Consider the following 144,179-nt stretch of genomic DNA (forward strand, 5'->3'; position numbering starts at 1 on the left):
CAACGCTATGGTCGATCGAACTATCCAGTTCAAATCTTCCTGGTCGACCGAGCCTCACTAAATTAGAAAAATCGCCTCAGACATACCCTTCCGGTCAACTGACCCTCGAGTTCATTTTTGGCCCGGTCGACCGAACCATATGAACTTCGATCGACCGAAAGTCTTCTGGTCGACTGGTGCTCTCGGGTTGCTCCGAATTTTTACCGCGGTTAACTATTTTTAAATGGGGTTAATTTGGGTTAAAATGATTTAAAACAATATTAATAATACCCTACATGTCCTGACAACTATAATTCTTCCAACTTCTATAAATAGCCCATCATTAGCAAAGATTAAAAGGGGATTGTCAATCTTGATTAAGAGAAATTCTCTGAAAATCCCAAAATCCATAATACTCATTTTTGAGCCTCCAACACTTATTCTTACCAAATCTTACATTTCAAATACTTTTGTAAGTGTGATTTAAGCGTTGTTGTTCCTTAAGGATTGCTCTCTCAAGATTGTGTTTGTGTGAAATTATTTTATTTAAAAGCACATCCTCAAGTGTTCATAGGGGACTTTATCAATAAGTCTTTCCTAAGAAGACATCGTTGGAGCTTCTGAGTATTGCATCGTCATTGCAATATCTTGAGAAGTTTATATTTGATTTTGGTTGCGAAAATTCTTTTCAAATCACTTTCAAATATCTAGTGTGTTTCATCTTGATAAATCTTTGAAGAGATATTTGTTTTTGTGATAAAAATATTTGTTGAAATATTCATTAATTTATATTATTCGTTGAATACAAAGATTAAAACTCTTTTTGAAAACAAAACATATACATTACTTGAGCATCATACGATTGGGAAGATCTGCTAGTTGAAATATATATGAGGATTGATTGATATCTTTGTTTGAGCATTTAGATTGAACATCTTATGATACAAAGATCATATAGGTTTGCACTCTCACGAACTGATTACAATGATTGAAAATATATTTGAGAGTAGACATCTAAGACCACATTGAGCTTACATATTATATCATTTGGTGGTATACGTGATTGAGCGCATCTGGGTACATATCTGCTTTACATGAAAGCATAATCACTGCACCATTTCATTGATTGAGAAAATCTGTTGTATTTCCAGGCATGAGCCTGAAGAGGGAGACTAGCCCTTTGAAATAGTCCCGGATTGGCTTAGACCCGACTAGGAAAGCTAGGTGCACCATCCTGTTAAGGTGTAGGTTGAGGTCAGCCCCACTAATTGACCTAGGTGTAAAGGTTGAGATTAGCCCTATGCTAATTGACCTGGTTGTATTAGGTGCCGCTCCACCCGTTAAGTGAGCTATTAGTGGAATTCTCGGGCTTGCGAGCTAGAGACGGGGACGCAGGCACAGTTGACCAAACCCCGATAACATATCGTGTACTTTGTTTATATTTCTGCACTTTATATTTACCGCACATGTACGTTATGGTGTGAATGATGCGCTTAATTTAAATTTCTGCACATTATATTATTAGCGCATTTGGAATTGCATAGAAAAACCCTAGGTTGTATTGTACCGGTTTTTCATTTAACCTAGGAGATAAATTTTAAAATTCCAATTCACCCCCCCCCCCCCCTCTTGGGAATACACCAATTCTAACACAAATCCCTTTTGTTAACATAGAACCCTTACAAGATGAAGATAATTTACAAAGATGTTGTAGCAAACAATGCTCCTTGAATAAGTTAATATCTAATACAATGAAAATCTCACACTAATCTCTCAAGTAATAAATCACAACAAGATTAGAGAGCAAGAGAGAAAGTGAGCACTTGAATGTTGAACTAAAAATGCAAAGTGTTTGTAAAAGATATTCACTATATGTAAATTACTAAGATCAGCACTTGAACAAGTCTTTCGCCTTGTATTTATAGGACAACTTGAGTTCTAGCTGTTTTATAGTTGTCAGATAAGTTTAACAATTTAATATTCTGAAAACTAGTCATTTATAGCCGTTGGGTTTGGAATCCCGACACAAACCGTCAACGGATTCACAAAACCATGGATGGTTTCCCCTTAAACCTTGGACGATTTCCCCTTAAATTGTCAATGGTTTCCCCTAAACCCTAGACAGTTTCCCATCAAACTGTCAATGGTTTCCCCTAAACCATGGACAGTTTCCTCTAGGACAAATTTTAACTTACTCTTTGCCTAAAACTGTCGATGCACCTAGGCCAAATCGTCGATCGTTTACCCTGTTACTTCACAAACTTGATTTTCTTGTGTATTTAGGTGCATAAAAAAGTTTTTAACCCGACCAATACCAAGTACATTAAAGTTTACAACACTAAGATCATTTAAAACTTGTCCCATATTAAAACACAATTGAGTATATGATATTTTCATAAAACTCATTGTTTTGTCTTTGAAAACTCATAAGTATGAAACTTATGATTTAGTGATATCCTATATACTCTATGTACTAGTATGCATATGAAATTTGCTCAACCTTTTCTAAATAAACATGCGTGAATCACAACTACAAGAGTTACAACACATACTACCTCAAACACTCCCCATTACATGTGATTTTACATATGCTTCATCGGACGTGCTTGAGACCTTTTAAGTGAGTGTCTTCTTGATCTTTACCTATTGAGTGTCCACTCGATCTTTGTATTTAAACCTATATCTGTATGTTTTCGCCACTTGTACCTGTCACAACTTGGTATGCAAAGATTAGTTAACTTAGAACCACTAATGGGTTGTTATCATATGTGAGTTGAGGTGTAATCCCAATAAAGGTGATGAATTGGATATTTAAAAAATTTATGCAAGTACTTAAACTATTTTTGCTGCGATTTCAAGCAAGTAATCTACTATGCAAATGATATCAATATTCACAATAAATATATATATATATATATGAATGTAAATATGCTCAAATTTAAAGAGTTAAAGGACGAGAGAATGAAACCATATTTTTACAAGGTTCAGCTATTCTTGTCTACGTCCTTGCCTCAAGCAACCCACTAGAGGATTCCACTAAACGCTCCTTCAGTAGGTGGAGAAACCTCTCTCCTTCAGTAGATGGAGAGGTCTCTCTCCTTTAATAGGCGGAGATGCCTTTACAAATCCTCAAGCGAAAAGTCCATTCTGCTTGACAACGATTCACTCTAGAATCATCTAAATACAATGTAGAATCGAAGTAGAAGTTGTATAATGAACACTCTTTGAATAGAGTAGATAAGTACGCTTACAAATCACGCACTAATACAATCCTAAATGAATATGAATGAAGCTCAATGGAATAAAAAAAAGGTTTTCTAGGTTTTTGAATGAAATAAGCTTTGAATGATAATCTCAATAATAATCTCAGTGATAATTTGCATTAATCTTTGTGTTAAACACGTTTAGAGGCTAGGTATTTATATGAAAATTTGAATTCTAGCCGTTGGGTATAATTAATAGCTTAATTAATAAAAATCTTAGTGGTTTTATGGTCGTTGCGATATCTATTATGCAGGATTTGATCACTTGACCTATGTGTTTGGTCACCCAAATCAACTAGATCTGGAATTTCCAAAAGTTAGTAGCAACTTGGTCGATTGAACTCAGAAGTTTGGTCACCTGAACTAACTGGATCTGGAAATTGAAAAAGTTAGTAGCTACTCGGTTGACTGAACTCTGAGGTTCGGTTGCCCAAACTACCTTGAGCTAGACCAGTGTTCAAACAACATCAATTCGGTCGACTAAGCTCTTTTCTTTAAATGCCCGATAATCCTAGAGCTAGAAACTCTTTTGTTTTTCATTCCAAAAGTGATTTTAGCATTTTGAAATAAGTTTTGCACTTGTATAAAAGATTTTCCATGAATTTTAGAGTGCCTAGAGTCCAACGAAGTCACTTATGAGCTTCATAACAATATTCAAAGGTAGTGTACTTACATAGGTCCTAATTGCAAATATACATTAAAAAAGTTCTTCTTGTCATCAAGCTTGGTCTTTTATAAGCTTCATGATCTTAGCCAACTAACATCTTGTATGCTTCATGGTTTCCATTTTGCATATGTTATTGTGCTTTAATACCTTAATACTTGTGTACACACTTAATAGCATAATTAGATGTCTTGGTTTGTCATTATCAAAACGGGATGAAACCTAGATAGGCTAGCAATCAAAATACAACAATTAGGATTATGTAGCCACTAAGGTTAACAGAATAATACTTCAATCTACTAAGGGGAGCACATTCCTAATGTCATCCCGAATGTTGATGTTTGTTCAACTTGAACACGCGCAACGGAAGCACACAATCAATCACGAAACAATCAACAACCACAAATGCAATCACTTGATGATGAAATATACTCAAGAAGCAAGCAAACAAAAATAAAAAGAATAAAAAATATAACTAGAGTGCACGAGATTTACGTGGTTCGGCAACAGCCTATGTCCACAGGAGCAACACTTAGGTTTTCACTATGATCAATGTCAAAGTTACAATCTTTGGGTTACAATATTGTTTTAAGTATGAACCTAATGCGTACAGAAGTGTTATAGTATATCTAAACTACATCTGTATCGATCCCCCTAGAGGAAAATCCTCTAAATAAGCCCAATCTACAGGCCCTCGATTTGAAAATACGTAATCTACGCCGACGGTTTGACCAAACCATCGATAGTTTGGAGCAGAAGAAAACTCTTTGCAGCTACTGCTTAAAATTATTGACGGTTAGGCCTTAGCTGCACCTTGCTTTTGTCTATTTGACCCTCGCGTCACATAGCTTTCTCTAGTACATGTGATCTGCTCACAATGTGAGCCACATCCCCGACAATCTCCGCCTTGGTGAATATTCACCACCTTGGAAATCTGAAAGCATAACCACTGCTCCACTTGGGCCTATAGATCAGGACCTGCCTCCCCTCAAAAAAATTGGAATGTAAACTAAGTCCAAGCCACACTTTAACTTGAATGTAGTAACAGGAACTTCACCTAGCTAAACACCCAGCTCCTTGAACGATCCTTCGAACCACAATGCTACCTTGACAGCCTCTGCCTTTGCCAAGAACTCTAATCCAGTTGTAACCAGCACACCTTGAGACTGTACCCCAGACTTCCAACAATTAGGTCTTCCCACAAAGTACCTCATTGCAAGCCTCCTGTCTTCCAAACACCCTGTGTAGTTTCCATCTGCGAACCTCACAACTAACGGAACTATTTGTTGCCCGCCAAAGTACCCAACTACACTGGCATAAGAACCCTTTGACATGACCTAAACATCATCGTTCATCCTCGAGTAATGAACAATGATTACGCATCTAAATTGCATAATTAGGTGTTTAAAATCATGCATTAAAGATTATATTTTTATTTAAATGCTTAACTATGTTCAATAATTTAACATTGAGCTCGAATTACAATATTTGGATCATTACTTGATAATTTACGTAACTTATTATTGCAGGATAATTTTTGGACATTAAAGCCGAAATTAAAAATGTATGTGCATGTACATGAGTTAGAGTTCAAATCAAGGTCATGTGCATGAAGCCAAATATCGAAGACCGGACCATGAGCCACATGCTTGCAAATGACGAGTCATGCACGCAATTGTTTGAAGTCGTGGGCGTGTGTAAAAATTGAAGAATTTGTGCTATGCAATGTGATAATTATTAAAGTTAAAGGAGACATAAAAGAGAATCGGGTGCCATGTGATAAGACTATGTGTGCTTTATGCACATGAATCCGTGTCATGCAATGAAAAGTAGGCAACAATCCAAGTCTGAAATTCCCTAGGAGATAGCTTGAATGTATTTCGGTATTTTAATCATAACTCTTTCATATGACATCGTATTTGTGTGATTCGAGTTGCATTAGAAATTTTGCTAAGATATATACAATTCATTGTGAAATATCCTTTTGCTAATTCGAACGTTACTGGGTCAAAATTGGACTTCAAAGTGAAGTTACTACGCTAGGCCGTGTGCAGTGCTTAAGGAAAAAAAGAGTTTTAGGCCACCAAAAAAATGGCCCATGCGCCCATCTTAAAAGGAGACACGGCTAGGAAAAAATATTAGAGGGGGAATAAGATATTTTATGGAGGAGGAGGGTTTATTTTGGGGAGGAGAGCAGTAGGAGGCAGTGGTGCACAAGATAGTAGAAGACTCTCGCCCTCTCTCAGATTTTCGGCTATCTCTCTCTCTCTCTCTCTCTTTCTTTCTTATATCTCTCTTCTTCTCTCTTTTCTTAGTTTAATGTTAGATTTATTTTCATTGTCATGATTTTATTTTTCTTCAATTTAAAGTTGGGATTATTAATACTTTTAGTTTTGTTTAAAGTTATTGTTAGAATTTTTTTTATTCTCTTTTTCATTATTGAAGCTTAAATTCTGTTTGGGTTATTTTTGAAATTAGTTCTCAATATCATTGTTGGAATTAATTTTGGTTTCTTGATTGTGTTAAGTTTAAATTTAAGTTAGTAGTTAATTAATAAATTTATGGTTGAATGTTTCACTTGCGTAATAAAGTTTTCGTTTTTAGGCTTTTGTTCGAAATTTCAAACATAGGTTTTATTCCTAGTCTAAATGGTTAGATGTGGGATTATTTTTCCGTAATTAATTTTGTTACCACCTATTTTAACGTGCTTGTTTCTTGTTTCTTTAGTGTGTGTTAGGTTCATAAATTAAATTTCACGTTTTTTTAATTTCGTCACAAAATTTCAAAAATTCTAGGAAACTGAATTTGAACTATATTCAGTAAATTTTTCTCTTCTTAATTTCTTTTGGAATTATTCGAGTTTGGAATTAAAATACTTTCCCTAAGGAGACGATCTGGCCTTTGGGCTAATTATTACACGACTGAACTCCTATACTTGGGATAGCTTCCGAGCTGCTCATTTTTCGAGTGAGTCAAGTTTTTGGCATCGTTACCAGAGAATGTCAGTTTTAATTTCAAACTAGTGTTTTTCCTATTATTTTAATTTTTCTCATGAAAAAGAAAAACAAAAAAAAATAAAGAAAAAAATTTGAGTTTTGAAGAAAATATGGCTGCACCTGCACCACACAAGCTTATGGATTTTGTAACGACCTGCTCCTTTTTCACACATATATATATATATATATTTTATATAAATAAATTATCATCACATCATACATTCCAACTTAGCAAGTCACAATCCACCTGGGCCAGTGGGCACCAGGGATATAACAAAACATACAGCAGAAGCTTACGCAGCAGAAAGTATAAAATCATATACATCTCATCATAATGTGCATAACACATACCAGAGTCACTACAATTACTATCTCACAATATATACATCTCAAAAATGAAATCTAGGGACAATCCCCACAAAACCTAACTGTCCCTACCAAAAACTTACCCTTCCAAAGAGGGCAAACAACTAATCTAGATTAGCGGGGTTTTTCCCGCTCTCCTATCAGGGGCTCCTGAAAAATGTATAAGATTTAGGGGTGAGACACCTCTCAGTAAGGGAAATAAACTAATACCAGTGTGTGGCAACATGAATATTCTGTGTTCTACATATACCATACATAATATATTCAATACTGTTTATCAAATATGGGAAAACATATGCATATCAACACATAGCAGAATATACTGCATTTTCATAAACATATCTCATCTCATACACTAATAATAACATAAAACAATCCTGGTAGGTTAGCTGGCTGTTGTCATGTATTACCCCCACATGACTGGGTTGTGTAGCCCAAAGGCGGGACCTGACAATGGTTGGCCGACCACTACCAAGTCAAACAGTAGTCTGTAGGTCCGATGGTCTACCCAGACTGGTCCGTACACCAAGGGCGATAACAGCACACTTCTTGAAAATAACCACATCGACCATCCAATCTCACACCACTCCGTACAACGGCGTTAACACAGATATCATGATCACGAGGGCCATGGACACATAGCAACGGTACCGTGCAAGTGCTAGCCTAGACCAAGCCAACCAAGTTCTGATATCATATACATATACTAAAACCGTGATACATAAATATCTCATATTATTTATTTTCACATCAATCATATCATTTCACATATATACGTGTATCATGAAAATCATCGGCCCGTACGCCGGTATTACACATTTTAACATAGCACGGCCCGTACGCCGGCAAATCACATAGCACAGCCCGTACGCTGGCAAACCACATAGCACAGCCCGTACGCCGGCAAATCACATAGCAAGGCCCGTATGCCGGTAAATCTTAACCACATAGCACGACCCGTACGCCGGTAAATCACATATACATATAAAAATATCTCGGCCCGTACGCCGGTTTTCCATCATAGAAATCCATATCGTCCCCATTCAAAAAAAAAACAGTATTTCACAACATTTTTATACTCATGTCACACTAAACAAATTTTCTACGTATTCAACATATCATCATTTAAACAGTATTTTCCACATATAAATCATATATATAAATATATTTATTTTTCCTGAAACCAGATGCTACATATATATACATGCATTTTCTCAAAACAAAACTAGTTTAGTTTATCCCCTTACCTGATTTCTGAAAAGCCCCTAAAAAAAATTTTTCCGTACCCACAAGGTTCTCAACTCAACACCCTGAAAATGAAAACTCGCAGAATTAAAGTTTAGTATTTTCGTATGTACAACATTTTCTATAACTACCACTAAGTCAAATTCGACTTAAAAAAGTCTTACCTCAACTTAGGGATGATTCCCAACGTTCCCAATCAATACCCTGGAACTGAAAATTTTCAGTATTAAAGTTCAGTATTTTTATGCGTATATCACTTTCTTCATCTGTCAAAAATCCAAATATTGAATATAAAGCCTTACCTTGGATTTGGGATGAAATCCAACTTCGTTTCCCTAACGATCCGCTCTGGCAGACTTGTAGAGAACTTCGCCAGGAGCGTCGTGGTGGCTTCGGTTTGTTGATCCGGCGTAAAACTAGCCCGGAATCGAAGAGAGAGAGAGTCGTAGGAGAGAGAGAGAGAGAGAGAGAGAGAGAGAGAGAGAGAGAGAGAGAGAGAGCACTTCCAAAAAAAAAATCTAAGCAAGCTTCTTGAAGAAGCTTGCACACCATTTTGTATATATATATTAATATCATAATAATCATTAATTAAAGTAAAGCTTCTTGAAAAAGCTTTCACACTTATATATATATACCTTTAACCTATATATTAAATGTATATCATAATAACTTACTTATATATTAATATCATAATAATCATTAATTAATTTTATTTTATTATTTATTATTATTATTATTATTATTATTATTTTTTAAAGTTTTATTATTATTTTTTTTTTCCGGTTACTTCAGATTTTTTGTAGCCCATACGAACCACACAATCATCTTACATCATATTGCCTGAGAATGCACAGAACTTTAACATAAAGTCTGGAATGATATCTCTGATACCTCAATTTTATGGGATAGAGTGTGAAAATCCATATCAGCATTTGACTGATTTTGAGTTTGCATGTGTTACATTCATAGATGAGGCTGCTACTAATCAGGCAATTACATTATGTCTATTTTCTTTTTCGTCGAAAGACAAGGTTAAGACGTGATTTAATTCTCTTAGACCTAATTCTATCTCTAGTTGAGCTAATATGCAAAATGAATTTTTGTATAAATTTTTTTCTTACAGAGAGCTCAATTTTTGCAGGAACAGATCAGTCGATTCATGCAAGGAGTTGGTGAGACATTTCATTAAAGTTGGGAGAGATTTAGAGGCCTGGTTAACACGTGTCCTCATCATGGATTTGAATCATGGATTCTGGTCAATTATTTCTACACTGCGTTGACTCCTGAATCGAAGTAGTTCGTTCATACTATATGTTCAGGATATTTCTTCGACAATGAGCCTAATGAGGCATTGGATTTTCTGGATCATTTAGCTGACTATGCTCAGTAGTGGAACATTAGGATTGAAAGAAGACCGATTGCAGCTCAACCATTGAGAGCAATACATAGTGGAAAGTGGAATGAACTAAAATATAATTTTTGTGTTGAAGCACATCTGGCTGAACTCACCAGAAGAGTGAAGGCTATGGAGATGGAAAAGAAAAATAGTACAAAGCAACTTTGGAATCAACCTTCCTAGTCTTATGCACCCCTTTATCAACTGTCATGTCGTCAGGCTGCACTTCAGCATCACTATCAGCCACAACAGATCTCTCAAAGCTATGCACCTTTAGGATTTCAATCAAATGTGGCACCTGCTCCACCAGAGAAGTCTCCTGAGGATGCCTTTCAGCAGTTCGTGCAAATTCAAGTCACAACTAATAATCAGTACGCTCAGGCCATAAATGAATTGCAGGACACCATTAATGAGATGAGCACGTAGTTGAATATCTTAAAAAAAAAGGAATTTTCGGTAGAACCTCAGCCTAATCCTCAAGAATTCCAGCACCAATAGCAACAAATACATAATGTTTCTCTTGAGTTCATTTGCAATATTGGCAAAAGATTAGCAAATAAATTAGCCAAAATATACTCTCTCTTGAAAATACATCTTTTGCCCAAATACTCTCAAATCTTCGTTCATTTGATATCTTATGAGATTGTGTGAACATTAATAGAGTGCTTAAGATTGCTATAGTTTGCTAGAAACTCCCATTTGGGTGATTGATTGTTATATTTCTTTTGGGGAGTTTTAGCTTAGGTTAATCTCACAAATTTGCATATTATAAATCTTGTGTGGGGATAAACTAAGTAAGCTTGGGATATTTGCATCTTTGTTGCAAGTGTCCAATAGCTTGATTTTTGTTGTGCAAAAATTTCTCAAACAAGCAAGTATTTTCAAACTAGTGTTGTGTATCTTTCATTGAGGAAAACTCTTTTGAACTAGTTGATTATCTGATTCGCATCTTTGGAATATTGATTTTCTATTGAACTACTTTGTTTAGATTCCAAGATATTGCTTGTGTTGAACACTCTTGAGCATCATATTGATTATATTGTGTTGAGTGTTGATTGCACAAAACTTGCATCATTGAGCTTACGCTATATCCATGTTATTGATGTGTATGTAAATGTGCGTATTTGGGTACATATTTGCTTTACGTGAAAGCACTACTTCTGTACCATTTGTTTGAGAGAATACTGTTGTATTTCCAGACGTGGCCTGAGGGGGCAGTAATCCAACCCAGTAAGGATTGGTTGTAAAGGTTGAGGTCAGCTCTGTACTAATTGACCTGGTTTGTATAGGTGCCGCTCCATCCATTTAAGTGAGCAATTATAGTGGTAATCCTTGTGCTTGTTAGTCAAGGCAGGGATGTAGGCAATTGGCCGAATCTTGATAACATTTCTGCGTGTCATTCTTACTTTACTGCTTTCTAGTACTTGTGGTGTTAATTAGATTGCTTTACTTAATTGCTGGTACATATTACAACTGATTTACATTACTTGCACTAGACTGACCATATGGTTGTGAATATACTGCTATTAGGAGATTTACCTAGGGTTTGAATTTTAAAAGTACCAATTCTCCCCCCTCTTGGGATCACGGTAAAGCTATCAACATGAGTGGTATGAAGACAACAAAAGAAGTGTAATGATTGTCCTAATTAACCAAGAAAAGACAAAAATTGAAGAATGAGCAGAAGAGAGATAAGAAAAATAAAATTGCACATAAATGAAGTGGAAGGTTAATACTTGCTCCACATAAATACCACAAAGAGTCAGGCACACAACACATGTTCTCTACATACGAAGACTCTTCAACCGCTTAATACCTCAAATGTATTCATGTTTGATTGTGAATAAGTTGATCTAGGGTGGTATTGGTTGGATATGGTGAGCAGGTGAGAAAATGTTAGGGTGAAGGATCCGACACCTCACAAATAGGTTGGATCTTTTTCAGACTAGTCCACTCCATACATTTAGCCTTTGTTCCTTGCAATATGTGAGATGTTTGATCACGACACTCCTCCTCACATATGACGAGTGAACCCATTTTGTATAGTATTTTTGAGGGTATACCAGTTAGGTCGAGTCAAAACGACCGTTCTATAAGTATCCACTGGTATCCTGGGTGTAACGAGTCATGCACATTACACATACCTCGAGATTTCACCTGTTTATACTCGGATTTATATGACTACATTAACTCTAAATTGTATTGTTGGTTAACTTCATGTGAGTACACTATTCTTAACGACCATATAACGATGAGACTTGTATGAATGACTTACTTCGAAGTTACGTGCATTATATATGATGAGCTTGTGTGAAATTTGGTTATACGCCTGTATGTGAAATGATATGGTTGTGTCGTATGTGCAGTCATTTCATGTTTGTTGGAATTAGTATTTGTGGATACCGCCCTAGATTTCATTCACGTTATTTGCTAGAGACTAGCAAAACGTTAGTTGGGGGGTGTGATTACGCATCTAAATTGCGTAATTAGGTGTTTAAAATCATGTATTAAAAATTATATTCTTATTTAAATGCTTAATTGTGTTCAATAATTTAACATTGAACTCGAATTACAATATTTGGATCAATAATCGATAATTTACGAATTTTTGGTAACTTATTATTGCAAGATAATTTTTGGACATTAAAACCGAGATTAAAAATGCACGTGCATGTACGTGAGCTAGATTTCAAATAAAGGTCATGTGCATGAAGCCAAATATAGAAGACCGGATCGTGAGCCATGTGCCTGCAAATGACAAGCCATGCATGCAATTGTTTGAAGCCGTGTACGTGTGTAAAAATTGAAGAAGCTGTGTGCGTGTGTAAAAGTTGAAGAATCTGTGCTATGCAATGTGATAATTATTAAAATTAAAGAATAAATGAAAGAGAATCGAGTGTCATGTGAGAAGACTACGTGGACTTCTTGCACATGAATCCGTGTCATGCAATGAAAAGTGGGCAACAATCCAAGTCTAAAATTCCCTAGGAGACAGCCTGAATGTATTTTGGTAGTTTAATCATAACTCTTTCATCTGACATAGGATTGATGTGATTCAAGTGGCATTGGAAATTTTGCTAAGATATCTACAATTCATTGTGAAATATCCTTTTCCTAATTCAAACGTTTACTGGGTCAAAATTGGACTTCAAAGTGAAGTTGCTGCATTGGGCCGTGTGCAGTGCTTATGGAAAAAAGGAGTCTTGGGCCACCAAAAAAATGGCCAATGCGCCTATCTCAAGAGGAGACACGACTAGGGCAAAATATTAGAAGGGAAATAGGATATTTTATGGAGGAGGAGGGTTTATTGGGGGAGGAGAGCAGCGGGAGGCGGCAGTGCGCAAGACAGTAGAGGGCTCTCGCCCTCTCTCAAATTTTCGGCAATCTCTCTCTCTCTTTCTTTCTTATATCTCTCTTCTTCTCTTTTTTCTTAGTTTAATGTTAGGTTTATTTTCATTGTCAAGATTTATTTTTCTTTAATTTAAAGTTGGGATTATTAATACTTTTAGTTTTGTTTAAAGTTTCTGTTAGAATTTTTATTATTCTCTTTTTCATTGTTGAAGCTTAAATTCAGTGTGGGTTATTTTTGAAGTTAGTTCTCAATATCATTGTTGGAATTAATTTTGGTTTCTTGATTGTGTTAAGTTTAAATTTAAGCTAGTAGTTAATTAATAAATATATGGTTGAATGTTTCACTTGCGTAATAAAGTTTTCGTTTTTAGGCTTTTGTTCGAAATTTCAAACGTAGGTTTTATACCTTGTCTAAATGGTTAGATGTAGGATTATTTTTCTGCAGTTAATTTTGTTACCGCCTATTTTAGTGTGCTTGTTTACTATTTTTTTAGTGCGTGTTAGGTTCATAAATTAAATTTCACGTTGTTTTAATTTCGTCACAAAATTTCAAAAATCTTAGGAAACTGAATCTGAACTATGTTTAGTAAATTTTTATTTTCTTAATTTCTTTTGGAATTATAGGAGTTTGGAATTAAAATGCATTCCTTAAGGAGACGATATGACCTTTGGGCTAATTATTACACGACTGAACTCCTATACTTGGGATAGCTTCCGAGCTGCTCGTTTTTCGAGTGAGTTAAGCAGTTGACTGTTTACTTGGGGTGCCTTCGTGTCAAAGTCAAATTTGAAGCCAATATCAGTAACAAACTATGGTAAATGGGGCAGATTTTGGGTTGAGTTTTGACTAATTCCGATGCCGTCATATCAGAGTGCATGATGAAAACATAGCCAATATCAGTGGATGAGGATCGAAACTAGGCAATTTTTGAGTTCATTGGAGCAAATTCAAGAGCTTTCAGGACAGAATCAAAGTCAAAGACAGGGTCATGACCAGTGGCATGTAAACACTAGGGCAGATTTTGAGTGCCTTTTGGAATTTGAAACATGGCCAGAATCAGCAGGCACACCCAAGATCAAAGATTGGGTTGTTGATTACAAGCATGTTGGGAGGAGAAAAGATTCATGCATTACCATGCATTTCATTCATTACCATTCATTTTATGCATTGCATAAGAAAGAAAATATAAAGGGCATCTCATTCAATATGCATACATCTTTGCATTCACGCATCACTATGCACACAGAACAACATTTCACTGCACTCTAGCATCTTAGGTAGCAACATGCATACATATAGCAATAGAGCACTATTCAATCACACTTGCCTGGTTGAATAAACTTTTGAATAATTCTTTTGCCTTATTGACTGAGCCATTCTGGTCTAGACGTATTTTGAAATTGGGGCAGTTGGGCCCAATGCACAGATTAACATACTTTGAAACTGTGGCAGTTGACCCCTTGGTTGTTGAGTCTCAAAGAGGGTAATCTAAAGACAGCCAAAGAAACTCACGTTTTCATTCCCGATTGATAATCCCCAATGGAATAATTCTGAGCCCTATGCTTGAGGACACTTTCAAAAAAATCTCAAGACTTCGTACTCGATTCATCATCCCCCATACAAAGTAGTCATTTCCCTGGTCCAAATTGAGTCATCTACCTTAAAATTAGGGCATCGACCCTCACATCCAAAATTGGTGTTGTTCACGACGAAATCGAGGTGTTGGATCACCTCAAAGCTTTCTTGATTACCTCATTCATGAGAGCAGTTTCATCCAAATTATTTTGATTATCTTATTCACTTTTATTTGACCCATCGCGGTCCACTCTTATTGACCCATCACGGTCCACTTTTATTGACCCAACGTGGTCCTATTCTTATTGACCCATCGCGGTCCCATCTTATTGACCCTTCGCGGTCCCACCTTATTGACCTATCACGGTCCTATTCTTATTGACCCATTACGGTCCCACCTTATTGACCTATCACGGTCCCATTCTTATTGACCCATTGCGGTCCCACCTTATTGACCTATCACGGTCTCATTTTATTGACCCATTGCGGTCCCACCTTATTGACCTATCACGGTCCCATTCTTATTGACCCATCGCGGTCCCATCTTATTGACCCATTGCGGTCCCACCTTATTGACCTATCACAGTCCCATTCTTATTGACCCATTGCGGTCCCACCTTATTGACCTATCACGGTCCCATCTTATTGACCCATTGCGGTCCCACCTTATTGATCTATCACGGTCCCATTCTCATTGACCCATCGCGGTCCCATCTTATTGACCCATTGCGGTCCCATCTTATTGACCTATCACGGTCCCACTTTATTGACCCTTTGCGGTCCCACCTTATTGACCCATCGAGGTCCCATCTTATTAACCATTCACGGTCCCACCTTATTGACCCTTCATGAACTATAGTTCGGGTTCCTACACCCGGTGCGAGTCACCCTTCATGAACTATAGCTCGGGTTCCTACACCCGGTGCAAGTCACCTTTCCGTGAACTATAGCTCGGGTTCCTACACCCGGTGCAAGTCACCTTCCGTGCACTATAGCTCGGGTTCCTACACCCGGTGCGAGTCACCCTTCGTGAACTATAGCTCGGGTTCCTACACCCGGTGCGAGTCACCTTTCCGTGAACTATAGCTCGAGTTCCTACACCCAGTGCAAGTCACCTTCCGTGCACTATAGCTCGGGTTCCTACACCCGGTGCAAGTCACCCTTCCGTGAACTATAGCTCGGGTTCCTACACCCGGTGCAAGTCACCCATCGTGAACTATAGCTCGGGTTCCTACACCCGGCGCAAGTCACCCTTCGTGAACTATAGCTTGGGTTCCTACACCCGGTGCAAGTCACCTTTCCATGAACTATAGCTCGGGTTCCTACACCCGGTACAAGTCACCCATCGTGAACTATAGCTCGGGTTCCTACACCTGGTGCAAGTCACCCTTCGTGAACTATAGCTCGGGTTCCTACACCCGGTGCAAGTCATCCTCCGTGAACTATAGCTCGGGTTCCTACACCCGGTGCAAGTCACCTCTCATGAACTATAACTCGGGTTCCTACACCCGGTGCAAGTCACCCTTCCATGAACTATAGCTCAGGTTCCTACACCCGGTGCAAGTCATCCTCCGTGAACTATAGCTCGGGTTCCTACACCCGGTGCAAGTCACTTTCCGTGCACTATAGCTCGGGTTCCTACGCCCGGTGCAAGTCACCTTTCCGTGAACTATAGCTCGGGTTCCTACACCCGGTGCAAGTCACCTCTCATGAACTATAGCTCGGGTTCCTACACTCGACCCAAGTCATTCTCATGTGCTCTCAAGCATACATGCAAATCGGTTTTCACAAATCATTTTGGTCTCTTCCGTTACAATGGGCCTGGTCCAAAATCAGCGTCTTTTATCTTTGCAGGCTTGTTGCCACAAATAACTTAGGAGAGATCTTACTTTTACTTTGAAGCAACGAATCCTACAAAGAGGGGCAGCTGTAGACACCCCATTTTTACCCAGACCCAATATATGTATTACTATTATTATTATTATTGTTATTTTATTATTATTATTATTATTATTATTATTATTATTTTATCTATTCTTATTATTATTATTATTATTAATTTTCACTAATCTTATTATTATTATTATTATTATTATTATTATTATTTTCTTTATTATTATTATTATTTTTCATTAGTATTATTAATATTACTTTTATTTTTATTTTTTTACATCTATTTTATTATTATTATTATTTATTATTTTCATTATTATTTTTATTATTTTTATTATCATTATTATTAGTATTTTTATTATTATTATTACTATTATCTTATTTATTATTATTATTATTATTATTATTATTTTTCATTAGTATTATTATTATTACTTTTATTTTTATTTCTATTTATATTGTTTATTATTATTATTATTATTATTTATTATTTTCATTATTATTGACATTATTTTTAATTATTATTATTATTAGTATTTTTACCTTTATTATTACTATTATTATTATTATTATTTTATTTATTTATCTTTGTTATTACTATTATTATTATTATTATTATTATTATTATTATTATTATTATTATTATTATTATTATTATTTCCTTATAACCATAATAGTAGTATATATTATTTCCAAAAAAAAAAAAAATACCAAAAACCGAAAAAGGAAATGTTTTTAGGGTTTTTTTTCAAAAATTATTTTTATAAGGGGGGCCGGAGGCGCTGCACACACAGCCAGGAGCGCTGCGCACAGCCAAGCCAGAGCACGGCCAGTCCTTCCTGTGCTTCTTCTTCTCCTTCTTCTTCTTCTTCTTCTTCTTCTTCTTGAACCCCTCTACTTCCTGCCAGTCCAATCCTCGCCGTTACACAGTCACGCAACCCCACAGCTCCAGCCATTCCAGGACCAGCTGCGATCCTCCGACCACCCTTCTGTAGATGCCTTCCACCCTCATTTGCGGCGGCAACCACAGACCAGCTCTGGCGTTCCATCTCACGGCCACGACACCCACACGCAGCAATCACCCAATCTCCCACGACCCAGTCACCATCTCAGGCGACTCCACGACAAGGGACCTCGCCATCTGCCTCATTCACAGCAGCCCCACGATCCAGCTACCACTCCACTGAGCCCGTCACACCAACCTCCGGCCGCGCACGGCAACCCAGCAGCCGCCGTCGTCATCGTCAGTCCCACCACTCGCTGTTCCCGCCGGCACCGCCTCGTCGCCCATCCTCCGGCCACTAGCCTCCTCTCCGTCAGCCCACAGTAAGTCAGTGGTGAAGCTCCCTGCACCATTCTGTTGCACCCATAACTCAGCCTGTGCATTCAATTACCCCCATGTGTATATACATGTTATATATATACATAATTTTTGAGTATGTCATAAGTTAATATTTAAAAGCTTCAGTTCTTTTTTTTTTTTAAATATCATGTGAATAATAATTGATGTTGGGGCAGGATTGTTTAATTTTTTATGGGCAGGTTTTCAGGCTACTTATTATAAGGTGGTTCCTAACTAGAGTTTCCTATTATTGTATTTGGTATGTATAAAGTTCTCAATATTGTCTATTGAACCTAACCAATATTGTGATATCATTCATTATTATTGTTTATTATTGAGGATTATGATTAGTTTATGTCTATATTTAGGTGTTAGGGTTTTTCTTATTTCATATTAACATTGGTCACATATTTTTAGGATTTTGTTTATTTCATGTTGTTATAATCTTGAATACTTCATATTACTTATTAATTTTAGGATTGTTGATTGAGTTCTATGTTATTGTTTTACATTATTTTAGGGTTTATTTATTTTCATGCCAGTATAGTATATATTGCTTATATGGGGTTCTTGATTGTATATTGCTTATAGGAAAGTTCCTGATCATTGTTTGTTTTAATTGGAGGTTTTATCTTTGCATGACATGTTAGAACTTGCGTACTTAGGGTTTTGATTGTTATATGCTGTATTTAAGGTTTGACTTAACGCATGTCAATAGTAGGATTAATCGGTTCCCATATTTGTGGTTTTATGCATAAAGTTTGATTTATTTCCATCTTATCATTATTGGTTTCCATATTTTAATCCTAAGACTGATTTGTTTCCTTAAGTAATTGTTTATATATATGTGCATGTTCTTAACTGCGTGTTAATATTAAGGTAAGTATCATATTATCAAAATACGTATATTATCTTTGTTACTTCTTTTATTTATTACCATTATTATTATCATCTTTAATGTATTATCTATTCTTACTATTAATATTATTATTGTATTAATTATCTCTATTATTATTACTATCATTATTCTCACTTGAAGCATACGTATATTCAACTGATTTAGTTTTAGTACTTGTATCAACTTGTAACTATTTTAGTATTATTACATTTTTGTTAGTAAATATTTTTGGTTTTTTACATCCCTATGATTTTATTGCGGGGGTATGAGCCTTCGGGCTTCACGTACCTTAAGCTCTGAGGGAATATATGTATATATTTATTTATTTATTCATTTTTCATGTGTGCTTATTAATTCATAAAAGGAGTAGTTTAAAGACTTATTAGATTAACTTAGGGATAATTTAAAATTAATTAGGTACCGTTTGTAAGAACGGGCGCGTAGGGGGTGCTCGTACCTTCCCCTCGCGTGACCGAACTCCCGGCCCCAAATCTGGTAATGTAGACCGATTCTACCCCTAACGGGGTAGTAATCATGTGTTCTAACCGCACTAAAGGTTAGTGGCGACTCCGACTTCCAATATTTTTTTAATTGAAAATTAAATTGATTTTTGATTTCGCCGCTCGGGGCACACGCGCTCCCGGGACGCCGTGACAATTTGTAATATTATAACATGCACATGTTGGTCATATGCTACATAGAATTACAAGGAATAAGAGATTTCGTGACAAAGCCTTACAGTTCTATCCTCAAAAGTGTTAGCATTTTTTTCCATTTATATTATTTTAAAATTTTATTTTTTACATTACTTTTGAGGAAACTTGAAATGGTCTATTCAAATTTAAGTTTAATTTTAACTATTATTTATTTTTAATTATTTATTATAAGACTTAGATTGCTACAAATGGTGTTATAAGTGGTGGTCTCCCGCAATGCTTCTTGTAGGAAAAGAAATTTTGATGCAACTTATCTTTAGTGGCTCTACAAGGTCCCTTCATAACAATTTGTTTTATGAATGTTATATTTATTTTTTGACAAATTACAACGTCATGAAAAATAATAAATAAAAACATATGCTATTTGAAATTTTTAGATATAATTAAGTTATAGTATCACTAGTAAAAATAATTAAAAATTATTATTTTTTTTTAAAATGTGCAATTTTGAATTGATGGTTCTATTCAATTCATCCATATTATAAAAAAAATAAAAAATAAAATCATGTGAAGTGCCAAAAAATACATGATGATATATATATATATATATTAATTATATTAAATTAGCTACTAAATTTAAAAATAAAAAAGAATTAAATATGAGTATACACGCGAATAATTTAAAGGAGAGTGATCAATCCAACCAACCGGTCCCATTAAAAAAAAACACGATGGGAGAAAATGTTGGGGATTAGTCGGCCCAGTTGATTTTGGGTCTCCGCTTCCTAATCTGTTAATCAAATGAAAAACTTCTTGTTTGGTTTAAAGAAAAAGAGCCGAATTCCCAATTTACCCAAATTAAAATTCATGACTCATCATACAACATAAGGTTAAAATCGTCACTTCGAATACTTATTTTTCTTTCCCGGCTTTCGTCCGTGTCCGGCTGCGTTTCGTCTTTCTGCCGATCGCATTGCTCGATCAGTCGATCTATACAAAGAAGGAAAGAAGAATCAAGCTGCCAATTCTCTCTCTCACTCTCTGCGTCTCATTCATTCCATCCGCAAAGAGGTACGAATGTCCGTATCTGTTGTTGGAGATCATTTAGGGAATCAATTGCTTCGTCTTTGTGTCTTTGTTTTTGTAATGTTCCAGATTTGCATTGATATCGTTTGATTTGTGCAAAAGGGAGAGCGATTCCTGATGTTTTATTTGTACCTTCTGGTTGGTTGCTTGGAAAACGGCGGAAACTGAAAGAAAAAGGGAAGAAAAAGAACATAATTTTGCGCATAATGCTCTCTGTTCCTGTTTCTTAGCAAATGAAAGCTGAGCTCGACTAAGCCAAGTAGTTGCATAAGGCTGAATTCGTTGTTTCTTTAGAGATTTCTGGTTTTTGAGTTCATAGATGGAAAACTTGCAATTTATTTGCTTTTCTTTTTTCGTTTTGATTTAATTTAGTTTGATCTTATCTCATTTGTCCGTTCATAAAATAAATTATGTAGTTTAGTTAAGTAGGGCGATTGCAATTCAACACAGGGACATTGAAGCTGTTTCATCTGTAGAATTCTGCCTTGAAGTAGGCTAGGAAATGCTATCCTATTGAAGTAGGCATAGTCTTGGTTTGGATGGACAAGGATAAATATATTTTTGCTTATGCTTTCTAATGGCTTTCAGCAATCTGTAGGGTGATAGGGAATTAAGCTAGAATTTTATTTCAGCATTCATTAAATCCAGACAGTGACTCTGCTTCGTTTTCATTTTTAACATTTACGAGGAATAGATGAAAGAGAGTAGAGTTGGAACCAAGAGCGATAATGCTTCAAAACCGTCATCTGCTAACTCCCTTCCACTTATCCTCGACATAGATGATTTTAAGGTAAAGACTCAAACCCATGCCATTGGTGGAGTTAAGAACTTATGGAAAAATTTGCCAATGAAATGATCTTCATATGATTCTTCTAGGGGGATTTCTCATTTGATGCATTGTTTGGAAATTTGGTGAATGATCTCCTACCATCATTTCAAGAAGAAGAATCTGATTCATCTGAAGGGCACAGCAACATTGTTGGAAATGATGTTTTGCCAAATGGGAATTTGCGAAACATTCCATCCGATGCAGCAAAACTAGCTCAAGGGCTGTCTAGCCCGTTATTTCCGGAAGTTGATGCCCTATTATCTCTTTTCAAAGATTCTTGCCGGGAGTTGGTTGACCTTCGACAACAGGTATGTCCTTGGGATCACAGGATGGAATACAGAACCCTTTTTGTTAGCTTGCTGAAGAATATATTTGGCTTATTTTGGCTTGAAGATTGATGGAAGACTCAACAATCTCAAAAAGGAGGTTTCCATTCAGGATTCTAAGCACCGCAAGACGCTTGCCGAGGTTAGTTGGTGAAGGGCACATGTTTCTTGTTTGTATCTTTTTAGGAAATATTGCAAGCGAATGATCACCTAACAAAAAAACATGATCAATTTCAGACCTTCAAGACAAGATTCTTTTGAAGCTTTAACTAGTCCATTATTATGATTAAAAGAAGTCTTCAATTTTTGATAGCAAAATCTTCCTATAATTTCCATCAACCCTCTCTCTTTTTCCATTTTTTTCCCGACGGATAACACTTCTCCAAATTGACTTAGGATCATGGACTATTTGATGAACCTGACACTAATTTTCAGCTGTATTCAAGACCCTTTGTTAATCAATTTTGTGTATGTTATCTTCACCAGCTGGAAAAAGGCGTGGATGGCTTGTTTGATAGCTTTGCAAGGTTGGATTCACGCATTTCTAGTGTTGGACAGACTGCTGCCAAAATTGGAGATCATTTGCAGGTATAGTTTGCCTAATGCTTGATTGTAGAATGCTTTGGATCTCAGTTGCATTGAGTGTGTTTTGTACTTCCTATTTCTACACTTTTTGGAATATATGACATCCTTGTTTTAGTTTATATGATTATTTTTTGTCAGAGTGCAGATGCTCAGCGGGAAACTGCCAGCCAAACAATAGAACTCATTAAGGTACTATCCAATCCGCACATGTAAAGCCCTAAAGCTATCTGAATTTCTTTCAACTGCCTTATCATAATTTTGTTTAATTTAATGCATGCAGTACATGATGGAATTTAATAGCAGCCCGGGGGACCTAATGGAACTTTCACCTTTATTCTCTGATGACAGTCGTGTTGCCGAGGCTGCATCAATTGCTCAGAAATTGCGTAAGATGACACTATCTTAAAACTGTAACAGTTGAACAGTTCATATGCTTAACTTGTTCTGGATAACTAGATGGCATTCAGTTGTGGCTTTTGAACCTTCTTCCACTGTCCTATGTGTGAGAGAGAGTCTTGGATCGCATCAGTGAATAGGGAATAATGAGTGGCATTGTGTCGAGAGTGAATTTTTTTCAGATAGATGAAATTAATATGGGCAGAAGTTGCTTTTGTAGTGGCTATGGAAGCAAAAAAGAGTGCATGTGTGTTTTCTTGATTGGGAGAGTTTGTTTAATATGGGTGGAACAGTGGAAGATGTTTGACAGTGGAAGAAAAATGAGAGTGTGTGTGTTGAGAAAAAGAAGGTGAGGGCTAGTGGCGGGAGCTTGGTTGCAGCAGTTATTAGAGAATATTGGGTGGAAGTGATAAGAATGAATGTATTCAAACTAGGGTCAAAGTCAATTTCTTCAAAACCAGGATATATTATGGAAAAGTAATTCATATGTTGTGCTTCAAACATAAGCATATCGCTTTTCCAGCAGAAAAAGGGCTTTCCCATTCTCCTTCCTGCCATGGATGGTAGAAACAACACAAATCCTACTGAAATTGTCTATCTGTTGTTCTAGGTTTGAAGCACAAGTCCAAGCTTGTGGTCCATCTTTTTTTGATATTTAAAAAATGGATTCTTCATTGTTTTGTGGGAAAATGGTAACTTTTATCTATTTTCAAAATCACCCTAGTTCATATATATTTAACACATGAATTTGTTTGTGGGCATAATGTCAAATTCCATGACAAGCAAGAGGAAGTTTTGGTACCTTAATGGTGATAAATTGTTTAAGCGGAAGAATTTTTGCTGTGGCATTTTAATGTTCTTGTGCAGCCATATGAGTTACTCTGATCTTTTTGGTTTGTGCTAATTTTAGGTTCCTTTGCCGAGGAAGACATTGGAAGACAAGGCCTTGCTGTACCATCAGTTATGGGAAATGCAACTGCAAGCAGAGGATTAGAAGTTGCAGTTGCTAACCTTCAGGATTACTGCAATGGTTTGTTTACCTTTTTATTTAATGCTTTTCTTTATTATATTGAAACTCTCGATTATGTGTAGAATAGGCCATCAAATTAGAGTTATAATGAACAACTTAGGGGCTGTTTGGTTTCACTATTAAAAATTATAGAAATAAAAACCAGAAACGAGAAGTAAAAACCAGAAACCAATGACCTCTTGCGTTAATATTTATAAAACTAAAAAAAATTAAAACTTAATTAAAAAATGCTTATTTTGGTCTTTAAATCAGATAATATTATAAAAATATGATTAAAATAATAAAATTGCAAAATAATACATAAAAAAAATACTATAATAAAAATAATAATTATAATAATTATTTTACTTAATTGTTATACGTTCAAAATTACTTCACAATAAAATTTTATTGGACATAAAAATTGAAAAATGCTAAAAAATATTTTTTAATTGGATTTATTGATTATTTTGTGAAATTTATGTGTATTTTTATTTTAATTATATTTAAATTCATTTGATCATTTTATTTTAATTTTAATTTAGAAGTGTATAAAATGGATGATTTAGTCCAAAAGAACTATTTCTGAATAATAAAATTTATGGCAACAGGTTGCCTAAACAACTGGAAATCATAAAATTTGGTTTTTAGTTTTTTCGCAAACGACAGGAAACTGACAACAAAAATAGAAAAATGACAACATAAATAGATGCACTTTTCTAATATGTTTCTCATTGTGCAGAAGCAGAAACAGAAAATAGTGAAACAAACCCTTAATTGAAGAAGCCTAATATTTTCTTCCGAAAATAGATTATTTTATTTGTTAGAACAATCAGCTAACAAGACTAAGAGGCTGATAATACAATGAAATGCACATGCTTAGAAGAGATATCTAAATTTTGTAGAAAGAAATTGAAATACAGTAATAGATTTTGCTGGCAAAGAATTTTGGGTGTTTGTATGTCCTTAAAAGTTAGATTATGTCAATTTTGGTTTTCATGGAATTTTAATGATTTTTTTTTTTTAGTTTTTTAACAACATTTAAATAATTCAGCTGGTTTTTTTAATCTTATTTAGATAATGTCCACTCACATTTGGTTGGAAGCTAATAGGACACCTGTTAGGTTACCACTTCACCTAAAAGCTTAAGCTGTTAGGTTGTGGGCCAACAATTTATCAAGACTTAAAACTCTATTGCATGTGACAATGAAAAAGATTCATTAGTGGTGACAAAATGATAATTGTTTAACAAACTGAAAATAACTGTGGGCAATAAGACTAGAACCCAGGACCTTCTAGCACCAATGGCTCTCACAACATTTTTGATTACCAAATTTAGAATTTAGAATTTATTTTGGAGATTATTGTGATCTCTTGAAATTATGATATTGATTTTCCTGTGGCGATGCAACAGGTATTTATCATTGATGCCCAAGTGCTTCTCCACTCCTCAATTTTTTTTTTCTTTTGATATGATACATATTAAAAGAGCACCCAGGTGGTGCGAACCAATTACTAAAGCTTCACTGACAAATATTACTAGTCAAAAAGGTCAAACCAATAGGAGAGATACAGTGCAAAAATTCAAGAGGTCAAAAAATAGGCGCACTATATTTTTTTATTTCTGTATAAAGATTCTTTCCCTTCAAAAGCTCTCCCACTCCTTTCTCTCTGAATGCTCCAAATCACACACCAAAGTGCCCTAGTTCAATTTTTCATGGAAATGTGGTTCGATCCCAACCTTTCCAGCTGTTAAATGAGGAATAACCTGCTTGGTATGACCTAAGCTATGTTGAACCATTGCCAAATCGGGCTCCCAAACTCTGTAGCAACATAGTTAAGAAGAAGATAGTTTGAGCTTTCCCTAGACTCCAGCTCATGTGGCATTGGTGGTGCAATATGAGCTTCAGGGCCTGTGATGGAAATGTTGGACGTTTTTAGGTTTTTCGAGCAATATTATGGTTTATTATTTTTAGAAATTTTCCTATTTTCGCAGCATTCTTGTAGTAGTATTTTATAAGCTAATAATCTGGAGGATTAATTGGGGTCTTTGTGATTTAAAAATTTTACATTTACGTGTTGTTTTAATTTTTTAGGAATTTGATATTATGTTTCATTAATTAGTATTTTATATTAATTCCTAGAGATTGTTTACGTATTTAGCATATAGGAGAAAGCCTATTAAAGGGTTGGCGTGTAACCATAATATTGGGCATTCCCTAATTGAGGTTCTCACTGGACATAACTGAAACCTAAGCCCAACATAAGCACACCCAAGGCAATCACTCAGAGTGCCCAACTAGCAGATCTTCTTCACAAACAACTCTTGAATCAATCACCCTGAGTCTCATTTCCCTTTAGTAAGCCACAACCAGAGCACCATCATCATCAAGGCCTTGCCAGCAATAGTTGCAGCCCCGCAAGCTGCATGATGTGCATCTGTAACATTGCTGATTCGTGGCTCTTCCATCTCCTATCTTTGTGTACTATTGAATGTGAAAACTTAACAAATCCTTAACCCACAGTGTCAATTTGATCCTCAATGTTGCCACCCCACAAGTAGTCTTGCATCCCTATACCCAATCCTTGTCAATAACCATGATGACCAAAGACCAGTTTGGGCCAATTCAGTCAGATTTGCCTGAATTGAAGATCTGGAGAGATAACCCTTTCCCTGTTGGATGAAGAAATATCGGTCAATATTGGAAGAAGGTAATTGCAATGTTAACAGAAGCAATGGCTTGTTTAGATATGTGGATAAAAGAGACCGTGGTTATGCCAGAGTGATCTACTCCGACACTTACTGAGCTAGCAATCAACTTGATATTATTAAAGTTTACATTGTGGTTGTCTGAAAATATTTTATTGTTAGGGAAAAAAAGGAGGTCTGGAGATGCTTAGTGAGCCCGTGTCAAAAGAAGAGCTACAACTACCTGCATCAACAATAGGATTTGAGGGCATAAAAGATGATCCAAAATTGGCATTTAAGCTAAAACAATCCTCGAAGGAACTTGAGGAGGTGGAAATTGCATAGACTAAGCCATCCATATAGAGTAAGTCCATTGAGTTCAAGGTTGAAGACGTGAGTGAGATTGCATCCATGGAACTTATCATTCCTGATAAGTTTGCTTTCGATGCCTCTGCCCACTTGTATTCATATTTATTTTTGAAGCATGCGGATTATATAATGTCAATGCAAATTTGTTTGGTTGTTTAGTTCTTCATCCTTCAAGTATGTCGCATTTTAGGTTAAACTTTTACCAACCTAGGGAGACTGATGCAATATGAGCTTCAAGGTCTGCTATAGAAATGTTTGGCATTTTTAGGATTTTTGGGCAATCTTGTAGTTTATTATTTTTAGGATTTTCCTATTTTGGGCATTTTTTGGCATTTATGAGCTTCAAGAGCTGAGATGGAAATGTTTGGCATTTTTAGGATTTTTGGGCAATCTTGTAGTTTATTATTTTTAGGATTTTTCCTATTTTTTGGGCAGCATTTTATAGTAGGATTTTATTATCTAATAATCTAGTAGATTATCTAGGGTCTCTATCATATATTTTTTTTGATCACTAGAGAGAGATATCATAAAGAAGGCACCAAGGAGGTGCTACCCATGTACATACAAAGAAAATGGAGAGACAAAAAATATGGAACAATGTGATAGTGTATCCAAGAGATACACAGCATGTACTGCCACCAAACCAGCTTGAAAGAGTATTGTAAGCCATCTATCCTTGAGGGTGGTGGGAGCGGTAGTTGTTCCTTAAAAAGCTCTAGTATTTCTCTCTCTCTCTCTCTCTCTCTCTCTCTACACAGTCCAGAAGATAGCAATTGGGATCAAGGACAATGCTCTTTTCCTCTTTATTCTATAAATACCCTTCCATGCTCAGATTTCCTTTCCCCCAGATCAGCAGTGACCCATAGGCCAGAGCTGCCTATAAGAGCAGTGGCCAGATTCGAAAAAATTCTGGTCCAGGGGCAGTGGAGCTGTAAGTGGTCCACAGTTTCAGCATTTTTTTTTTTTTGCATAGAAAGAATCCATCAACCTAGTTGGTACCCTTCCTCTGTAGGTTATCAGGAGTGAGGATCTTCCCCAAAGCTGCCTCCCAAGCAAAAACAAAGCAACTTTGGTTCGCACTGGGCACAGGAGTTTTCCAAATGGCTTTCTGAGGGAAATCAAGCATGGCATCAGAGGGCTGTTTAGCTGCTTGTAGATGGAGCTGACTCTGAAGTAGCGATTTTTGTTGTTTGTTGAGCTTCCGTAAAGGCGCATTTGGATTGGTCCAATTGGGGGCATTTCTGTAAAGACAATGTCAAAAGAATTGAGCTCCTAATCACGGACATTTCTAACGAGAAGGATGTTTGAAGCTGTACCATTGATGGAGTGATCCACGTATACACCAATGTATCTTTGATGCAGGCAAGATTGAAAATTGCAGGAAAGTGAGAACTGAGAGGAGATGAGCAGCACTAGCTGTCATGCCAAAAGAAAGTATTGTTTCCCTTTCCAACATGGAAGGGGATGTGTGTGAAGAAATCCTCCCATAGTTTTCTGATCGACTTTGAAACACTTAACCATAGGGTTGCCTGGGCTCTTTGGATGCCCATCCTTTGTGATCGAGGTCGTACTTTTAAGGCAATAATCTTTCTCCAAAGCAACTCCCTCTTGTTCATGAATCTACACATTCATTTACCAATGAGGGCCTTGTTGAAAAGTGTGTGAAATTTGAGCCCCAGGCCATCTCATGAATCTAGGGTGTTTATGACCCTGTGGCATAACCCAAACCAGCCACTGTAGTAATGTGGACAGAGACTGGCACCAACCATGTTCCTCTGTGACCATGCTGAGTGTACCCAGGGCCCCAACAACCACTGAATGGGATACTATGTGCTCCCTTCTGCAGCATAGATATTGTCTGCTATGAGATAGCCCATGACAGACCATCTCTTGATGCTGCATTGGTCACATTCCTTGGCCATGTTAAGTGATCAAGTGGCTGACAGTATGTGGAATAAATTAACATAAATTATGGAATAATGTAAAATTGCACCCATGTAAACTGCAAAAGTTAAATATATTAATATAATAAATGATTTTTTAGAAACCATAAAAGTAAGTTTAAAACATGGAGTCATTATAATTGAAAAATGCTTTAAAGCAAGAGATTTAAAAAATTCAAATAAAAATTTAAAGGATTCTCTTAAATTAGTTTCAAGTCTAATATTCAATTTGAGCCCCTGCTATATTAAAATGATATATTACCCTTCTAAAATCTAAATTACATTATTGAAGCCGTTTTGCTTTCTTATTTCTTGAGTAGAATTGGAGAACAGATTGTTGGCGCGGTTTGATGCAGCATCACAGAGAAGAGAATTGTCTACCATGGCTGAATGTGCCAAAATTTTATCCCAGGTAACCATTATTTTATTATTTTTTATCTGACGCAGAAAAATTTACTGTTGTACATTTGTCAAAAAGAAGGTCCGTCAGTGGTCCAAAAGTATATGTTGAAAAGAGAATACAGATAAGCAAAGAAGGGAAACCAAGCCTTGTTTTCCTTTTCCTCCTCCTCCTCCTCCTCTTCTTCATCTCCTCCAAAAGCATATGTGCAAAAAAGAATAAGGGCAACCAAGCTTTGTTTCCCTTTTCTTCCTTCTTCTCTTCTTCCTCATCTTCTCCTCTTTTTTGGGCGGGGTGGGGCCATTTGGTCAATAATACCTTACGCATTTAAGCCTAACTTGGTAGTATTGCTCATCCTTCCTTCCTATTCTATATGCTGTCTCTCTCTATGGTTGGTCTCTGTGTGTGTGTGTGAGAGATAGAGAGAGATCTTATGTTATATGAAAGTTGTCACTTCTCATAATGTGATATAGAGATCTTCTATTTGTAACTTTTGTCTTTGTTGGCATGACTGGACACTTGATTTGAAGATTGCCCCAGTTTTTGCATCACAGAATTATTTGGTATTCATCCACCCAAGAGAAAAAGGAAAACAAATTGGCAATCTTTTACCTAGGGATATTCCAGGCCTGTTTTTGAGTGACAGTTGTTTATAAATCATTTATTTGTATTATTAATTTGAGTATACCATTGAATGCCCTGTTTTGAATCTGACACCCATTTCCTGTTCTGAATTTAAAATCTTTTGTTGCTTATGTTGGTGTTATTTAACTACCATAATTATCATCTTACAAAATAGAACTTGATCCTGATCTTATGGCTATGATGCTGTTGCTCACTTTTACCTGTACTGTTGTTAAGATAGGCTTGATCACCATTCAGTCCTCCTCGTAAAGTTTTCAATGTTGCAGGATATTTTTTTTTTTTGATTTAAGAAAAAGAAGAAGATGTCGTTGAAAGTTCAGGAATGTACAAAGAGGAGATAAGGCATCATCCTAAAAAACCAGAAAGGAAAAACCAAAAAAAAAAAAGAAGGGAAAAAGTTAACAGAGAGCACAAATTAAGGCAGCAAATAGAACCAGTTCCGTTGAATATCTGAGAAGCTCACTCCTTTAAAGCATGCATATCCAACACACCCAAGTGAAACCAGGTACTGAATCTTCTCACAAACCAGCAAAGAATTCAGCTTCTTCCCTGAAAAAACACACCTATTACATTCCAACCATAATCCCAAATCACTGCAAAATAGGTGCTTCTCCAAAGTGCTGTCGGATCCTTTCTTCTTCCAAAACCAAAAAGTCGAACTGCCAAAAATTCTTCCTCCATTTCCAGACAAACACAGCTCTCTTCCAATAAACCAAATAGCTTACTCCACAGTTTCCAGGCAAAATCACAGTTCAGAAATAAATGTGACACTGTTTCTGAACTGCAATTGCAAAGAATGCAAACATCTGGAGAAAGTTTCTTCAGTGATCTCCTACTCTGCAGCAAGTTATTGGTGTTGACTCTATTATGTGCAACCAATTGGATAAAAGCCTTAACTTTTGGTGAAACTTTGGCCTTTCATTTATTTTTTGAGCAGAAAAGAAATATGAGAACAGCTAAAAAAATTGCAAAAGGAAAACAGCAAAGGATCAAAGACTAAGAATGATTATCCGCTCCCAAGTGTATATGGCAATTATTCAACATTGTCAACAGAGAAGAAAGCCCAACCATCTTCTTATCATTGAGAGACCTCTGAAAATGAAAATCCCAAGAAAACAAAGGACTATCCAAACAACAACAGAATAGGAATAATTCTATTTTGCCCTAAGATCAAGCAACAGAGGCAAGGAAAAGAGGTGGAAAAAACAACATTCCCCAACCTAAGGTTTTTCCAAAAACATATGCAGGGAGAACCCTCACTCAGCACATACTTAGTATGGGGAATGAAGAGGGAATAAATCTGAGAGATAGATATCCGCAGACTTTCTGAAGAACATCTAGATACAAAATTAGTGTCTCACCTCTTCAAATTCAATTCAAACTTGCTTCTATTGACTCTACGCTGAAGGGGTGAATCCTCTAAAGGGAATCGTCAATGTCATTTAGCTAAGAGGGCTGTGTTTTTTGGCACCAAATTTCCAAGACCCAAACCACCCTCCACTTTTGACTGACACACTGCACCTCAACTCACCTAATTGTCCCCTTTACCTCCAACCCATACCAAAGGAAATCTCTCATAATTTTCTCAAGCTTACTAGTAATTGCCATTGGAATCCTAAAAATAGACAGATAATACAACGGGCTACTAGCAAGGCAGGCCTGAATAAGAGTAATTCTACCCGCAAAAGAAAATAATGCCCCCTTTGAACCATCCAAACGCTTGGAAACTCTCCCCACGACTGGACCCCAAAAGTTTACCGACCTAGGATTACCACCTTAAGGGACTCCTAACTAAGATAGGGGCCAACTCCCTGCGAATGAAATCATCTCCCTAACTTGATCTGCTGTCAAATTAATAGCAGCTAGACCACTCTTCCCTATGTTAATTTAAAGCTTAAACACCCTCTCAGCAATATGAAGAAGGCTTAAAATATCCATGAAAGATGGACTATGGTTACCTAAAAAGAACATGGTGACATTAGCAAATTGAAGGTGAGAAACCACGGCCCTCTCTCCCCAATTTCAAATCTTTCACCAAACCCTTATTCACCGCCCTATCAACCAACATGCTTAAAACATCAGCCAATAAAACAAACAAAAAAAGGGAGAGTGGGTCACCTTGTCTAATGCTCCTCGAGGCACTAAACCAAGATTTAGGTTCACCATTCACTATAACACAAAGAACATACTAGACAAGCAACCCCTAATCCACATGTGCCATCTCTCCCCAAATTCTTCTCTCACAAAAATCTTGTTGAAGAAATTCCAACCAACTCTATCATAAGGCTTTTAAGAATCCAATTCAAAAATGATCCCCTTTCCTTCTTCAGATGTCCTCCGCCACCTTGTTGGCTATCAAATGGCATCCACCATCTGCCAACCCCCTATCAAACACACTTTGAGCTTTAGAAATAGTCTTATCAAGCACTGCACTTAGCCTATTTGCTAGTACTTTAATGATTATCTTGGATACTAGAGTAATATTTTTGTAATTTGTAATTTTGATAGACCCACTCTTCTTTGGCACCAAAGTAATAAAGGTGGAATTAATACTTTTTCTAGAATACCATTCTAGTAAAATTCATTAAACACCTTGGTCAAATCCCACTTTTTCACTTCCTAACAATCTTGAGAGAAAGCCATATTAATTTGCCTAGCCTTGAAGCCTTATCCTTCCACATACCAAACATAGTACCCCTCATTACCCCTCATCTCCGCCTCAAACTGTCTTTCCAACCGAAGACATCTAATCTACAAAAATGCGATTCCACTCAAACCTCTTGATCATTGGTCTACAGGCATCCTCCTCAGTATAAAAATTAGAATAAAAATCAATGATCTAGGAGGCAATATGACAGGGATATGAGATAACGTCATCACTACCCAAATCCAATTCCTTGATCAAATTCTTCCTAGTTTTTCCCATTAGCTGTCTTATGAAAAAAATTTTGGGCTGCGGTCGCTATCTTTAACCTATCTCAGAAGGGGGAATGTAATGATTAGTAGATATATTGATGTTATTAAGGATATGTATGATGGAGTAATGACCAGTGTTAGGACTATAGGTGGAGAGACTAGAGAATTTCCAATCACAATAGGTGTACATCAAAGATCTACTTTGAGCCCTTATATTTTTGCTTTAATAATGGTTGAACTGACTAGGAGTATCCAAATGACGTTCCATGGTGTATGTTATTTGTAGATGATATTGTCTTGATTGATGAAACGAGGTGTGGAATAGAGTCTAAGTTAGTATTGAGGAGAGAAACTTTAGAATCTAGAAACTTTAGGATAAGTAGAAATAAGATAGAATATGTAAAATATAATTTCAGTAATAGTAGGAAGAATATTGGAGACAAAGTTAAACTTGATAATGAAGAAATCACTAGCACTAATAGATTTCGATACCTTGGATTTGTTATGCAAGCAGAGGGAGAAATTGAAGAGGATGTAATGCATGGAGTTACGGTAGGTTGGGTAAAATGGTGAAGCGCTTCAAGTGTGTTTTGTGATTGTAGAATACCCTTAAAATTAAAAGGGAAATTTTATAAGACAGCAGCTATAAGACCAGCTATGCTATATGGATTAGAATGTTGGGTGACTAAGAAACAACATATCCAAAAAGTTAAAGTTGCCGAGATGAGAATGCTTAGATGGATGAGTGGTGTAATATTGAAGGATAAATTAAGACATGAACATATATGCGTAAGTTAGGCGTAGCTCTTTAGATATTCCATCTCACCTAAAAGTCTGGCCTTCCTAATCCTAATATCTCCAAACACCTCTCTATTTTACTCTTTCAACGTCTCTTTCAAACGCTTAAGTTTCCTCATAAATTTGAACCCTTCCCACTCCTCTCCACATCCTCACTCCAAGAATTCCTAACCAAAGAATGAAAAGAATCATGATACAACCACATATTTTCAAATTGAAGCAGAGGTAGACCTAGCTCTAGGTAGAAACTTATTTGTTTCCAACAAAAAGGGAAGTGATCAGATGCAAGTCTAGGTGGAACAGCTTGGAAGAGATTGGAAAACTCATCCTCCCACCTCACTGTGAAACAAAAACCTATCAAGCTGACTAGAAACAAACCTAGCACCACCAACAAATCAAGAATAACAAGCACTGCCCAAAAGGAGATTTCTTAAACCACACTCCCTAATATGCATATCAAAATGCTGCATGTTTGAGGTGACCCTCCCTCCTCCCTCCTTTTCTTTGGGAACGGTTAAAATCACAACTAATGATCTACTTAAGGGAACAAAAACCAAAACAAAGTATAACTCATCCCAAAAGGAACTTTTTAGAGTTCGTCTAGAAGGCCCATACACGGAAGAAATCTACAGCTGACCCCCACCTCTCACCTTTACAAAATCAGAAAGGGAGACGAGCCCGACAAGGTTATTCAATCTGGAAATGGAGTGCATGTCCCACATAGCAAGGATGCCCCTAGCTGTGCCCTGAGAAGGTAGAAATTCCTAGTCCTTAGACTAAAAGTAGAAGCATCTCCCTCAAAAAGACCGTCCCATTGGCATAAAACACTAGAAGTAGGAATAGATTGAATGGAAGCGGAAGAATACCTTTTTCGCCCTTGGAAATTCTTTGAATATGCCTTAATCTTCTTCATATGTGACCTCTTTGATGTTACCTGAAAAATTGACCTTGAATTCGAAAAATTTGAAGGGTGACGAATTGGCAAGTCAAGAATAATTGGAAATGAATGATATAATCCGCAAGTTTCAAAATTAAGTATGAATGCAAGTGAATATAGTCATTGAAAACAAACATATCTGGAATGATAAATTCCATATGGGTGATAACTCACGCCTTCGAAGTTGCTCTCCATGGATGGCTTAATCTCTGCAATTTCCACCTCGTCAAGTTCTTTCATGGATTCTTTGGGCTTATATGTCAATTTTGGAATGTCCTTTATGCCCTCACATCCTGTTGCTGACAGAACTGGTTGCAATTTTGGATTTGACATGGGCTCACTAAGCAGCTCCACATGCCTCTCCTTTTCTCCTTCAACAAAAAGCTTTTTTCAGTCAACCACGTTGTGAGCTCTAACAATATCGGGTTGATTGCTTAGCTTGGTGCTTGTTGGAGTAGTAGTACAACCTCTTTTATCCACGTACATAAATGTGCCATTATCTCTCTCAGTTCACTGTTCATGTCTGTGATTTCCTCCTTGTAAATAGTTGTAATATTGTATATCCAGATTTCTCCGTCCTACAATGACATGGATATCTCTCTACACCTTCAATTCAAGCATGCTTTGTCAAATTGCTCAAATTGGCCCCTGGTCACATTTGTCATTGGCAAGGATTGGGTACTGGTGATGGCAGTAGGGATACAATGTTATTGTGGGGTGACAACGAGAGCATGGACAATTGGGCTGAGGCTGTGGGTTAGGTATTTGGGAAATTCTCATGTTCAATGGCAAACACAGATGGAAGATGGAAGAGCCATGAATCTGCAATGCTGGAGATGGGCAGAAGGCTGTTTGCAGTGTTGCGACTACTGCTGGTGAGGCTTTGACAATGATGGCTTTCTGATTGTCACCATGGTTGAATGGAGAGGAGATTCCTCTGAATGATTTGGGAGTTGTTCAGCGAGGAAGATCTGCTGGTTGGGTGCTGGGGATGCCTGGGTGGTGGCTGCAGGTGTGATTATGATGGCTGGGTGATGAATGCAAGTGGATAAAGTCATTGAAAACAAACTTATCAGGAATGATAAATTCCATATGAGCGATCCCACTCACATCTTCAGCCTTGAACTCAATGGACTTACCCTCCATGGATGGCTTTATCTCTGCAATTTCCTTCTCCTCAAGTTCTTTCATGGATTCTTTGGGCTTATATGTCAATTATGAAATGTCCTTTATGCCTCCACATCCTGTTGCTAATAAAACTGGTTGCAACTCTGGATTTGACATGGATTTGACATGAACTTTTTTTCAGTCAACCACGTTATAACTCAAACAGTATTGGGTTGATTGCTTAGCTTGGTGACTGTCGGAGTAGTAGTACAACCTTTTTTGATCCACATATGTAAATGTGCCATTATTTCTCTCGGCTCACTGTTCATGTCTGTGATTTCCTTCTTGTAAATAGTCGTAATATTGTAGTCCAGATTTCTCCATTCTACAAGGACATGGATATCCCATTTTTCAATTCATGCACATTTAGCCAAACTGCTCAAATTGGTCCTCGGTGTTGGCAAATATTGGGTATGGGTGATGGCAGTAGGGATGCAAGAGTGATGGTGGGGTGACCGTGACATCAACAACATGGATGATTGGATTGAGTCTGTGGGTTAGGGTTTGGGAAATTCGCATGTTCAATGGCAAACACAGATGGGAGATGGAATAGCCACGAATCTTCAATGTTGGAGATGGGCGGCTGGCTGCTTGTAGTGTTGCGACCAGTGACCACTGCTGGCGAGGCTTTGATGATGATGGTGAACTAATTGTGGCCGCGGTTAAAGGGAAAGGAGATTCCTCTGGATGATTTGGGAGCTGTTCGGTGAGGAAGATCTGCTGGTTGGGTGCTATGGATGTCTGGGTGGTGGCTGCAGGTGTGATTATGATGGCTAGGTGATGTAGAACAAGCGACTAAATATCAGAAATCAGAGAGAGAATTGAGAGAACAATGGGAGAGAATAGGAAGAAGAAGAGAAGAAGATGAAGAGAAGAAGAACAGAACAGAAGAGAAGAGGGAAGGCGCTGCTGGACAGCAGAGAATTAGACAGAATAGGGAGAGAACAGAAGATAGAGAAGAACAGAACAGAGAATTAGACAGAACAGAGGAGGAGGAGGAAAAGAAAAGGAGGAGGAGGAGGAGGAGGAGGAAGAAGCAGAAGGAAGAACCTGCCAGAGAGAGAGAGGGAGGGAAACTGCACTTGTAATTCTGATTCAAGTAATTACTGTCAAATAATTTATAAACCAGGTATTACTAACTGCCCCTGTTGGCACATTTTAAATAATAAGTACTTATTATGAAAAGTGCTTAAATTAAGTACTTGTGCCAATAACACATAATTGCATAAAAAACCCAATAAAACAAGAAATTATGAAATAATCACAAAGCACTTAAATACACAAAATAAACCCAAACTAACTAAACTTCTATAAGAATCATAAATTTCCCAAACTAGAATAAAAAAAGGCTACAATATAAACATCTAAATTTCTCCATTGGTAGTTCTCTGTCACTAGAGTTTCAGTTGACTGGTAAGACAGGACTGATGGTTGTCTGATTTCTTGGATGTGGCGGTTGCCTGGTTGGTGGTTTGATGATTGTAGCAATGGAGGATAGAGATGAGGCTCTGATGCCAAAATGATGCAGGACCAATTGGCAGCTGAGAATCAGCTAGAAAATTAAGAGAAAACAAAAATAAAAAAGGGAAAGGGAAAATTGAACAAAGACTCAATTTAGGGCTGAGTTCTCAATATTAAAATATGCCTCTTATGGTTACGCATCAAGCCTTTATATAAGCTTTTCCCTAATTTTGAATAAAGGAACAATCTGTAGGAAATAATAGCAAATGTTTAAATTAGAAAATTTGAATTTGGGAAACAATGAAAAATCCCTAATTAATGAAAGATAATAGCAAACCCCTAAATGCTGAGAATTGCAAAGCGAAATCCAAATATCCTAAATTATGTCTGCACATATGGTAAACATAAACATCTCCAAATGCCGTAATCTTGCTTATACATGACCTCTTAATGGTCCTCATCATTTACTTGTGTCATTTGCAATGCAGTTCAACAGGGGTACCAGTGCCATGCAACATTATGTGGCAACACGTCCAATGTTTATTGACGTAGAGGTTATGAATGCTGACACCAGATCGGTGCTCGGTGACCAGGTTTCGCTAGCTAGTCCTAGCAATGTTGCACGTGGACTTTCTTCCTTGTACAAAGAAATCACAGGTTTGGTGAATTGTCATCTGTTTTGATGCAAAGAATTGGTTTTTTCAAGATTTGTTATATTTTGTTTTTGTTTCTTTTTTAGATACTGTTCGGAAAGAAGCAGCTACAATAATGGCTGTATTCCCGTCCCCTAACGACGTTATGTCAATCTTGGTTCAGGTATCTTCCCGCTATGAAATTTGTTTAGGGTATGCAAGTGAGATATTCATGTAGCGAAATTGTATTGATTTGTAATTTCTATGACCAATTTTTTTTTCCCTTGGTCATATACAGCGAGTTTTAGAGCAGCGAGTTACAGCTCTTTTGGACAAACTATTACAGAAACCATCTCTTGTGAATCTACCTCCTATGGAAGAAGGCGGGCTTTTATTGGTGAATACTGCTATGGATATGCTTTCTCTTTGCAACATACTGCCTATTGAAATTATAATAAAATGTTGACTTAATTTTTATTTGACTTGGTTGAGGTTTCAGTATCTTAGAATGCTGGCAGTGGCATATGAGAAGACAAAGGAACTTGCTGGAGACCTAAGGGCTGTAGGGTGTGGTGACTTGGATGTCGAGGGTAATGATTCAACTTTAAACATTGGTGGCTTCCTTGTGGATATGATGCCTGGGATTCTCATGTTGGTCAAGAATGTTACTACAAATTTGTAACAACCACTTCTTTTTTGGGAAAAAAAAATTTGGATGCCTGTAGTGAAATATGGATATGCTTTGCTTGTCATTGTGAGATGTGTATACTCCATGAAGAGTGAAACTTCCTTTGTGGAATTTTTTGCCAATGCTTATATACCATATGAATAGGTGACTTTCTTGTGCATGTTGGTCAAGAATGTTACTACAAATTTGTAACAACCACTTCTTTTCGGGGAAAAAAAGTTTAGATGCCTTAGTGAAATATGGATATGCTTGGTTTGTCATTATGAGATATGTATACTCCATGAAGAGTGAAACTTTCTTCTTGGAATTCTTTGCAAATGCTTATATACCGTATGGATAGGCATGCTTTGTCCTCTTAAATTTGCACCTGATACTTGGATGTGGTAAATGTGCAATTTGATTTTATGAGTTGGCTCGCTAAATAAATGGAGTTGTTCCTGAATGTGCTTTTGTGTATCTGCTTAGGTTCTGAATGCATTTGTATATTTATGACTATGAATGAATGAATAAAACGGCAAGAAAGTGATGTCAATCAGATCCATAAACAAAAATTTCATTGACCCTGTTTTGCTAAATTTTAGTAGCAAAGACTGGTGTATAGTTGAAATGTTGCATTAACAAACTTATGTTATATTAATCACTGATAGTTGAGATTTATTGCAGCTGTTCTATACAAGACTTAAACTTTCCTTGAGTCTTCATTTTGAAAATATGTCTTTGGACTGAAACCTGTTTTTTGTATGTATTTTTTTCTTCCAAAAATATATGATGTTAAAGCTAGCTACTCTGTTGCTCCAGGCCTCACTGAGTCTCTTTTCCTTGCTCATAAAGACGAGTATCCTGAGCATGAGCAGGCCTCCCTGAGACAACTCTATCAAGCAAAGGTTCGCACTATTTTATGCTTTTTGAGTGTTGTTTAGTTACAACTGTAGTAGGCGATTTTATGTTTTTCAGTTAGATTCTTCAGCAGTTATCATGTTATGTAGATGGAAGAATTGCGTGCTGAAAGCCAGCAACCATCAGATTCATCTGGGACAATTGGGCGCTCAAAAGGAGCTTCTGTAGCATCTGCTCACCAGCAGATATCTGTTACAGTGGTCACGGAGTTTGTGCGTTGGAATGAAGAGGCAATTTCCAGATGCACTTTGTTTTCATCTCAGGTAGAACTTTGTTTGACCTTTGCCATTACATTTTGAATTTATTTTATTTATTTTGATAGCATGAGAAATTTATTAACAAAGTGAGGAAGGAACTACAGGCAAAGGAGGAAAAGTCCTTGAACCTGAAAATTGAAAATATAATAAATTAAAAAAATTAAAAAAATCTGAAAAAACTAATTCAGAGTTATTTTTTGAACATGTTAGAGGTTATGTATGTCTTTTAGTATTATTATTATTGTGTTAGTATGTTAATTAGTGAGAGTTAGCAAGGGTATTATTGTCATTATTTAATTTTTATTATAAATAGAGGGAAAGACAGGCCATTCATTTTAATCAAATCTTAACATGGTGTCAAAGCATGATCCAACCTAAACCCTTTTCCCCTCGGCTATCGTAAAAAAAAACCCTTCTCGTGGCTGTCCTTCCTAGGTCCACCTCCATCCCATATTATTTCACAGAACCAACCATACACCCATAAACAGACCCCCCCGACGACCCACCCCACAAAACCTCATCGCTGGAGGACACCCCACGCGGCCCCACACGCTGGCCAAATGCCAGCAGGGCTGACCGCACGCACCGGCGTGTGAGTAAAGTTCCGACTACTTTTTTTCTTTTTTCTTCTTCCTCTGCCATGCTCTGATTTTTTCTTGAGATTATATTATCAAGCTGTTAGGCCAGTTTTTTGTTAAAAAATTCAACCTTTTTCAACCATGCACTTGTGGTATTCCGTTAATTTCTGTTCAGAGTTTGTGAAGGCTTCTTTGTGATTTTTTTGGAGCCGTGGCAGCATTCGTATGTTCAGTTATGAGGCTGTGGCAGTGCTATATCTGTCGGCGAGTTGTTCACCTTGTCCTTGGTTGTGTCGGTGCTTCACATAGTTTGTGATTGTCCCGATTAGTTTTTGTTAATCGTCCCAGCTGGGAGTATATAGAGTCAGAGAGGGGGGGGGGGTGAATGGACTCTTTTCACGGAATATGTATTTTTGTTTTTTTCTGCAAAATAAAAACTCTTGCCAAGATACAAGAAGTTATATCACAATATAAATATAAATCATGCACAAGATATAAAATAAAGAGTGTAAGGGAGAGAAAGAACAACACTATAGATGCTTCTTCACTGGCGGAGTAAGCCTTACAACACGGGAATAAATCCCTACCGCGCTCACCAAGAGCCTTCACCGAACGGTTCACCAAGAACCTTACAACTTGGTTCACAAAGAACCTTTACAAGAAGATGATTAAATACAAATGATACTCCTTAAATACAAAGCAAACCTCGCACTTCATCTCTCAAAGATTGAATCAAACACAATTTAGAGAGTAAGAGAGATTGAGCACTTTGAAATAAATAACTAGAATGCAAGAGTGCCTAGGTTTTGGATTCAAAGAAATCTTTCACTAAATGCTTGTATAAATCATCAAAACCATGTATAAACAAGCCTAGTAGCTTGTATTTATAGCCAAAATACCCAACTAACCATTATTGGACCGTTGGGGGTAAACCCCAAACAAAACTAGCCGTTTTTGCCCATTGGGCTTGTCGACGAGTTCCCTGCACTCGTCGCCTAGTGTCAACTAGTCACTCGTCGACGAGTGCCCTGAATCAGAAAAAGTCATCAACATGAAAGTTGTGGGAATTTTTCTTAGCTTTCCAGGGATGCTAAGATCGTCCTTTTTGAACTTTTCTAGAAAAAGTTATACCCCAAATACCGAAGGGTGTTCATGATATATGATAAGTGCATATCTGAGATTTTAAACCCAACCAAGAAGTCTTTTAATGACTTAAAACATTCTTGGACAAAAGTATGAGAAAGATATTAAGTCTAATGAAGTTCAAAACTTGTCCAAGTGAGTTTCCTCTTGATTATAAGATATCTTGTTAATAAAAACCCATTTGAAAGCTCGTTTGATATCTTATATGCCATTATGTCCTCTTATGAAAAATGCTTGATTTCTTTGAAGCTTTTGGGCGTAAGACTCGTTTTGACACATTTGGGACCAAGTATGAAAATGTTTGCAAAACCAAAATGTTAAAGACTTGTCCCTTTGAAAACCTTGTTTTGAGTTTAGGATTCATTTAACAAACTCTTTAAGTTTAACTTTGAAAACCATGAAAGGTGAGTTTGTGTTTATGTCTTTAGTGCAATCCTATAGACTCATGTGTCCTAGCATGCATGTGCTTTGCTCAACTCTTGCTCAGAAATCATGTAGAAACAAAATGCAAGAGTTACCAACTGAACCTACCACTCACACAACCCTTATTACAAATAATTCAACAATTATAAAACATCCGGTTGTGCTTGGGTCCTTCCGAGTATGTGTCCATTTGATCTTTCCTTCTTGACGCCTACTTGGTCCGATCTTTGCCTCTCACTCAGTACTTTAAGCATTTTCCACTTGTACCTATACTAACCATAACTGCAAAGATAGGAAAACACTATGAACACACACATAGGTTAATATCATCAAAACACATTAAATATGATATTGTAGCCAACAAGGCTAACAATTTTGATTGTTCTTGTTTTTGGTGCGGTTTTTGATATGTGAGTGTTGGGATGGAATCTATGAATCCCAAAAATTTGTTTCCTACATCGTTTCCACAAATAATGAATCAAATGTTGGATGGAAAGAACTATGTTCAATGGTCTAAAATTGTTTGGATTTATTTAGAAGGATTAGGGAAATTTGACCACTTGCTCCAAATTTGATTCTTCTGATGAGAAGAGAAAAGACATGAGGGTTGAGGAAGATGGCTTGATTGTTCCCCTTTTATGGAGTTTGATGGAGCCACAGATTGTACGAATGTGTATGCATCTAGATACGTGTAAGGGGATTTGGGATTATGTCAACCTTCTATACTCTAGTAACATTACATGTATGTATAATTTATCGTAGGAGTACTTTTAGTTACAACGAGGAGGTAGGAGTATTGCAAATTGTTTTGGAGAGATGAAGCGTATTCGTGAGGAGCTTAACGTCGTGCAATCTATAACTTCCGACGTTCGTGAGATGTAGAAGGAGAGGGAGCAGATCGCAGTAATTCATGTTCTAGCGTGCTTGAGACTTGAGTTTAAGGCAATTCGGTCCCAGATACTTAGTAGTGCCGAGCTGCCATCGTTTGTCGATGTTTATTCTTGTGTCCTTCGTGTTTCCTTTAGCTTGCATTCTCCTGCTCTTACATCTGGCTCTGAGAGGACAACCTTCACTTCATAGGGTGATTCTAGTTCTCTACCAAATGACTGCAAAAGTTATCTTGGTTGTTTGAGTGGCCGTAGTGGTAGAGACGGACGAGGCTGAGGTACTCCTTGCAAGTGCACTCATTGTGGGGGGGAATAATCATACTATTGAGCAGTGTTGAGATCTTCACAGCAGACCTTTATGTGTTGCCAATTTAGCCACCACTGGCTTCACAACTTTTAGGGCAGCCAATGCAGCCACCACCGACTCCTCACCTTTGGCATCGAGTGGGGGGCAACATGTTGTGTCTATGTCAGAGGGAGAGTATTCTAAGTTCTAGCTGTATCAAGCGTCACAACAAGCTTCTCTTCCCATTACATCTCTTGCCCAAACAAGTAATCACACAATATGACTATCATCTAATACTTCTCATCCTAGTTTTTGGGTCATAGACTCCGCTACCACTAATCGTATCACAGGTGTACCTAGCTTTTTCTCCACTCTTCAATATCCTGCAAACTTACCTTGTGTTACTCTTGCTAATTGATCCAACTATAGCCAAGGGAATTAGGACTGTAAATCCCACTTCTTCTATTTCTCTTCCTTAGGTTTTATATATTCCCAAATTTCCTTTCAATCTTATGTCTGTTAGCAAAATTACTATATTCATGAATTGTTTAGTGACATTCTTCCCTGATTCTGTAGTTATTTAGGATTTGAAGACGAGGAAGACAATTGACGAAGGGCGCGAAGCTAGTGGACTCTTATCACTTTGAGCCGCTATCTCCTTCTACCACCTGCACTGCTGCCACACCTTTCCAAATTCATTGTCGCCTGGGTTATCCTGCATTGGAAAAGTTAAAATTTCTTGTTCCTAGTTTGAGTTATGTGTTTAGTCTTGATTGTGAGTCTTGTTAGTTAAAAAAGCACCCTGGTGTTTCTTTTGCTTCTCGAGTTAATAAACAGGCTGCAAGCCCTTTTATGTTAGTTCATTTAGATTGTTTGGGGTCCTAGTAGCGTCGTGTCCAAGTTGGGTTTCCGGTACTTTGTAACGTTTGTGGATGATTATTCAGGAATGACTTGGTTATATTTAATAAAAAAATCATTCTGTGTTATTTCATTATTTTGTGCCTTTTATTCTGAAATAAAGACTCAATTTGGTTTGCCAGTTCAAATACTTTGAAGTGATAATGCAAAAGTGTTTTTTAGTACACAATTCACTACTTATATGACTCAGTTTGGTATTGTTCATCAGTCATATATTGCCCACACTCAACAAAATGGGGTTGCAGAGCGGAAAAATAGATATCTTCTAGAAATCACTCGCGACTTACTTTATCAAATGCATGTACCTAAAGTGTTTTGGAGTGATGCTATACTTATTGCTTGTTATCTGATCAACCAAATGACATCCTCTTTTCTTAGTGGTAAAATTCCCTACTCCATTCTCTTTCCTAATTCATCTTTATTTTCTCTTCCTCGTATATTTTGTTGTGTGTCCTTTGTTCATCTACTAAATCTTGGGATGGATAAGTTGGATCCTCATGCTATAAAATGCTTCTTTCTGGGTTACTCATATACTCAAAAGGGATATCGTTGTTATAGTACAGTGTTGCATTGCTTCTTTGTTTCTGCTGATGTTACCTTCTTTGAGTCAACACCTTACTACACCCAGTCATTGAGCACTTCTGTGCTCAATGAGTCTCGTCCTTTGCCTAATCTTCCAGATTCTACGTTGCTGTCCTTGCCCAACCAACCATCTGAGTCTCCATTTAATTCAAGTCTTTCTTATCGTCTTGATTATCCTAATTTGCAGGTGTATTCATGATGGCGGCTCCAAAGAAGAGAGTCCCCTCTAGCTTCTACTACCATGCCTTTGGTTTCCTTGTCTGATGATCATACTTCCCATGATGTTGATCCTCCTATTGCTATTCGGAAAGGTAAACGACATGTACTGAACACCCCTTTTCCAACCATGTTTCTTATGACTCCTTATCACCCTCCTATTATTGTTTTGTTACTGCTCTATCATCTACTACCCTTCCTAAATTTGTTTCGGAAGGCTTAGCCCATTTTGGGTGGAGGGATGCTATGGTTGAAGAGATGAACACTTTACATGACAATGGTACTTGGAACTTGGTATTTCTTCCTCCTGAAAAGTTTGTGGTTGGTTGTTGCTGCATTTACATTGTGAAAGTCAATCCTGATGGTTTTGTGGCTCGTCTAAAGGACCGTCTTGTTGCTAAGGGATACACTCAAGTGTATGGTCTGGATTATTCTGATACTTTTTCTCCAGTTGCCAAACTTACATCATTACATCTGTTCATCTCCTTGGCTACTACTTGTCATTGCCTTTGCATTAGCTAGACGTGGAAAAATGCCTTCTTGCATGGTGACCTTGAGGAGGAGGTTTATATGGAGCAACCACTTGGGTTTGTTGCTTAGAGTGAGTTAGGCTTAGTGTGTCAGCTCAAGAAGACTTTATATGGTTTAAAATAGTCTTCCAGAACATGGTTTGGTTATTTCAGTGTTGTAGTACTTGAGTTTGGTCTTCAATGGTGTGCTGTGGATCATTCCGTGTTTTATTGTCATACTTCATTGGGTAGGATCCTTCTTGTTGTTTTTGTGGATGATATTGTTATTGCATGTGGTGATGATAAAGGTATTCAGAGTCTCAAACTTTTTCTATAGACTAAGTTTCAGACCAAAGTTTTTGGATCGTTGAAATACTTATTGGGTATAGAAGTATCTAGATCTCGTATCAGAATTATTGTCATAGAGGAAGAGTATTCTTGATTTGTTGGATGAAACTAGCTTGTTGGGATCTAAATCGGTTGATACACCCATGGATACTAATAGCAAGTTAATGTTAGATATAGGTGATTTGCTACCTAATCCTTGACAATATTGGAGACTTGCTGGAAAGTTGAATTCTCTCACAGTTATTTAGCCGGATATATCTTTTGTAACAAATGTTGTGAGTCAATTTCTAGATTCTTCGAAGACAAGTCATTGGGAAGTAGAAATTCGCTTCTTAAGATATTTCAAAGGTGCACTTGGGTGAGGGCTTTTATATCGTGATCAGGATCACACTAATATCCATGGATATACAAATGTAGATTAGGCTGGATCGCCTTTCGATTGGAGATCCACAGTATTGTATCTTGGTTGGTGGTAATTTGGTTTCTTGGAAAAGTAAGGAACAAACTGTGGTGGCAAGGTCAAGTGCTGAATCAAAATGTAGAGCTATGGGTGACACTACTCGTGTGCTTTTCTGGTTGAAGAACATGTTGGAAGAATTGGGTTTTTCGCATTCTTAGCCTATGAAGTTGACGTGTGATAATCAAGATGCTCTTCATATTGCCTCCAACTCGGTCTTTCATGGGCGGACAAAGCACATTGAAGTTGATTGCCACTTTGTTCGGGAGAAACTTGTGCAAAAGCTCATTACAACTGCTTCTATGAAGTCAGACATGCAGCTTGCTTATTTGTTTACCAAAGCGTTAAGAGGTGCTGTGTTAAATTCATTTGTAACAAGCTAGGAGCATATGACATTTATGTTCCAACTTGAGTGGGAGTGTTAGAGGTTGTATGTGTCTTTTAGTATTATTATTATTGAGTGTGTTAGTATGTTAATTAGTGAGAGTTAGTAAGGGTATTATTGTCATTATAATGTATTTAATTTGTATTATGAATAGAGGAAGAGGCCTATCTTCAAGTTAAGGTCATTCATTTTAATCAAATCTTAACGGAACAATTACAATTGTTTTAACTCTAGCGGACCGTGTTTCATATTGCTCTTGCCACAATCTAACCTAACTTGTCTGTTGGTGCAAACAAGCTTGTTCTCAACTTATGCATGAGATCTTGAGTTTCAACTTCATTTTCCTACTTTTGAGGAAAGGCAATAGTTGGAAAGATAGCATCCCATTGAGATTATTTGCGAGATTATTTGCTTGTTCCTTAGCTAGACTCTTATTACTACTTTTTTAGTTCCTTTGTCATTAAAATGGGGGTACCCTCTCTAAGACTCCAGAACATGTGAACCATTATATGACAAAGAACAACTGTGCCATGCATGGAGCTCATCCATGATCCATCTATAGACCATTGTCACAATCAAGCTCGCTCTCAAAATACTATTTTTCATTTGAGTCAATTCCGCATTTTCTAAAAGCAACCCCTTCTGCATCTTTATCAGTTTTACTTTGCGACTCACTCATTGAATTCTTAATTAGCTAAAAAATCTAATCGTCATTCTTTTGAACTTTGAAGAAACTTTTTTGTACACTATCCCCAATGTGGGCTTGGTTATTTTATCTGTTTTGAATCCCTGATTGTATAGCCTTCAGATGAGTAGCATCCTTCTTGAAAGGAAGAATTGAAATTCGTAACTTGCCATTTTTTGTCCAGTACTACCATTAAGGCACATTTGCTTGACCACCTCTTTGTGACCTTTTGAATCCTTAACATTTGATTGCACGTAGGAGGTTGGGAAGATGCCTTAGGGGGCGTTTTGATTCCCAACATCTTTCATTCTTTCTAGGAATGTTGCATGGTATCTCATTCCCACCTTTGTTTGGGCATGGACGTGGCAAGCATCTTACCTTTTGTGGGAATGAAAGATTCTCACAAAACAAGGGCATCTCATTCCCATTTCCTCCCAGGGGTAAGTTTCATAGGAATCCCACTCTCATGTGGAGCCTACTTTTTTGGACCAAATTTCTCGTGTTATTTTGGTGAATTGGACAACAATGCCCCTATAATCTAGAATTATTACGCTCTATGATTGTATTCAAAATAATAAATATTAATAAAATGAAAGTAGTATTATCATTGTGTTATATAATATAATTTAATTATTAATATTTAAAGACACCATATTATCTCAATTATTTCAGTTAATTGGATTATTTAAGTGTTGATTTTTTAAATTTATGATTCTTGAGAATTTTATGGCATGGATTTAATTAAGTGTATATTCTTAGTGCTTTTTTATGTTGAAAATATAATTATTTGTCACATATTGGGTATACTCATGTCAAGAGTATAATGATCATCTTCTTGAAATGCTTGGTAGGATTCCCATGTTCAACCAAACATTGACATGGAAATCTTGTGTACATTCTTGGGAAACTTCCTATGCAAGCCAAACAAAAATATTCCCATGAGGCTGGCATCCCATTCCTGGGAATGGGATTCCTGGAAATGTCATTCCATGGGATGATGGGAGTATTTTCGATGCTGCAAACCAAATGCCCCCTTAGAAATCTGTACTCTCTGGTTTCTGCTTCGATGGGGGTGTAAAAGTAGCTCCCCTTGTGCTTCAATGAAGGAGAATGTCCTTGACAGTCATTCTGCTTGGATGAAGATTCTGTTGGATCTTTGGGAACAATTTCCTTAACTTTGTGCTGCATTCCTTCATGCTGCATTTATTCTCTGCTACATTTTTTCTCACTGCTGAATGGACGGTTTCCTCACTGCTGAAGGACAATTGATTTGCTGTTTGGATCCTAGAATTGGGTTCACCAAAAGCATGCATACTCAAAGCTTGTGTATTCAGATGGGTTGAATAATCTTTGATTGAATTTATGTACTCCAGTTCAGCTCCTAGACATCTTGGGCTCTTATTAAAAGAATCTAAAATGAGGCCCAGATTCATCCCTACTTTTAGATCGGACTCATTCCTTTCAATTCTAGCTGCAAGAGCTCCATTTCTATCACAACTGATTACATGCCCATGAAGATCCAAGCCCACTTGTGCAATCACTCTCTCCTTCCTTTCTTGATAACCCTGATCCTGAAACTGTAAATTTCCTTGATCAGACATATGAACAGCTCGACTCTTGCATCCCTTTTCTACCATTGCTTGGCACAGTAACTGAACCATCTACATACTGGAGCACCTCACATTCATGATTCACCACATTTTACTTATCATTAGACAACCCCTGTGAAGGGCTGAACACTTGATATTGTGTGAAGATCTGTGCGGCGCACTAGTTGAGCTCACAAGCTTAATCAGTGAGCTGAAAGTAAACTGTGAGTTTGGAGCATCAAATACAAAGTATGCAGAAGCAAGAAGCTGATGTGAATGTAAACACGAGTCAAGTGGTAAACTTGTAAAGCAGCGCAATTCTTATTGTCACACCTTCGTAGGCAATGTGAATTTAGAAAGAGAAGCTAGTAGGATAAACACATTTACAAAAGCTATTGAATTATACAATGATTTACACTGTTCTCACTTAGCACTAGAAAACATCAATGTGACTAAGTAGTCATAGTCCCTCTTTTGACTAAGGGATTATCTTTACTCAAAGAATGTAAACTTACACTAATATTTACATGATGGTAACCGACCGAATGACAAGGCAAGCGTCATAGGCAAGCATAATGCGCTAAACAAAGCTTGGATCGTGACACTGTCTCCCACTGATGCAGTCAACACCCTCATAGACTTTGATGCCAGGTACTCTTTAACTTTGCCCAATGGTTGCTTGTCTTCTGTTGACATCTAACTTCTTTATCGGCCCTTCACTTCACTAAGAACTCTTTCCCTTTTCTCCTTGAAGTGCAACAACCTTCTCCCTCAATCTAATCACTTCTTCATGCTTGGGCACCATATTTTGTCTCCATTCTCTTTGGTGAAGATGTATGTTCTTGGACTCTTCCTTTGTATGACTCATCCACTATGTGAGGTAAGAGGCTGGCATATAACAAGGTCAATTTCTTGGTGAGTTAAATAGAATTGAGCCACATCGAGTTGTTGCGCCAATTTTTTGGGTTGGCAGTGATGAAATGGTGCCAGTACTCCTCTAGTAGCCTGTTGAATCTCTCTGTCTGCCCATTTGTTTGTGGCACGCATGATTGGTCGAAGACATGCTTAAGTTGTGAATCAAGGATTCTGAAAAAGTCGATGCCTTGGTGAACATCCCAATACTTCATAATATGGTTGAAAAATAATTGTGTCTTCTCCTGAGTCTAGTAGTACTTTGGTGTTGGTATGTTGTGCTTTGAAAACTTGTCTATAACTCAAGTATAGACCCCATGTGTCTTGACTTTGGTTAGGTTGATAATGAAGTCTGGTGAGACACTCTCCCATTGTCTTGTTGGTACTTGAAGAGGTTCTAATAGCTTGTCTTATTCCACTAAACCTTGTCTTGCTAGCAAGTGAGACAAGTTCGAGTATACTCAACCACCTTATCTCGCATGTGTGGCCGATAGTACCCTTGCTCAACAATGCTGAAGTATGGTGCCATCATGGGTGGTCTATCCACATGGAATCATGATACTCCTGCAATGTCTTCCTCAGGTCATCTGCTTGAGGCATAAAGAATTGGCTACCATGTGTGAATAGGAAACCATCTTCTGACTAGAAGTGGCATACTTTTCTACCAACTTCATGAGGTTTTGGTTTGTTGGATTTGATGAGGTTCTCCTTAATGAGCTCATGCATTGTTGTGGTAACCTTACTTATCATCAAGTGTGTTATGAGTTGCAAGGCTACAAGCTTGGCCTTGCTGTTAAATGCATCTGTGGCTTGGTTAATTCACTTTACCTTGTGCTTGAAGGAGAAATCAAACTCTACCTCGAGGCCTTGGCTGGGAGATAATTTAGATTGTGTAAAGAAATGGCTAAAAATTGAGTTACATGTCTTCATCCATGAACTTAAACCAAAGTGCTGCCACACATGAAGGCAATGAATCACTACTAACATCTCCTTCTATTAAATTGTGTTCTTCCATTTAGCTTCACTAGACTCCCATGTGCAAGAGGATGTCCATTTGATAAAAGGCGCCACCAAAGGCATAGTTTGATGTTGAAGGGCTTCGTGATGTTCGAAAAAGCAAGTGTTGGATCCCTCATCATGGCTTCCTTCAAGTTGTCAAAGGCTCCTGACACACTTGCACCCGCTACGCTCCTAATACACTTGCACCCACTACCACCCTTAGTCCTCCTTGAGTACTTGTCAACGAACTCATAATAATAATGGCGAGTTCAAGAAAAGAACACAACTACTTAATTGTCATTGGGATCGTCAAATCTTGAATAGCTCTCACTTTCTCCATATCCATCGGGGTTTGACCTTGTTCAACGCATGACCAAGGAATTTGATACTCCTTTTAGCAAAAGAGCACTTCTCCTTTAGCCTAACAAATGCCTTTCATGTTCTTTCAGAGCAGTACACGACTAAGTCTTTGAGGCATACCATGACAAACTTGTTGCTGTAGTCATGAAATACCCGATTCATTAGTATGTAGAAAGTTCCTGGAGCATTCGACAACCTAGAGGGCATCGCCAAGAATTCATAAGCCTTGTACTATGTCATGCGAGTAGTTTTTGGCCACCATCTTTTGCTTTCCTCACAGTAGTAGCTTAATTGGAAGTCAAGTTTGGTGAATATTCTTGGTATGACTTAGCTAATTGGTGGAATGGGTTACTTGTTGTGCACACATACGTCCATATGCTCGCATCATGTTTCCTCCTAAATAATTGCTTCAAAAGGGTGTATACCACTTCCAATAACTCCTCATGTTGCTTATGTAATTTTGCTAACTAGGCGGCATCCGTTATAGGTTGTTAGCAAGAGGCTTCACTGTGGTAGCAACTCGATCTCATGTTCTACATCTCATCATGGAGGCAAATAGTAGAAGCTTATCTAACATCACAAGTTGATACTTCTCCAACAAATCTTGGGTGACAATTGGCACCAACTCTTGTATTATGTCTTCATCCACGACCAATAAGGCAAGGTAAGTTGGTTCACCCCCCCCTTTAATCCCTTCTTGAGTTGCATAGAATAGGAACTTCTCATCGTATTCTTTCTTTGCCATTACTTGATTAATGCAAGGCAGGCAAAGGGAACAATGAATGACATTGGGGCCGCCCTAGTCTCTCTCGTAATAATTCCTTTCAAAGTTTCACTTGGAAATCACCCATTGGAACAACTGTAAAATTTGCATGTCTAGCTCATTGATCATGCTTTATAGTCACTTGCTTAGCTACTCCTAGTATATGTTGGGTTGTAGAGTTTATCTTTTTCAAACGTCTTGAGTCATTTTCTAGCTTCAAGTTGTTCCAAAATATTAGTCAGAAACATTGGGTTTTCTCGTTTGCCTCTTCAACGCGTTGAGTAACCACATTGCACCCATCCTTGGTGTTTCATCCTCATCCTTATCCGGACCTTGTGCCTCCTTTGCAATGGAAGATTGCAAGCCATCAAGCGATGACTTATAAGGACAATTAGTAACTCTATGAGGGCCTCGACATAAGAAGCATGCAATATTACCCTTACCATTGGATGTTTTGAAAGCCCGAGATGAAGAAGCTTCCATTAAAGTTGATGGCTTGGTGTTAGCTTTCCCGCATTTGGATTTGTCTTTCTTGAAAGACTTTTGCTGTTTCCATGTGACAAGCCACTCTCCTTAGGCACAGGGGAACTCTCTTGAGCATAGTTAGTCAAGTATTTTGCGGTAGTTTGTGTGTGAGTCTTGAACTCTTTGTTGATGAAGGTTAATCCTTGTCCACCTATTCAAACCTTTAAGGAAATAGAACATTGTGACTTTCTCTCACATGCCTTGGATATCCTACATTAAAGAGGAGAATTGTTCCACATACCCCCCTTACTATCTTGATGTGCTTAAGATCTTGCACTTTGTGTTGAACATACTCAACATTCTCAGGAAAGAATTGGGCCTTAGCTCTCTCTTCAAGTTTGCCTTAGTATCAACCATACACCAACTACCTGAATCTCATCATACTTGGATGCTACCATAGCTTAGTGTCCTTTTACAAGTATGTTGTCACAATGATTCTTTTGCCTCCTTTGACTTGATCCTAACTGTACAAAAGTTTGGCTCCATGTCAAATAAGTTCTCCAACTCCTTAGTATCTCAATCTCATAGGTACCATCGAATTCTTCCTTGTGGCATAAAAGTAAGAATGGATTAGACAAGAATGGGAGGGATACTAATTTGAGATTTAGATATTCTTTAGAGAGTCCGTGGAAAGCTATCTCTCAAAGTTATTTCCCCTTCATTCCCCATATGAAATTCTTGGCAGGAAGGGGTAGTAATATCCACTTTTGGAAAGATCCTTGGTTGGGGAGTCCACCTATTTTCCTCACCTCTTTCGCTTGAGCTCAGGGTAGGATGGTTCCATTTCATCTTTTGTTGTTGATCCAGGTGGTCTTCTAACTTCTTGATTTTCATTTTCGTAGGTTGTTGAATGATAGGGAATTAGTAGAGCTATCCTCTTTGCTATTCTTGTTGAATAACTCTTGTTTTTATTGGGAGGAGGATAGTCGGTCTTGGTCTTTGGATCCTTCAAGAGTTCAGGGGTTTATTCTTGCAAATCCTTTTGTGATTTTCTAACTAGATATAATTCACTTTTTCCTCTTTATAGATCCATTTGGAAGGCCAAAGCCCCCTTCGAGCTTTTATTAAGTTGGTTGCGCTTGATTAGAATTAATACCAGTAACTTGCTGCAGGTCAGGAGACATTTGAAGGCTCTCTCTCCAAACACCTGTGTTCTTTGTTTTAACTGTTCAGAGTCCCATCTCATCTTTTTATACATTGTGATTATGCTTGGAGGGTATGGAATAAGTTATATGGTTTTTTAGGCGAATGTTAGGTGAGTTCAGAGGCAGTGGAGGACTTTTTGGCAGTTTCTTCTGTTGGTTTTTGCAGGAAAAAGGAAAGGGTCGTGCTCTGGAAATGTGCTTTCCTTGCAGTATTTTGGGGGTTGTGTGGATGGAGGATAATCCATGTATTTTTTCGGGGAAGAAGTTGTCGCATTTGCTGGTTTGAGAAAAGTTACATTATTTGGCTTCTCTTTCGTGGGTGGGGTAGGGGGGTGAGCTTTTTTGATATTCAATGCGATTGGCATCATGTGTTGGATATTTAGTTTTCGCTGGTTTTATTTGCTTTTTTTGGTTTTCCAATTTTTTTTCTATGTTTTTTTATCTGTATTTTTCCAGACTTTGCTAAGGAGATGTCTTATTCTCTTGGTTCTACATTCTTAATCTATTAATCATATTCTTCTTTTGCTATCCAAAAAAAAAAAAAAAAAAAAAAAAAATCATGGGTAGCATTGAATGCTCTTGGTTTCAGCACCCTTGCTCTCCCATATTCTACCCATGTAGAATTGGAGTTCCTAAGAGCATGAACCATTAGGTTCATCTTGGCAGCAAGCTCAACCATCTGGTGTTGTAGCACTTCTAGTGCACCATTTAGACAATTCCTGAATGGAGCGACATTGTTTTTAGGATCCCTCTGTAAATCAACACATTTTGTAAGTTGAGCCATCACTATGGCCACACACCTCTAGTGCTTCAATTCTCTAAGTTACTAGTACGTGGCATGGTTCTCCCACCGATGCTTTGCAAAATCTCACAATCCGAAGGTAAACAAATTGTGAAGCAATTAACTATACCTGCTGTCATGGGCCAAACACTCTATACCATGTGAAGCATTGTGCAGTACTAGTTGAGTCACTAGCTTAACTAGTCAGCCGAAAAGTAAACTGCAATTTTGCCCCAAGTACAAATTGACTAGCATTGTATATAAAGTAAGCAAAAGCAGTAAGCCAACAAGGATGTAAAAGCAATAAACTTGTAAAGCATTGCAATTCTTATTATCGCACCTTCGTGTGTTTAGTGGAATAGGAGGCTAAACATGTCTACAAAAGTTGGCAAGTTATACGATGATTGATGAGTACTCATGCTCCCCTTAAAGAGCTTTCTATGCTATTCTCATTTTAGCACTAGGAAACATCAATTTGATTGAGGAGTCATCTCCCTTTTTGACCAAGGCATTATACTACTCAAAAGAATAAAACCTACACCACTATTTACATTATGGTTACCCACCCAATGTGCACAAGACAAGCGGTCACAGGCATATTCCATCCCCGTTCCCCCTTTCACTACATTATTCCACCCTCAAGTTGCCAAAACCTTCTTTGAACTTGCATTCCTTTTGAGCTTAGAGACCTTCTATTCCTTCAACCCTATGGAACTCTATAGTCTTTCCATTAAGATACGTTGAATAATCTTTACCCAACCCCATTGTAGGAAATTTGGTCCCATTGTGTTGGTTTGATTGCAATAAAGTATTCAAAGTGCTTGCATCTTCTACGATGAACAAATCTCTCCAATTGAATCCTGAAGGCATGGATCAAGAGTCCACCTTATAGCTGAGAGGGACATCCTCCTCTAACGACTTCAACACCAGTTCTTTCTTTATCAAAACCAAAAATCCTTCCACCCTACCTTTTGTAGCTTCATATCAAAGGTTTCCCTTTCAATCTAGATAGGTCTCTGGTGATTATTGTCCTTCAAGGCACTTGAATCTCATAGCAAAGGTGAGATCATCTTCCTATTTATGCCAAAACGGTGGGTTAAGTTCTTTAATTTGCAAGGATTACCAAATATGAAATTGGCTTTGAACAAGGTGCTCGTGTCTGCTTTTGGAAGGGCGTTCAATGTGTACGACTAATTTGGATAGTTTAGGTTTAACTTGCATTCCATTGTCATAAAGGAGAAGAAAAGTGAAAACCATGAGACATGTGCAAATATGAAATTTATTTAATTATTTATCTATGTGTTTATTGACTTATTAGGAGGGGAAGGTTATAGGGGACATGGTAGTTACAATTTTAGTTACTGTTAGAAGTTCACAAAATTGTTTTAAAGTTTTTTTCACCATGCCACTTTACAATGAGAGATCTTGGTCCAGGGGTGACTTCTAACTTTACTACTTTAAGCGGGTTGCGAGATTTACAATGGGCTCTGACTTATGTGGGAGTTCTTTTATGTGGTAATCCTTACTCCCGAAGATTTGGGACCTAGCGGTTGCTAAGGTTTCGAAATGCCTAGATGGGTGGAAAGGTGCTCTTTTTTCTTTGGGGGTTGTATTACTTTAATCCAGGCTTGGCTTTCCTTAATTTCCTTCAATTTGTTTTTAAAAAATCTTTGTTTTAGGTTTTGATAGGGGTTGCAACTAAGTTGGAAGGGATTATGATATATTTTCTTTGGTTGAATGTGGATGAAAGGGGGGATAATCTTGTCAGTTAGAAGGCTATTAGTAGCTTTGAGGATGAGAGGGGCTTGGACATCGGTGGTTTGGTGTCTAAAAACATTTCTTTGGTGTGCAAGTGGTTGTGGCATTTTCGTTTGGAAACTAAATAAAGAGTTAACTTTCACTTAAGTGAATTTTTGGTATGTGAATACTGGAGTTAGAGTTTATTATGAAAGCTTGTGGAAAGTCATTTTGCAAGTATCTCCCCTTATTTTTGCTTGTACAAAATATAAATTGGAAGAGGATCGTTGGGTTCATTTTTAGTGGATCTTTGGCTTGGGGCGCACTGCTTTTCTGTTACTCTTTTCTCACCCTGTTGAAGAATTGGGTAAATTGGAAGACCTCATCACAATGATAGGTCTCTCCCTCTATTTATACTAAATGCAAGTAGATAATGATGACCGTATTACCCTTACTGTTAATGCACTCATGCTTAACACAGCAATAACACATAGCATCAACACTGAATAACTATAGTAACTAGTGACACTTCCCTACAAGCTGGAGCAAAGATATCATGTGCTCCTAGCTTGTTACAATGGATATTACCCAAGAATCTGCCAAGGCTTCAGTGAATAAATCAGCAAGTTGGAATTCAGACTTTGCATGAATCGTTGTAATGAGCTTCTACACAAATTTATCTTGAACTAAGTGATAATCAACTTCGATGGGTTTCATCTACTTGTGGAAGACTGGGTTGGAGGCAATATGAATAGCAACTTGATTATCACACCTCAGTTCCATAGGCTGAAAATGTGGAAAACCAAGTTCATGTATCATGTTCTTTAGCCAAATAAGCTCACATGCAGTGGGCCCTGGCCTTAGATTAGCACTCCACTAAGCCACAACAATTTGTTTCTTTCATTTCCTGGATACCAAGTTACCACCAAAAAAGGTGCAGTTCCTGGTTGTGGATCTTTTGTTGGATGGTGATCCGTTCCAATTTGCATATGTATATCCTTGAACATAAGTTACACACTGATCTTGATATGAGATACCTCTCCCACATGCACCTTTTATGTATTTCAAGATATGAATGATTACATCCCAGTTACTTGTTCTTGGAGAATCAAGAAATTGACTCAGAACTTGTGAAAGATATATATTGCATCGAGTGACTGTGAACAAGTCTTCAGCAAACAAATCACCAACATTTGGTACTAACTTGCTGTTAGGATCCATGGGTGTATTGACAGGTTTGTACATCTCATCTAAAAAGTCTAGAATGTATTCCCTTCCTGACAAGGCGATCCCATGTGAGATCTTGATTCCATACCACACCAATATTTCAATGGCCCTAAATTTTTTGTCTGAAATTTAGTTTGCAGAAAATGCTTTAGGCGCTGGATACTTTGATCATCATTGCCAGCAATCACAATATCATCCATATACACAATAAGTAGAATCCTCCCAAAAGCAATATGATGATAAAATCCAAAATGATCTATTGTGTGCTGCTGAAGATCAAACTCAAGTATTCTAGTACTAAATCAACCAAACCATGCTCTAGGAGACTGCCTCAGACCATTTAAGGATTTCTTGTGGTTGCTTCGTGTAGACCTTCTCATCACCATCTAGGAAGGCATTATTCACATCTAACTGATGCAGAGGCCAATGACAAGTCGTGGCTAAAGAGACGAACAAATGAATTCAAACAAGTTTAGTGACTGGGGAGATTGTGTTGGAATAATCCAATCCTCACACCTCAGTATATGGAAGGCTAGGTAGAGGAAGGGACTCATCAAGGGCAATAGGACTCAAGGCATCAGAATAGTATGGTGTATTAGACTTGGAGAAGATGAGATCAGCACAAACAAATAATTGATGTAAAGTAGGGCTATAGCAGCGACATCCCTTTTGAATATAAGAGTAGCCCAGAGAAATCCATTCGAGGGAACATGAATCCAACTTTATCATTCCTGGACTTAATTGATGGATAAAGGACATAGCTAAATATAAGAGGAAGAAGTGAGAATAGAGGAGCCTTTGGAAAGATAATTGAATATGAGATTTTACCACCAAGGATAGAGGATGACATTCTATTGATGAGGGAGCAAATAGTGATCAGGATATCACTCCAAAAAACTTTGGGAGATCAATTTTGTTGTGGAGTGCAGGCACAAGATGACCGATGGATCATACATGTATGTAGTGAATTGGCTACTGAAGTACTCCTTAGCATTATTACTATGAAGTATACATCAAACTGAGTCCTTATTTAAGAGCATAAGGCACAAAAGATATTAAACAACTTAGAACGATCTGTTGATCTTTCACAAATACAACCAAGTCATCCTATATTTGTCATTTACAAATGTAACAAAGTATTGGAATCCCAACTTTGACGTGACACAACTAGAATCCCAAACGTTGGACAACATGATAGGGCTGTCTGCTTGTTTATTAATCCAATAAGCAAAGGGAACACGATGATGCTTTTGCAATTGAACAGATTCGCACTCTAGATTAGAAGCAGAACTAGTTTTGTTTGCCCCCTATTTAGTGGAAGACTTGTTAATCCTCTCATTCACTGGCTTTGGAATAAGGAAGGATTGGTCAACTCTATGGAGGAGTGGCATATTTGCAGTCTTATGGGGTATATGGCTGGAGCGCAATGCACAAATATTTTCTGGGAAGAAGCTAAATTGGTCACTAGGGTGAGAAAAGATTCAGTATATGGCTTCTTTATGGTGTGTCAAGTTTGGAATTTTTAGGGAAGCTAGTTTTCAGGATTTACATAAGGATTGAAGGGACTGGCTGATTTGATTTTTGTTTTTGTTGTTTTAGTTCTTTTTTTGGTTTGAACCAAGTTTTCTTCTAGAGATATTTTTTCTCCCTCCCTGTGAATTCTTTCCTTATTAATGAAATTTCTTTTGCTATGAGGATGTTCCCGAGCCATAAGGCTCCCCACTTTGCGAGGGTAGGGGGAGGGTCATCACAGTGTATGCAGTCGTACCCCTCCTTTCATGCAGTGGCTGTTTCCTTAGACTCAAACCATGAAATCTGGTCACAGAGGAGCGACACCTTACTGTTAAAGGAACTATCTGTTTTAAGATGACAAAGGTGACAATTGAATTGAAGTAGTGTAGCAGCAGCACGGCAATAGTAGGAGAGAGTGACTCATCATCAAGGGTAACTCGAGGTAGATTTTTAGAAAACTGGAGGGAAAAACAGAAGTTGTTTACACCTGTTATATGGTCAATGGCGGTAGAATCAATAACCCTAGGACTAGGGGAGAGAAACTAGATGACGCGCAGGCTGTAGGATTGCCTTTCTGTGCAAAAGATGCAATGTGATGAGATGCTTGGTAGCATAGGAACCTCAAATACTCCTTTGAAACAGATATTGTATGCTGTTAACCAAAGACGGAACAAGTGGCACTCGAGGGAAACATACTTTTGGGATTTGGGAGTCCATCCCAGCGCGCACACAACCTTGATATGGTGGCAAATCATAAAAACACAGTGAACAACATACTTTTTGGGATTCATGGACTCCATCTCAACACATACAACCTTTGACAACTGGAGCAAATGACAAACACATGACAAACAAGGTGACCAACTGAACAAATCACAAACACAGAAAATACTATTGTTTTAGGCCCCAGTGAGCTCAATAAACATTGACAAATTGTCTTGGGCATTACCAAACTCATTATTGGAGTTCTGAACATGAACATCTAAAATGGTGAGATCTTTGAACAAAAAACCGTAGAACTCAATAATATGTTTATAGGGGGATTAAAACAGGGTAGGATCAACCCAAGCCACAAACATGCCTGTAAGAAGCTTCACAGGCTGGCATGTGGTGTCGGCCCTGCCTACCTTTGACCAGTGCATGCAGCTCTGCAGATGGGATTTCAGTGGTGGGCAGGTTAGCAATGTCTGTGGGTGGCTATGGTGTTGGTTTTGACAAATCTAAAGGGGTTTTGTGTTACTGAACCTGCAGTGCAGCCAGGGAATTTTCAGCGACTGCTGGCTGGTCTCTGGCCTATGGTGGAGCTGGCAATTCTCCTATGATGGTAGATGTGCTGCAGTTGCAATTTCATATATGCACTGCAGGGCTGGTTTCTGTCCTACAGTGGTGCTGCCAATTCTCCTATGATGGTAGATGTGGAGCAGATTTAGGGTTTTCAGGCTTTGGTTGGACGGTGGCTGTGTCAACTAGGGTTTAGGTCATGTTTTGATACTATTTTAGGTTACTACTTTACCTAAAAACTTTAGCTTTTAGGTTGTAGGCCAACGAGATATATCAAGCTTTGACACACCCCTGCACGTGCAGCTCGATTGCATGTGGATAGTTAAACAAATGATAATTAACACTCATTCGAGGGAATAAGATAATTTTTAACCTCCACCCAGTAATTATGGGCAACAAGACTAGAATCTAAGACCCCCCGGCAACCGTAGCTCTGATACCACGTTGAAGAATTGCGTAAATTGGAAGATCTAAATTATAACCACAGGTCTCTCTCTCTTTCTCTCTCTCTCTCTCCCTATTTATAATATGTGCCAAGTACATAACAATGACCATATTACCCTTGTGTACTAACACAGCAAAAAAAACTAAATAACAAGTAACTAGTAACACTTTTTTGTCTTTGTATACTGAGTCTTCTGTTCATATTTGATTTTATTGATGGTGATGATATTTCTTGAGATTTTCTTTTTTGTAGGAATTATAATGACAGGGAGGCTAAGGAGTTTTATTTGATTTTTAGTCTGTTGAGTTTTATTGTTGTTCCTGTTGTAGAGGTGTATTGGTCTCGTGTTTGGGTTCTCCTGGTGTATTCTTTTATAAATCTTTGTATTCTCACCTAATTTGTTCTTCTCATTTGTTTCCTTATGTTAATCACTTGTGGAAAACTAAGATTCCTTCAAACTTCAATACGTCATGGCCTTTGTGTGGATGACCATCTTTAATAGGTTAAACACCAACTCTCTGTTGCAGCGTGAAGGCTTTTGTGTGGATGGCCATCCTTAATAGAATTAGACAACATCTGTTGCAGATTAGGAGACCTTGTATAGCTTACTCTCCTCATTTGTGTACACGATATATTAAACCACTAGTGAGAATCATGCTCATATTTTATTTATTTATTTAAAATTTTTTAGATTTAATATCTAATATTTTTTATTTTCATTAATTTAAATGTGGCCCTAGAGTCTATAAGACAGTCTTTTTGTCTTGTTCAGAGTGCCGGCTGTCCCCTAACTCTTTTCAGGCTTTTTTACTGATCACTTTCAGATGTTTTCAGAGGCATAAGAAGGCAAGGAATTTATAGTTTTGGCTTTTCTGTGGGTGCTTTGGCTGGAGAGAAATAACTTTTTGAAATTGCACTTCATCTGTTGATTTGATTTGGGACAGTTTTTTTCTTGATTGTTTTGGGAGTGTGGGTTCTCTCTCTAATCTTCAACGTGATTGGATGACTCTTTAGCCTGATTTTTCTTTCTTCTTATTGTCTGTACTGGTTTTCTTCTTCCTTTTTGTTTTTTCTTGTTTGTTTTAGAGGAATCCTCCAAGTATATTCTTTTATTCTCTTAATAAATTTTATTTTTCTATCAAGAATAATTAAAATACTTAAAAATTGCAAAAATTCTTTGTGGAATCAAATAGTGTTCCGAGATGACTGGATTATCCAACAAGCTGTTCTTGTTCCAAATAAATTCAAACTCAGGAAAGAATCATAGTACATCCAGATGGGGAAGTCAACACAGAAGTTTGTTGAGTGGCATACTGGGACTATCCTTCTAAGTTCTTATTGGTTTTTTTTTAGCATGTTGCCATGATAAGCATTTGCTTCTCAATTGTTCTCATTGAGTAGGCATCACAAACACTTTTCTATACCCCCATATTGAGTCTGCATTGCTTGTCTTAACTAGCCTGCAATTTTTATCCTTTATTCATTAATAAGACAGCATTTCAAACACTGAAGAATCTTTCTTGGAATAATCAAGCAGAATAGTCCTGTTATTCAAAATAAAAATTAATATTTTTTGGCATTTATGGCACTCTATTCATCATGTAGTATATGCCCCATGATGGACCTATCCTTACCCATGGGCAAGAAAAGGTAAGGAACATTTCTATATTCTCAATTATGCAGACAGGAATTCTGAGATAATATTTTCATGTGACAATTGTCTTCATTTTAATGACAAAATATTTGCTTTTTAGTATTTAAATTCTTTGCACAATTGAAGTTTTAAGTCTCCCTCTCTCTCCCCTTAACGTAAGTTATTCTTAACATGTTTTTTACAGCCTGCTACCCTTGCAGCCAATGTAAAATCTGTTTTCACTTGCCTGATGGACCAAGTAAGTTGGTGGTTTCTGATTGAAGTTTTTTATTTAGATTAATTTGGGTCATTGATGTAGTTTGTGTAATAGGTACTCAGATTTTTTCTGTTTACAGGTCAGTCAATATATAACAGAAGGGCTTGAACGGGCTAGAGACAGCCTGACTGAAGCTGCAGCTTTGAGGGAAAAATTTGTGCTGGGGACAATTGTTAGTAGGAGGGTGGCTGCTGCGGCTGCTTCTGCTGTAATTACTTGACCACATGCTCTTTGGGTGCATTCTGCGGGCTGTTTAGGATCTGAAAAGCTAGGTTGGCCTGATTCAAAATGTGTAGTTGGCCAGCCTAGCTAAATTAACATTTTGTTACTTCGTGAATTGGATGGAAGACATATTAGATTGAATTAGCATGATCCCAATTTCTAGCTTTCACTAAATGAAGGTCAAATCTTGTTGGCATGATATTTTAGCTTCCAAAACTGCCTCTACATTTCAAGCTTGTCCAAGGGATGTTTGTGTAGAAGGTTGATTAGTTTATCCAGATACTAGCATAGTTAATAGAGATTGGTTGCTAATATGTAGGCAGAAGCTGCTGCTGTTGCTGGTGAAGGCAGTTTCAGATCTTTTATGGTGGCTGTACAACGGTGCGCTAGCAGTGTGGCTCTAATTCAACAAGTACGCTTGGTTCCTATTGTCTTATTTTTTAGTTATCTTAATTGAACATTTGAGGGGCTGTTTGGTATCATTTATGTTTTCTGTTTTTGTTGCAGTATAGTGAAGAAACAGATTATGAGTGTATTTGTTTATGTTGCTAGTTCTTTTTTTTTTGACATCTGTTTTTTGCAAAATTTATGGTTTTCAGCTATTTTCGCAACCTGCCACAGTACTTTAATATTCAGAATTCACTTTTGTGGATTTATTTTACTTAGAATTTTTTAAAATAAAAATAAATTGACTATGAATTTAAAATAAATAAAAATATCCATAAAATTTTTAAAAATTTGAAAAAAAAAATAATGATTTACTCATATTTCTTTTACTATTTTTCAATTGTCATACAATTGGATTGTTCTTACTTTCTTGGAGCATTAAAAGGTGAGGTTTAAAATATAATAATTAAGTAAAATAATTTTAATTAATTTCTATTTTTATTATAATATTTATTAAATTTATTATTTTGTATTTTTTCATGATTATAATCATATTTTTAAAATTTATTTAATTCAAGGAAATATTTTATAATTATTTTGATCCAAGGAAAAAAATGAGCATTTGTTCAACTAGGTCTTGTTTTAGTTTTGAAAATATTAACAAAACATGTTGCTAGGTTTTTTTAGTTTTGTTTCTGATTTTAGTTTTTATTTCTGGTCTTCATTTCCACAAATTTTGATAGTGATACCAAACAGCCCTTGAGAGATTGTATTTTTTGAAGACTCAAATTGAATTTGACCTCTGCTGCAGTATTTTGCAAACTCTATATCACGGCTATTACTACCGGTGGATGGTGCACATGCCTCCTCATGTGAAGAAATGGCAACAGCTATGTCCAGTGCAGAGGCTGCTGCTTATAAGGGGCTTCAACAATGCATTGAAACTGTGATGGCTGAGGTGTGCAATTTACTAATTTCCTTATTGGGATTTAAATGCACCTAAGCTGGATTTGTCAGATATCTGTTATGGTGATTTGTCTCAATTTTGTACCTCTAATGGGCTGCATTGCTACTGTTTCTTGGTGTGATGTGCTTGTTGTCATGATTGAATCTGCTTATGGTGCTTTTTTCAAATATGGAAGTTCTAGTTTTGCTGAATTACAGCTGTTTCTTGATGATATGCTCTTGTTATGTTGATTGAGTCTGCTCATGGAGATCTTTATTTTTTTTCTTTTCTTTGTGAAACTCTTATGCAGGTAGAGCGATTGTTATCTGCTGAACAAAAGGCAACGGATTATCGGTCACCTGATGATGGTATTGCTCCAGACCATAGGCCAACAAATGCCTGCACAAGGTACTTCAGAACCTGACAAAGTTGGAACTTGTCTTTTTTTGTATTATAGATACTTTATTAGTGAATTTATGGAAAAAAAAAAAACTCCATTTGACATTATGAATCTTCAACTTGGAATGTTATGGTACTCAAAACTTATGTATTTGTTTTTCATGTTGACACAATATTTTAACTTGTTTCTTCTGCTGGGCAGAGTTGTAGCGTATCTTTCCCGTGTGCTGGAGACTGCATTCACTGCACTAGAAGGCCTTAACAGACAAGCTTTCCTTACTGAGCTAGTAAAGCACTCTATATTTCACAATCTCTCATGATTCCATATTTATCTGATTCCATGGGTGCTATTGATCCCAATTCCTTGTCCGTTTTTATTTTTAGTAGTTATTGCATGTGCATGAGTTCTTGTATGGCCTAGTGAATAAACTCATGCAAGTTCTATGTTAGGATGCACTTTTGTATTAGTTTTTCAAAAATATGATCAATATCTCCTTATGTTTCAAACAGGCAAAGCCACTCTCGCTATAGATTTGAGTTGAGCATGTGCTTTTTGGGTGCATTTGTTTCACAGGTTAAGGTGTTGTAGGGCTAGACTGACTGAATAGTATTGTATTCGGTTAGCTATGATTAATATCCTATCCTGTGTTTGATCTGCCATCTACATAAGGACATGAGTGAAGTTTTTCTTTCTTTCTTTAATTTTTCTGATGCTTTTAGCTTACCTTAGCCTGAGCTGGCCGGTTGGGATGGGTGTTGGGTTTTGGTTGGGGGGAGGTGAGCCTCCTCTTAGCCTATCCTATTCTTTACTTTTATTATACCAAACATTGGCTAAGAGTGGCTCGGCTTGCCCATGAGACAATGCAACCCCTATACCTAAGACAACAATGATTGCCTTGAAGGCTCAAGGGTTGAGGCACTGCTTTGTCCCATATTCTTCTTGTTATTATGTCATGATTGCATCAATATATCCACATTCTATTATATTTTCGCATTCTTCATCTTTAGCGTGTATGACCTGTCTCTCGTTTACAATTTTTAAATTGGTAACAGTGTGAGGACTGTTATTTTTAGGGAAATCGCTTGCATAACGGGCTACTTAATCATTGGCAGAAGTTCACTTTTAATCCCAGGTAACTGGTCTTGAGATACTCTTTGATGTGTGCCAAAATATTATCTGAAATTTATGCTGGTATTTTGATAAAATTGAAGAAGTTATTCTCTCAAATTTTAAAATATGGGACTTCAGAAATCTTCTTTACAAACTAAAATCCAACAAACAACGGGTAATAATATTCGTTCTAGATGGTGTGATAAATGAAAACCTCGTCATGATTTCCATTGGTGGTCTTTGTCATATATTTGGGAAATTTTAGTCTTAATGATTTATGTTTAAATTTGAGGCATATATTTGTATAGCCCAATTTGTGATATATTTCATTTTTGTAGCATCTCTTTGTCAATATCTCAGCATGTTTTGTTATGGTATCTTATCAGCAATGGCTATTGGGTTACATTTTAAAACATCTTCTTACCAGAGGTGCTCTGTCTCTTTCTCTCTCTCTTGTTTGCCTGCATGCATACGTATGGGCGCATGTGAAAGCAATAGTTGGGGAGACTTCTTCAATTATGTATTCTTTCATGATTTTGAGTTGCATCTTTGAGCAGCAGCAGATAATGCAAATTATAAGTTTTTTCTTTTTCAGTATATAGCCAAGTGAGTTTAAGCTGCAGATATGTTGCGAGGTTGCTCTGCTTTAATTTGATTGTTTTTTTCTCTCTCTTCTGTCTGTGCTTAGGCTGTGATTTTCCTCCTTGTTTCCCTTTTTTTTTTTTTTTTTTGTGTTTTATAACAGATTCATTTTTTTTAAATAAAATTTTTCATAGAAGGAGAAATTGCTAAGTGAAATAGTGCAAACAAGAAAGACCATATCCTTAGGATTGTGCATCATGAACTTTGTCATTTGGTAGCATGAACATGAAAGGCATATACATCATGAACCTTTAGCCTTCAGAGCAGTGGCATGGCGCCAAAGAATGATTGAGAGGTAGAAAGTTGTATTCTTTCTTGGCCTTGCTGAAGTTTTGCTGAAAGCATCTCCTTGTTAAAAGCTTGAATTACTAGTGGGTTCAGTTATGCCAAATGATGATATCAATTGTCAGGCTGGAGTTGCTTTTGCCAACATGATCAACAATGCCTTGGTTTTCACAGGCCAGTGGCCATCCTGCAATGCTTTCATTCTTTGATTGTTCTCGACATGTTTTTAATGCTGTTTAAGGCTCTAACAGTTGACATCCTCAATTCTCTCCTCAGGTACACCCTGTTAGGCACCATATTGTTTTGTGAACCATTCCAGTTGAATTGTCATTTAGGATAACATGAAGGTTCACAAACTGTAAAAAAATTCACTTATTTATCTTCATGTTGTTAATTCGTTCTGGTTCTAAATAATCAATGTTAGGAGATTTATGAGGATTTTTGTAACTTCTATAGCAGTTTTTGTAGTAATGAAGGATTGGAATTCTCACTGGCTAAACAATTTCCTTACGTCCAGATATAATATAAGGGAAATTAATTTCTAATTTTTTTTTTTCTGGATCAAATGGAATGATCTTTTGTTGCAATGTTGGAAAGCAGTCAAACTTTGGTTATATTTATAGAAATAAGTTCAGCCTCTACCTTGTTAATGCCACAGTATTTATTAGGGTATTATCATTAAAGTGGTCATGCTTATGGTCCAGTTAAGGTTTTTCGTTTCCTAAGTTATAGTTTATTATTTTTAAGGTTTATTTATGAATTTAATTTGAGCAGTCCAGGGAAGTCTGGGACTGCTGTATTCAATAATAGGCATTTCTGCTGTACATTTATATTGTAGTCCAATAATGGAAAGAGGAGGTCTAAGAATTTCTTTCATTTGCTGATCATTTCTGATATGCTCAGAATTTTTCAGAGATTGGAAGTGCAGATTGTGGATCCATGCGGTTGAACAAAACCATGCGAGAATATCTTGCTGTGCCTTTAATCTCTCTATGCTCACCTGACTCGCTCTGATGGCATGTCAGAAAATTAATCTGACACTACCTATTTCTACAATGCATGCCACATCTTCTTTCTATTACATTGGATATCTTCCATTCCAGCCGATCTAACAAGTTTGTCTACCAGTGAAGAGGAGTTGAGCAACCATGTTTTTTTTTGGCTCCATATTCTCCTGACAAATATATCCTTCTCATATATATAGTTAAAATTTAATTCTCATCTTAATATAGCAACTGTAGCTCATCCTGGTGGCTTTTAAAGTACATTAATGCCGTCTTTCCTTCTTTGGCAATCCCCAACAAGCAGTCAGAGAAAGATTGTAGGATTTGGAAGGATTTTGAGCTTCAGGAAATTGTTTTAGCATGATTTCTAGAATAGTATTAGTCAGTCTGTAGCCCATTTAAACAGTCAGAGAAAGATAGTCCATTGCTAGCTGGATCTCAAATGGGAAGTAAAATTTGATGAAATTGGATATTCAATAATTTTAACATTCCTCGTAGATATTTGGTAAAAAAGGAGTTCACAGCTAAAGTCAAAACTGTTGATAAAGTATGAAGGTCAACTTGACCTTTTTCACTGTTACTTTGACAAAGTCTTATTATACAATTTTGAATTTAATTTTCTTTAATATTTTATCCTTACAAATTATAAGTTGATTCTCTGATTTACACGCGCGCACACATTAAATTCCTTTATCAGGGGCAATTAGAACTTCCGAAATTGTCATGCCAAATTTCATTCTTAGGCATTATTATTTAGTATTATTAAAGAACTTTTGAAAATATTTCTTCTATCTTTTGTACCTTAGCTAATCTCTGTGACAGCTTTTGGCACAGGAAATTTCTCTCGTTCATGTTGATATTTCCATATTCTCCTTGAGCACTGCTCCCCTTTCCTCCCCTCATTTTTGGCCTTCTTGTTCTTCAAGGGATTTGTTCTCTGAAAATTGTTCAAGTTCCTTCCCAAATATATGTTTGGAGTTTTGGTAATCTTGTTATCTTCTCAACTTAATGGATGTCCAGCAACATCTTTACTCCATTTTGACCGAATTTTAAGAAAATCGCATTTTCTGAAAAAATGAAAATATTTTGAGTATTGACACAAGTACTTAATTTGAGTACTTCTTATCGTAAGTACTTATTTTTAAGTTGGTCCAAATGGGGGCTAAATTATTTCTTTATTCTTCTTTAACCACATTAATGCAGGACAGCAGGGAGAAAGCAGTTGAGAAAGAATAAAATGCTGATTTGTTTTGGATTGGCAACTGATTTCACAACGCATAACTACCAAATATTTAATCTTGTAACTGAAACATAATTTAGCAATTACCAAAAGAACTAAAAATAAAAGGCATAGTTTTTGAATTTAACTCATAAATCTTAGTTTCCTGATCCTATGCTTATAATGCATGCTGAATGGGCGGCCCTAAATAGCATGGCAGTCCTCCATCATACTCCCCAACTAGCTGAAAGGAATTCAACTATTGAGAGTTTAATTACAACTGTAGCAACAATTTAGGAGCAATCTCACTTATTCTCACAGACACTATCGTAAGTAAGTGTCATCGGCTGAATATTTCACGCCTTTGTGAATGGACCATGTGGCGCTAGCTAAATCCCTCTTGTTTAACTAGCCAGCGTAGCGTTTACCGCAATTCAACAACAAAACACTTTCATTGTCATTCAAGCAGATATAAGCGGAAGCAATTAGCAACTCATGAAAGCAATGACACTTAAGCAGTGAACATTGAAGCAATGTAATTCATTATCAACACCTCTGTTAACAATGTGCATCTAGCGAGGGAGGCAAGTAGGCTAAACACGTTGACAATAGTTAGTGGGTTTTACAAGTTGATGAACACTCATCCTCCCCTAAAGAGCTTTCTATGCTATTCTCACTCTAGCACTAGGAAACATCAATATGACCGAGGGGTCATACTCCCTTTTTTAGCCTAGGGAAAAACTATCTCTGAAGAGTAATGATGGAAACCCATTCCAAACGCACGAGACAAGCGGTCATAGGCAAGCATAATGCCCTGAACAAGCTTGGCTCATGACGCTTCCCCACTTATGCGGTCGACGTCCTCGTAGACTTTGATGTTAGGTACACTTCAACTTGTCCACAAATGGTTGCATATTTTTTGCAGAAACCTAGTTGATTTCTTCGTCACCAAGGCCTTTCCACTTCACTAAGAACTCCCGCCGCTTCTTCCTTGGGAATGTGAACTCTCTGTCTGCAAGGATCTCTTTAACTTCTCGTTTGTCAGGTTGCACTGTCTTCAAATCTGCTTTGGTTGACTGGCTTATGCTTGGATCTTCAGTGTTGGCATTGAATGGCTTAAAGCAGTTGATGTGAAACACATGATGCACTTTCATCCAAGCCGGAGGGTCAATTTTGTAAGCGGCCTTCCCGACTTTGGCCAAGAGGGGGACTGGTCCTTCATATTTACGAAGCAGTTTCCTATCTTGTCCTCGTAGAGTTTAGGATTGAGCTTAACAAGCATCAATTCTCCTATGTTGAAGTGCTGTGGTCTTCCCCCCTGATCTGCCCACTTCTTCATCCACTTAGAAGTTTTCTCCAGGTAGGCTTAGGCAATCTTTGCATTTTGTCTCCATTCTTTGGTGAAGATGTACGTTCTAGGACTGTCTCCTTTGTATTATCCATTGTGTGAGATAATAGCAGGTGCTGGACTGTAACAAGCCCAAAAGGGCTTTTGTTGGTTGTTGAGGTCTTTTGGGCATTGAAACATAACTGAGCCACATCAAGTAGTTGCACCCAATTCTTCTGGTTGGCGTTGACGAAATGGCGCAAGTACTTTTCTAGTAGCCCGTTGAATCTCTCAATATGTCCGTTTGTTTGTGGATGGTAGCTTAAAGAGATGTCAAGTTGTGAATCGAGGATTCTGTAAAGTTATGTCCAAAAGTTGCCGGTGAATCTTGAGGCTCGATCACTGACAAGATCTTACAGAACACCCCTAGTACTTCACAATATTCTTAAAGAATAGTTGTGCCGTCTCCTCTGCCAAATAATACTTTGGTGTGGGTATAAACGTACCGTACTTCGAAAACTTGTCTATAACCACAAGTATAGACCTTGCATCTCCCACTCTGGGCAGGTTGGTAATGAAGTCCAGTGATACACTTCTCCACAGTCTGAATGGTACTGGTAGGGGCTCCAGCAGCCCTGCAATCTTCTTTCGCTCCACCTTGTCTTGTTGGCAGGAGGACAAGTCCGGGTATAATCAATCACATCATTGCGCATGTGCAACCAATAATACCTTTGCTTCAATAATGCCAAACTACGTTGCCATCCTGGATGTCCGAGCCACATGGTATCATAACACTCTCTCAACGGTGTCTTCCTCGAATCTCTAGCTCGTGGCAGAAAGAGCCAGCTACCATGGGTCATCAGCAATTTGTCTTCCATCCAGAACTGATATGCTTTCCCCTCTTCATTCAGCTTCATAAGGTTCGTTGCAATTGGATCTTTGGCTAAATTCTCTTTGATGTGCTCCCACATCGTCTTGGTAATGGTACTCACAGTCAAGTGTTACCATCTATAGGACCGCCAGCTTGGCCTTCCTACTCAGTGCATTAGCGACTTGGTTTAGGTGCCCCACCTTGTGCTCAAATGAGAAATCAACTTTTGCCAAGAATTTTTGCCACCGGCCTTGCTTGGGTGTCAACTTTGCTTGTGTGAAGAAGTGGCTAACACCTGAGTTATCCTCAGCCCAAACCTTTACCCAAGTAAGTAATGTCACCACATGCGGAGACAATGTTTCACCACTAGCATCTCCTTCTCCTGAGCTATGTACTTCCGTTTCACTTCACTAAGCTTACAACTCTCATATCCAACAAGATGTTCCTCCTGTAACAAAACTCCTCCAAGGGCGTAGTTCGATGCATCTGTTTGCACCTCGAAAGGTTTCATGATGTCCGGAAGAGCAAGTATCGAATCTCTTATCATGACATCCTTCAAATCATCAAAGGCTCCTTGACATTTCTCTGTTTAGTTCCACCCTTGACCCTTCTTCAGTAGTTCTGTCAAAGGAGTAGTTCTCCTCGAGTACCTCTCTACGAACTTCCTATAATAGTTGGCAAGACCAAGAAAGGAATGCTTCCTTCATTGTTGTTTGGATCTTCCATTCTTGAATCGCTCTCACCTTCTCCATACGCATCCTGATATGACCTTGCTCAGTCACATGGTCAAGGATTTTGATGCTCTGCTGAGCAAAAGAGCACTTCTCTTCCTTCACATATAGACTGTTCTCCTTCAGCCTGTAGAACACCTTCCGTAGATGCTCTTTATGTTCCTCTATAGTGGACTTGTAGACAATATCAGTTAGGTACATCACGACAAGTTGTCTTCGGCTCATCCCCATTAGAAATTCTCACTTGATAGTAACCCAACCTCAAGTCGAGTTTAGTGAAGTACTTGGCATGACTCAGCTGATCAAACAGATCGACAATCAATGGAATATGATGTTTGTTGCGCATTGTCACCTTGTTGACCACATGGTAGTCTACATACATCCGCATGCTCTCATCATGTTTCCTTTGAAATAACACCGGTGCTCCGAATGATGCTTTGGAAAGGTGAATATATACTTCTTCCAACAAATCATCAAGTTGTTTTCTCAACTCTGCTAGCTCTGGAGGCGCTATCCGATAGGGCCCTTTCACAGGTGGTTTCACTCCTAACAAAATTTGATCTCATGCTCCACACCCTGTCATGGACGAAAGTTGTGAGGTGGCTTATTCGGCATCACCTCCTTGTACTCATCCAACACAGCATGGATAGTCATAGGCACCAACTCTTGGCCTACTTCTTCCTCAACCACCACCATGGCTAGATATGTTTGCTTACCCCTTTTAAATCCCTTCTTGAGTTGCATGGCTGAAAGGAACGTCTCATCATCTCCTTTCTTTGCAACAGCTTGCACCATGCAAGGGTGATCTCCCATTTGACACAAGGAACCAGCAAAAGACATCGGCACTGCCTTAGCCTCCCTTAGGAATTCCATGCCTAAAATGGCTTGGAAGTTATCCAACAGCACTGCTGTGAAATTCGCATGACTTGCCCACTACCCAAGCTTCATAGTCACTTGCTTGGCTACTCCTAGAGTAGGATGGGCTACAAAATTCACTGCTTTCATGTGTCTTGAATCCTTCTCCAAGGATAAGTTAAGTTTCTCTGCTTCTGCCTATGAAGCAAAATTATGGGTAGCCCCGGTATACACCATAGCATGGGTACTCTTCCTATTGATCCTCAATTCCACAAACATCAATCCTTTCACTTGTGTTACTTTCGGTGCTTTCGCCTACTTTTCCAATGTGTTCACCAGCTGCATTGCACCCATCCTCAGGGTATCCTTCTCTTCCTCATCACTTTCTAATGCGTGCTCCGTGGTGGAAGCTTGTAAGGCATTGAGTGATGCCTTATGGGGGCACTCAGCAACTCTGTGAGGGTCTCGACTTAAGTAGCACGAAATTTTACCCTTTCCAGTGGGCGTGTTGAACCCTAGAGACAATGAAGCTTCTTTTGAAGTTGATGCCTTATAATCGACTCCCCTAGTTTTGGGTTTGACCTTCTTGAAGGAATTTCTGTTGTTTCCACATACGCCACTCTCTTTGGACGAAGCGGTATTATCACCAACGTAGTTAGTCTAGCGTTTTGTGGCAGCTTGTGTGGTAGATAAGTCTTGAAATTTTTGTCTATGCAGTTCTGTTCTTGCCCACGGTTTCAACCCTTTAAGAAAATTAAACAACTTGTCCTTTCTGATATGTCTCTGACATCCAACATCAAAACAGAAAATTGTTTCATGCATTCCTTGATTGACCTAGTATGCTTGAGGTCTCTCAGCTTCTTCCTAGCATTGTACTCAACATTCTTAGGAAAGAATTGGGCCTTGAGCTCTTTCTTAAAGTCTGCCCAACAATACACTACACAATGCCCATTTTTAATTCACTGTACTTAGTACGCCGCCACAATTTGGTGTCACCAACTAAGTACATAGTTGTAGTATCCACTTTCACCTGTTTTGAGTCCATCCTCAGAGCATAAAAGTACTACTCCATATCAAACAAGAAGTTCTCCAACTCCTTGGCATCACGGGCACCCCTATACGTCCTGGGTTCTGGAACCTTGGTCTTGCTAAACCCTGGAGTGTTAGAATTTCCCATAGCAAGAGCCATCACATACATCTTTGCAGTCATATCAGCTATCTGAGCTTCCAAGGTCTCCACAGTGTCGTGAAAGTCCTTTGACATTTCCACCATTGAACTTTGTTGATGCTTTTGTGATCCCTCCAATTCATCAACACGTTTCGTCAGTCGGGCCGTCTCTATGGCCACATTGTTAGCTGCCGTCTTAGCCTATGCTTCCAGCACATTAATTCTCTAGGCATAAGTTGGCATGCTCATTTACAAAAGCTTTACCAATCCCACAACGAGGACAAATGAATTCACATGCAACTAACCAAGCTCTGATACTAGATGTCACGGGCCGAATATTTCACACCTTTGTGAATGGGCCGTGTGGTGCTAGCTAAAACCCTCTCGTTTAACTAGTCAACCTATTGTTCACCACAATTCACCAACAAAACACTTTCATTGTCATTCAAGTAGATATAAGTGGAAGCTATAAGCAACTTATGAAAGCAATGACACTTAAGCATTAAACATTGAAGTAACGTAATTCATTATCAACACCTCTATTAACAATGTGTGTCTAGCGAGGGAGGCAAGTAGGCTAAACATGTTGAAAATAGCTAGTGAGTTTTACAACTTGATGAACACTCACCCTTCGCTAAAGAGCTTTCTATGCTATTCTCACTTTGGCACTAGGAAACATCAATATGATGGAGGAGTCATACTCCCCTTTTAGCCTAGGGAAAAGCTATCTCTGAAGAATAACCATACACTAGTATCTACATGATGGAAACCCATCCCAAACGCACGAGACAAGTGGTCATAGGCAAGTATAATGTCTTGAACAAGCTCGGCTCGTGACGAGCCATGTAGTATCTGCAGCATGTCAGCTCTCCATAGAACCAAATGTTGTTGAAAACCACTTTGAGGAGAGCCAACAAACTCATAATCTAGAATATCCTTGGTTTTGTCTTGTGACTAGTTGAGAAGTGGGTGGTGTCTCTGGAACTACACTACTTGCATGAGACCTAGAAGACAAGGTGGGAGGCTCCAAGGTGCCTTGATAAAATATCAAGTCCTCCATGTTGTTGAAAAGAGGACTAATATTCGTATGAGCAAGCAAATCAAGCTAACATGCATCAGACCCAAATTTTCTGATGATGAGGAATGGACCAATGGCATGAGCTTGAAGTTTCTTGAAGAAATTCTTGAATTTGAATTCAAGTCTGATGCAAGCCATATGACACTATAATACACATTGAAGTCCTAGCTCTATGACACTATAATCCATATTACTCATGAGTCATGACAAGTTTACGTCTAACCTAAGTATGCAACTCATAGATGTGATAAAACAGAAGACTGAGCTTAGAAATATGAATATTTGGTGTAAAGGGACAAGGTCAATGGGTGCATAAGGTTTGTAGCTGAATGCACTCTTAAAAAGATTCTTGCCTGTGGACGTATTCAAGGAGTTCTTGAAAACACAAGAGATGGGAGGTTCAAAGGTACATTGGCAAGCTATCAAGTCCTCCACATTGAAAAGAAAACTAATATAAATATGAGCAAGAAAATCAGGCTATATGCATTAGGTCCAAATTTTCTAATGATGGGGAATGGCCCAATGGCATGGGCATTAAGTTTCTTGATAGGGATTCTTGGGATGACATTCGTATGACCCTATCACCCACATTAAATTCCTATCTCTATGATGCACATCAACAAGAAGTTTATGATCCATGTTACTCATGACAAGTTCATGCCTAACCTAAGTATGCAACTCATAAATGTGACAAACAAAAGACTGCATAGGCTAAGAAATGTGAAAGTCTAGTGCAAGGGGGCAAGCTCAATGGGTGCCTGAGGTTTGTAGCCAAATGCACACATAAAATATGATTCTTTCCCGTGGACATATTCAAAGATTTTTTATACAAACTCAAGTAGGCAGCACTAAGTTCTAACTACCTTGTTTTCCCCTATGACACAGCTATGAAGATCACCTGGACTACAATTAACAATACTTGTCTGTTCAAAGGAGAAAACTGAGTGGGATGGTTTTTTGTCGGATTCTTAAAAGGCTTATTACTGGGTTAGTTGTCAGTTTTTAGACAGAGTTCTCATGAGGAGGAGGTTTGAGATGGAGTTATTGGATGAGAGATTGTTTGTCTAGTGCATCTTTTTGGATATAATTATTAATGGGGAAGCAAAATCCTGGTTTAGGTCTTCAAAGGGGGTGGGACAAGGTGGTCCGTTATCTCCTTTCTTGTTTGTCTTGATGGTGGAAGCATTGAGTGGATTAATAGATATAGGATGGTGGATAGGAAATTTGTGAGAGGTATCCTTGTGGGGATGGAGGGGGTGGTAGTGTCGCATTTACATTTTGCAGATGACACCTATTTTTTTAGGTGATGACAAAGAGTCTTTCTTGAACATTCTTACCATTTTGGAGATCTTCAAGGGGATATATATTCTTAGGATAAATTTAAGGAATAGTATTGGTGCTATTAACCCGAGTCATAATAGGCTAAGCGAGTTTACTTCTTTAGCAGGTTGTGGTGTTTTAGATTGGCCTCTTATCTACCTAGGGCTCCCTTTTGTGGGTGGCCTAGACCCGTAGCTTTTTGGGATCCTGTGGTGGCGAACCGTTTAGATAGGTGGAAGGATTCTCTTTTCTCTTTAGGTCTATGCATCACTATTGTTCATGCTAGAATCACCTCTCCGCCAGATAACAAGATTAAGAAATTTATTAGAGATTTCCTTCGGTTAGGTGTTTGATAGAAGAGGGGTCATTTGGTTAGTTGGGAGGTTGTGTGTACGTCTAAGGAGAAAGGGGATTGAGGATTGCTAATTTAGTGTCTAAAAATGCAGCCCTCAGGCAAATGGTTATGGCGGTTTTACTCAGAGAAGAAGTCCCTTGGCGCAAAGTAATTAAAAGTAAATTTGGCTTCTAGGTGAATGGGTGGGATACATATATATTTGGATCTTTGATGTTTCATTGAAAGTCCATGGAGATTTATATCGCAACTTCCCCCTATTTTTATTCCTTTGACTTAGTATAAAGTGGGTAATGGTTCTCATGTACGTTTTGTGAGGATGTATGGATGCCGTTCAGCAATGAAAAGTCTTTTTCCTTTTCTCTATTGTCTTTTGTCATTTCAAAATACCTGTATTCTTCTTTTTTGGCTCATGATGGCTCTAGAATTTCTTGGGATTTTTATTTTAGAAGAGATATAAATGGTAGGGAGTTAGAGGAGCTCACTTTTTTGCTGTGTTTTAGAGGGAGATTGGGTTTCAAATAGGAGGGATGCTAAGGAGTGGGTCCTCGATTCTTCTGGTGAATTCTATTGTAAGTCTTAAGCTTTTTTTTTTGGTTGGTGGCCCTTAATATAATTAACAGCAACAATCTGCAGCAGAGGTGGAGACCTTTTAAGGCATTGTTGCCAGATTTGTGTATTGTGTTTTAAGCGTTAAGTGACCATCCCTCATCTATTTTTGTACTGTCCATTTTCTTGGGGCATGTGGAGGATTGTTTGGTTTATTTGGAGAGGCGTATCCAGAGATGAATGAGTTTTTGGTGGTTTCTTTTATGGTGTTTTGAGTAGAGGAAGACTGCTGCAACTTTGTGGATGTGTGTGCCCTTTTCAGTTAGGTGGGGGAGGTTGGATAGAAATTCATGGATTTATTTAATAGGAAGAAGCTGTCTTTAAATTTTGGGATAGGATTCCTTGGGCATTGTGCAGGCTGTTTTACGGGTATTCGTTCGAGGATGTCCAGCAAGACTGGAAGGCTTTATTGTTTCAATTGTATTCTTCATTTCTTATTTTTTGGATTTCTTATCCTTGTCATTTTATATTAGTCTCTTCTACTTAATGAAGTTCTTTTTCCATTAAAAAAGAAAAACAATTTCAGTCGATCAGTTTGAAGATGATGAGCTGAAGAGTGTAGGACTGAACACTTCCAAAGCATCTTCCAAAAATAACTAATTAGTGTATGCTCCAGCCTCTATTCAAACACCGTGAAGCTTGTCAATCCATGCAATTTAACAATGTTCTTGAAGAATAACTTTGCTGCATGTGATGCATTGGAGATCTTCCAAAACAAAGATAAAATGTGCCATTTTGGAGAATTAGTCAATTCCAATTTTGGAGAATTATGTCCTCAAGTTGTTCTGCATGTGTAGCAAAGGAAGAGTGATATAACGGCTAGTGTTCTGATTCTTAGATTTCACCAGCCAACATTATGTATGGCATAGGGAGACTACTATCCTTGTTACATTCTTCTTCAAAGAATGCCAAGAGAACCTATTCTCAACTAATACAAAGATTTTATTTGTTTGTTTATTTGATTGAAAAAGAAGTGATTTTAGTAAGGAGAACAAGAAATCCTCCTTATAAGATAAAGGAACAAAAAACAAAAAATATAAAAAATATCAAAACTGCACTGACAATCAATTATGCTGCTAGTCTGAAAAAGGGACTCTGAAAACATCCTGCTGCAAAAGGCCACATACTAAATCATATGATATCCTAAAGCTTAATTGAAGACATCCTCTTTCCCTTAAAAATTCGAGCATTCCACTGCAACCTAATATGCCAAAAAGATTATTTCACGCCCTCTAGATAGAACTACAAAGCGGGAAGGACATATTTTATTGGTTAAGTGCTCAAAAGAAAAAGACTTACAAGAGTATTCCTCTGTAAAATCTAAAATCCACGAACAGTAGTCCCTCCAGTTTGAAAGAAGACTAACCTTAACAAACTTAATAAGGAGGTGAGCTCCAACACCTCCCTATCATTAAAAGCCATGTGAAAATGGAAATCCCTAGAGAATCCCTCCCCGGTTGAAATAAAGAATGAAGAAAAATATTCATTGTGCAAAGAGGAAAATCTATACAAATGAGGAAATGATTGAGCAAAGTGAGGAACCCCTCACTTAAATGTATTCCTAGAACTGAACGTGGTACTCTGTTCCCACAATAAAATTGTTATAATGGATAAAAAGAGGATATAAGTGTGAAATACGCTTCCAAGGACTGTCACAAGAATATTTCAGCTGCAAATTGGCATCCTACCCATTACCTTGCACGCCAAATTTACTTTAAATAGTTTTGTGCTCTAAGGAAGAGTCCTAAAGGAAAAGACCACAACCATTTATCGACTAAAGCAATGTTCTTAGACACCAACTTACCAAAATCCAACCCCCTTACCTTTTAGACCTACAAACAACCTCCCAATTAACAAGCTGGTCTTTTTTCTCCCCCACCCCAGACCAAAGAAAATTTCTCGTGTTTTACTTAGTATTATTGACTTACCTGACAAAAATTCTAAAAGTAGACAAGAAATAAAGAGGAATACTAAATATTTTTTTCCTGCATCAAAGGGTGTTTTTCAAGCAGTTGTCTTTACCTTTTCAGTTTCAGCCACCGTTGAGATCTTCTCCTCTCTTGTTATTTCTTTTCTTATTACTGTTATTAAATATATATATATATTTCAATAGTTGGTTAGTTGTGGTGATTTTTTGTCTAGGATTTGTTGGCTTAATATTTGTTTTTTGTGTTTTTGTTTGCAAGTCTTGGAATATAACAAATTTTTTTTTTTTGTTTTTCTAGAAGTACTATTGTGTGGATTTTAGTCTAGCTTGGATGCACACTCAAAATTGTGTGCTTAATTTTTTTTTTTTTAATGCATTGTATTGTGTGAGTAGTTTCTACTAGTTGTAGGGTGTAATTTAGAAAATTGTCTTTGTAAAATAAGTTTGCTAAAAAAAAAATGCAAACGTGTACTTTGCCTGTGTAACACAAAGTCTTTGCACACACAACTGATCCCAAGCTCAGGTAAAGGAGCAGGGTTGTGTTAGGTAGCTAGCAGCCAATGTAAAACTTTGTTAGATTTTTTTATCATAAATTCTTATCAAAATCACCTAGATCAAGGGAATAGACCGGGTTAGCATAAAAGGAAGAGGATTAATAAGTTAGTACAAGAAACGAAGATAAGATTAGCAACTTGGAATATAGGGATTCTTAGGGGAAAAAGTATGGAAATAGTGGGAATAATGTTTAGAAGAAAAATTAATTTAGTTTTCCTTCAAGAGATGAAATGGGTAGGAGAGAAAGCCAGGGAAATTGAAAAATCAGGATTTAAACTTTGGTGCATTGGCAAAGAGAAACATAAAAACGGGGTGGATATTATTGTAGATAGAGACCTAAAAGATAATGTAGTAGATGTTAAAAGAATAGGGTATAGGATCCTTACAATCAAGCTAGTTTTAGGCCTAGAGATAGTGAACGTCATTAGTGCATATGCTCCCCAAATAAGTTTAGAAGAAAATATGAAACGATAATTTTGGGAAGATATGCATAGTGTCACGGACCCCCAAAATGGGACTCAAGTAAGGGCCGTGTGGCACTCGTTGAGAGCTCTCTCTCGACAAGTCAGCTAAGTCTCACACATTCAAGCCTGCAATCACGAGCACCTAGTGGGTCTCAATACTCAAGAAAACCAAGGAACAATAGGATATCAAACGAGCAATGTATTCTTATACACCGAATAAGACTATAACAATCAGAGACATTACAATCCAAGGCAACAAAACACCACAATGAAAAGGACTACTTGTATTATTCAACTACAAGAGAATAATCATATAAATGATAACACAGATAATCATATATTCATTTCAAATCCCTGGAGAATACAATTATAGTAGTATCTCTCTCCCCTTTTTCCCCATTACATTGTCACTCCCTAACATCCTCCCCCACTCATTTTAACGACGTCCTTGTCGATGTGTTGTAGAAGGCCGTCTCACTCTTCTAATGTCGAAGTTGATGTCATTGTCTTCAAATTTCTGAAATCTTCAATCTTCTGTATGGCATGCTGAAGGTTTTCTTCCTTTTCCTAACTATTCTCTTCTTCCCCCAGCCCCAGCCACTGAACCAGAAATTGCTGTTGTTGATGACCTTTTGCATTGACGACTCTATTTGCAATGATCTCCTGGACTTTTTTGTTGACAGGTTGCCTTCTGGAAATTGTTGATCTCCTTAGCTTTTGTCGGTGCGGATCTGCTTTATCTGTGTGGAATGACTTTAAATTGCTTACATGAAACACAGGATGGACTGGACGTCTGTGGCTTTTCATCCACTCGGGTTGCTCAAGCCGATAAGATGCATGTCCCACCTTCTCGATCACTTTAATTGGACCCTTGTAATGGCGTAACAGCCTTTTATCCTTACCGCGAAGAAAGCGAAATGTCTCCGGCGGCACTTTTATAAGAACCAGATCTCCAGTTTCAAATTGTTGTGGTCGTCTCCCTTTGTCAGCCCATTTCTTCATGCACTTCGATGCTTTTTCTAACTGAGCTCGAGTGACTTCGATGTTTTGCAACCAATTTTTCATGAATTGGTATGCTTTTGGGCAATTTCCTTTATATGGACCATCCAGAGTGTGCGGGAGAGTCGGTTGTTGACCTGTCACGATCTCAAAAGGGCTTTTATTAGTCACAGAAGATTTCATGGAGTTAAAACAAAATTGCGCCGCGCCCAGTAAAGTAACCCAATTTTTTTGATTGGAGTTAACGAAATGTCGCAAGTATTCTTCCAGCATCCCATTAAAACGTTCGGTTTGACCATCTTTCTGTGGGTGATAGCTAGTGGACAGATTAAGGTTTGAACCCATCAAGCGAAAGAGTTCACCCCGAAATCCCCCCGTGAATCTAACATCCCTATCACTGATTAGGCTTTCTGGAACACGCCAATATTTCACCACATGCTTGAAGAATAGCTGAGCTGTCTTCTTCGCTGAACATGGGTTCGAGACTGGTACGAAAGTAGCATACTTTGAGAACCGATCAATCACTACCAAAATTGTGTTATACTCCTCTACCTTTGGCAACGAGGAAATGAAGTCCAAAGAGACACTCTCCCATGGCATGGCAGGAACTAGCAATGGCTTCAATAAACCTGAGGTCTTCTTTCTTTCTACCTTGTCTTGTTGACAGATCAAGCAAGTTTTGGTATAACTCATCACATCATTTTGCATATTCGGTCAATAGTACCCCTGTGTAATCAATGCTTGAGTTCTTCGCCATCCCGGATGACCAGCCCACAACGTATCATGACACTCTTTTAGTAAGGTTTTCCTCAAGTTTCCAGCTTTGGGCACATAGACTCTCTTGCCTTTAGTCATAATCAGTCCATCTTCTACCCAGAATTGTCGAGTCTTCCCTTCTTCTATTAGTGTGCTCAGGGACTGCGCCTGCTGGTCTGTACTTAAATGTTCCCTGATAAGATTCTTCAAAGATAACGCCACCCTACTAATTGATAGATGATTGATGAGTTTCAATGCTGCCAATTCGGTTTTTCTACTTAAAGCATCGGCCACTTCATTCGTCTTCCCTACTTTATATTCAAAATCAAAATTAAATTCAGCTAGCTTCTCCTACCAATGGGCTTGTTTTGACGTTAGTCCAGGTTGTGACAAAAAGTGAGTAGCTGCCACATTATCGGTTTTTACCACAAATTTGGACCCCAAGAGATAGTGCCTCCACACCCGAAGACAGTGTACCACTGCGAGAAGCTCCTTTTCCTGTGCTGTATAGTTCCTTTCGGCACCCGATAATTTTCTAATTTCAAAAGCAATTGGATGCCCTTCCTGCAAGAGAACTCCCCCTAATGCAAAGTCTGAGGCATCTACTTGCACTTCAAACGGTTTTATCACATCAGGAAGGATTAGCACAGGATCTCCTACAATCTTTTCCTTTAATTCAACGAATGCTGATTGTCACTCTTCTAACCACCCTCATGGTACCCCCTTCCTTAGTAAATTTGTTAATAATACAACTCTTCTGGAGTACCCCTCTATAAACTTTCGATAGTAGTTGGCTAGACCCAAGAAAGATCGCAGTTCTCTAACGGATGTAGGTGCTCGCTACTCCTTGATAGTTTTTACTTTAGCTGAATCCATTCGTATCTGTCCCTCCTCAATGATATGCCCCAAGAATTTAATACGCTTTTGAGCGAAAACACACTTCTCCCCTTTTACATATAACTGATTTTCTTTGAGTTTTTGAAAAACCTTCCGAAGATGATCTTTATGTTCTTCTAAGGATGCGCTGAAAACCATTATGTCATCAAGGTAAACAACCACAAACTGATCAAGGTAGTCCCGAAAAACCTAATTCATTAGAGAACAAAAGGTAGCGGGTGCATTTGTTAGCCCAAAAGGCATGACAAGGAATTCAAATGCTCCATACCGGATGACACAAGTGGTCTTCGGTTCATCTCCCTCAACAATGCGCACTTGATGATATCCCGACCTCAAGTCCAGTTTCGTGAAATATCAAGCTGTACTTAACTAGTCAAAAATATCAGCAATCAGTGGAATGGGATACTTGTTGCGCACCGTCACCTTATTAAGAGCCTGATAATCTACACACAAGCGCAAACTACCATCTTGTTTCTTCTGAAATAACACTGGGGCCCCAAAAGGTGCTTTTGAAGGACGGATGAACCCTGCTGTAATAAGATCATTCAGTTGCCTTCTAAGTTCAGCTAACTCCTGCGGCGCCATTTGATAAGGGGCACGTGTTGGCGGCTTTACTCTTGGAAAAAGTTCAATTTCGTGGTCAATCTGTCGTCGAGGTGGTAAAACCCTCGATACCTGTTCCTGGATCACCTCCTTGAACTCTTCTAAAACTTCCTTAATAAGTGGATATTTCCCTACCTTTGCATCTTCTGAGATTATCGGTAGAATCACGAAAGAAGATTCTCCCCTTTTTACTCCCTTTTTGAATTGAAGGGCTGAAAGCAACTTCCTCTCATCGAAATTGTTGTAAGCTGCGGGGACCGCACAAGGTGCACTTCCCATTATCACAAGACAATCCGCAGCTGGGATCGGCATTGTGCGTGTCACTTTAAGAAAATCCATCCCCAATACCACATTAAAGTCATCAAGGGGTGCCACAGTGAAATCAATTGTTCCAGACCATGATCCCATTTGGCATGCCACTTTAGGTGCCACCCCCACTGTGGTTAGCGCTTGAGAATTCACCGCTTTTAACTTGCCCACATCCTTATCTACTTGCAATTCTAACCGTTGAGCTTTAGAATCAGTAATGAAATTATGGGTGGCCCCTGTATCAATCATGGTCTTGATTTTCTTTCCATTCAAAAGTAGATCAAAGTACATTAGTCCCTTCTCCTAAGACTTCTTGTTAATTACTTGACGCTCTAATGCCCCCAAAAATCTCAATGCTCCCACCATATTCGGTTCTTCTTCTAGGGTTACTGCCGGGGTTTCGGTTTCCCCTCGAAGGGCCTTTATAGCATTCAAAGCCTTACGTTCGGGGCACCGCCACTCGATGTGGTCCCATGCAAAGAAAACAAGAGATCGGTTGACGCTCTCCACCCCCCGTTCGTCCGCCCCTCTACTCCTTAACCATGGGCGCTCTTTTATCTTTCCAAGAACTATTTGTCTCCTTATCCCTTCCCCCATTTGTGGGCTTATACACTTTACTGGGCCTGGAATCATTATTGGCAGACGTAGGGAAATTTCGCTTCCCAGAATTATCTGAAAAATCATCCAACCGTTCGGCAGTAGCGAGGGCAGAAGAGAGATCACTAGCACCCTGCCGACACAATTTATTCCTTGGCATCTCGCGTGCCCCCAAAACTTTTAGGTTCTGGTACCTTCAATCGAAAACTCTCAATGGGATCTGCAACCGGCCTTCGGGCTATCTGTGCCACTGCATTCACTTTCACAGTGATCTCTTGTAAATCCCTCTGGACTTGGACCACCGCACTTTGGACATTGCCCATCTCCTTCAAATCTTCCTTCAAAGCAATAATGGACTCCTTAACATCTTCTGCAAGGAAATCAAAATTATCCGTTAGCTCCCATAAGGAGGCCTTAAGCTCTATTGGCTCTCCCCGTTGGGATGAAAGAGATGGCAATATGCCCTCAATATGTTCCAGCCTACTCTCAAAGGCTTCTAAGCCCTTGATACTCTTCTGGAAGGCCTCAAGCTCTCTTGGCCGTTTCTCCAGGGATTTCACACGTGGAATGAATTTTTCAAGTTCCTCAAGTCTCTCTACAACTTTTGATTTTCCATAGAGATTTTTTCTAGGGTTTTCTTCAGCGGCCTCAAGCTCTGTTGGCACGCTTTTCTCTTTTATCAATGTTGCCACCAACCCTTGGAGTTCACCACACATTCTCTCTAGGGTTACAAGTTTCGTCTCAAGCGCCTCAATGCGCTCCACTTTTCCTGACTTGTTTCTCATATTACCACTCATGGTGCTCGCACACACTGTGCTTTGATACCAACTGTCACGGACCCCCAAAATGGGACTCAAGTAAGGGCCGTGTGGCACTCGTTGAGAGTTCTCCCTCGACAAGTCAGCCAAGTCTCACACGTTCAAGCCTGCAATCATGAGCACCTGGTGAGTCTCAATACTCAAGAAAACCAAGGAACAATAGGATATCACACGAGCTATATATTCTTATACACCGAATAAGACTATAACAATCAGAGACATCATAATCCAAGGCAACAAAACACCACAATGAAAAGAACTACTTGTATTATTCAACTACAAGAGAATAATCATACAAACGATAACAAAGATAATCATATATTCATTCCAAATCCCTGGAGAATACAATTATAGCAGTATCTCTCTCCCCTTTTTCCCCATTACATTGTCACTCCCTAACACATAGCATTTTACAAGGGATTTCGATGTTTGAAAAGACATTCATAGGAGCTGATTTGAATGGTCACTTAGGGAACGATAATATAGGGTATAAGAGGATACATGGAGGCCATGGATATGGAGATAAAAATGAGTTCAATGATACATTCTTAGATTTTGCCATGTCTTACGATTTGGTTATAGTGAATACTTGGTTTATAAAAAGAGGAGAACACTAAATAACTTTCAAGAGTGGGTACAATAAAAGCCAAATAAATTTCTTTTTAATTAATAACATGGACTGTCTATCTTGTAAGGATTGTAAAGTTATCCTAAGTGAAAGTTTGGCTACGCAACATAGAGTCATAGTATTAGATATACAGATTAAAGAATAGAAGAGAAGGAGTAGCATAAATCAACACAAGAAGACTAGATGGTGGAACTTGAAGGGAGATAATATAGTACAATTCAAAGATAAAATGAACAAAGAGTGTGATTGGACAATAGGGGATAAGGTTGATGCAAATACTGTTTGGAATAAAATGGCGAATTCTATCATAAGGATAGCAAAAGGGGTTTTAGGTGAGTCCAAGGAAGATACTTGGGTAGTAAAGAAAGTTGGTGGTGGGATCAAAGATTCCAAAAAGCTGTTAAGATAAAAAGAAATTGGTACAAGATATGGCAAAATTGTAGAAATATAGAAAATCTTGAAAAAAATAAAGAAGCGAGAAAAAAATACAAAAAAGACTATCAATGAAGTTAAACATAAAGCTTTTGATGCTTTATATACTAAGTTAGATACAAAAGAAGGAGAAAAAGAAATTTATAGACTTGCTAGAGCTAGAGAAAGGAAATGCAAAAATATAGGTTTTGTAATATGTATAAAGGATGAGAATGATAATGTTTAATTAGAGAAGAAGACATAAAAGAAAGGTGGAAGAGATACTTTGATAAGTTGTTTAGTGAAAACCAAATTGAAATGTTGAACTTGGAAGTGACTAATGAAGAGAAGATTAAAAATAGGAAATTTATTCGTAAAATTAGAGTCCTTGAAGTTAAGATGACATTAAAAAAGATGAAAATTGGGAAATTTATAGGACTAGATAAAATACTTATTGAAGTTTGGAAATGTTTAGGGAATAAAGGAATTATTTGGTTAACTAATCTATTCAATAATATTATATAAAATAAGATTAGAAATGAAGATTTCAGAAAACCAATTTGGTTTTATGCCCGAGAGATCAATAATAGAAGTTATTTATCTTTTAACAATTTTAATGGAAAAGTTTAGGGAAAAGAAGAAGGACTTGCATATAGTTTTTATTGATTTAGAGAAAGCTTATGATAGAGTACCTAGGGAAGTGCTTTGGTGGGTATTAGAAAAGAAGGGAATTTGCAATTGATATACGGAGGTCATTAAGGATATGTATAATGGAGTAGTGACTAGCGTCAGGACCATAGGAGGAGGGTCTAGAGAGTTACTAATCTCAATAGGTGTTCATCAAGGTTCTACTTTGAATCCTTATCTTTTTACTTTAGTAATTGATGAAATTACTAGGAATATCCAAGATGAGATCCCTTGGTGTATGTTGTTTGCAGATGATATCATGTTGTTTGATGATAGTAGGAGTAGAGTGGAATCTAAACTAAAACTTTGGAGAGCCACATTAGAGTCTAAAGGGTTTAGGATAAGTAGGAATAAGACTGAATATATGAAATGTAATTTCAATGATGTAAGGAGTAGCAACAGAGAGAAGATTAAACTGGATAATCAAGAGATTAATAGCACTGCTAGATTTAGATATCATGGATCTATTATGTAAGGTGAAGGGAAAATTGAAGAAGATGTAGTATATAGAATTAAGATAGGTTGGGTAAATGGAGGAGTCTGTCAAGGGTGTTGTGTGGAAAGGAAAGTTTTATAAGACGACTATTAGGCTAACTATGCTTTATGGTTCAGAATGCTGGGCAACTAGGAAACAACATATACAAAGAATGAAAGTTGTTGATATGCATATGCTAAGGTGGATGAGTGGTTTAACATTAAAAGATAAAATAAGAAATGAACATATACACAAGAATTTAGGCATAGTACCGGTTGAAGACAAGATAAGGGAGGGGCGACTTAGATGGTTTGGGAATTTAAAACGCAGACCTAGTAGAGCACTTGTAAGGAGGAGTGAGTTAGTTATGGTTTCTGGCATGAAAAGGGATAGAGGTAGGCCTAAAATTACTTGGAATGAGGTAGTCAAGAAGGATTTAGTAGCCCTTTAATCTAATAGAGGAAAATGCTCTGGATCGGGTGAATCAGCAGAAAGGGATTCATGTAGCCGATCTCATCTAGTTGGACTTAAAAAGCTTGCTGCTGTTGTTGTTGTAAATAAAGAGGAATACTAGTGAGGCAAGCTTAAATTAGGGTAAAACACCCATGTAGAGAAAATAAAGCACCCTTTCACCCATCCAACTTATTTGTCACCTTCTCCACCACAAGATCCAACATGCTGTCCTAGCATTATCACCTAGAGGCACACCTAAATAAATTAGAGGCCAATCAAGAATACCATGTCCAATTGAAAAAGAAGACATCTCCAAAGATGTAGAAATACCCGAATTAATACAAGGTATCCCCCTTTTCACCCCCAAATTTATTTTAAACCAAATATCTTCAACCATTGCAAAATAGTAAGCATTAGGGTGCAATTGCTAAACTAAGATATTGCTAAAAGAAGTGCAGGGAGTGCATACTTTGTGTTTTCCTCATTCACTAATTGAATAGTGAGCCTAAAATTAGGACAAGGACAATACTCATCCTTTAAGCTCTCAAATCCTGTGGCTTTGACACTCTTGACCTAAAGAATGATTGCAATTCTAATAAAGCCGTTAGCTACCATATTTTTCAATCTTAGAACTAGATTGAAAAATAGTCTTCAAAATGTGTAACATGTTTGAATTGTGTAGAAGTCCTAGTTTGTTATGACTCACTAGATAGATGCCCTATAAGTAGTCTTCATGTACTTCTCAATGTCATGGCCCTTTTAGTAGGCATCCTCCATAGACTTATGCATAGTATTAAATATTGGTGCATAACATCCATTACAGACATTGCATAATGTTGGAAAGTTTCAAATCTGTTTAGTCAACTTTCCATTTTTTTCTAAGAGAATCTCAGCTTTAAATGTGTGAATATCTTTCCTTAGAAGTTAGCATCTTTGGTTCCTTCCTTCTATTCTTCTGTTGTACATCTATTTATACAGACCTGTACCTATGTTACGATTAATGATAATTATTTCCACAAGAAGCTATCTCATTCTGGATGGTATCAGAGCTAGGTCTAGCTCTTGGCCTTGTGTAAACCATAGTTTCCCTTGGCGGCTCCAATCTGACCCTAATCTCTATTGGGTTTTCTTCCTTGTTCAACTCTACCCTAATCTCTTTTGTTGCCGTAGCCATGGCTGAAACTTCAAACAAAGCTAAACCTGAAACTAAACTTGAAACCAGACCTACCCATTTTGAACCTAATTCTGTCCAAATTACCAATATGTGATTGAATGAGGCCAACTTCCTGCGGTGGTCACAATCTGTCAGGATTTATATTCGTGGAAGAGGGAAGATAGGGTACTTGACTGGTGAAGCTAAGGAGCCCAAGAAGACAGACCCATCTTATGCTATATGCGATGCTGAAAATTCCATGGTGATGGCATGGCTCGTGAATGCTATGGATGAAGAGATTAGTGCTAATTACATGTGCTATTCTACTGCAAAGGAACTCTGGGACAATGTGAGTCAGATGTAATCTGACCTTGGGAATTACTCTCAGATTTATGAACTACGGCAGAATATCAACAATACTTATCAAGGAGACAGCTGTGTAACAAGGTACTTCAATGTTCTTAAGGGCCTATGGCAAGATCTGGATTTATTCAATGATTATGAATGGAAAAATCCTGCTGGTTGCAATCACAATAAGAAGATGGTGGAGAATGCAAGAATTTTTAAATTCTTTCCTGGACTTAATGATGAGTTTGATAAAGTAAGGGGAAGAATCCTAGGGAGATGGTCTCTTCCCCTACTCGGGGTAGTATTTTCTGAAGTATGACGAGAAGATTGTCGAAGGAGTGTGATGATGAAGAAAAAGGAGGATGAGACTCTAGAAAATTCTGCTCTACTTGCTGCCAATAATCCTGCTCCTCATGCTGGTAACAAAGATTTGGCTATTGCCAATATTTCTACATAGTGGCCTTGCTCTAATCAAAGGAGGTTGGAAGATAAGCCTTGAGTATGGTGTGACTATTGCAATAAGCCACGCCACACTCGAGAAAATTGCTGGAAACTCCATGGAAAGCCAGCAAAATGGAAGAGCAACAAATCTAGGCCCTCTAGCAGCAATCATGCAGTCCCTAAAGCCAATGAAGCTAATTTCCTAAGTGCTGAGCAGGTGGATCGTCTTCTTCAACTGTTGAAATCTACTTCTGCCTTTGGTCTTCCTATTGGTTCATTGGCCGAAATAGGTGATAACTCTAGTGCCTACCCTTGTTGCTTAAATCTTGTTCCATGGATTATTGATTCTGGTGCGTCTTGTTCAATCTTATTCTCCTTGTTCTGGTAATAAAAAAGATTAGAATTGCGGATGGAAGTTTTTCATCCATTACTGGAACAGGTTCTGTCCAAATCTCTGAAAAAGTAGAACTCAAATCTGTCCTTTACATCCCTAAACTTGCTTGTAACCTGCTGTCTGTTAGTAAACTCTCACGGGATTCTAATTGTTGTGTCATTTTCTTTGATTCCCATTGTGAATTTCAGGACCAAATTTCGGAGAGGATGATTGGCATTGCTAGAATGATTGATGGACTCTACTACTTCGATGAGACTTTATTCAACAATAAACAAGCTCAGGGTTTGAGTAGTAGTACTAGTTTTGTTTTTGTACGTGAACAAATAATGCTTTGGCATCTTGGACTAGGACATCCTAATTTTCTCTATTTAAGACATTTGTTTCCTTGCTTATTTAAAAAACTGGATTGCAATTCTCTTCATTATGATGTTTGCCACATATCCAAAAGTCACCAAAGCACCTATCAATCAAAAGCTTATCATTCTTCCAATCCTTTTATTTAATTCATAGTGATGTTTGGGGTCCCTCAAAAATCACTACTACTTCTGGTAAGAAATGGTTTGTTACGTTTATTGATGATCATACACGTTTGTGTTGGGTGTACTTATTGAGTGACAAATCTAAGGTTGAAATTTTTTTTCAGGATTTTTATAATATGGTTGAAACCCAGTTCCAAACGAAAATCAGTATCCTTAGAATTGATAATGGTATTGAATATTTTAACAAATGTTTAGGAACGTTTCTTTCAACAAAGGGTATTCAACATCAATCTACTTGTCGTGACACCCCACAACAAAATGGCATTGCTGAGAGAAAAAATCGCCATTTGTTAGGGGTTGCATGGGCCCTAATGTTTTCAATGCAAGTTCCTAAATATCTATGGGGTGATGCTATTTTAACTACATGTTATCTCATTAATAGGATGCTTACTCGAGTGCTAAAATACATCACTCCCTTAGATTGCCTAAAAAAAATGTTTCCTACATGTTGGATAATATCAGATGTGCCACTAAAAGTGTTTGGATGCACTGTTTTTGTTCATATATCTATCAATCTTCAATCCGAGCATGATCCTAGGGTAGAAAAATGTGTTTTCCTTGGATGTGCTTTTAATAAAAAAGGGTACAAATGTTTTAACCCTCTTATAAGAAAGCTTCATATCAGTAGGGATGTTTTTTTTTATTGAAAACCATCTCTTTTTTGGCCATAACTATCTTCAGGGGGAGAAAAAGGAAATTGAAGATGAATTTTGGCAAACCTCTAAGCTTCTTCCAAATGTTTTCCTTTACATTGACATCCACTCTTTAAAGGGTTAGGAAATTGATACTTTAACTGGTGAAAATAATGGAAATCCTAGTCTACCTATACAAGGCATACCTGATTCACAAACAGGGGGAGAAGTACTATCAAATATTCCCTCATTTGAGCTTCGTGTTTATACTAGAAGAAGAAATCATCAGAATAATGGAGCTTTTTCTTCAAATCCAGAACAAGGCCAATCATCATCACCTACACAAGTTGGTCCTCCTTCACATACTCCAGGTACTTTTTCTTCTCCAGATCCATGTTTTGATAATTCTTCTAATCTTGACTTGCTCATTGCCCTTAGGAAAGGAGTTAGAACCTGTACCACACATTATATTTCCAACCATCTATCCTATCATAGACTTTCCAATTCTTATAAGGCCTTTACTTCAAATGTTTCTCATCTGTTTATTCCAAGAACCATTCAGGAAGCACTAGATCACCTGGAATGGAGATTGGCTGCTCAAGAAGAGATGGATGCACTAATTGCTAACGGAACTTGGGAAATTGGTGATCTACCGAAAGGGAAGAAGACTGTTGGATGTAAATGGGTATTTATAGTAAAATTCAAGGCTGATGGGAGTATAGAAAGGTACAAAGCAAGACTTGTGGCGAAGGGGTTCACTCAAACATATGGAATTGACTACCGGGAAACATTTGCTTTTGTAGCCAAGATGAACTCAATCCGTGTGTTGCTCTCTTTAGCAACTCACTCTAAGTAGCCCGTATGTCAACTAGATGTGAAGAATGCCTTCTTAAATGGAGACTTAGTGGAGGAAGTCTTTATGGATCTACCGCTAGGATTTGAAGGGAAAGGTGGCAAAGGCAAGGTGTGCAAATTGAGAAAATCATTGTATGAACTCAAACAATCTCCTAGAGCTTGGTTTGAACACTTTGGGAAGTCATGGCTACAGCCAAGGTCAAGCCGATCGTACTATGTTCTATAGGCACACGAGTGAAGGTAAAATGGCAGTCCTTATTGTCTATGTAGATGATATAAATTTGACAGGTGATGATAGCAATGAGCTAGAGAGGTTAAAGAAGATCCCTGCTCAGGAATTTGAGATCAAAGACTTAGACAACTTGAAGTATTTTCTTGGTATAGAATTTGCAAGGTCAAAGAAATGAATTTTTGTTTCCCAACGCAGGTATGTGCTTGATTTACTTGGAGAAATAGGTCTGTTAGGGGGCAAAGCAGCATAAATACCTATAGAGCCGAACATAAAACTCCAACCAGCTAAGGTTGAAGAAGTGATCAACAGAGAGCAATACCAAAGATTGGTAGGGAAACTCCTTTATCTCTCTCATATACGTCCTGAGATAGCCTTTGCAACAACCGTGGTAAGTCAATTTATGCACTCACCAGGACCCAGGCATTTTGATGCCGTGTACCGGATTCTAAGGTACCTAAAAGGGACTCTAGGTAAAGGTTTATTATTTGGTGGACATAGGAATTTACAGGCTGAAGTATACACTGATGCAGATTGGGCTGGAAGTATCATTGATAGAAGATCAACTTCTAACTATTGCACCTTTGTTGGAGGAAACCTAGTAACATGGCGCAGCAAGAAACAAAATGTCGTGGCAAGGAGTAGTGCAGAGCTAGAATTTAGGGCTGTTGCTCATGGAATTTGTGAAGCACTATGGATCAAAAGGTTGTTGGAAGAATTAAAGGTTACTAATTCAGTACCAATGAAACTGTATTGTGACAATAAAGCTGCAATAGCTATCGCTCACAATCCAGTTCTTCATGATAGAACTAAACATGTGGAGGTAGACCAACATTTTATCAAGCAAAAAATAGATGAGGGAGTAATCTGTCTCCCATATATCTCGACAATTGAGCAAGTAGCAGACAGACTAACAAAGGGACTGCCGAAGAAACAGTTTGAAAACTTCATTAGCAAGCTGGCCATGGAAGATATCTTCAAGCCAGCTTGAGGAGAGTGTTGGAAAGTTTCAAATCTGTTTAGTCAACTTTCCTATTTTTTTTAAGAGAATCTTGGCTGTAAATGTGTGAAGATCCTAGAATATTTAGTTTCCTTAGAAGTTAGCATCTTTGGTTCTTTCCTTCTTGGTTCTTTCCTTCTATTCTTCTGCTGTACATCTATTTATACATACCTGTACCTATGTTACGATTAATGAGAATTATTTTTGCAAGAAGCTATCTCATTCTAGACATAATGGTATTGGCAGCTTCCAAGACTGTTGTGGGGCGGTATCTCAGAGGCATGCCAATTCACAACTGTGTAACAACCGTTACATGCTGTTACAATTCTAGACTAGTTGTGAAAGACTAAAATAGGTTTTTAATCATTTTTACTTTTTTTTGCATTTCCACCTTTTTTTTCCCTTTATTGAAGATTTCAAACTCAAATTTAAGTTGGTTTATTTTAGTTGGTTATTTTTCTATGAAAAAAAAAATCATTTTGGGGGTTTATTTTCCTTGACATTTAGTATACTATTTCTCAATAACTACCTTTAATTTAAACCCAACTTTTCCTCCCATTAAATTACATATTTTTGTTTTTTAAGTTCTTTCAATTTTTTTTTTCTAGTTTTCGTACTCCTGGTTTGGATAGTAAAACATGTTCTATTGTATGCATTTTTGTTCATGTTAAAGATATGACCATTCTATATTTTATTCTTTGAATTGCAAAAATTCAATTAAAGACTAAAAGAGTACAAAAGATGGCATTCTATATTTTATATTTCTTTATATTTATGATTTCTTAGTTTGAATTTCATTTGTAATAAAAAAGTAGTAAAAAAATGTAGCAAATGCATGTTTCTTCTTGCCAATAGCAACTAAAACAATCTAGGCGACGTCCAATACCTGTAGTATATGTTACATTTAAATTGATTAAAATTCACTAAAAATTATTTAAAGCATTAGCATATGGGATTCTAGGATCAATACGTGAACTTACATGTTTTTAAGAAGTTTGATAATGCAAAAAATGAATTCACAAACTCAGTGATGTTGCCTGTTATGCAACGTTTGTGATAGCTGTGACCATTACTGTTTTGCAGATCGTTACCATTATTTAAAAACAAGGTCTCAAGGGAGTACAACTCAAATCTCTCTCTTAATTTCTTCTTTTAATACTATCGACAAGCCTAGTGATTGTGTGACATGTATCCTCCAAAATGCTGCCACAAAGCATCATCTCTCAAAAGAACTCATGTAACTAGTTGGAGTTGACCAAATGACAGATTTGCATGGGATGAGGGAAAGTACTCCTCTCATTTCTGTCTCATGACCTCCATTGAGTGATAGGTGGCTCCCCTAAACACTAGAAGTTGTATTGTACATTTTCCTAGTATTTTATTGTTAGTCCAACTAGCTTCAACTTAGAAAAAACGAACGCTCTTTTCGCTTCTCATGCAGTACCACTCAAAATTGTCATCCATCTCATCTATCCAATTAAAAAACTTTAATTTGCCTTCATTTGTGGGCTAGCATGGACATTAGCCTCATCCTTCTTAGCAATACCTCTAGAATTGTCCTAGTTGTGTTTAGTTGCATGTAGGTAGTTGGGCATGGGAGATGCTTAAGATTATACTCTGCATAGTCAATCTTGTTAATGATTATTTTGGTCATTTAGCATTATTAGTATGTGCTAGTTTTATGTTGGTAAATGTGAGTAACGGTATTAGGTCATTGTTATGTACTTGACATATAATATGAATAAAGGGAGAGACCTATGTTGTGATTAAGGTCTTCCATTTTTACCCAATTATTTAACATGGTATTGGAGCCTTGATTACTCCATAATGACTTGGTTGTATTTAATGAGTGATTTTTTTGAGTTGTTAAATATCTTTTGTGCCTTTTGTTCTCAAATAAGGATTGGGGGATCGCCAAACCACTTATGCATAAGTGTTTTTTTAGAAAAAAAGTGCTGAATTTGATAAGTATTGATACTAAGTGTTGAATTGGAAAAGTGCTAAAAGTTATAAGTGGTGTTTGGTTGTGTTTAAAATAAGGGGTATGCAGATACGTATTTTTATTACAGGGTACTATATGATTATTTTTAAACACATTTTAAATATAAATATAAATATAAATATTTTTAATTAAAAATTTCATTAACAATTATTTTAATTATTTATAATTAAGATTTAAATATTTACCATTAGGGAAAAAGACATTCAGCTCTCTTGAGATTTGACAAAAAGAAAATGACCTCCCTTGGGGTTTCAAAAATGCCACAAACCCCCCTTGAGATTTCAAAAATGCCACAGACCTCCCTTTGAGGGTCACTAGAAAAACAGACTTCCCCTAAATAAACTTGTCTTTTTGTAAAATATAAGGGGAAGTTTGTGCCTTTTTAGTGAACCTTAGGGAAGGTCCCTAGAATTATTGAAACTTGAGGGGAAGTCCCTGAAATTTTTGAAACCTGAGAGGAGGTCATTGTTTTTTTGCCAAACCTGAGGGATGGTTAGTATCTTTTGCTTTTACTATTAACAGATAATATAAGATTGTTATTTTTAATTAATAATATTTTGTTATTTATGTATATTTATAACATATTACTATCATATTAAATTATAATAAAAATAATATTGTTAATTAAATTTAGAATTTTAATTTATTTAATGTTAATTTAAATTAATAAATTGTTCTTGTTCAATCCAAAATTGAATTGTAATAACTAATATTCATTTTAAATAAAAATATTAATATTTATTTAATTAAAATTTTAAATGATGATTAAATTAATCTTCTAACTAAATATAAATATTTTCTATTAACCAAAATGATATAATATTATTTATTAGTTAATTATAATCTTGTTTAATGTATATCTATGACATATGACTATCACATTAATTGATGTTAAAAATAGTAATAATAACTAAATTAAAAATTTTAGTTTATTTAATGTTAATTTAAATTTATAGATGGTTCTTTTTATTCATTCTAGAATTTAATTTAATTTTATTAATAATTAATAAGTTTCAGTGCATAATAAAATTACATATGATTAATTTTTAATTAAAAATTTAATTTATAAGTATGTTAACTGTTATTTTTAATTAACATTTAAATATTTTTTTAATTGAAAAATAATATAATTATATTTTTTGATTAATAATAATCTTGTTCTTAATTTATATTTACAACATATAATTATCATATTTATTTATGTTGAAATAATATTATTAATTGAATTAGTATTTTTAATTTTTAATATTAATTTAAATTAATAGATGGTTCTTCATTCCATAATTGAATTATGCTTCGTTAATAATTAATATATTGTAATACATAATAAAGTAATATATGATTATCTTCTAATTTATTTTTTAAATTATAGAATAGTTATGAAATTTTCTTATATTTACAAAATTGATCCCACTTGTGAACAGTGTCACTTATAAGTGACCAAAAAGATGCTTCGTTAATAATTAATATATTGTAATACATAATAAAGTAATATATGATTATCTTCTAATTTATTTTTTAAATTATAGAATAGTTATGAAATTTTCTTATATTTACAAAATTGATCCCACCTGTGAAAAGTGTCACTTATAAGTGAACAAAAAGTTATCTTAGGTTGCTTCTCAAAATTCACTTTGTTGACTCTATGAGTTCGATCCCGTTTTGATTTTGACAAATCACTTTGTATCTTACCTGTGCACTGAGCATTTGAACATGATTACACTTAGCACACACGGATGGTAAGGATACGATGAAAGCCTTAAGGAACTCGATGCTCACACCACAGGATGACATTTGAAGAGCAAAAGGAATGAAGACCAAATTTTTCAATTGTAATTGCATTATATTTTTGGGTCTGTAATAATATGGTCTGTAATAATGCATTGCATGCATGATAGGATTTAATACTCAAAGGCCATAGATTGACCATTAGGTTCCAAAACCCTTCAACTTAAAATGCCATATCTTATTCACGTAGGGTTGAAAAGATTTAAGGAACTAAACAGGGCAAAATCTTTAAGTTTTGAGCCCCAGTTAACCGACCCATGCATATTCAAAATGCCTTGACCGACCGGCCTTATTTTTTGGCATTATTTTAAAGAACCCTAGCTGACTGACCAAAAATTGTACGTATCTTGCACGATTGCCCAACCCTTAAACATGACCACTCTTAGCGTATTCGGACGACCGATCTTAACGACCTAAACATACCTCGGCCACCTACGAAGTTTTAGAAAATCGCCTCTTGGCACAGCTAGCCGGCCTTGTGCCCGGCCGATCGATAAGTGCATTATTTTGAAAAATATTAGAGGGTCAGTCAACCGACCTTTATACTCGGCCAACCGACCCTTTCGGGTTGGTGTTGAAGTTCTTCTTGGTTAGCCAACCAACCCTTATGACAGTCGATTGACCCTCTTGGGTTTTTGAGTTTTTACTGCGCTAATCAGGGTTAATTTTTAATTAAACATTTTCTAAAATTCCCTCCGTGTCGCTAACGGTCAAAATTCTTGGGAATTCTATATATTCCCCATCATTACTCTATATTAGCAACTTGATTAGCAAAATTTCTCTCTAAAATCTTTTGTGTTCTCATTGCTTACATTCTTTAATTTTCAAGCATATTACACTCTCTCTTCCATTCTTACTTGCTAAAATTATTCTAAGAAGAGAGCATCATCTTTATACTCCTCATTTGCAAATAAATTGCAACTTGAAGGGAGTTTGATTTTCATTGTTGTGGGCTTGCTCATATATCATCTTTAAGCTTATACTCTCACATATCTATATACATTTGAAAATCTTTCTTGAGAGTTAGCTTTGAGACTTTTCCCATATTATTTCTGATTGATAAATATTGTTGGGAAAATCTCTTTTCAACTTGTGAGTCTTTTGGCATTTTCATTGCAAGACTCAAGAGCTCTAGTTGTGCTTATTGCTAAAAATATTTCTATGAGCTATATCCAACATCTTCTATACTACATCTTGAAAATAATTTTTGGAGATATAATTTCAAGCATTAGATCTTTGAAGAGTTCTTAATATAAAATCTCATTTAACTCAAAGATCATTATCTCTTACATATTTCTTTTGAGAGATAAATTCACATAGCCTCTATTGAGCATAAATCTTTATCATACAAGAGTGCATTGGTTATATTGTGGTACATATCTACTTAGCATAGAAGCACTTGTATTGTACACAAAATTTTTACTTGCTGTTGTATTTCAGGCGTGGCTTGAGGAAGTGGTGATCTAGCCTATAAGGATCAGTTGTATAGGTTGGGCTTAGCCCTTTAATTTGAGCTGAGATTTCCCTCACCCAGTAAGGAGAGAGTGTTGTAATCAGTGTCACTCCACCTGTTAAGTGAACATTAGTGGAATCCTCCTACTTGTGAGTTTGAGACGGGGACGTAGGCACTGTTGCCGAACCTCGATAACATATCTCGTGTTACTCTTACCTTGATCTTTACTTCTTGTACTTTGTTGCGTATCTTTGTCTGCCAAATTCATTGCATTGACATTTAGATACTTATTTGTGATTGCCTGAAATATACTAGAACTGTTTTATCTGTCTAGATTATCTAAATTTTATCTGTTGAATTGGAACTGTTTAGTAAAGACCCTAGGTTAAGTGATACTAACTGTGGATATTGATATAAAATCTTAAAATCTACGATTCACCCCCCTCTTGGGATTACACCAATTACTTCACACTTAAATATTTCTCAAAAAAGTGATTTGGAAAAAGTACTTTTTGCAATAAGTATTTGTTGGAGTACAAGCCGAACACTACATTTTTGTGAAAGTGCTTATTTTAAGTGATAAGTGCTATTAGCACTTTTTTTTTTTTAAGTGCTCCCAAATGGAGGCTTAGTTTGATATGCCTGTCAAGATACATCATAGTGATAATGCTAAGGATTACTTTAGTACTCAATTCACTATGTATATGACTAACTTTGATATGATCCGTTGGTCATCTTGTGCCCACCCTCCACAACAAAATGGAGTTGTAGTGTGGAAAAAACGGACATATTATTGGAGTCACTTGAACCCTATTGTGTCAAATGAATGCCTCTAAAGTTTTTTGGAGTGATGTTGTGCTCACTGCTTGTTCTCTTGTCAATAAAATGCTATCCTTCTTTGTCGTTGGTGGGAAATCTCATATTTAGTTACCTTCCCTAAAGCTACTTGTTCTTACCTCCTTGTATACTTGGTCGTGTGCCCTTTGTACATTAGTTAAGTATCGAAACGGATTGGATCCTTGTGCTATCAAATGTATCTTTTTGGGCTATTTCTATAATCAAAAGGGATAATATTGTTTTATCCCTACTTTATATCGATTCTTTGTCTTTGTTGATGTCACCTTTTTTAGTCTACATCACACTATTCTCATTTCATGAGTTCTGTTGACCTTGATGAGCCCCTTCCTTTGCCTAGCTTTCTAGATCCTAACCTATTATCTCCACCCAGTCCCCCTGCATCTTCATCTAGCTTGAGTCTTTTTTGTCGCATGGATTGTCCCAATTTTTAGGTGTACACATGGCGACTCAAGGGAGGTGAGCCTCCTCCAGCTTCCACTTCTACGCCTCTATTTCCCTCATAAGATGATCCTATTTCCAAGATGTTGATCCTCCTATTGTTGTTAAAAATTAATGCACTTGTATCCAACATCTTATCTCTAATTTTCTTTATTATGATTTCGTGTCACTCTCATATTAGTATTTTGTTAGTACTTTTCTTTTTTTGCTCTTCCAAAATCTATTTATGAAGTCTTATCCCATTTTGGGTGAAGGACTGCAATGATTGAAGAATTATACTTGGGAGTTGGTACCTTTTCCTTTTGATAAGTTTGTGGTTGGCTATCGCTAGATGTATACAGTGAAAGCCAATCCAAATGGTTTCGGGCCATTGAGGCCCTCCTCGTCAATAAAGGATATGCTAGGTGTATAGTTTGGATTATTTGGACACATTCTCCTTGGTCACCAATCTTGCCTCCTTACTTTGTTCATCTCCTTGGTGGCCACCGGTCACTAGCCTCCACATAAGTAAGATCTGAAGAGTGATTTCCTACGTGGTGATCTTTTAGGAGGAGGTCTATATGGAGCAACCACTTGGGTTTGTTGCTTAAGGGGAGTCGGGCTTGGTATGTCAGCTCAAAAAATCATTATATGATTTAAATAAGTCTCTTAGAGCATGGTTTGATCGATTTAGTGTAGTATTTGAGTTTGGCCTCCGATGGTGTGCAGTAGATCACTTTGTGTTTTATTGTCATACTCCATCCAGTAGGATTTTGCTGATTGTGTATGTGGATGATAGTGTGATTACTAGTGATGATGATCAAGGTATCTAGGGCCTAAAGCATTCTTGTAGGCTAAGTTTCAGACCAAGGGTTTGGAACCATTGAAGTACTTCTTGGGTATAGAAGTATCGAGATCTCGTGTGGAAAATGTTTTGTCAAAAAGGAAGTATGTTTTTGATATTTTTTATGAGAGTGGGTTGTTGGGATCCAAACCTATTGGCACACCCATGGATTCTAACAGTTAGTGCTAGATATGGATGATTTGTTGCCTAATCCAAGATGATGCCATAGACTAGTTGGAAAGTTGAATTATCTCACAGTCACTTGATCGAATATATATTTTGCAACAAGTGTTGTGAGTTCAATTGCACTTTATTCCACTTTCATGGCCACTAATAAGACCAATGAACCCACCCCATTGAACCTACAAAGATTAATAGCCAATATCCAAACTCTATCTGTCCATTAGACACTCTCCAGGACTAAGTAAACCAAAAGTTGCACTCATTCAGTAAGCGGCCTATGAGAAAGACCTAAATGTCACTTAGGCAACTCAATGGGTCTCCATATTCCAAGATCAGTTTAGGGTATTCTCCCAACTCTAATGTAGCTCCCAATAGGATGGTCAATCGACCCACCCTTTCAATCTATCTGACCTTAAGTTCAATGAGATTTGTTGAATAATTGGGTAAAAATGGAAGACCTTAATCACAATGACAGGTCTCTCCCTCTATTCGTATTATATGTTAAGTATATACTAGTGACCATATTACCCTTACTAACTAACGCTTAGCAGCATAACACTAGCACATACTAATAATGTTAAGTGACCAAAATAACCATTAACATTCCCCCTAAAGCTAACACGAGCAATCCCCCTGTTGGCCTAATAAGGCTTACAATTCTTATTTTGATGATAACAAATCAAATGATATATTTAATATGTTTCAAGTAAAAGTGTTCAGGAAAATAAAAGAGCTCAAGTGTATAAGAAAGTTCATGGATTACAAAGAGCATGAAGAATGAAGTCATATTGTGAAAAGCTCAAAGGAAAGAATGCAACTATAAAGATGGTGAAAGAACAAGTTTTGAAAACTAGATTATACTTTTAAGGATATTCTCAAATGTAAGTACTTCAAAGTAAATCTTAAGTATAAAGAAATTTGAAGCTCATAAAAATTCAAAAATATGTTTTTATATATATACTCTAAAGAATATTTCTTAAATCCATAAAAAGAAAGGGTTTAAGAAAAGAAATTTTTTTGAAATAATGAAGTTTTTAAACATATTTATTTCAAATTATTTGGAAAATCAAAAATATATTTTTTAAACATATATACTCTAAAAAGTATTTTTTTTATAAATAAAAAGGGCTTAAAAAGAGAAGATTTTTTAAACCCTGTTTTTAAACATATTTATTTCAAAATATTTGGAAATGAATTTTAGGAATCTTTGGGAGTAATGGATGATTTCAAAAAACTCTATAAATAGTTCTAATCTCAAACATTTTAAATTAGAGAAAAGAAAGTACAAAGAAAGAGAGAAAGAACTTTGATGAAATATTCAAAAGAATTTTGAAATTGAGAAATCCTCTAAAGTTTCCAGATCAAGTGTTTTTCAACAACTTTTTTGATCCAGAGATATTCAAAGGCTTTTAGATCAAAGTAAGTTTTTTTTTTTTAAAGGTTTTAGATCAACTAATCTTCAATTATTCAAAATTTTGTTTTCAAAGGATCTAAAATTCTTTTAAGATAAACTCTCTGATCTGAAATCAATTTACATTCTGAAATTAAGTTTTTCAATGATCAAAATTTTTATCTTCTTTGGAAAATTATTTGATAATCCATACCAAGTAATTGAGCTTGAAATTTCTTATATTTAAATTACTTTGAGGTATAAAGTGAGCTCATTGGTGTATTAATTCACTCTACTGTGAGAGTTCTCTTTTATACACATATTCCTTCGTTATCTTTCTTAAACGATTCTGAGTTGTTGAATCGTTGAACCAAATAAGGGGTTGTTATTTGGAGAGGCGAGCTTTAGCCTAATTGAAGGAGTGCATTGTAAGTTGCTATTGTTCCACTAGGTAAAGAAACTGAGATAGTGAAATCCTTTGGTGTTTTTGCCAAAGGCGAGGACGTAGGCTGTGTTGAAGCCGAACCTCGTAAAAACTCTTGTCTCCTTCTCTCTACTTTAATTTACATACTTTATTCGCTTTTGTTATAAAATTTATGAGTGCAGGTTGCAGGATTTAAATTAAGTTCTGGATCAATAGAAAGTACGTTTTGATTAATCTTTTGCGGAAACCCAAAAGGGGAGTACGTTGATTAATTTGCGAAAATCTTAATCAAGTAAAGTGAATAATAAAAGGTTACAGGGAAAGCAACGGAAGCCTAAATGTTATTGATTGATTGATTACATTGATTGAATTATTATTTTAAATTCCAGTTTTCTTAAGTGTTGTTATATATTGTATTTTGCTGGGTTATTAAAATTTGAAAACTTAAAAATCAAATAAAATTAAAAGATTTCTAATTCACCCCCCCTCTTGGGAAGCTATTCTTCATTTCACCCCCCACCTCAAGGCTTTAGTAAATAAATCACTAAGCTGCAAATCAAAATTTATGTAAGTGGTTGTAATGAGCTTCTGTACGAGTTTTTCTTGAACAAGGTGGCAATCAACTTCAATGTGTTTTGTCTACCATGGAAGTCCGGGTTGGAGACATTATGAATGGCAACTTGGTTATCACACAACAACTCCATAGATAGAGAATACGGAAAACCCCATTCTTCCAAAATGTTTTTCAACCAAACAAGTTCACATGTAATATGAGCCATGACCCTATACTCTCAACTTAGCACTTGACCTAGCTACCACAATTTGTTTCTTACTCTTCCAAGAAACCAAATTACCACTAACAAATATGCAATACCTAGTTGTGGATCGTGTTGGAAGGTGACCTGCATCTGTATATCCCTGACTATGAGTGTGACCCCGATCCTAATATAAGAGACTTATCCCAGGTACACTTTTGAGATATCTCAATATATGAATTACTGCACTCAGACTACATTTCACCGGTAATATGAGTTCTAAAATTGCTACAATACATGCACAAGAGTGAAGGAAGTAATGTAAATGATTTGTCACGATCCTACATCATGCAACAAGCAGCTTTTCTTGCTAGTACCCAAAAGATAGCCTTGCAATCACACCCAGTTTTTCTTGCAACTACCATCCTTGCTGTATATCCCCTGAACTTTATTTTCATAGAAGGTGTGGCAGAAGTTGTTTACAAGGGATGAACATTTTGAAGCTTTGGTATGGAGCAGTTTAAAGCAGCTTATTGCTCTTTGCTCACTTGAAGGCACTGGCGCTTGGATTGTGTCTGATATTATGGAAAGCGAATCTGTGAAATGGGTTGGAAAATTCCGTCTTTTGTTTTTGGGGCCTAGTTAAGTCAAACTTCGTTAAAAGTAATTACATAAGCTTCCCTGTTATTTTGGCAGTTGTTTTTCTTGAGAGACTGCTAATATATGCATGATTCATCATCCTGCAAAAAAATTCTATCTTAATTTGCATATAGCATTCTTTGTGATTGATATTTTTGTTTGAAAACAAGCAAACCTTAAACTGTATAAACTGTACATTTTACTTTCTGAATTTATTTTGCTGCATGCATTTTTCTCACTGTTTTGCTCCTTGCAGTGGAGGCCTGCGGTTGAAGCGTGACATAACTGAATATGGAGAGTTTGTCCGGAGTTTTAATGCTCCTTCTGTTGACGAGAAATTTGAGCTGTTGGGCATGTAAGTTGCAGCTTGCAAATTGTCGAAAATCCAACATACTTTAGTTACCATTTTAAATCTTTACATACTGATGAAATCTATGCCTACAGCATGGCCAATGTGTTTATTGTTGCTCCTGAAAGCCTCGCCACTTTGTTTGAGGGTACTCCGAGTATCAGGAAAGATGCACAAAGGTATTACTTATATTGGTGATGGTGTTTACAGTTAAGGTTGATTATTGTAGACAACATCTAAAGGCAATTTTAGAGCACTTTTTACTCTAAAAATGAATTATTGTTATTAGTATTATTATTATTTTGAAATAAGTCTTCAAGCTATATATGTTAGACCCCTGGATGTTGTGAGAAAAGACAACTTTCTATGGAGTCCTGAAATATGTTGGCTCCAATTCTCTCATCAAATAAAATATCAAGGTTGTGTATTTTTTTGTTTTTTTTGTTTATTCTGCAAATAATGCATGTTCAGGGGGTGGAAGCCTAACCAAATGTTAAAAACAAGATGATTGGTGATGGCGAAAGAGGAAGAAGAATATTTAGTCATGGCCTATATAACTGTCTTTTCATTTACTGTTTTTCTTATTTTCTGTTTTCCATTTAGACCGAGGATGGTGAACTTATGATTTGGCTGCCGATTTAGGTTTATTCAACTTCGGGAGGACTACAAGAGTGCAAAACTTGCTGCCAGACTCAGTTCTTTGTGGCCAAGCTCCAGTTAAGACAGGATTGGTGCGCTATAAAGGTAACCTGCCACTTCTCTTGGGTTAGTTATGGGAAGCATTTACGAATGATAGGGAGCTGAAACCTCAAGTTGACTGGTTGGTGCTGCCAAGAGCTAGTTAGGGAGCTGGTTTGAGATTAAGCTAATCAGGAGGCTGATGAGCTGACCTTCTGAAAATTGGGTACATTAGCTGTCACCTTTTAATTTTTTTTCTCATTATATTTTCCTTATCCATTTTGAGTGTATATTTTTGATAGTATGGACGGGAAATTGAATACGGTTGCACTTAGAAAGGCTTTAATTTATCCACTTATCCCTTTTTCCTTTGTGTGACAAATCAAAGAATGACAGGTTTCTTGGCCGGGTGTTTGTCACTGTAAATGGTTCAAATTTTATGACTATGTATAGGCCTCTTAGAATCTTACGCTTTGTTGAGCTCACACCAAAATGTTCAGAGACTTTGCGTACGAGAGAGATGATTCCCCTCCCCGACCTTTCCAAGTGGATAATCTGCTGGCTTTGAATATTAATGTTTGCGATATCAGCATCCTTTTAGACATTTCCTTGGGGGCGACACTTCAATGGTGCATTTATCTCCTTTTTAATGCAGAACATGATGGTTTGGTTGAATATGATGATGAATCATTTTGAGCTTCTAGTTTTAGAATGTTTTCAAAATCAAGTTACTCGTATTCTATTTTGAAATTTAATTACGCACCATATTTAAAGTTGCATGGTCTAATCTAATTTGCATCTGCGATTTTACATTTATTTGTTTATTCATTTTACTGCCCAGTGGTTGTTTCGTCAGTTTCTGTTTTATAATTGTCTCTACATATATGCATAGGGCCTAATAGGGGTTTAATGATGGAGGGGGAGCACCAATGAAGGTCCAAAAAGTGTAGTAGGGGAAAGAAAAAAGGATTGCAGCTAGGGATTTAAGTCTCATTAAGACATGTGGCGGGTGCCCTGCCCCCTTCTTGCTGATATATGGTGGACTGGTGGTGGGTGCCTCCCCATCTTTTTCTCTCTTCCTGGTGTGGCTTTGCATATCTATCCTCCTTCCCCTCCCCCACTTTACATAGTGGAGTCTCTCTCTCTCTCTCTCTCTCTCTCTCTCGGATATGGATGGAGAGAGAGTGATTGGTGAAGAGTAAAGTGCGGGTGATGGGTTGGCTACTCTGGACAGCCATCTTATGCAGCACCAATGGTTTCTACTTCATACAATGTTCTCCTGCCAAACCCATTATTGGCCCCTCCCACTTCCTCCGGGAGGTCCCAAAACCACATAGCCTCGCTCTCTCTCTAGGCTAATAATAGACTAGAGTCTCAGTTACAGCGTGGAGATTAGGTAGGCATACGGTGCGAGTGACGGGGACTTGAAAAGGCAGAAGATGAGGGCAAATTGACCCATGAGCCCCCATGTAGCCATCACATCACTGTGGGGTCCTCAGTTTCTCTTTTTTTTTTGTTTTGTTTTTTTTGGGGGGAGGGTGGAGAGAGAGCTAGAGAGAGAGATCCAAAAGAATCCATTTCAGATTTGGGAGTTTGAGCTCCAAACCCCTCTTTCAGAATGTAATAACAAAGTAAAGATAAGTGTTAAAAGAGGTCAGCCCCAGCCTGATTGCCATTTAAGGGTGCTATATGATCATAGAATATCTTTATAAGATAGCTATAAGACCATTTATGATATATGGATTAGAATGTTGAGCGACAAAGAAACATAATATCCAAAAAATAAAAATTGTCGAAATTAGAATGCTTAAATGGATGAGCGATAGAACATTGAATGATAAATTAAGGAATGAACATATTCGTAGTAAGTTAAGTGTAATTCCTCTTAAATGATATGAACACTTGCAATGTAGGCCACATAGTGTACCTGTGAGGAAGAGTGACGTAATTATTTTGGGAGGCAATAGAAAGGGTAGGGATAGACTTAAAATAACTTGGAAGGAGATAGTGAGTAAGAATTTAATATTCTTGAATCTATCAAAAGAAAAGGTCCATGATCGCATAAATTGGCCGAAAATGATTTATATAATCGACTTCATTTTGTAGGACTAAGGTTTGTTTTTTTTTTTTGTTGTTGTATATATATATTCATCTTCAAAGTGCTTTGCTTTCTGGGTTTGGGTCTCTGCCAATTCAATGAGAGCCACAACAGAAAACATGATCCCTTCCTATTAGCATACGCTACAGATTGATCCTTTCGGTTTTAGAGCTTCCAGAGCAAATTTAGGGTGCAGTTTTTATTTTTAATAAAAGAATTACATAAAGAAAAGAATTATAAAAATTTCAATCTATTTTAAAAGATTTTCTTCAATATTTGCATATGAAACTTGAGAAAAGATATATATTTTTTTCTTTTTGTAAGCCTAGAAAACAAAAAAAAAAAAAAATAAGATCGTATTTTAGATTTTTTTTTTTTTTTTTTGAAAATTATTGAAGATAAAAATAATAAATTTTTTTTTTTGCAACTAAACAAAGCTCATAATTTGCTCAATATTACTGCTACACTTTATATCCCTGTCTCGACAAAATGTAGACACAAAATGTGGTTATAAAGTGAACCTAAATGTGAATTGGTGGATAAATATTTTTTGTATACTTCGACGTTTAAATTGGATGGTGTTAAAAGTGCACATTTGTCCCGAGTTTAGAGAAACTTTAGCAGCTCATAATCTTGGGAATTACCCCATCTATAGAAAAGATGTTAATTCCATTTGCTCATTGCGTTTGATTTTGTGATTTAAATCAAACTGTTTAATTATACTGTAATCAGGAAGAAGTTTTCACCCTATAAGCTCACTAAAAAGTTAACATCAATAGCTTGAGTTTATATGAAAAAATGGTGACTTCTCAATTGAAATATTGGACTTGGAACTGTTGAAATGATGTTTCAAGTGCATGAACTTAAGTGCCTCAAATGGCATCTTTATGATTACAATCAAAAACTACTCGGACAGCTAATTGACATCATTTTTTTCTCTCTCTCTCTCTCTCTCTCTCTCTCTCTCTCACACACAGCATTTGTTTAAAGGCAGTGGAACGAATCTCATCATGCCATGGATTGATGTACCGTTAAAACATGTAGGAGTGACATTTTAAGCAACTTAACTAACAAATAAGCCATCATTTCACTCTACATTATGATGCTCTTTACATGGGGAATAGAATATCTCTCACGCTTCTTCAAAAATCTAGATCAATAATAAAGTCTCCTGAACTCAAGTGGTGCCCTTTCTATAACATTTGTTAAGATAGGGAGCTATTATGCAGAGGTGTATGCCAATACCTGAGCCCAATTCTTGTATAAACACTTGGATTATGGCTATTTAGTATTATTTTTATTTTTCTTTCTGGTTTTGCCCGATCAAGAAATAAATCACGAAAGGTGTGTTTGTTTATGTTATTATTATTTTTTTTGTTTCTATTGTCTTCTTTTTTTTGTAAAAATTGAAAATCAAATTCTATAGTTTTCAGTTGTTGTGGCAATAACAATTGATTACTATAATACTTTTGTTAGGAATTTTACTTATAAGTTTTGTCTCAAGTTGGAAAAATAGAGTTGAAGATGGATGTTTATATACATGACTGGACCCAAGACCTAATACACTCGAACTTTTGTGTCAAGTTAGTACTCACTCTGGTGTATCAAACTCACCCACAGACTCCTCCGGCACTAACAAATGGTATTAGAGCTGATCATTCATAACTTTCCATGAGTGACATTATAAAATTGAGTTGTGAAATTAATTCTTTTGATGTGCTGATAGTTGGAGGACTAAGTGTGTGACCAAGGCCAATAACGATCATCTAAATTTGGTAGATGGATCTGAATATGGTCTAGATTTGAGAGATATGATTGATTCGGAGGCACATTAAATGCAATCGGAGCCTCTGAGTCACGTAAGATATGGGGGTAAGACCCACTTAAGAAACTCTTGGAGAATTGAGCTTACTCTTGTTTCCATTCAAGTGGGAGCGGTTGGAACTCACAAGTGAGTGGGAGATTGTTGGGAATTCCACTTGTAAATTTGTCCCACATTGAAAAAATAGAATGGAAGATGAGTGCTTATATACATGGTTGGGCTCAAGACTCAATGAGTTTAAACTTTTGGGTCAAGTTGGTGCTCACCCATGTGTATCAAGCCCACCAATGGACTCCTTTGGCACTGACAAGTGTGTATTATAACCGACGGTTTGTAACTTTGGGCAAACGACATCATAAAGTTGAGGTGTGAAGTTACTTTTCCTGAGATGCTAATAATTGGAGGACCAAGTATGCGATCAAGGCCATTAAGTTTCATCTAGGTCTAGTAAATGAATTCAAATAGGGTTAGGACATGGGAGGTAGGATTGGTTCAGAGACACATTGAATGCAGTGTAAGGCACATAAGACGTGAAGATAAGGCCCACTTGAGCAACTGTTGGAGAATTGGGTTTGCTCCTATGATGGAGACAGTTTTTGTTCAAGGGTGAGCAGTTGGAACTCATAAGTAAGGGGGAGATTATTGAGAATTCCACTTGTAAGTTTGTCTCACATTGGAAAAAAATAGAGTGGAAGATGGATGGTTATATATATGGTTGGACCCAAGACGCAGTAGACTTAAGCTGGGGGGTGCGCCCCCCTATGGTACTATACTATATATTTGAATTAGTGGATCTTAGGGTTTAATTTTATAACAAATGGTATCAAAGCACTAGTTTTGTGTTAGGTTTTCTAGGGTTTGTGTATTGATCGCAACAAGGATGAGCGGGGTGAAGACTAGATTTGAAAAGTTCGATGGTAAAGGGAACTTCATCCTATGACAAATGTGGGTAACTAGTTTGTTGGATCAACATAAGGTTTATAGGGCTTTGATAGGAAGGAAACTAGAGAAGATAGATGAAGATGATTGGATGGAACTAGAATGGATTACCTTTAGTACTATCTGATCTTGTTTGGTAGATTTTGCCTAAAGGTTTGTGGATGAAATTGGAGAGTCTATATATGTGGAAGAGCAATACTAATAAATTTATTTTGAAGAAGTCATTGTTGATTCTTCATATGCTAGAGGGTGGAAATCTAAATCGACATATGAATCGATTCAATTAGATTCTCAACAATTTGCTCAAAGTGAATGTGAGGATTGAAGATGAAGATATAACACTAATGTTGTTATCTTCTCTTCCTTCTTCATTTGAACACTTGGTTACAATGCTATTATATGAGAAATCCATTTTAATCTATGAAGAGATTTATGGGGTTTTTGGGTCAAACGATGCTAGAAGAAGACTTAACAAAGGGGACTATGAACTAGAGGGTTTCATTGCTAAGATTGAGCATAGGAGAGGGAAATCCAAGGAGAAGTATAAGCAAAGGGGTAGATTGAAGCCTAGATCAAGGGCTAAGAATGTTGAATGCTTTAAGTGCAAACAGAAGGAGCACTATAAACAAGATTGTCCTCTTTGAAAGAAATAGGAAGACAAGAAAGATCGACCTTCAAGCTCTACATGTGTTGTGGAAGATAGTTTAGACGATGAAGATCTATTGCTGGCTTCAGGAACAAATTCATTTCAGGATACTTAGACTATAGATTCTGGTTGTTCCTTTCTTTATTGTCCATATAGGGAGTGGTTTGACACTTATAGGGAATGTGATAGCGGGTTGATAGTTTTTGGTTATGATCATCCTTGTCTTGTAATTGGATTTGGTATTGTGAAAGTTTAAATGTTTGATGGAATTATTAGAACATCACAAAATTTTATATTGAAAAAGAATTTGCTCTAGGTTACTTAGAAAAGACTCTATATAGGCTTATGGTAGCTCCTAAAAGTGGAATCCTATGGTGTCAAAACGGTTCTATGGTTGTTATGAATGGTAAATGTAGAGACCCAGAAAAACAATAACAATAAAAATAATAAAGGAAAGGGAAAAAGAAAAGAAAAAGAAAGAAAAGGAGGAGGAAAATTTGAAGGGGGAAACACAATAGGGTCTCATCGACAAGTGCCCTGTGCTCGTTGATGAGGAGATCCCAAGAGCCAGGAAATCTTAGGTTTGATGACTCATCAATGAACCCATTGTCCTTGTTGACGAGTGTCCCTCTGTGACTCGTCGACGAATATTTTGTTCTCATCAACGAGTCCACGTGGACCAGCAACCTATAAATATGCAAAAAGTCATTTTTTTTTTCAGAAAAATTATCACTCCCTCGCTTTCTCTCTCTAGGGTTCGGCCCCTCACCGTTCTTTTTTCGATTTTGGATCGATTTCAGCTCGAATCGACGATCAGACTCCACCTTGAAGATCTAGGGACGATTCTTTGCAAGTTAGTCAGAGCGGATTGTTGATTTGGGGTCCCTGGGCACCACTTCAAAACCAGGTTAAGTAAGATATTTTAGGATTTAACTGGTTATTTGGAGTATGTGGGCTTAGGAAATGTATTAAATGATAAATATTCTGGGGTTGAGTTCATTGAACTGGGGAAAATATGATTTCAGGGGTTGGAGTTCTGAATGTCGCGGGCGTGGATTTGGGGTTTTTAATAGGCCTCTCAGGAAACAGGCAAGGGGATAGGTTAAGTGAGATATTTTTAGAAAGTGTATCGTTTTAAATACATTATTTGATCCAGAAATTATATATATATATATATATATATATATATATATATATATATATATACGAATTAATGTAGTTTTTTTTTGGAATACTGACATTGATCTTAGAAAACCCTAGAAACTGATTTAATATTATTTTTCAATAAAAATACGCTTTCCCTGATGAGTAGAATAATATAGTGTAGCATTCACTTGTGTGGCATGAGTATAAATAATTTTACTTTAGATTTTAGCATGTCAGAATATTTTATGGTTAAACAGAACAGGCGTGATTTGATAACGAATTTTTAGTAAGCCATAAACAGTATAGAAAATTATTATATTTTCAGTATATCGTGATTATTCGACCCAAATGCCATGATTATTCAGCCAGCCCAGATGCCGTGATTATTCAACCGACCCATATGCCGTGATATTTCAGTTGGCCTAGATGCCATGACTAGTTATGTTTATAATAGTTTATTCAGAGATATTATTATGACAGATTTTACACAGAATCATAAAACAATTATATTATAGTTATTTATGAAATATACTATATGATAGCAGAACTCAGATTACTTAGTTTTGTTTCAGAGCACGATACCGTAGCTATCAGTTCAGATAGTGCCACCACACGTCTCAGATAGAGTGTGGGAGTAGATAGTCGATTGGGCCAATGTAGTAGTGTGCCCCCCTGGCAGTCCGGACCAGGCTAGGCAGACCAATCGTACAAACTGACTATTCAGTTTTGGCTTAGCGTGGTAGGCCAACCATTGCTAGGTCCCGCCTATAGGCCACACAACCCAGTCATGTGGGGATACATGACACCAGCTAACTATCCATCTAGGGTGTGATTTTAGTATTATACAGATATAGTAGACAATTTATATGTATATAGAAATTTAGTATGACACAGTATGCTATGTTGAAATATGATTTGTTCAGACTTATACAGAACATATTTACCTGATTTGACAAATGCAGTTAATTATGTACAGTATATGTTATAACACAATAACACTCATATGGCCACACACTGATGTTAACTTATCCCTCTTAATGAGAGGTGTCTCACCCCAGAATCTAAACATTTCAGGAAACCCAAACAGACGAGCAGAGCGAGCTCCGAGATAGAGGAGGTTTTAGTACTACCCTACCTGTAGGGTAAGTAGTTGAGTTGAGACTGGGATGGATTTTGTGTAATCCTTAGGATATTTATAGTCCTTTTTGGGGTTGTATATATGACTTTACGAATACAGTAAAACTCTGGTAGGTATATCATGGTTTCCGCTGCATAGTTGACGTGTATATATGGATAGGTATATCCCTAGTATCCCTTTGGGTTCGAGTTGACTTTGTTTACGTTCTATGGTATCAGAGTTATTATTTTTATTATGTGGAAAAAAAATTCATAACAGGATTTACTGGGCGTTATAGTAAATGAGTCAATAATAATTTGTATATGCTAATAGGTAGTATAGTTGTGGTTGGTGCAATGGCTACTTCATCAGATACCAACACAGTTGACATCAAGCTCTGGCATATGTGCCTAGGATATATGAGTGTGTGGGGTATGTTGGAACTCCATTAGAGAAAATTGCTGAAAGTGATGAAGGAGTGCATGGTTGATTTTTGTAGATATTATGTTTAAGGCAAATAGTGGAATAAAATTCAAGTCATCTTCCCAAAAGAGTAGAGGTATTTTGGATTGTGTTTACAGTGATGTTTAAGGGCCTATAAGGGTACTAGGAACAAAACTTAGTATTTTGTTAGCTTCATTGTTGATTACTTTAGCAAGCTTTGGGTTTACTTATTGAAGGAAAAGTCATAGGTATTCTCCAAATTAAAGCAGTAAAAGGCAAAGATTAAGAAACAAATAGAAAAATTAGTGAAGTGTCTCAAGTCAGAAATGGGCTTGACATAAGTTTAATGAGTTTTTGAACTTTTGTAGGTTTGAGGGAATTATCAGATAGTTTGTAGTTCATCAGACTCCACAAAAGAATGAGATGGCTGAAAGAAGGGACCTTGCTTGAAAAATCTAAGAGTATAAGATTACATGTAAAATTTCTTAAGAATTTCTAGGTAGATGCATTCACCACAACTTGTTATATTATTAATAGGTCACATTCTAGACAGCTGGATGGTAAAGTAGGTTAGAAAGTTTGGACAAGTCAAGAGGTTGACTACTCTACATTGAGGATCTTCACTTGTCTAGTATATACTCACATTCCTAATGCGCTTTGATCTAAACTAGACTCTAAATCCAAGAGGTGTCTTTTCATTAGCTACGAAAAGGGGGTTAAAGGGTTCAATTTGTGGATCCAGAGGATAAGAAGGTATTTATAGACAGAGATGTCATGTTTGATAAGGCATCAATGCTGAGATATAAAGAAGATGGACAAGACAGTAAAGTTGACAAGAAGGATCTAGTGGTGTAGGTGGAGCTTGGAAAACTTTAGAACTAACAATCAAAGGTGCCCTTAGTTTCGTAGCATAATCAACAGCATCAAATGACCAGAATATAGCTATAGAAAGACCTTTACATTACCTGTGCACCACATATATATGGCTTTGAGGATATGGTCTCTTTTGCTATAGTTAGTGGTAGAGAGATTAATATTATTTCTAGGATGCAGTTTTTGGTCTAGAGAGAAATAGGTGGATGGAAGTTATGATGGAAGAGGTGGAGTCTTTGCATAAAAATCAGACTTGGGAGTTGGTGGAACTTCCTAAGGGAAAGAAAGTAGTAGGATGCAAATGGATGTTCAGGAAAAAATATGATATTTTAGTTTAAGGCTAGACTAGTGACAAAAGGGTACTCTCAGAGGGAAGAGATATACTATGATTAGGTATTTTCTTCTATTGTTTGGCATACCTCCATTTAAATTTCATTAGCCATGGTAGCTCAGTTTGATTTGGAGTTAGAGCAGTTGGATGCTAAAACAACATTTCTTCATGGTGATTTAGAAAAATAAATTTATATAGAACAATCAGAATATTTCATGGAACCTAGTGAAGAGAATTATGTTTATAAATTGAGTAAATCATTTTATGGCCTAAAGTAATAGCCAAGACAGTGGTATAATCACTTTGATTTATACATAATGAGTATCAGATATACTCACTGTGAGTATGATTGTTGCGTTTACTTTAGAAGTCTATTTAATGGTTCATTTATCTTTCTAATATTATATGTTGATGATATGTTGATTGCTGCAAGGAATAACCATAAAGTTAATGGTTTAAAGTACTTATTAAGTAAGAAATTTGAGATAAAGGATCTTGGTGCTACAAATAAGATCCTTGGGATGGAAATATGGAGAGATAGGAAAAATCGGAACCTTTGGATATCTCAAAAGTCTTATATAGAGAAGATATTGGAGAGATTTAGTATGAGCAATGCTAAGCCAATGTCTACCTCATTAACAAATCATTTCAAGTAATCTTTAACACAATTTCCATAATAAAATGAGGATGTGGAGGAGATCTCAAGGGTGCCATACACCAATGCAGTGGGTTGCTTGATGTATGTCATGGTTTGTACTCGTTTAGATCGTGCATATATAGTTATTATGATGAGTATCTTTATACTGCTTTAAAGTGGATACTCAGGTACTTGAAAGAAAATGTATATTTTGGCATTAAGTTTGGTACAAAACATAATTCAATTCTAGTACAAGGATTCATTAATACAGATTATGCTAGAGATTTGGATGACAGAAGGTCCACCATAGATTATGTATTCACTATGATAGGTGGATTTATTTGTTGGAAATCGATGTTACAGTTTGTTATTGCATTATCTACCACTGAGGTAGAGTACATGACAATGACAGAGGCTGTAAAGGAGGCTATATAGTTGAAAGGATTGATAACTGAACTTGGCATACATTAGTAGACTATTCATTTGCATTGTGATGAACCAAATTTATCATGCTAGAAACAAAGCACATTGTAGTAAGATATCACAAGATACGAAAGTTGATTGGTACTAATGATATTCAGTTGGATAAGGTGGTTATATAAGAAAGTGCAGCTGACATGTTGACGAAGCTTTTTACTAAGGAGAAGTTCTTGTATTGCTTGAATTTACTCCCTATGCGTGTGTGCACGTGCAAGGGGCAAAGCCCTCCGTGATAAATTATAATATGCTTGAGTTAGGATGCCCTGTAACTATATATCATATGACGATATTTTGGTATTTTCATATGAGATTATACATACATATTGTAGCTGAGGGTTGAAATCTTAAGACCAATTTTTATTTGATAGTGAAAATTGTTGACTTTTTGAGTCCTATCCCATTTTGATAATGACAAATCATAGCATCTCATTTGTGTATTAAGTGAATGAACAGGTTTAAGTTTTAGAAAACACAAATGACGATGCAAAATGGAAGCCATGAAGTACTCAAATAAAGACATCTCTTGGCACATTCTATGGAAAGCTGAAGAGCAAAGCTTGAAGACATGTATTTTTCAATTGTAATGTATTTAGGTTTTAATTGTGCATGCATATATCATTTGATTTGATGTGAAACTCTCATATGACCTTATACTGACCTTAGGTACTCTATATTTCATGAAAAATCATCTTACAAATGTGCAAAAATTATTCCAACTGTAAAAATCATTTTTGGAATGAAAAACTCCAAAACAAGATTTTCAAAATCCCTTTCATGTTTCTGCTGTCACATTGATGAATGCTTTTTTCGATCAATTAGTTCTTCATATTTAAATATGTTCAACATGAAACTTGTGGGATTTTCTGTTAACTTTCTTTTGATACCAAGAATGTCCCATTTGGAGTTTTTTTTTAGAAAAGTAAGGCCCAAAATACTGAAAGGTGTCTATAGTAGAAAATTCCCTTCATGTTTCTTCCATTTCATTGACGAGCAATTTTTTCAATCAATCACTTCTCATATTAAAAGGTGTTCAACATGAAAGTTGTGGAATGTTCTATTAGCTTTCTGTTGATACCAAGGAAGTCCAATTTAGAGTTGTATAGAAAAAGTTATACTCAAAAAATTGAAGGATGTTTGCAGGAAAAACCCAAAATCCAGCCGACCGGATCTTCACTCTGGTCGACCGAAACTCACGGATTTAACATTTGGTCAACTGGATCTATGCCCCTGTTGACCAAACCTCTTGAGAAAAGTGCCATAACGGCCAAAAAATGGCTAGTTTTCAAAATAAACATATATTTTAAAGCCCCAATGATCATATAATGGATATATCTTGGCTTTGCCTATATATACCAAGCTTAAACACTTGGAGAAGCCAAGAAATCCATCTTAAGAGCATATTTGAATATTATTTGATTCTTGTTCATATTTGAAACTCATTTTGAAGATAAAATTCAAATTTCTCCTACTCTTATTTTGAAAACTCTTTTGGAGAAAATATTTTAAGGTAATCTTGAAAGTCTTGAGCATATTTTTACACTCACATCTTTTACATCAAAGGCATCTTACTTTTGATATTTCAAAAGTCTATCTTGAGAAAAACATTTCCACACTCTATTGAGCTTGATATTTCAAATAATTTGAGAGTGCATTTTAGAAAGTTTTTCATTTTGCTAATCAGCTCTTAAAGGAGCATTCTTTGTACACACAGAATTATTCTCATTTGTATTTCTTTATGGTTTCAGTTTTGAACCGTGCTAAGTGACAGTATATCACGTGGAGAGGTATCTCCGCCTATAAGGAGGGATTATGGTGTGAACCTTAGCGAGTGAGGGTATATTGCTCAGAGAGGCTTCTCCGCCTGTAAGGAGGGATTGTAGTGGGAACTCCGCCTTGATTTAAAGGAGCAAGACAATAGAAATCCTCAGGTAGTTTGCTTGAGGTAAGGACGTAGGTGGATATAGCTGAACTTTGTAACTCTTGGTGTCGTTCTCTCTAACTCTACACTCTTTAATTTTTTGCATGTGTATGTTTATCTTTATATTGTTGTGATTGTTATATACACTTTAAATTTATTCTTGATATTGTTTGGAAATCGGCTAAATAGTTAGCTAATTTTTTAAAAATATCCAATTCACCCTCCTCTTGGGATTACACCAATCATCACAATTGGTATAAGAGACATGTTACAATAAGCTTAACCGTATTTATATAAAGATCGTATGACTCATATTGGTGTATCCCCGTTTTGTGAGGGTCAATCCTTTACAAAACCTCAAATGTTTTGTGGTGTAGATTACACCTCTTGGAAACAAAGAATGAACATTATTATCAAAACAATGGATTGGAGGCTTGGAAAGTGGTTGTTCAAGGGAACTATATCCCTATGAAAATCATTCATAGTAAAGAGTTTCCCAAACTAGAAAATGAAATGAATAAGCATGTTATTAATTTAATGCAAATAAATTCTAGTGCTATGAACATGTTGTATTGTGCTTTAGATACTAATATTTTTCATAAAATCATGGCATGTCAAAATGCTAAGGAAATTTGCGAAGAACTTAATAAGAGGTATGGAGAAACCAAGAAAAAGAAAGCTACTACTTGGGATGATTCGATCTCAAGTAATCAAGATGAAGAAAATTGTTGATTTATAGCATTAACTGACGAAGAGATACATTCTTCTCCTTCCACTTCATTTAATGATTCATGTAATGATTCTTGTGATGAATCTTGTCATAAATCTAGTGATGAATCATGTGATGAATCTGGTGATAAAAGCATGCCATATTATAAGGAACTTCAAAAGGAATATATTAGGATTCATAAGACTCTAGTCAAGGTATCCAAACGATGCACTACATTGAAAAGTGAGAATAAAATTTTAGTGAAAAATTTAGAATCTCAAACTTTTTTTTTGAAAAAGAAAAGGACTTAGAAATTAAGAAATTAGAAAGTAAGAATGAAAATGTGATGAAAGAGCTGGAAGATCTAAGATCCCAAACTTCTATTAAAAATGAAAAGGATCTGTATATTTCTGAACTTAATAGTAAAATCAACAAGATGATTAAAAAACTTGTAAGATTGCAAGCAAATTGTAAAGGCATAAAAGATTCAGAAATACTCAGCCTTGAAAGTAAAGTAGAAGACCAATCTAAATTAATCTATTCATTTGCAAGAGGCAAAGAAAACTTTGATAAGCTAATAGGCTCACAAAAGATGACGTTAGACAAGGAAGACATATGATTTAATGGAAAAGAAAATAAGAAAAAGAAAAATCTTTATTTAGGATATTTTACCAAAGAATCAAATTTCTATGCTAGCACCTTGTCAAATGCCTATGCTCACACTATGTGCTTCGTAAGTAAAAATAAGGGTCACATCAAATTTGATTGCCCATTTAAAAGGAAAGGTGTGAAAATCAAACAGGTGTGGACAGTCAAAGAATCACCAGGTTCCAACCCATCAAGACTCAAGGAAAAATGGGTACCGAAACGAACCACAATGACTCCTCCTTAGATCTTAGGATTGAGAACCTAGTAGAGGTAACCAACCATAAATGAAAAAGGGAAAGTGATGACAAATGAACCTACACAATGCTTGGGAAGTGGTTTGTACTTAAATTGTCAAATCTTAGTATATGCATTTATACTAAGAACCTTAGAGAATCAAGCCAATATGAAAATGCATGTGATATATCCAATCAAATCGCTTACCGTATATATCAAAATGATTGGTTAGAGTAAGAAAATATTGGTTATAGAATGCTAACTTTGAATTGAAAAGGAATGAAATAATATCTACTAGAACGAGACATTGGTGTCCACACAATTCGTATCATTCCTTCAAAATTTTCAAGGTAAAGGTTAAGGGCGTCATTGGTTATAATATTTGGAACCTTTTATTTTTGAGATGAATAACATAAATCATCAACTCTTGAATAAAATCTCAGAAGCATTCTTGAGTAAATCCACTTCCAAATGGACAAAGGTATCTTTACTTGGTAAATGATTCTTAATGCTTAATTCATGCCTAAATATGAAAATCTAAAGTTAAGCATATTCTGTCCATTGCACAAGTTTGAGCTTTAGGGAATCAAATCTTATACTATGTATCATCTAACCCTAAGCTCATCATTGGAGCTTTAATGCTTCATCTTACTCAAGGGCTTTCAAAACTCATCCCCATGTTGGATAATTTAGTCATCACTGGAAGTTCACGATCTACTAGTGAATCCTTCTCAATCATAAGCATTGATTTTCATAATCACTTTCGAATACTCTTTTGAATTCATTATTCAATTATTCTTTAAGAGTATTTATGCATACTATTTTCTTAAGCTCTCGACTATAAATCAAATCAATTAGAGCTTTAGAATGGTGCTGATTGAGCTAGGATGGTTGTAATATGTTTCAATTCCAAGAGACCTATGCACAAGAAATTAAAATGGAAAGCCATTCGAACTTGAGCCTTTCACATGTTTCAATTCATAAGAAAAGAGGCAAAATAGGATTTCTTCTCTGAAGGGATATTTTTTAGACTTTTTGGTCTTTTATGTCTAAGAATTCAAATCCAAATTTAAGTTATTGAAAATTTAGAACTCTTGGCTAAGAATTAAATGCAAAAAGGAGATGAAAAAGAGGAAAAAATCACACATTTTTGAAAACCCCAGTCGATCGGACCAGAGGCCCAGCGGACCGGTACCTTCTGTTTGCCCCTCAAATCTAGTTCGCATGCAATCCAGTTGACCGAACCATCGACTGGAACCTTCTATTTGCCCTCCAGTCGATTAGGCCTTTTCCTTAGTTGACCGGACCATTTATGAAGGTCCAGCCGACTGACCCTATCCTCAATCAACCAGACAGAAAGAAAGTTGAGTCGTTCTAATGAAGATCCAGTCGACTAGACCTGTCCTTAGTCGATCGGACCATCGAGGCTTAGATAGTTTTTGCATGCATGAAGCTTCATTTCTTCCTCCTCTCTCACACCCAAACTCTCTTTCTCCTCTCTACAAACCCTCTGCCCACAAATCCTTGGATTTCTCCACCTAAAATCCACAAAAATCATCCCTTTGATTTTGTATTTCATCATGCCTAGGGGAGAGAAGTGAAGATCCATTTAGGAGGCGGGAGAAAGCTTCGGAAAATGGTACATCCCCGCCAATAAGAGAAAGAGATACGAGGCACATTTTAGAACCAAAGATCCGATCATTGGTAAAGTTCTGGATTTATCTTTTATGGATTTATATTTTATAAATGTGATGGAGATGTTTAGATTTCTAGGGTGGTTTAAATTTATTACATGCCAAACTAAGGGAGTGTACCCAAAAAATCTGTTTTTTTCTCTTTTTCAAAGATGTTTGGCTTCCTTGCTTTCTTACTTTTGAAAAATATTTTTCAGGGGTTTTTAAAATAGAGTCTCTAAGTCCATTTATATCCCCTAATGAGCTTCATTTCATTCACAATGACATGTTTACCTTTGAAGTACTTACATGAAGATTTCCTAAAAATATAAACACTTCTTGTTCTTTGAAAACTTCATGGTTATCTTTGAGCTTTGAGTTCATTCCATCTTCAACTGTCTTTGAGCTTCCATTTTTTATCACTTCATGATCCATCATACATCTTTGAGCTTGTTGGTGATCTTTTGAAGCTTTGTTGGTTTTGTCTTTTTAAGTTTCTTGAAAATATCATTACTTGAACACACAACACATTAAACCTTTCCTTCATTTGTTACCATCAAAACAAGAGGTGAAAGCCTTGTTAGGTTAATAATCTCCTCCTTTTTGATGATGACAAATAAGGAGCAAAAATTGAGAAAAACTTTTAAAACGCTTCCCCTTACAGTAAGCATAGATTCAAGTAATGTTTTTATAAAATAGTCCAAAACTCAACAAATCCTCATAACATATTATAATATTGTATATTTATCAATATATTTATCAAGGCATTTGCATAGCCCATATATTGCATATAGTCAACATTCATAACTCATATATTGCATATAGTCAACATTCATAACTCATATATTTCATATAGTCAACATTCATGGCATTATTGCATTTTCAACATTCAACTCAGCATTTTCCATTTCTCTAAACCATTCATATATTTTTGCTCTCTAAACCATCTCTCCCCCTTTGACATCATGCAAAAAGGGATACAAAATTGTAATACAAAGAGTAGAGGACCGTACAGATACGCATCAAGGTAAAAGAGTCATAAGTAGTACAAACCAAAACACATCCCTAAGATGTGACCTACAACAATACAATGCATCACAAAAAGAGCTCTGTTTAAGTTTACATCTTAAAAGCTAAGAAACTTAATCATCATGTCCTTCATCGTCAGCACCATTAGAGGCATCACTTGCATCATCTTCTTCCTCTTCTTCTTCATTTTCATTCTCATCATCACCATCATCTTCAGATTCTTCATTACCAACATCCGCTTCTTCTTCTTCTTCTTCTTCTTCATCTCCTTCTTTATCTTCTTCAGATGCTTCTGCCGATGATTCATTGCTACGAGGTATGGAGCTAGTGTCCATAGGATCACCATGAGAAAAACTACCCCGTATCTGCTCAATGCGCATAAGACGCTGATCTAAGGAAGAGTTATCTTGTAGAGACTTAAGACCATCACGCATGTCACAGCTGAAGGATGTGAATTCATTATAGAATGGTATGAACCAAGAAGGAGCTTCAGTTGCAGATACTTGTGACTGAGCCTGAGGTGGAGGAGAAGGTGCAGTTGCCGCTCTTCGTTGTCTATCTCCGTTTAAGAACCACTCCTGATTATGTTTTTCATATCCCATTTGTTTGAGGGTTGTGGAGGTAAAGAGGTCATACCTAGTTCTTTTAGATGAAAAAATCTAATGAAGTAGTGATATTTTGATTTGTAAAAATCATATTAAGAGCTCCCCTGTATGGAAGAGTGACTCGTGTTGCATCCATCTTAGTCCACATCCATTTCATAATAAGGCTAGCCAAATCAAGTTTCTTTCCCTTTAACAGACACCACAATACAAAGCAGTCTATATATGAGAGATGGTCATATGATCCGAATTGTGGTAGAATGTTATTGGTGATGATTTTAAAGGATCTGGGCTTTCAAGTTGAGTTGCGTATATAATGGTGGATGTCCAAAATAGGTAGGTTCATTCTCCATGATTAACGGTGAATATTCTTTCGGTGTAAAATCTTGTTGAAGTATCCAAGATTGGGAAAATGTAGGGCATTCAAACTCTCCCAGAGTAATGTGGAGAATGGGAGCTAACGTTTGAGGAGTGAAAGCTATTTTCTTACCCTTGACTTCAATTGATAAGATATTCTCCCCTTGAACCATATTAGCATAGAATATCTTGACAAGGTTTGGAAAAAGCCTTTTAGCTTGGTATATAATGAAGTTTTTCCATCCTATATTGTGGAATAACGGTAGGATTTCAGGAAACTTAGTGTCGAAGAATTGAACATCAAGAACCTTACCTAATATAGGATCTATAAATTGAAGATGGGTTCAATATACATGCTCTGAATGAGGAGTTACCAACCATTGCTCAATGTTGGTATCATCTCTGCCTGAAGACGAACCACGATGTGATGTTCGTTTTGTTCGAGGCATCATGAAGTTTTTGGAGCAAGCTAATGGCTTCTTTCAAACCCTAGAATAGGTATGATCATGCTAAGAGACTCTGATTTGAGGGTTTTAAAGCAAGAGATTGAAGAGAATCTGGTGTTGAAACTTTAGGTGAGTGATGGGATACGGTTCAGGAGCCCAAAGTTTAGAAAAGAATAGGGTTTCACGCGTTTAATATATAAGGAATTCGCGACTTCAGGCGCCTGAAGAATAAGTTCAGTCGCTTGAGGATTTTCTGGAATGAAATTCAGCAGGCAGTAGCAATTCAGTCACCTAAGATCTAGAGCTCCGGTGCTTGAAGTACATGTAGGCGGCTGAACTTATCAATTCAGTCAACTGAAGCGCTTCAATTTCTGAAATTTCCTTATTTTCTTGTTTTGAAGCCTTCTTAACTTACTTCCCTTATTGTATAATGGTTCAAGTTTCTCTTTTTATAGACACACACCTTTCTTTCAGTAAAAATTTATGTAATAAGCTTAGATTTTCTTTTCCTTTGATTTTCATTTGAACATCCAACCTTCATGTATCCTGCTACTTTCTATTTTATATTTGTATGAAGTTCCATAATATTTAATATTAATTGAAGTTATTTATTTCAATTTTGGTACCCATATTTTTTTGGGTCCAGATGATTTATCAAGGGGTGTTTCTTTTATTCTCCAAACTTGTTTAGTCTTCACACCCTTTGTTTTAAATGGACATTCAAACTTTATATGTCCCTTTTTCTTACGTTGATAGCATATCGTGTTAGTGTAGGCATTAGAAGATGTGCTAGCATAATCTTTGGATGCTTTCGAAAAATAACCTATGTAAAGATTCTTTTTCTTTTTATTTTCAACTCTATTAAATCCAATGCCTTCTTTGTTTAAGGTCATCCTTTGTGAGCCTATCATTTTGTCAAGGTTTTCTTTTTCTTTTGTGAAGTTGTAAATGATCTTTTCTTTATCTTCAATTTGATTTTTGAGATGATTTATCTCAAAATCTTTCTTGTTATCAACCTTCTTTAGTAATTTCTCTAATTCTTGAGATAGTTTTCTTATTTTATCCTCTAATTCAGAAAAATATATATGTCTTTCTCATATTCCATAGAGGATAGGGATCGAAGGTCTTCTATCATATTTTCATTCTTACTTTCTAATTTCTTGATTTTCAAGTCTTTTTCTTTTTCAACAAGATTTTTAGCTTCTAATTCTTTTATTGCAGCTTTATACTTATTTTCTATTTTCTTGAGTTTTGAATCTTTATCATTTTTAGCAATCTTAATTGATTCTAGCTCTTTCATTATTTCATCTTTCTTGTTTTTCAATGATGTGTTTTGTTTAGTTACTTTGATTAGCATTTTATGTGCTTTGAATAAATTATTTTGTAATTCATCATAAGATGACATATACTCATCATTGGATTCATTTGAAGAATCACTACAAGAATTATTTAAGGATTTGGATGATGAGCTTTCCTTATCGTCCCATGCCATAAAACAAGTATAAGCAACCTCTTGGTCACTTGATTCATATTCCGAACTACTTGTACTCATGTTATCCCAAGTAGTGGCTTTCATGGCCTTTTTATTTTTCTTCTTAGACTCTTTCTTTAGCAGTGGACATTTCGGTTTTATATGTCCAGCTTTGTTGCGATTATAACATGTGGGGGGATTTTGTTTTTAGATTTCTTTTTGCTGATTTCTTCTTCTTCTAATTCAGAATCTTGGTTTCTTCTTTTGAATTTGTTTTTCATTCTAAGGATTTTTGCAAGTTTCTTAGATATGAAGGCTAGTTCATCTTCATTCATTTCTTCTTCACTACTAGAGTTTTCTTTTGAGACTTTAAAGGCTATTAATTCTTGGGCTTTGGTTTTTCCACTCCTTTCATTCATTGTCATTTTGTATGTGAGGAGGGAACCTATAAGTTCATCTAAAGAAGTGGTTTTAAGGTTCCTACCTTTTGTTATTGCAGTGACTTTTGGTTCCCATATGGGTGGCAGCCCTCTAAGAATTTTTCTTATCATCTCATAGGTTTTTCCTGAGGTATTTAGGGAATTTATTATGTGAGTGAACCTAGTGTACATGCTAGTTATAGATTCATCTGGTTTCATCTTAAAAGCTTCATATTCGTTTGTAAGCATATCAATCCTATTATCCCTAACATCTGTAGTGCCTTCCTAAGTGACTTCTAGCTTGTCCCATATTTCCTTAGCCGATTTACAAGCCATTATTCTATTAAATTCATTAGCATCTAAATCATAATATAAAGCATTCATAGCACTAGAATTAATTTGCAACATGTTATGATCTAAGTATGTCATATCATTTTTCTCCTTAGGAACTTGTTTTCCATCTACTAGTTTAAGGGGAATTAGGTCACCATCTGTGACAGCCTCCCAAGCTTTCCAATTCATAGTTTGAAGATATATTCTCATACGTTGTTTACAAAAAGTATAGTTCAAATCACAAAAGATGGGTGGCGGGGTTGAGGATTGACCCTCTCTAAAGGGAGCTACTCCTATCTGTGTTTCTATAACTACTTGTTAGGATTTGTTATAACCTCGCTTTGATACCAATTGAAAACCAAGGTGTAGTCCCAAGAAGGGGAGGGGGGGGGGTGAATTGGATTTTAAAAATTTTCTCTTAATTCTTTTTAAAACTTATTTTTATTTCAATTCTTAACTTGTTTGTTTAATTTATCAATCAAACAAGAACTTAGTTCTTTTAATCCACAACACTATTGCTTGAACAAACAAGTAATCAATCAATCAACCAAACCATTTATCCAATCAAACACAATAATCCAACCAAGATATATAAGATACAAGATTTCAGCTTTTGTTTGTTTGCAGCCTTGTTGTTAATGCCTTTTGATAATGAATTAGCTTTCTCAAAATGATTTTCAACAAAACATTCACACTCTTCCCAAAATTCAGAATTCAAATAAACTCTTAGTTAATTTATCTTTGGATGTTAGTCAAGTAACATACTCCCTTATGGTTTCCGCAAAATATGGTTTAACCAACATACTCCCTTTCGGTTTCCACAACCCAAATCAAAATTAGACTTTAAGTTTGATTTCCAAATATACATAGTATATATGATTACCAATTAAACTATCCACGCAATTTATATGGGCTGAAAATAAAAAGTAAGGGAAAGAGAGAGTGAGATCAGGATTTTTATAAGGTTTGGCTTATACCTAGCCTATGTCCTTGCCTTTGGCAAACCACCAAAAGATTCACTAAAATTAGTTCCTTTACTGGGCGAAACAACATTGATTACCCACTCCTTCAGTAGACTAGAGCCCGCTTCTCCAACCGATATACCCTCATTCGGTCACTCCTTTAATTAGGCTAGAGCCCACCTCTCGAAGCGATATCTCCACACTTAGCCAACAATCCAAATAACCTTGAACCTTCAATATCTACAAGATACAAATCAAATAGATGTGTACAAAGAATGCTCTCAAATAGAGTTGATTAGTACAATTGAAAAACTAATATACTTCAATTCAAAAATATCAAAGGAATGAAGCAAAAAGCTCAATGTAAATATCACCAGTTTACTTCTCTTGATAAGGATCAAGAACTCAAATCATATGCTTCAGATAAGACTTGATATACTCAAAAATATCTCAATGATTTCGCAACAATTCAGTCAGCAATTCAATAGAAAAAGGGCTTTGAGAGAGAGAGAGAGAGAGAGAGCTTTGAGAGGATATTCAATTCTTAGTGAGTTTGATTTTAATAAACCATGTATTTATAGGCTTAGAAACACTCTCATTCATGCTGCCCAAGTTTACTTGGAGTGCCCCCCAAGTTTCTAAAAAGATTAGGGCGCAAGAAAATTAAATTTGAAATCAAGAAGTTTGAAAAATCTAGCCGTTTCCGAACTTCAATTGCCTGAGGTGCAACCTCAGTCGCTTGAAGTGGGTTCAGGAGCCTGAAGATATAGGGTCAGACGTTTGAAGCAACATTGCCTGTTCTAATTTGTTTCAATAAATCCCCAGTCGCCTGAGTATAAAACCTCAATCGCCTGAACAGTAAAAAATCTATTTTCTTCTCTCTTTTTCAAAGATGTTTGGCTTCCTTGCTTTCTTACTTTTGAAAAATATTTCTCCAGGGTTTTTAAAATAGAGTCTCTAAGTCCATTTATATCCTCTAATGAGCTTCATTTCATTGACAATGACATTTTTACCTTTGAAGTACTTACATGAAGATTTCCTAAAAATATAAACACTTCTTGTTCTTTGAAAACTTCATGGTTATCTTTGAGCTTTGAGTTCATTCCATCTTCAACTGTCTTTGAGCTTCCCTTTTTGATCACTTCATGATACATCATACACCTTTGAGCTTGTTAGTGATCTTTCGAAGCTTTGTTGGTTTTGTCTTTTTAGGTTTCATGAAAATATCATTACTTGAACACACAACACATTAAACCTTTCCTTCATTTGTTACCATCAAAACAAGAGGTGAAAGCCTTGTTAGGCTAACAAAAAGGAAGCCCTAAGAACATCATATTGTAAAGAAAAAAAAATCTCTCTCTCTCTCTCTCTCTCTCTCTCTCTCTCTCTCTCTCTCTCTCTCTCTCTCTCTCTCTTTTAACCCTACGAAGCACTCTTCCTTCTCTCTTCGATTCTCGCTCAGTTTAAGCCTGTTTTGACGATTAGAAGCTACTAGGATGTTCGTGGGGTGATTCTCTACAAATTAATTGGAGCGGATCATTAAGTTGGGGTTTTGGGGCACCACTTCGAAATCAAGGTAAGTGAGGTATTGTAGGGTTTAATTGGTGATTTAGAGTATTTGGGGCCTAGGAAATGCTAAATGAAAAATATTCAGGGGGTTGAGTTGATTAATTTGGGGAAAATGTGAATTTCAGGGTTTTGAGTTTCGAACGCTGCGAACGTAGGATTTGGGATTTAGCAGGTCTCTTAGTAAGTCAGGTAATGGGAATAAATTATAATAGTTATTTTTAAAAATTACTGGTTGAGTAAATATATGAAAAATGAAAATATGATATGTTCACGGTGGTTATTATATTATGAATATCAGGTCAAAAATTGTGTGGCATGAGCAAATATGAAATGATTGTTTGATATTGGGAATGTGATTGAAATTGAAATATGTGAATTGAACTGAGAAATTGACATATTAGAAAATAAATATGTCAATCATTGTTATATTGGGACGAAATTGGGAAAAAATAGATTTTGGGGCCAAAACTGGTACAGCAGACTCATGATAAAGTCAAACTTATTAGAGACAGAATTAGAGCAACATAGAGTCAAGAGTTATGCAGAAGATCATGTATTCTTGAAAGTGGCACCAATGAAAGGGGTTATAAGATTTGGGATGAAGGGTAAGTTGAGCCCTAGGTATATTGGGCCATTCGAGATTCTTGAGAAAGTCGGTCTAGTTGTCTATAGGTTAGCTTTACCATTGGTTCTATCTAGAATCCATGATGTATTCCAAGTATCCATGTTGAGTAAATACATCCCAAATCTCTCCTATGTGATCAGTTATGAGGCACTGGAGCTTGGTGATGCCTTGCCATATAAAGAATTGTTAGTGCAGATTCTGGATCGAAAGGAACAGGACTTGCGTACCAAGAAGATCCCACTAGTGAAAGTACTCTGCATAATCATGTAATAGAAGAAGTTTCATGGGAATTGGAAGAAAAGATGCGTCAGAGATATCCGTACCTATTTAGTGAGACCCAGAGGTGAGTTTGCTGTTTTGGGTAATGATTTGTACAGTGTAGGATCGCTAATTATAGAAATGTTTTTTGTTTTGGTTATAAATGGTTTTGGGAGAATTTTATTTTATGTGATTGATTGTAATCTCCTAGGACCTTATTGTAACCACGGTATTCCTCCGCCATAAGTGAGGGTTATTAATAAATTTGGGATGGGGCCGTTATGTGGTGGCCACCGGCTCTTCTTAGAGTCGGATAAATATTTCAGTGATTCCTAGAGAAAGGTGTGATAAGTGTAAGTTAACAAATTTTGAGGAAAAAATTTTTATAAGGAAAGGAGAATTTTTAATATATGTAAGACATAAGGAATGTCTCAGGAAGGATCCTGAGACATCCTTCTTGAGGAATTGGTCTGTGTCTCTCTCAGTTCACTCTCTCTCCAGCCAACTCTCACTCTCTCTCCTCCGTCCCTCCTCCCCTCTCTCCTTGATTTCCTTTGCCAAACGGGCGTTGATCGAAAAATAGAAGATACCCTTGGATTCCATTCTCTGCCTCCGACATTCTTATCGGAGTGGATTTGTTGTAGGAGCATCGTAGGCACCACTCCTGAGGTAAGGTAACCTCTCTCTCTCTCTCACTCCCTCCCTGTCCTCAATTTTTCTTTAAATCTCCAGCCAAATTGACGATTGGACACCATCACAAGGTCCTAGGTTCGATCTTTGCCATGTTGGCTGGAGCAGATTTATAATTTGAGTTTCCTAAGCACCACTCCAAGGCTAGGGTGAGGATAGTGGAATTATATCCGTTATTTATTTTTAAAGTTTAATTAGCTATTGGAGGTGTGTAGGCCTAGGAAATATTAAAATAATTATTATTCTGGGAATTGAATTGATTGATTTGAGGGAAATGTGAATTTCAGGGTTTTGAGTTTTGTATGCTGCGGGCGTGGGGTTGGGTATTTTAGCAGGCCTCTCAGTAAGTCATGTAAGGGGAATTAAATTATGTCAGAAGTTTTTGGAAATTAAAGGATTAAATCCAAGTATGACATGAAAATAATATATGTGAGTTTGAAAATTTTATCGAGTATATATATATATGTGTGTGTGTGTGTGTGTGCGTGCGCGTGTATGTGTGTGAAATGGTAGTTTTGGAAATATTCAATGTTTTACTGGATAATTATGATATGGTTAAATATTATTGGTCATCTGTGTGGCATGAGAAATAATTTTGATTACTAAAAAAATAAATCTGCGGATATTTTATATGAGGGATTGGAGTTTATGTTGGGATATAAACAAATATGATGATATGAGTAATATACTGATATGTTTGAGATAGATATGTTGAAATGAGATTTATACAAACCTGTTTTTTTATCGGACATGATATAATAATATGTGATATACACAGTCATGATAGTTTTATACTGATAGATATGATGAACAATCACGAGTTACAGACGAGATGTGTTACACATGGATACTTATATGCGTGGGCATGTTTATGAGAAATGATAGCTTTTGGAAAAATAGATGTTTATGTAAAATTAGTGATGGAAATGAGAACCCGATTGTTTAATGATATGAGAGCACGATACCGTTGCTAGGGATAAAATTAGTGTAACCACACAGCTTGGGGTACGTGTAGGTATTGGAAGTTGATTGGGCCTTCAGAGAGATGTTGACTGCCCCTGGGTCCGAACCATGCTGCGGTGGGTCAATTGTACTATAGACGAGGTATTTCGACTTAGCCTGGTAGGCCAATCAGGGTTAAGTCCCGCTTTCAGGTTGCACAACCCAGTTATGTGGGGTTATTACATGACGATGAGATGGATGGGTCTCCTCATTACAAACGCGATATACTTATATGATGGTACCTTGACATATATGATACTTTGTACACAGAAATATTTATTGAGCATGATTATATTTTCAGAAAAAGTATATGGTTACAAATATACATATATGTTATGGATATGATACCTCAGTTAAAATTAATATTTTTTATAAACATGATATGATACACTAAAACTCACTGCCACACACTGATAATAATTTATTCCTACTTACTGAGAAGTGTCTCATTCTATAGATCTTAAATATTTCAGGAAATTCGGAACGTCAGGTGGAGTGAGCTCTGGGATAGAGGATACGTCACTTTATAGTGCAGGGAAGGTTTATCATGAAAAACACGATTATGGGTGTATAAACCTGGAATTAGTGGTTGACTTATTTTGGGGGTTATGTGTATATTTTGGAGACATGTAGTACCCTGGTGTTGTAAATAAAGTTTAAACATGTTATGTTTTCCACTGCATAGATAAAGTACGTGTGTGAACAGATGTATTCCTGGTTCCCCATTTTGGGTCTGGGTTGACTTGGTTGTCTTTATTATTATTATTATTATTATTATTATTATTATTATTATTATTATTATTATGGTATCAGAGGTAATTGGTTGAAAAAAAAAGGGTGTCACAGGGATATTGGGGATATTCCTGTCCATACATACATTCTATCTATGTAGCGGAAAACATGATGAACCTGTCCTCATATATAATACCAGAGTTCTACTATCTCCACAAATAAACATGCACATCCCCAAAAAGAAACCATAGAATATCATAGGGACACACAAAATCCATCTCTCAACTCCAACACTTACCCTGCAGCTAGGGAAGTACTAAGACCTCCTCTATCTCGGAGGATAGCTAGCTGTTATTATGTATTACCTCCACATGATTGGGTTGTGCAGCCCGTAGGCGGGAACTAGTAATGGTTGGCCTACCATGCTAAGCCAAAACTGACTCGTCTATAAGTACGATTGGCCTGCCCAGCCTGGTCCGGACTCCCAGGGGGGCACACTACTCTACACTGGGCTCAATCAATTATCCATTTGCCGACACTTTATCTGAGACGTGTGGTGGCACTAATCTGAACTGATAGCTACAGTACTGTACATTGAAACTAAACTAAGCCATCATGGTTTTGTTATCATATAGTACATTTCATAAATAACTGTAATATAACTTGTTTCATGGTTTTGTGTAAAATCTGTCATAATAATATTTATGAATAAACTATTATATATAACAAGTCATGGCACTGGGCTAGCTGAAATATCACAGCATTTGGGTCGGTTGAAATATTATGGCATCTGGGCTGGCTAAAATATCACTGCATCTAGGTTGGATGAAATATCACGATATACTAAAAATATAATTTTTGTACTATTTATAGTTTTTTTTTAAAAAAATTGTTATCAAATCATGCTTGTTTTGTGTAATCATAAAAAAATCTGATTTGCTAATATCTGTAGTGAAATATTTATACTCATGCCACACAATTTGAGTATTATTCTATAGTATGCTAACTGTCTTGGAAGATTATATTTTTCTGAAAAATAATATTATTTCCGTTTGCAGAGTTTACTCCGTTCAACATCAGATTTCCTAAAAACTTACATTAATTCTTAAATATGATTCCCATAAACCTGAATATCCAAATAATTCATTTATATAATTTCTAAGTCAAATAGTATATTTTAATCGGTAAATTTTCTAAAAATACATGACCTAATCTATCCCCTCACCTAATTCCTGGAACTATGCCTGCAAGGAATCCAATATTATGTCTGCAGTGCCCGCACAAAGCCTATATCCATAAATCCTAATTCAATCAGCTCAACCCCACCATATTTACCATTTTAATACTCCTAAGCCTATACTCCAATAATTAACAAAACTTGAAAAACAACTTCCTTACCCTAACTTTGGAGTGGTTCTTGAAATGCTTGATTCATGAAACTACTCCGGTTAAATTGCAGAGAATCGCCGCCAGGATCCCGAAATCATGTTTATCAACTGATTCAGGCTAAAATCAAGTGAGAAATCGAAGAGAGAGAGGGAGCTGGCCACAGCCCTTGTGTGTGTGTGTGTGTGAGAGGGAGAGAGAGAGAGAGAGAGAGAGAGTTATTTTTTTGTTTCTTCAAAATTTAAGCTGTAGGATTTATTTTATTAAGCATTGTCAAACAAAACTGTCGACTGTTTGGGTTTTAACCCTTCCGTTTTACACCATTTTACCATTACTGAGCCGCGGTTGCACAAAACCATCGACGATTTTCTTAGCTCCCACAAAACCATCAATGGCTTGGTATTAACCAAACCAAATTTCTCTTTTTCTTTGTTTTTCTTATTATTCCTAATTTTTTGGGTCTTTATAGGGACGATGATGGTGTGTGATGGCGTATTAATGGTGATAAAGGGATAAAGGATAGCATAGAATCTCTATACACTACTGGGTAACACAGTTGTGAGTGGAGCTACTGCTGAGAGTTCTGAGTCAGGTAATACTATTTTGTGTAATGCAACCACACATAAAATGGTGGGTATTCTTAGCTACATTGTTATGGATGTTTAGGGACAGGTGAGGGTAGCATCATGGGTTAGACATGGGTATTTCATGAGGTTATCATGAAAGGTCTGGGGGAATCTCATGCAGCACAAGTTGGAGATGTTTTCCAGGTGTAACTTGTGGTTGAGGTGGAGTACCAGACTCGGAGAGAGTTCCTCAGGTCAGATATTGTTTCTGAGTACTCTGGTGTTCAAGGAGGTTTGTGTGGAGGACATGGTGTATGCAGGGCTTGCAAGGGAATTCTTAGTGAAGTTAGCGAGCATAGCATGTTTCTTAGTTAATCAATCTCTAAAAGTATCACTAGATGGGAGAGTTTCAGAAGAGGCTTGGACTGGTTATGTGGTAGACTTTGGAGGTCCAACTATGCACATTTCTAATGAGGTGGGATCTAAGTTTGGTGTGATGTCTAGGTGGTGCATCTTTCTGGTATATAAGAAAGATGGGTTCAAGCTAGGTGATCCAATGACAAACAAGTGGAGAAATTGTTTACGTGTTAAAGCCATGGGACGGTGTACTCGGGTAGATGAAGAGAAACATGTGCTAAAAAACTGCATTAGCAGCAATAGAGTTGGAGACTCAGGACAGGAGTGTAAGGATATTACAGGATAAACTAGAGCAAAAAGGAGATTATGATGCAAGTGGAGTTACAAACTTAGGGTAAAGATGACATTAGTCATGATGCAGGGAGTTCAAGCTTGTAAGACCAGTAGGATCACAATGGTCTCAAAGGCACTATCAAACTACCGCACAGGTACGATCTAATATCCTATGCAACCATTACTACCAGGAAGGATCCTATTACCTTTTAGAAAGTAGTGCAAGGCCAGGAGAAGGGTATGTGGATAGGTGTCATGGTGGAGAAGATGGAGGTACTGCATAAGAATCATATGCAGTGCTTGGTGGTGCTCCCAGAGGGGGAGAGGGAGATAGGATGCAGGTGGGCAATAATTATGTTATTTGTGTGAGTGACATGTCGATTGCTGGGAAGGTTCCAAATGAGGTAAATCAGTCGAGGACTCTATTGAGAATGGAAGTTAACATGAAGGTGTTAGGTGTTTCCAAAAGTGTCTTTGGGTTGGAGATTTGCAAGGTTAAAGTTACAGGGAGATTGAGATTATCTAAGGGTGACTTTGTAGTCATAGCTGCGGGGAGATTGATGTTATCTCAGGGTGGCTGTATGGAAAAAACTACATGGAGATTGTGGTTATCTCGGGGTGATTTTTTGGATCAGGTGTTGGAGAGGTTTAACATGGTTAATGTTAAACTAGTCACTGGTACACTGTTGGCGAATCTAACTAAACAGTATACCGCTCAGTACTCAAAGACGAACAGTGATGTTCACGTTATATCAAAGGTTTCCTAAGCTAGTGCAGTTGGGTACTTTGGTGGGCAAAAGAGAGATCCATCAATTGTGAGGTTCGTGGATGGAGACTACATAGGGGGCTTAGATGACCGGAGGCTTGCAACAGGGTATGTTGTGGGAATACCTAATTGTTGGAAGTCCAGGGTACAGTCTCAGGGTGCGTTGGTTACAACTAGTTCAGAGTTCTTGGTATAGGCAGAGGCTACCAAGGTGGCTTTGTGGTTTAGAGGATCGTTCAAGGAGTTGGGTGCTCAGTTAGGTGGAGTTCCTGTTACCACGGTCAAGTTCAAGCATGACTTAGACTTGGTTTACGTCTTCAGGTGTTAGATGGGAGGCCAGCCTCAATCTACTGGCTCAGGAGGAGCAGTGAGGATTATGCTATTGGATTTCTCCTAAGTGGTGAATATTCACCAAGATGAAGATTATTGGGGATGTGGGTCATATTTTAAGTGGGACACATGTACTGCGGAAAGCACGGTGAAACGAAGGACCAAAAAAGAGTTGCAGGTTACAGCCATTGAAGGCAAACCATCGACGGTTTCAATCGGTGCAAGTAATGGATTTTCGAATCCGAGATCAGTAGATTGGGCTAATCGGAGGGATTTCCTTCGAGGGATTGCTACATAAGTTTTTTAGATCAACTATAGGTCTTCTGTACGTATTAGATTATTATATAATGATTATTATGTAACCATAGAAGAGATTAGGCTTGTAATTATCATTGTTCATAGTGAAAACAACTGCTGCTCCCATAGACGTAGGCAAATTGCTGAACCACGTAAATTCTTATATTTTGATTATTGCTTTCATTGATTCTCATTGTTGATTGATTACTAGGTAAATATAGTTCATCATCGAGTGCTTGCTTACTTGTTCCATTGATTGTTTGTGAGAGTTTGTGTGAGGTCTTCCGCTGTGCACATTCGGCGTCAACAATTGGTATCAGAATGCCAATTATGCACAACAAAGTACTCTTCCTTACCTTTGTATGGGCATATGGAAGTAGTTTCTTTCACCAATGGGATTGATGAATAGAGGGTAAAAATGAAATTGTTTCTCTATTTTCAAAACTCCATTGTTCCAAAAAAAATAAAATAAAATAAAATTCTTTAAACTGATTTCAAATTCATTGCTTTCTTAATCAATGATGAAACCTTAGTCGCATTTTCAAAATTCCCCTATTTTTAAAGATTCTTATTTCAAAACCTTCCTCTTTTTGATAGATTTCAAATCCAATCAAATACCCTCTTTCAAGTCATTCCCTCTTTATTTGATTTCGAATCAAAACTCTTCATTACATATCTCTTTCTTTACATGTAGGTTTTGAAATCCGGTCATCTTTGAATCCTTTGATTTCAATAAAATTTAATCTCCTCTTTGATTGATTGAAAATCAAATCTCTTCATTTCTTCTTTCTTTGCAAAACATATCAGTTTTCAAATCCGATCATCTTTAAATCCTTTGGATTCAATCAAATTAAATCTCATCTTTAATTTGACTGTGAATCATATCACTTCATTACTTCATTCTTTTCAAAACATGTTGATTTCAAATCTAATTTAATTTTAATCAAATCAAATATCATCTTTAATTTGATTGCAAATCAAATCTCTCTTTTACTTCTGTAAACACCCCATTTTTATCCGGACCCATTATAACAAAAGTATTAATATTATTATTATTATTATTATTATTATTATTATTATTATTATTATTATTCTTGTTGTTGTTGTTGTTGTTATTATTATTATTATTATTACTTTACTACTACTACTATTATTATTATTACTATTATTATTTCTAGTATCATATTGTTATTATTATTATTAATATTATCATTACTTTTAAATATTATTATTACTACTTTATTATTATTATTATTATTATTATTATTATTATTATTATTATTATTATTATTATTAGTACTAGTACTATTATTATAAGTAGTGCCTTACTCTTATTATTATTATTAGTAAAACAAAAACAGGAAAAGAAAAAAAAAAAAGAGCAAACAAAGAAGGGGGCTAGGGTTGTAAAAGCCTATAAATAGGCACAACTCGCGCGCACACAGCTGTGGGGCGGAGCATTAAAAAAAAAAAAACCTATGCTGGCTCTCCTTCACTCTCTTCTCCCTCGCAACCCAGCCCCAATCTCAGTTCCATTCTCCTCCACAACCATCCGGCCACTACCCAGCCTCCCACGACCATGACACCAGTAGCAGCAGCCGCCGCCACTGTTCCTCTGCAGCCCCACTCGCCTAGCCTCCCTCATCTGCAGGCATCACTCACGGACAGCAGTCCCTCCGGAAAACCACCCGTTCTCCAGTCGGCATCTCACTTGGACTCTCAGGCTCTCCTTCACCATCACGGTTTTCTGCAGCCTCCTCCCTTACGAAGCAGCTCTTCGCCACGACAGCAACGCCAGAAGAATTCTCTCCACCATCGCAACAGCCTCTTCTCCACCGTCGCCGTCGTCCATCCTCCTCGCCGTCACCGTCGCCACCCTGCCGTTCACCGTTGTGCCCATCTCCCTTTTCGTCTCTATCTTAGTCGTCGGAGCTTGGACGACCCAGCTCTGTCAGCGTACGGTGAGTTCCCTGGTAAACTCCTCTTGCATGCGAACACACACACACCCGTGCACGTGTATTTGTTTTCTGTTTCTTTTCTTGTTTTGATTGGTTTTAATATTTAAAGTTTAAGATTTCATTGTATATGTGTGTATATTAATATATTATTTATTATGGTATTTAGTTAATATTCATATCTAGACTTTCATCGTATATATGTTAAAATTTTAACATTGTTATTATAGGTTGTATTTTATCGTTGTGATGGTTGTTTAGATTTTTTGTAATATACTAATTGGTTTGTTTTCGTTATTGTAGGGTTTTTTTTTATCGCGGAGGTAAGAATTATATTGTTTAATATTTAAATATGATAATGTGTATTATTGTATTTTTGTGTACTTGTAGGGTTTTCATTGTTGATGTATTAGTTGTAATTACTTAGGGTTTTCTTTATTATATGTGTTATGTTTAATGTATGAATACTCATATTAGTATTTAAAATATTTGGTATTAGTATTCTAGTATTTTATCATGTTTAGATATAAAAATATCAATCATTATGACAAGTTTAGCATCTTGGTATATATTTAGTATTTTGCTATTATATTTAGTATGATAGTATATAGAATATTATGGTATAATTATTATGCTTGTATTTAGTTTTACTTATTAAGGCATTTTTTTTTTATAGATGGTATTACTTTTTATAGTATCTTTAGTATTTTAATATATATTATATTATGGTATTTTGACATTTGTAATATTTTAGTAGATATGTGTTATTATTATTATTATTATTATTATTATTATTATTATTATATGTATTGTGGTGGTTTAATATCTTAACTTATTATCCTATTAACATATATTAAAACCTCACATACTAGTATTTTCTTATAAAAAAATTCTATATAATTTCAAAATTTGGGAGTGTATTTTCTTAAATATATATATTTTTAATTTTTATCCCTATGATTGCAATAAAAAGGGTACAAGCTTTTTAAACTTCACGTGTCTCGGTTTTGAGGGAATATATATATTATGTATATTTTTATATAATTTGTTTATTTATTAATTTATTTTGCATGTGTATTTGCAAATTCACAAAAGGAGTAACCTAAAAGGCTTTTTAAATTTACTTAGGGATAATTTCATAATTAATTAGGTACCATTTGTAAAAACGAGCGCGTAGGGGGTGCTCGTACCTTCCCTTCACGTAACCAAACTCCCGATCCCAGTTTTGGTAATGCAAACCAATTCTACCTCTAACTGAGTAGTAATTGAGTGTTCTAACCACACTAAAAGGTTAGTGGCGACTTCATTCCCATTTTTTCCTAAAAGTATAAACATATGCATTTTTATTTCGCCACCCCAAGGCACTCGCGCTCTGGGATGTCGCGACAGCTTGGCGACTCCGCTAGGGACATTAGATAGTTGAGTCAGTAATTAATTAGAAATTATCTCGAGTTCAAATTTAATAAATCTTTTGGTTGCTCCTCATTTTGTGAATATTAATTGTAAATATTTTATTTCCAAATTTTTTTAAATAAGCATAGCAATTGCAAATATTTTATTTCCAATAAGGATATTAATTGCAAATATTTTCTTTCCAAATTTTTTTAGAAAAGAATATTAATTGTAAATATTTTATTTCCAAATTTTATAAATAAGCATAATAATTGCAAATATTTTATTTCCAAATTTTTTATTGCAAATATTTTGTTTCCAAATTTTTTTAAATAAAGCATTTTATTTGTACATATTTTGTTTCCAAAATTTAACTGCAAATATTTTGTTTCCAAATCTTTTTTATAAATTGAAAATATTTTGTTTCCAAATTTTTAGAATAAGTGTGTTAATTGTAAATATCTTGTTTCCATATTTTGAATAAGTATGTAATTGATTGTAAATACTTTATTTCCTTTATTGTTTGAATAAATATATGATTAATTGTGAATATTTTGTTTCCTTTGTTATTGAATAAGCATGTGATTACTTGTGAATTTCTTGTTTGAATAAGCATGTAATAAAAGTGGGGGTAGAGGGATTAGGCTAAGCTTATAAATTCACACATTTCACAAGCCTTCTATCCGGGCTTCACCCTTTAAGATTAGAAAGGAGTACAGTACCGTTAGCCCTCATGGGACAAGATCCTTGGGGGCACGTGAACCACTCCACCCAGTTTAAACTCTGTCCAAACCCATTGGGTGAAGATAGGGTTCAGGTTGGGAACTTGTTGTCTATAGGGAATAGAGCTTACCCACATATACTTGTTTATAGTTTTCCCTAACTAGGATAGAGTAATGAAGAAACCCTGTAAAATCGGTGTACCTACCTGGGGTTGGGATAGAAGTCACATCCTTCTTGATATTATGTAATCGAGTCTTCTGTATATATGTTTTTAGATACTTTGTAATATGTCTTACATTTTGCATCCATTCTAGACATCCATACCACTTAACCAATATTCTAGAAAAGCCCAATAATGAGACCATAGCCCATCCTTTCAAAAAAATAAAACACTTATATCAGTTCATTGATCACTTGTATTCATAAATTCAAGTGAGATGTCTTCTTTTTGCACATGTTCTCTCAAAAAATGATGTCTAATATCAATATGCTTGGTTCTTGAATGAGATATGAGATTTTTGGAGATATTAATGGTGCTAGTATTATACACTTTATAGGTATAGCCAAATACTCCAAATTAAAATCCTTTAATTGTTGCTTCATATAAAGAGTTTGTGCACAACAATTACTTGCTACCATGTGCTCCGCTTCTGTAGTAGATAGGGTTACAAAATTTTTTTTCTTGGAGAACCAAAACACAAGAGATCTACCTAGGAAGTGGCAAGTACAACTTATGCTTTTTCGATCAATTTTACATCTAACATAGTCCGCCTCTAAATAGCTAATCATCTAAAAGCCTGTATCTTTAGGATACCATAGAACTAACTCAATAGTACCTATCAGATATCTTAACATTCTTTTGATGGCTATTTGGTGTGATTCCCTAGGGGCTGCTTGAAACTGGACGCACATGCATACACAGAGCATAATGTCCAGTCTACTGGCAGTCCAATCAAGCAGACTACCTATCATACCTTGGTAGTATTTCATATCTACCGATTTTCTTTTTTCATATTTATCAAGATTTATAGGCATACTCATAGGAGTAGGGGTGAGCATAATTTGGTGAAAACCGAATTAACCGGATTAACAGGCAGAAATTGGCCGGTTCGGTTCGGGTAAAAAATCCAGTTCGGTCGGTTCGGTTAAAATTCTACAAACTTTTGGTTGATCGGTTTCGGTTTGGTTAACGGTTAAAAATATATCGGTTAACCGATTAACCAAATTATTAATAGTTTATATTTTTAATATAATTTATAATATATTAATAATAGGGCGGGCGACTCGGGCTTGGCCGCTTGGGGCCTGGCCCTGGGGGGGAAAAAAGGCTTCGTGCCTTCGTAGTTCGTTCACTTCATTCCACACTCACAGACACAGACTCACAGTGGCCAGATTGGGTCATTGGGGATTAGAGTTAGGGTTTATTCTCACTTCTTCTGTTCCTCAGTTTCTCTGCGCTCCGCCGAGTGCCAATCTGCCCCGCACGGCGCACGCCCGCAGGCCGCACTCCGCAGCTCTCCTGCCTTTCCATCGGAGTCATCGGACCACCTCTGGAGCCTCTCGTCTCAGTCCTCAGCGTCTCAGAGACTCAGACTCTCAGTCTCAGCCACCAGCTTGCCGTGCAAACCCGGACCCCTGTGGCAGTAACTCTTCCTCTTCTCCTCCTCTTCTTCTTCTTCTTCTTCCACTTTTGTTGTTATATTTATGTGCGTTTTTTGGGTTTGCATTTATCAACATTTTCGCTACTTCATTTTTAATTTCAGGTAGAAATTATTAGAAGGTTAAGAATGGAAAATATGGCAGTGTAACTTAGTTTAAATAATTTCGGTTAAAATCGGTTAAAATTGGTTAACCAAATTACCCGTTCGAGTAATTCGGTCGGGTCAGGTTCGGTTTTCTCCTCCAATTCGGTCGGTTCGGTTAATGCTTTTATTTAAATTTTTCAGTTAATTCGGTTAATTACCCGAATTTGGCCGAACCGACCGTTTGCTCACCCCTACATAGGAGTACCTAAAGGTTTTCCACCTTCCATATTGAATTTCTTAATCAAGTCTTTTATGTATTTTGACTTATTTATAAAAGTTCCATTCTTAACTTGCTTAATCTGAAGTCCTAGGAAGTAAGTCAACTCTCCCATCATACTCATCTCAAATTCATCTTGTATACACTTTGTAAGGTCTTTGCAAAGTTTTTCATTTGACGCACCAGAAATGATATCATCCACATATATTTGAATGATAAGCATATCTTCTTTTTTAGATTGAATAAACAATGTGTTATCCACTTTTCCTCTAGAAAAGCAATTTTCTAATAGAAATCCACTTAAACGCTCATACCAAGCTCTAGGAGCTTGCTTTAGTCCGTATAATGCTTTTGTTAATCTAAACACATGATCAAGGTAATGAACATCCTCAAAACCTGGAGATTGTGCTACATAAACTTCATTTATAAATCCATTTAAAAATGCACTCTTCACATCCATTTGATAAAGTTTCAATTCTTTGTGAGATGCATAAGCTAATAACATTCTTGAGGCTTCCATTCTTGCTACAAAAGCGAATTGAAGGTCTTTTCATAGTCTATTCCTTCTTCTTGATTATATCCTTGAGCTACAAGTCTAGCCTTGTTACGCATTACAATTCCGTTTTCATCCTTTTTATTCCTAAATACTCATTTGGTTTCAATTACTGAATGATCACTGGGTCTAGGAACTAATTTCCAAACTTTATTTCTTTCAAATTGATTTAGTTCTTCTTACATAGCCATTATCCAAGAGTCATCACTTAAAGTTTCATCTATGTTCTTAGGTTCCTCCTGAGATAAGAATGCGTAATAACTACACATATTCTTTAAATAGGATCTTGTAGATACTCCTCGTGAAGGTTCACCTATGATTTGATCCTTTGGGTGGTTTCTTATAAACTTCCATTCTTTAGGTAGTTCATATTGATCTATAGGTCTATCATCTAAAGTTGAGCCCAATTCCTTATTCTCATCTTTTACTTCTTGAATTTTTAAGTCTTCTAGACTTTGCTTTATTTTAGCTTTCTTAATGTCAAATGATTTAGAAAATAGATTTGCTTCATCAAAAGTTACATGTATTGATTCTATGATTGTGAGATTCCTTTTGTTATAGATTCTAAAAGCTTTACTATTTAATGCATATCCTAAGAATATTCCTTCGTCTGATTTCGCAACCAATTTTCCTAAGTCCTCTTTATCATTTAACAAAAAACAGTTACATCCAAATACATGAAAGTAAGATATGTTTGGTCTTCCTCCTTTCCAAAGTTCATAGGGGATCTTTTCTAGGCTTGATCTAAGAGAGACTCTATTCATCAAATAACATGTGGTATTTACCTCTTCAGCCCAAAAGTACTTAGGTAAATTATGTTCATTTAACATAGTCCTAGCCATTTCTTGAAGCGGCCTATTTTTCCTTTCAACAACTCTATTTTGTTGAGGAGTCAAGGAGCCAAAAAATTGTGGGCTATTCCATATTCATCAAAGAATTTTTTAGCTTCTTTATTTTTGAATTCTCTTCCTTGATCACTTCTTATATTTAGAACTCCATACCCTTTTTCGTTTTGGAATTTCTTGCACAAGTTGATTAGCATCTTACAAGCTTCATCTTTGGAGGCTAAGAAGAGTACCCAGGTAAACTTGGAGTAGTCATCAACAATGACGAAAGCATATTGCTTTCCTCATGATACTTTGTGTTCTAGTAGGACCAAATAAATCTAAGTGGATAAGTTCCAAGGGCTTACTAGTGAAAATATGTTTCTTCTTTTTAAAACTTGTTTTACTTTGCTTCCCAAGTTGGCAAGCATCACAAATTTTGTCTTTTATGAACTTTGTGTTGTGTAGACCTTTTACTAATTAAGTTTTTTTAGCTAATTTAGATAATAAATCCATACTAGCATGTCCTAGTCTTCTATGCCACAACCAGCTATATTCATTCATGGCTATTAAGCATGTGACTACTTGAGATATTAGATTTTCAAAGTTTATGCAATACACATTATCAACCCTATTTGCAATGAATAAGATATCATGCTTTTCTTGATTTTCGACTACAAACTTATCTTGTTTAAAGATTACATCAAAGCCTTTATCACTTAATTAACTAATGCTAAGTAGATTATGTTTTAACCCATCTACCAATAAAACATCATCAATGGATAAGGAGGGTTCTTTACCTACTTTTCCAATACCGATAATTTTACCTTTAGCATTGTTTCCGAAGGTGACATGTCCACTATATTTTTGCATTAATGTGGAAAATTTTGATTTGTCTTCGGTCATGTGTCTTGAACACCCACTGTCCAAGTATCATTTGTCTTTTGATGGAGTGGTCCTAAAACTTACCTACAAGAAGGGTTTCAAGGTGTTACTTTTGGTACCCAAGCTTTCTTAGGTCGTTTTAATTCAATTTTAGCTTCAGTTTTAACCCTCCATACTTTCTTAATTTTTACATTCTTCCTTTTAAATGGACATTCAAACTTTATATGTCCCTTTTTCTTACATAAAAAACAAGTGGTATGTTCATATGGATTTGTTGAAGAGGTGCTAGAAAAATGTTTTGATGCCTTTACGAAATACCCCATGTAGAGGATCTTTTTCTTCTTATTTTCAACTCCATTGAATCCAATTCCTTCTTTATCCAAGGACATCCTTTATGATCCAACTAACTTATCAAAGTTTTCTTTTCCTCTAGTAAAGTTGTAGATGATTTTATCTTTATCTTCAATTTTGTTCTTAAGATCACATATTTCCAAGTCCTTTTTATTTTCACCATTTACTTGAAGTTTTGCTAATTCTTGAGAAATTTTGTTTATTTTACTCATAAGTTTATCAATATGTGAGTCTTTTTCTTTTTAAACTGATATTGAAGTTTCTAGCTAGTTCTTTAGCTTTTTATTTTGTTATTTCAATGCTATATTTCTTTTAGTTACTTTTATAAACTTATTATGTAAGGAAAATAATTCAGCTTGCATTTCTCTATATGAAGGCATGCTGTCACATGTGTCACTATATGATTCATCACTAGATTCTTCTTCTTGTGAGCTAGAGTAGGAATTTACCTCGTCATCTTTTGCCATGAAGCAGAGGTTTGCCATCTTGTTCGCA

At 36.6% G+C, this 144,179-nt stretch overlaps 1 protein-coding gene across 1 annotated transcript; it reads left to right on the plus strand.

Moving 5' to 3' along the window:
* Positions 1-20,412: 20,412 nt before the first annotated feature.
* LOC131166405 (exocyst complex component SEC10b) lies at positions 20,413-105,140 on the plus strand. Its single transcript, XM_058124928.1, has 25 exons — positions 20,413-20,696; positions 21,406-21,501; positions 21,588-21,848; positions 21,934-22,008; positions 22,353-22,454; positions 22,590-22,640; positions 22,732-22,837; positions 23,758-23,877; positions 29,178-29,269; positions 37,670-37,838; positions 37,921-37,997; positions 38,112-38,210; positions 38,313-38,403; positions 39,300-39,385; positions 39,488-39,661; positions 62,187-62,240; positions 62,338-62,466; positions 62,800-62,892; positions 63,679-63,825; positions 64,124-64,221; positions 64,415-64,499; positions 65,287-65,345; positions 103,964-104,062; positions 104,152-104,235; positions 104,699-105,140. Exons 2-25 carry the CDS (start codon positions 21,406-21,408, stop codon positions 104,775-104,777), a joined length of 2,526 nt encoding a protein of 841 aa, XP_057980911.1. The 5' UTR covers positions 20,413-20,696; the 3' UTR covers positions 104,778-105,140.
* The last annotated feature ends 39,039 nt before the right edge of the window (positions 105,141-144,179 follow it).

This window comes from Malania oleifera, chromosome 10 (assembly GCF_029873635.1).
Source record: "Malania oleifera isolate guangnan ecotype guangnan chromosome 10, ASM2987363v1, whole genome shotgun sequence".
Classification (NCBI taxonomy): Eukaryota; Viridiplantae; Streptophyta; class Magnoliopsida; order Santalales; family Ximeniaceae; genus Malania; species Malania oleifera.

Bases quoted from the DNA above. Each gene is read 5' to 3' on its own strand.
- LOC131166405 (XM_058124928.1), top strand. From the start codon at position 21,406: ATGAAAGAGAGTAGAGTTGGAACCAAGAGCGATAATGCTTCAAAACCG. The intron at 21,502-21,587 runs GTAAAGACTCAA...TGATTCTTCTAG, and splicing joins TCGACATAGATGATTTTAAG to GGGGATTTCTCATTTGATGC. The intron at 63,826-64,123 runs GTGTGCAATTTA...ACTCTTATGCAG, and splicing joins TTGAAACTGTGATGGCTGAG to GTAGAGCGATTGTTATCTGC.